This window comes from Pseudorasbora parva, chromosome 5, assembly GCF_024679245.1.
Source record: "Pseudorasbora parva isolate DD20220531a chromosome 5, ASM2467924v1, whole genome shotgun sequence".
NCBI lineage: Eukaryota > Metazoa > Chordata > Actinopteri > Cypriniformes > Gobionidae > Pseudorasbora > Pseudorasbora parva.
The window spans coordinates 43832429-43933446 of NC_090176.1; the positions used below are offsets into that span (position 1 = coordinate 43832429).

At 37.7% G+C, this 101018-nt stretch overlaps 2 protein-coding genes across 4 annotated transcripts; one reads left to right on the forward strand and one right to left on the reverse strand.

Moving 5' to 3' along the window:
• Positions 1–329: 329 nt before the first annotated feature.
• ppp1r1c (protein phosphatase 1, regulatory (inhibitor) subunit 1C) lies at positions 330–44749 on the forward strand. Of its 2 annotated transcripts, XM_067444446.1 has the most exons (9): positions 330–482; positions 632–808; positions 3957–4017; positions 28766–28800; positions 29138–29204; positions 37707–37910; positions 38642–38665; positions 40176–40331; positions 42931–44749. In XM_067444446.1, exons 2-9 carry the CDS (start codon positions 728–730, stop codon positions 43029–43031), a joined length of 729 nt encoding a protein of 242 aa, XP_067300547.1. In that variant the 5' UTR covers positions 330–482; positions 632–727; the 3' UTR covers positions 43032–44749. The 2 variants fall into 2 exon arrangements, with proteins under 2 accessions (XP_067300547.1, XP_067300548.1); XM_067444447.1 differs by lacking the exon at positions 330–482 and having other exon boundaries at positions 627–808.
• Positions 44750–45448: 699 nt separating this feature from the next.
• Positions 45449–94084, reverse strand: pde1a (phosphodiesterase 1A, calmodulin-dependent). 2 transcript variants are annotated; one of them, XM_067444444.1, is made up of 14 exons: positions 93777–94084; positions 74993–75106; positions 70326–70508; positions 64425–64491; positions 64209–64325; positions 59623–59763; positions 59326–59426; positions 53533–53658; positions 53316–53417; positions 52290–52434; positions 50119–50200; positions 49132–49246; positions 48859–49046; positions 45449–46988 (listed from the first exon to the last, which is right to left on the reverse strand). In XM_067444444.1, the coding sequence occupies exons 1-14, from the start codon at positions 93827–93829 to the stop codon at positions 46720–46722; spliced, it is 1803 nt and encodes a 600-aa protein (XP_067300545.1). In that variant the 5' UTR covers positions 93830–94084; the 3' UTR covers positions 45449–46719. The 2 variants fall into 2 exon arrangements, with proteins under 2 accessions (XP_067300545.1, XP_067300546.1); XM_067444445.1 differs by having other exon boundaries at positions 52290–52410; positions 93777–94083.
• Between the last annotated feature and the right edge of the window lie 6934 nt (positions 94085–101018).

A 101018-nucleotide genomic window follows, 5' to 3' on the forward strand; every position in this document is an offset into this window, starting at 1 on the left:
CAAAAAAGCATCCTTCACTTTTGTCTTAAACCCTTGATTCATCCTACATCCACTCTGCCTAAAAATAAAACGGCTGGTTTAGCAGGGCAGTGATTCATTCCCACCTCCCAAGATTCCCTGAATAATTAAAAATCCATAAATGAAGTGCCAGTGTGATCGAGCATGTTATACATTATAAAGAACATTCTCTTGTCTCACAGTTTACCCGTGTCCGCGAAGAGAAATCCGGCCATGTGATGCGAAAACTGCCGACAGCATCCTGAATCAGGATCATAAATAATGTAGGAGCATCAGCAGGTCCCGGTGGGAGCTTATATTGCATTGCTCTGAGTCTGGCTAATGATAGTGAGAGAGAGTGAGCGAGAAAGCAAAGCAGAGAGAGATCTGATTGTGTCCCGGAGCAGTCGGAAAACTCACACTGAGAAAGACCTGCAGCCAATCCTTGCATCTGTGAGGTTTATGGGACACGGGACCACAGCGAAGTGAGTGGGACAACACGAATGTGGGAAAGACAGACTGACTGTTTGTTCTGCTGTTTGTCTCTGTGGCTGATTCTCTCTCTCTCTCTCTCTCTCTCTCTCTCTCTCTCTCTCTCTCTCTCTCTCTCTCTCTCTCTCTCCGTGGAGTAAAGGAAGGCGGGCCATACAGGAGAGGGAGAAAACACAGGGGCTGATAAGTAGGGTCCAGTTTGTCTCCATCTCTCTTTCGGTCAGCTCTCTCTTTCAGCATGGAGCCCAACAGCCCCAAGAAAATTCAGTTTGCCGTTCCACTCTTCCAGAGCCAGTTGGATCCCCAGGCGGCTGAGCACGTAAGTAGAGAGAGGCTCTTTTATTGCATTGTGCTTAATGGAGACTGGCCTGCATTGCTCTTCGGTTCCCTTGAGACTGTTTTGAAGCATCAGATCTGTGCAGATTGCTGCCAAAATCAGTTTTATGATATGATGTCATGCGTAGTGGGATTGTAATGCTTGGTAAATATATAATTTTTTAATGCACAGCACAGTAATGGGTCCAACAAATATGCTTTGCCTGCACTTTAGTGTGAGGAAGAAATTCAACATTTACATTGAAAGCAAAACTCAACGTTTGCTTTCAAATTTCAATGCCAAAATAGTTTCTCATCAAAATGATGACAACGGTAATGAATTTTGTGGTAATGGCAACCGTGCATTATAAAAAATTTGATTGAGGTTGCCTGCAGCGGATCAGATTCTTGTTGTGTTCCAGCTATAGTAGAGCTGTTCATTGATGGATCCGGATCCGGATCCAGCTGTGAGGCTGCATGCCTGGCAGTATAAGTGTTTGATGTTGGTGCTGCTGCTGACAATGTCATAACAGTAAAGTGCTGGGCTGATTTTATGATGATGTCGGTATGTCCAATCAGTGGCACTCTCTCTTGTGCTGAGTAAGTTCTCCATTAGGAGAGGTGGCAAATGCGCTCTTGCCTCTTGGAGACTTTTTTTCAGTTAAAATAAACCTGCACCAATGCAGATTCAAGGCTCAGTGATGTTATTTACTTGCGCATTCCGGCTAGTAGTAGCTCAGACTTTTACTGACCCTGCAGTCAACATTGTTTTGACTCAATATTTGATATAAGCCCTTTAACTACTGGCCTTGGTATCCCTGCCTATATTATAATTTGCAATAATAACAAATAATAAAAGCTGATAGCGAATCAGTTTTTTTCTCAGGAACTAACAAACCGAAAATCAACACATGCTGGGTAAACGTTTGGCCAGCTTATTAGTTTTTGCTGGAAACTGACCTCATATGACCACAAATCGTGATTTGCTTTCTATCTATCCAAACTGATGCATCCAAGACACTTGGAATTGTCATTTTTAAGCTATTTACCGGTCTAAAAAAAGGATTATCTTGGTGACACCACCGGCATTTGCAACATCCAGTAAGGTCATGAGAAACCTGTGGTCATGAAAGCGTTGAACTGGCTGGGGCTTGATCACAGATGTACACGGTAAGAAACTCACTGTGAAATGAAACAGTAATTAACTGGCAGCAAGTGACAAGTTACTTGCTGTAAATAACCATATTTGCTCTGTTTTCATTTACAGTAGCAACTATGTAACTGTAAAATAAAAGTAAAATGAATTTACTTTTAACTAATTTACTAATTCACATTAGCGTCATCTGTAAACACGGTCACCTCAACCCTAATCCCACTCAACCGCCCACACGAGAGCATTTTCTGGCACTGTAAATGTAGAAAAACGCACTAATTTGCATGTACTGCTTCTTCTTTTTTTACTGAGTCTTTTACTCATTAGACAGGACAATGTAGCGATTGACAGGGAAAAAAACGTGGTGTGAGAGAGGGGAATGGGCAGCAAAAGACCAGTTGCACTATATATCAGTGCTCTAACCACTAAGCTATCAGCACCGACTGGTTCTTTATGTTTAAAAAATTTAATTAAATACAATTTAGAAAATGTAATTGAATTATAGTGTGGTCAATTTATGAATAATAATTGGCTGGCAGTGTACTGTGTTTGCTTTCTATACATAATAGGTTACATTGTTGGTTACTGTGATTTTCTACAGTACACTGGAAGTTATTGTGAAGTTACTGTTACTTCTACAGGAAATTGCTTGTTACAGTGACTCTCACAGTACTTTTGTCATGAATGCAACTTTTGACTGAATCTACAGTATTCTACTTTAAACTTGAACTTCTAGTACTGCACAAACACAGTTTTTTTTACAGTGTACATGATGAACAAACGTTGATGTCGAGAGAATGTAGTACTGGCCCGATAGGTCAAGTGACGGCTCCTGAATCTCTCTCACACTCTGGGCCATTCTTATAGGTTATCTCTTATTTCTTTATCGAACTGACTCTGATTGATGTTTAGGTATATTTTAAAACGCATGGATGGAAAACGACATTGTTGAGTGTGATCTCATGCTGTTTCACATGTGTTGAGACAGCATGTTGTGAGGCTAAAAGTGATCTAAACCCAGCAGCCTTCTTCAGGGAATTGATTATATTGACCCCAGTGAATCACCCAACAAATGCTGGTGTCCGGACACACGGAGTAAATCAGTCAGCATGAAATGTTATGCCCATGTTCCATCTGTTATTGTCAGCTAATGGTTACAAAAATACTAAAAAGTATCATGGTAATACTACTACAACTATAGTAGCTAGAGATTACTCTAAATCCTATTTGGATGAGCCATGTACAAAGTTGTCTTATAACCTTGATCACAGACAAGCCCCCTATCTCTGAAAGAGAAATTATTCGGTTTCACAGACAATGCTTAGCCTAGTCCCAGACTAAAATGCATGTAGAGCTGTTTAAACTGAAAGCAACTTGCACTGACATATCTTAAAATCAGATGTCAATGTCAGTGTCATTGTTTCGTCTCTAGATACACACCAGAATTTTTTTTTTTCCTGATGCATGCTTATAAAAGCTACTTAAATGCCCCAATTGAACTATGGCCTAATCCTGGCCTTATCTAAACCCTGTCTGTGAAAACGGGCCTAGAATTTCTAATGTGTTATTAATTTTAAAGCCATCAATTGTTAAAACTTTTCACCATGTCTGAACTCCATATCTTAATCTGATACTTCTTTAAGTAACATTTTGAGGTAGCCTAGCCTACAGGTGAAATGAACTATATAAAGCGGAGGAATTGCTCTTTATGTACTTAATAAACAAAGTAAATGTGATTTGGTAAACATTTAAGCCTAAGCTTTCAGATGGATTGCTGGTCTTCTAGGCTAGTTTATTAACTGGTTTAAGAGGAGTTTTGAGCAAACCAGTTTAGGCTTAGGGTTTTTTTCCCAGCAGGACGGTGCATAATATTAAACTAGAAAAAGCCATTCAAGGCTGTGTATCGCAGTGATTTTACCATAGTTAAAGGGGGTAAAATGGTACCTCCCCTTTTATGAATTGCAATATTATTATAGAATTTCTTTCTTTCTCTTTTCAGATTCGCAAGCGCAGACCAACTCCAGCCACATTGGTCATCTACAATGAGCCCAGTGCATCAGGTAAGAGCCTTAAACCACTAAACACGTTGAAAGCTTGTTTCTATTCACTGAAAGAGCTGGTTCAACCTATATGGACTGTTGGGTTGTAGCAAACAAATCCCTATTGAACTACAGCCCTCGTGCGACCAAAGTGCATCTATATTAAGACAAGGATCTACAGTCAACGGTCTGTCTCTCATTAAGCAGAACCTTTAGGGTCAAGTTCTCAGTGTTCAGTCATTGTATAGATCTCAAACTCTATACGTTTGCTTTGGTTAACTGGCATCAGAATCCCTAATGCATTAGGACTAGAACTCATGACTGCTCTTTTCAAAAACAAACAAGTGTTGGTCTATTTGAGCATCATTTGGTGGTGTTTTTCACGGTTTGGTTGCTGTAAGGGTTCAGCGGTGGAGTGTTCCTTTTGAATTTCTGCTTTTGTTTACATAAAGCCGTGGGTTTTTGTATTGTTATGAAAATAGGCCCTCTCCAATTCTCATGTACAATCATTATATGATATTGCGGGAGGAAATGTGCTCTTTTGTTTTAAAGGACAACATGATAGGTCTACCGAGGTCATTTCATGTCTGTAATCTAGCCTTGGGTCGGAACAGGACAACACGCTGAGAATGTGGCAATGGTCAACAGGCTGCTATCAGCACAAACAACCCACCAATGGCGTCAGCATATGCGAGCGGCCAGTCTGTGTAGACCGTTGCATCATAGCTCAATCTTTTTCAGGCGTTGTCTCTTCTGGGTGAACTTTCAGTTTAACCTCAATGTAGAACGATAGGGCTTATCTTTGAGTGGAATTCAGGGTTGTTTGGGAAATGGATGAGACGTATTGTGCCGAGGATCAATTATACTTGGTATGTGCCGGTTCTCAAGTGAATAAAAAGTGAATTGTGATTGTTTATCCCACATTGTAACTTTACATCTCACAATGTGACTTAATATCTTAAACGTATATATTTTTCAATATGATAATCTCTCTCTCTCTCTCTCTCTCTCTCTCTCTCTCTCTCTCTCTCTCTCTCTCTCTCTATATATATATATATATATATATACACATATATATATATACACATATATATATATATATATATACACATATATATATATATATATATATATATATATATATATCCCACAATGTGACACGATATGGCTTTAAATCTCACAGTATAACCGTAAATCTCAAATGTCTCATAATGTAACCTTAAATCTCACAATATCACTTTATATCTCGCAATAGTGACTTTGTATCTCGCAATATGGCTTCTTATCTTCAAATGTGATTTTAAATCTCAAAATGTGACTTTATATCGCACAATATGGCTTAAAATCTCACAATATGACTTTATATCACAATGAGAATCAATATCTACCAACTGTGAGTTTTTTTATATCTCAATTTTTAACTTTTTATTCCACGACACAACTTTTTTTTAAATCATAATTGTGACTTTATATCACAAACACAATCATTTCCACTCATAGAATTGGGAAAACCACAATTGCGACTTCATTTCTCATGATTGCAACTTTTAAATCACATGTGCATTATCTCACTTCATTTCTTAGTTTGAACTCACAATTACTTTCGAAATGTTTACTTTGAGTCAGAAACTGACTTTAATAGGTAACATACTGTAGTTGTTCCTCAAGACTTGCATGAAACATTTATGTAGTCTTTAGCTGAGGACTTTTGCTATTAAACTTACATTGTGCTGACGAAGTTTATATGTTTTCCACATGCAAGCAAAATCAATAAAGTTTTCCACTTGAGGGGAATACCAACACATTAGCGTCATCTGTAAACACGGTAACCTCGACCCTAATCCCACTCAACAGCCCACACGAGAAAGCATTTTATTGGCACTGTAAATGTAGAAAAATCATTCTAGAGTCCAAACAAATGTTGCCTTCGAGTCATTTCAGAATGATCATGTTCACGATTTAAGCGCCACCACAAGTATTACTCATAATTAAGTTTTAATTGTAAGACTTTATCATTTACTTTGTTTACATTTTGATAAACAGTAATAAAGCTTGACAGAAAGGACATTCAGCCACATTTGTGAGGCGCCAGTCTTGTGGTACAAAACTTCCTATTCTCTGTGGTTGCATGAAAATGATCAAACACACAGATAAATCATAATTTCTACACCTAATGCACATCGTTTGATCTTCAGTGTTGCATTAGCGCTAAAAAAGCTTCCTGTTTTTGCCAAGTGAAAAGAGAGAAAGAAATTTGAAATTGCTCAATGCCTCTAATTTATTCAGACCGAAAATCTATAATACATCACATAGTAAATATGAGTTCCAAGCTTGCAAGTTGGAGCTTCCCAGAAGCACTTGAAGCAGGGATGGAAATTAACTTTTTTGTCCACCGGCCACTGTGGCTGGTGGATTTCAAAATCTACCAGCCACTCAATGTTTTTACCAGCCACTTTCTTGTTTTTAACCGACAATGTGTAACTGTACGTGAAAATTAATACTACAAGCTCTACAATACTTAAGCTGTTTATTTAATCTCAAATCTCAATGAAATACTGACATTTTTTCACTCTTATACACACACAAACCATGAACTGATATACATTTCATTAAATGAGTAGGGCTCTGTGTTCTCTCTTTTTTTTTTTTTTTTTACCTGGATGTGGCATTTGGATGATTCTTTTATGGCTTCCAGTTTTAGGTTTTTAGTACCAACAATGAAACTACTAGTTTTGGCATCTTCTGAAGCGTGTTGACGACATACCGAGCAGAACATTGTCAGTAGGGATGGACCGAAATAAAAATTATTGGCTGAAACCGAAGCACTAAAAGAAATTATGCCAATTATCCATTGCATTTATGACTAATGCTATGACTGAGTAACTTTACTAAAAATCAAGGCATTGCAATTGCATTAATTAATATTAAAGTTTCAAATAATAAATCAATTACAAATTATGCAAATATTTATTTAGCACATTGCAACATCAAACAGTATAAAATAAAATTCAAAGTAAAATGTTTAACTTGATCTCACTCATGTGTACATTAAATAATAATGTACAGGTCTACTAGCCTACAGAAATGTAATAAAGTAATCAAATGTAAAATAACTGCATATTTAACTGTTTAAATGAAAGATTAATCCTTATTAAACTTACAAAAGCTATTCAATCAAGAGCAGTGAGTGATGTCCTTATCGTTTGTTTGACATTAAACAGACAGCAGTAAAGGCTACTGCCCCTTTAAGACCTAATAGAGGGATATGCGTCATCTTTCACGACTGTATAAAGTTCACTTAAGGCATATTCAGACTATGTCTGCTAGAATTCTCATCAAGATGAACATGTTGGCATACTTTTTGTGTGAGTTTGTCCGTTTAAGCACAAGACTTGAAAGAGAACTCAATATTTGCGCGCTGTGAGACAGGTGCGCGCTTCCGGATGACAGTGACGGATCTTCTCTCAGCGCGCGAGTTATTCGCGTCTTCTGGCACTACATCCGGGTAATGACGGCGAAAACGACCGGTCATATTCGGACATACATAATGCGGCCGCACTCGCATTCACTGAACACAGTTTATAAAGAGGGGAAACAGTATCCTATTTTTATTTACCCGCCACGGTGGCCGGTAGGTGAAGCGAGTTTACCCGCCACAACGCAAAATCACCCGCATTTGGCTGGTGGCGGGTGCTAATTTCCATCCCTGACTTGAAGGCAGGAAAACTTTGCAGAAGCATATAATGTCATATTTTCGTGTTGAGACAGTGAATATTTTGAATGTGTTGGGTATACTTTGAGATCAGACATGAGTGATTGTTGAGAACTGCAAAACAGAGAGAGTCTACAGAGACAGTCCTGGTGAGATCCGGAGTGATTGACATCCTACTTTAATTTGAAATCAAATGATGTTTTTTTCATCACAACAGAGATTACTGGATTGATTCAAATAGATTTTCAGCTCTATTTATTAAATTGTCACCTCAGTCAGAGAGAAAATCATAGTCAGGATATTTTTGCATCTATTCTGCATATCACTAATGTATTAAATCCTGCTGCCAATAGGTCCTGAGATCTGAAAATCTGAAAAAAAAATTCTGTTACAATATTAGTTGATATGTTAATTAATAGTTGATAGAGTATGTTAATATAATACAGACTTTTATATAATATATATATATATATATATATATAAGCACACTTACTGAATATGAAATATATAACTCACCATAGAGTATCATAGCCAGACACCAGTAAAATATGGAAAGATGACCTTTAATGTTGCCTGATTTAATTCAATAAATATCTGTCATTGTTTGTATAAGGTAGAGATAAAGCTATGAACAATTTTAAATCTATTTTATTCATATATATATATATATATATATATATATATATATATATATATATATATATATATATATATATATATATATATATATATATATATATAAACCTGAAATTTTTTCATATTACTATTATTATTATATTATGTATAAAGTATAGGTCTGAGGTTATTTTAGGGGTGGTGAGTAATAATTTAATGTAATAATTTTGATCAACCAGATCTTATGGCAGTCTGTACATATTTTATGAAGGGGCTAATTTAAACAGTGAATCAAAAGTCTGTGTGTTCATGTTTTCTATCCCAGTGGGGACCAGAATGCACTGACTCATGGGGACTCGTGGGGACCTACATGTACAAGCTTATAAATCATACAGAATGTGTTTTTTTTTTTTTTTTTAAATGTAAAATGCAAAAATGTATTTTGGGGTAGAGTTAGTGTAAGGGGATACAATATAAATTTTGTACATAAAAAAATATTTCATCTATGGGGAGTTCCCACAAAGATAAGAAATCAGATGTGTGTGTGTGTGTGCATATTGGTTTGACCTACATTATGATGAAGCAAAGTCCTTATATTGTTTTGTATATTCAGGTTTCCGGCCACGCTCCCTACATTATGAGGACATGCTGATTCAAAACGCAATATAAACATACTAAACATGAAAAATTGGTTTGTGTGATGGGTAGGTTTAGAGTAGGGTTAGTGGAGAGGGTTGTTGAATATCAGGGAATAAACATAGCAATGATCCACCTCATCCGAGTGCTGTGGACTCTTGGCTAGAAACTCACAGAGATCATATGTGCCCATACTCTTCTGTTTGACTTGGCAGAGTTGACTGGTTTTCATGATAAAACTTAACCAAGCCTTCCTGCCAGAGCCAGCATTGCCATCTGCCAGTTCTGCTTGAGAAGAGGGCCTTGTTATGAGCTCACGAGCTTCCTTTGACTAAGGCCGTTTATTCTCTCCTGTCGCTCGCCAGGTCTTACTCAACAGAGATGACATGCTCTCCAGCAAAGCCATTCAAACCTGACAAATGACTGGGAAATGCTGTTAATTTAAGAGCTGTTTGTTTTCCCTGATTGATGTAGACCGATCACTGGGTGGTTGTTGTAGAGTTGCGGTTGAGTGCGGAGAACGGCTGCTTATTTTCCCCTGCTGATTTTGGATGTAGATAGCAGGGGCGTGTTGAGGAGGTGGGATGCACAGAGCTGCATTCACAAAACAAGCACCTCTTTGTTTGGCTGGCATTTCTTCCTCTGATCCAAAACACTTGGAATCGGTCCCTAATAAAGAAAGTTTTTGAAGCTTTAAGAACTTGCGTCACAGGAGCGCCGCTTGTCATAAACTGGGCAACGCGTAACTGTGAGCAGAAGATGAAGCTGAAGAGCAGCTTGACTTGTTATTGCGGTTAGAGTGGTAATTTGGTGCAGCATTCGTCGAGCAGAACCTGTGCTTTTGGCAGGAACGTTTTGTACGATGCATTTTGTAATGAGGTCCTCATGTGTGGAGCCAGTGAGCCCATAAAAGAAGAAAGCTCTTCTGACTACTGTGGTTCACTGTGTGCCTCTGGTTCTACTTAACATTAGATCTGAAGTCATAATCCAGCATTTGCTCAGACTTCATTTAAGGGCTTATGTGGCTATTAGGTCAGGGAATAAAGATCCTCAGTGGCTTTAAGAGAAATCCGGGGCTTTTAAAGTCTTCTTTCCCCCTTAAACAAGTGTAACGTCTAGTTATTTTGTGCATACGCTCCTCACAGTACATAATAGCTTTCATTGTACGAATGTACAATACAAAACACAGACTACATTCACAACAAAAAAGTATGTTAAATACAAACCCGATTTCAAAAAAGTTGGGACACTGTACAAACTGTGAATAAAAAAGGAATGCAATAATTTACAAATCTCATAAACTTATATTTTATTCACAATAGAATATAGATAACATATCAAATGTTGAAAGTAAGACTTGAAGCTGCAGCAATAGCCTTCCAATGAATATCAAATTGTGAATGTTTTATTTCCTCACTGCATAAAATCTGCCATTTAATAAAGGTTGATTCCAGTATTTTATAAAAATCATTTGGATCCCACAGACAACTAAAAACTTCACAAAGGGAATACAGAGTCATTGATTTGAGAGCATGCATGAAACTGTAAGTTGACCTGAAAGAATATGATTACCAGAAGTTTAAATTGGTCTTTCAAGCCCTGAAATGACCAAATATCCATCCCCACATTTCACAACATCTGAAATAATGTATAAGCCCCACTTAGTGCAGTCGGGAAAAGAAATGGGTCGTCCTCCTAAAAGCAGTTTGCATTATGAAAAAGAAACTTGGGAGTGGAATCTAATTTTGTTAGCCACCTAACACATTCCATTCTCGGATCAAATAAGACATAATTGGTCTAAATTTGGCTTTGCCCCCAGTGTCCTTTAACAGAATTTGTGGATATATAAATTTAGAATAAATGAAACATTTTTCCATCATTAAGCCCAATCTAAAGTATTATGTAAAAGTGACTCTTCACATTTTAAAGGGATAATTCACCCAAAAATGAAAATTCTGTCATTAATTATTCACCCTCATGTCGATCCAAAATCATAAGACTTTGGCTCATCTTTGGAACACAAATGAAGATCTTTTTGATGAAATCTGAGAGCTTTTTGTCCCTCCATTACCACTTTCATGCAAAGGTAAAGACTTCATTAAAGTAATCCATGTGGTTTAACCTCAATTTTATGAAGCAACATAATTGCTTTGTTCAATAAAACATAATTTACTACTTTATTTGCAAAATATACTCTCCAACAAGCATTCACACAATAACTTCTGCTCTCACATCAACACAACATGCATGCGTTGTGCTGCTCTGGTGAACACGTTGGAGATTAATATGTTGACAAATAAAGTGGTAAAAGATTTTTATTTTTTTTGTACTTTCGTCACTTCATAAAATTCCGGTTAAACCACTTGACTCACATTAATTACTTTTATGATTTTTTACTACCTTTCTGGGGCTTGAAAGTGGTAGTTGCGTAGATGTCAGTGGAGAGACACAAATCGAGATGAACAAAGGTCTTATGGGTTTAAATCGACAGGAGGGTGAGTAATTTGAGTAATTAATGACCATTTTCATTTTTGGGTGACACCCTTTTAAAAATGTGTTGCGCTCCCAGGACTGAAACAACAGATTAATAAAAAATGCATTGTGTACTTTTGTCGTTCTAAAACATTATAAATGTATTTGTTGTCACTTTCGATCATTACTGCATACTTGCTAAATAAAAGTATTCAAAAACATTATTCACAAGTATTCAAACTTTGACATTAATAATGCTCATTAATTTGCTACTTCATGCTATCTAACTCTCCTTAGAGTATTAGTAGACTGTTTAAGGAGTACTTCAGCGCTGGGAAGATGAATCTGTATTTAAACTGGGTCATTAATGTAGTAGAAATGTGAAATTATTTTTAATTTGGTGCTTTCTAGACTGAGAAAAGGCAGAAAATGTATTTTTGTCTCATGGGGATGAAAGACAACAATTCCCAGAATGCTTCGCTGCCCTACGAGGCCACACCCAAAGCCACCGCTACTGGATTACTGAATCACTGATTACTTTCCCAACGCGACCGCGATCATCTTCATAAAATCAGTTCAGTTAGAGAACAGACACTACAATTAAAAACTGAACGTGTCTGTTCAATATGTGATTTAGCTGCTGAGGGAGTCTCAGTCACAGCCCAAAACCCTGCTGGAGTCACATTGACAGTCATGAGCTCTTGATGAGAGCTGAGGTAAACGCGACGGCACTCGCGGCATAGGCGCCGATACTGTGGGTGCTCCGGGGCTCGAGCACCCACGGAAAATATCGAGCACCCACGTGTGCCAGACTGCCAGTCAGGGACGGATTGGCAATCTGTGCGTTCTGGAAAAGTCCAGAACGGCCGTCCAAACGAGGGCCATCGGCCAAAAAAACCCCAAAAAGTATAATAACTGTCGCGATACTCAATGATAATAAAATAATGAGCTCGATCATTTTTCCGGCCGCGATAATTTCCATTTGCATGCTTGTTTGTTTTCGATGTTTCTCTCGCTGACGGAGCGCGCGCCTCGTCCGTTTGGGGAGATGTTTAAACTCGACGCGCCGTGATGAGACGTCAGGCTCGGCCAGATTCGTCTGGATCTCGTGCTTCTTCGGTTGCGGAGCCGCAGGCAAAGTTAAAAGATTTGACGGGCACACCGCCAAGCGAAACGGGGTCTCGCGCACTCCAGGTTTTTGCAGCGCGCACCCTCGCGCTCGTGCGGACGCGTATAACAGGACGCGAGTATAACAGGACGCGAGTATAACAAGGCTGTGCCGAAGGGCTATGTAAATATGTTAGGGCTAGTTTAGATCGCAGTGAACCAGGTGTGTCGGTCAGAACACCACAGAGTGAAGGGTCAGTTTAACTGCTTTATTCTCAATGGTATGCAGAACAACATCAGGGGTGGAGTCAGCCTTTACATAAACATTAACACGTGGCGTGAAATACCAGGACTGTGGAGGGCTTTGCCATTGGAAACGCTGAGGATTAATTTAGCTGAGAAACCTGAGGTACATTTAGCGAGTCCTGTCCTGTCCCAATCAGAATGGGTTTGGTTTGGTTTGGTTTGTGGAGCCCTATCCGCTTGCACACTGGGCTGGTATGGTTGCGGTTATGGATGTAAGGGGATGCGTGTGTTTGTGTGGTTTCTCTGCAACACACAAATAGCAGTATTCAAATAACAGCAAAATCATTCCAAATTATTACCCTTCACATGTAACTATAGGCTGCTCCCCTCATACAATAACAATGATGTATAACACCTGAATTTAACATCCATCACATTTACTATCATTATTTATCTGTATGACTTACTATGATATAATACACATTATAACTCCGAACATTCTAGATCGACAGTTCAGCTATTAGAACGAGCACAGATTAATATATATTGTCACGTAACATTCACAACTGATAACTGCGTCATAACAGCAAACGAGCAGAAATCAGTGAACACAAAAGATTAACAGTACTCACTCCTATAGGACGCACACGAACACAAGCTGCACCAAAACTGAGGCTGACAATAACTTAAATGAATGTCTTCAGCGCTTATGCATGCCATAAACTTGATCCTGCAGCAGCTGATGCAATCTGCCGTCCGCGCCGTGCTGAATGAACAGTGCCTCTCTTCCAGTCAGGTGCGCACTGCGCACCTTCATAATAAGAGTCCCCGTTTGGACAGCGCAATATTACTCTGACACCCTCCCCCACAAGAGGCCTTTTGCACAGCCGCCCCCAAATTGCGCGCAATTTGCTCATGTAAAAGGCTCACTTCTCAGTCTGTAGACACCGCAGGTTCTTCCTCATCCTCACCATCTGTGATGACCGGAAGCGTAATAAGCCGGGCAACTGGCCGGGTGTAGACCCTGTCCTTGACCTGGATGTCCGCAGATCGCACATGCCCATCGGCACTCGGATGCACTTTAACTACTCTGCCAACTGGCCAGAGCGCCCTGGGAAACTGGGGCTCCATCAGCAGGACTACAGATCCTACTGTCAGATCGCCGGGGGCACCATGCCACTTCCGTCTGCATTGAAGGGTTGGCAGGTAACATCTGATGAATCTTGCCCAGAAGTGATCTGCTATGACTTGACAGTGTCGCCATCTCCGTCGACTTAGTCCTTCACTCTTAGGGTAGACAACCGAAGGTAGTGCTCCATCCAGCCGCCCCATTAAGAGAACATTCGGGGTCACCGCGTCCACATCAGCAACACTGGATGAGGTATAGCCCAGAGGTTTGGTATTCAGTATAGCCTCAACCTCCAGCAGTGTAGTTTGTAACACCTCCTCTGAAATGGGTTGGACTCCTATGACAGTATACAGCGCAGTCTTGACAGACCTGATCTCCCTCTCCCATGTTCCCCCAAAGTGAGGAGCTGCCGGGGGATTGAAGCGGAAAGCAATCTTCTGCTTGGCTAGGAGTCGTTGGAGGTCGGAAGACATGCTCTTAAAAGACTCACGAAGTTCCTTCTCTCCTGCCTTAAAGTTCGTACCCTGGTCGGAATAGAGCTCAGCTGGAGTACCTCTGCGAGCAATGAAACGCCTGAGGCTCATCAGGAAAGAGTCTGCATCTATTCTGTGCAGGAGGTCTAGATGCACTGCTCTGGTGGTAAGGCATTTATAGATGATGCCCCATCTTTTCTCTGAGCGTCGTCCTATCTTGACTAGAAAGGGCCCAAAGCAGTCGATGCCTGTAGAGTAGAACGGTGGCTTGCCTAAGCGTAGACGGGCCACAGGTAGATCCGCCATCTTTGGGACCACAGGCTTAGATTTCCATCTTCGGCACTCCTCGCACTGGTGCTGCACCCTTCGAACTGCCTCCCTGCCACGGAGAATCCAGAAAACCCGGCGTATCTCTGCGAATACTCGTTCAGGGCCCGGATGGCAGAGGCGAGCATCGTAGTCCTGGATAAGGAGTGTCGTCGCAGGATGCAAGGAGTCCAGGACAATAGGATGTGTGAATGCAGGGTCTAAGCAGTCGGCACGTCTGAGTCTCCCTCCTACTCGTATGATTCCCTCGTCGGGGTCCAGCTCCGGGGACAGGGTAAGGAGACGACTGCTTCGGAGCACTGCTTTCCCTGACTTGAGATGACGTAACTCCTCTGGGAAGCACTCAGCCTGAACTCTCCGGAAGATAGTCATCTCTGCCTGCCGATAGTCCTCTGCTGTCAAGGGCTCATCCCGGTCTGCCGCCCCATGTACCTCCTGTGCTACAGCCTCGACCATATCCTTCCAGGACAGATGTGACTGACCTAGATGTGTCCCCTGTCTGTCCGCTCTGGATATGACTCCACATGAAGCAGACTTCTTGCACTCCGTAACATCCTGTTCTGTTACCTCTCCAGGTGAAGATGGCCATTCAGCTGGTCCCTTGAGGAGGAAAGAGGGCCCTTGGCTCCAGCGGTTAGGTGCGGCCAATTCTGCCAAGGTCTTCCCCCGGGTCACATCATCTGCCGGGTTCTGCGCGGAGTCTACATAGCGCCAGGTACTCTTCCCTGTAAGCTCCTGGATCTCGGCCACACGAGTACCCACGAAAACCTTGAAGCGACATGACTCTGACTGCAGCCATGTTAAAACTGTTGTCGAGTCGCTCCAAAGGATTGTCTGGTCCGTCTTCAACGTCAGTTCCCTCTCTAATGTCTTTGCCAATTGGGCAGCCGTCAGGGCACCGCAGAGCTCGAGGCGGGGAATGGAATGCTGTCGCCGGGGCGCTACCCTGGACCTAGCTGCCAGGAATGCCAGGTAGACCTGTCCCTGGGTATCTTCTGTCCTCAGGTAAGAGACTGATCCGTAGGCCCTTTCGGAGGCGTCACTAAACACATGTATCTGTCGGGAAGCAACCATTTGATCGCTTTGGACCGGAGCATAGGGTCTGGTTAAGGAGATACAGGACAGTAAGTGTAACTCTGATTCCCACTCCTTCCAGACCTTAAGCAAATCTTGAGGGATAAGTGGGTCATCCCAGTCACGTGGCTTGTCCCACATGCTCTGGACAATCAACTTGGCACGAGTCGTGTAAGGTGCGATGAAGCCCAGGGGGTCGTATTGTCGGGCCAGCACCTTGTAGACATTCCTCATTGTGAGAGCTCCATACTCCAGAGGTCGGTTCTTGTAGCCTAAGATATCTGTCCCCCAATGCCAGCTGAGTCCGAGCGCTGGTTCTGCCAGGCCAGGTTCATCATGCGAAAGCCATCGCTCCATGCTGTCAGACCTTGCCTCTGCAGGTAGGTGTCTGAGGACATCAGGTATGTTGCAGGCCCTCTGCCGGATCTCAAACCCTCCAGACCCGAGCACTTCCCTGAGCTGGTCCACCAGCTCCTTGGCTTCCTCTGCGGTGCGCACACTCTGGAGGCAGTTATCCACATAGAAGCAGCGCTCCACCGAATGCCTGACTCCTTCTCCTGGCCCGCCATGGTCTCTCGCATGCTTTTGGAGAGCGAAGGTGGCACAACACGGTGAGCACGTAGTGCCAAATGGTAGGACCTGCCACTCAAAAACATTAGGGGGGTTATCACGCTCCATGTCCCTCCAGATAAACCTGAGGAGCGGCCGATCTTCTGGTAAGAGCTGAGCCTGGTGGAACATGCTTCTGATGTCTCCACTGACTGCTACTCCATGTTCCCTAAAACGCAGTAGAACTCCCAGAAGAGGGGCTCCCAATGTTGGTCCAGGAAGGAGGGTGTCATTGAGGCTTCGACCTTGAAATGGGAAAGAGCAATTGAAGACTAAACGACTCTTCCCGTTATGCCTTACTACATGGTGGGGTATGTACCACGACTCATCTGTGGTTGAGGCTCCACTTAGGTCAACCTTCTTGACCGCTCCAGTCTCCACCAACTTGCGAATCGCTGCGCAGTACTCGTCGGCTTGTAGGGGGTCCCGGGCCCAACGTCTCTCCAGACTTCTAAGGCTGGGTAGGACCGCTTCTTTGGAAGCTTGAAGCGGGGGAATGTCTCGCTTCCGTAGCAAGGGTGTGGCATATCTGAGGACACCTGCTACCTTTACTCGTCTCGTCTTGGTCTCTAGGAGTTCCAACGCTTCTTTATCCTGCTTTGACCTCATTGCCAGTTTGCTGCTCTGGTATGGCAGCATTTCCATCTTCCAAAGCTTCTCCACATTCTGCATCAGCTCAGCGGTCTGGGAAGAGATACTAGTGAAGAGACACTGCTGGGTGTTCGGTGCCCACTGGGTAAGGTGGGCAGGTCCTTGAAGCGTCCATCCTAGTCTTGTTCGAATGGCAGCCGGACCTCCAGGAGGGCCCATTCTCACCGGCTCGATAGGGGTAAGTAGGTGGGGGTAGTCAGCACCAATCAGCACAAGTGGCTTACAATGATCGAATGGCTCAAGGGGGAGATCTGCCAGGTGCTTGTACTTCCTCTTCAAGCTGGCAATTGGGTAGGAGTGGTCTGCTAGATCCAAGCGCTGAGAGGTGAAAGCCCCTTCTATCCGGAATTTTCTCTTGGGATTGCTAGGGGATGAAATGCTGAAGGAGACGGCAGATCCCTTCAGGGTCTGGACTTCCTGTCGAATTGTGCGGAGCGCAAGGTCTTCAGGCCTTTTGTGCAGGCCCAGTTTGTCAACCGCCTCAGAGAGGAGCATCGTACGCTCAGATCCATCATCCAGAACTGCGTAAGTATCTAGTGTCCTGTCTCTGTTGCGCAGAAGAACTCTGACAACTTTCAGCATAACACGAGAGTGGGCCGATGGTCTGTCTAGGTAGAGAACTTCCGTTCTGGTGCTCACCAAACAACTCTCAGCCTTTGGCTGCTCAGCCTGGGGACGTGCATTAGCATCATGGAGGACTCTCAGATGTTTCCCTTGACACACATCGCAGGGCTTCTTGAGGTCACATTGGGCCGCTTGATGTGCTCTCCCGCATCTCCAGCAACGCCTTTTATCTCTGATCCATTCTATGACCTGCTCTCTGGTGAGTTTCTGAATCGCAGAACACCTATTTAGGAAGTGCTCTGTACACTCGCAGTATGGGCAGTATGGTTTGGATTTGCCCTTCCATCTCCCCGCAGACGTGCTCTGACCCTCTCGTGTGGTTGCTTGGTTCGGTGTATAGCTCTCTGCTCCGTGTAGTACCATAGCTGCTGGCTTGTTGCGTCGCTTCTCGACCCGGTAGCCTGACAGCCCTTGGGTGCGGAGGTCTGAAGAGGTGTCGTAGCCTTGGCACCAAGACTCGTATCGAAGCCATTCTGCCAGGTCGAGCAGCGTATGAGTGTGCCCGGGACGATGGAACATTTGACGCCGAAAGTTTGCTCTCATATCTACTGGAAGTTTGGTAAGTAGTCGTGCCACATGTGAGCCACATCTCAGCTCCACTTCTCCATCTGGGCCCAGTGTCTGTAGCATGCCAACAAGGGACTGCACATGCAAGGAGAACCTCTCAAAAGCTGTTACATCTCCTCTCCTCACCTCAGGCGAATCCATAACTGCAGCGATCCTCTGCAAGGCTATATGGTGTGGCTGTCCAAACTTCTCGGTCAAGGCTGCCATGGTGTCTGTGTATGGCCTGGGTGAGTTGATAAAGGAGTCAGCAATAAGGCAAGCCTCTTCAAGCTTTACATGATCAAGGAGTATCTGATACTTAAAAAGCTCCGTCGCGTCCCCAGGTAGAAGGTTTGCTAGGGCTAATTTCAACCGCGAGAACTCCATTGGATCTTTATGAATAAAGCAAGGAATTTTTGGCGATGGGCCCCTATACTCTCCTCCTCCCAGAGTTGCCGATGCTGACGAAAACTGTCTGCCTTGAGCAGGGGGTAGCTGGCTTGTATCAGGTCTGCTTTGATACTGAGCGGAGGATCCGGCATCCGTGTGATACTTACTGAGCTGCGGACGTGAGACGGGTGAGTAGAATTCTGGCCTTGGGGTGTGGGACCGTACATACTGTTCCGGACCTTGTCTAGGTTGAGGAGTATTCAGGCTACGAGGAGTAGAATATGGACGAGTGTGCGGTGTGAGGCTGGACATTACACTGTCCCTCATGAGCTGTAGCTCGCTCATCATTCTGTCTAGGACGATGACAACTCGTTGCTCCTCAGCAACTGCAGATATTGGAGGGTAGTCAGACGAAGGCCAAGGTGGAGGGGGCAGTCCCTCATCATACTCCTCTTCCTCTGTTACTAACGAGTCCTCTGGAACTGGAAGGGGTGGCATTGGCCATCGTTCCGCGGACTGATCCTGCTTCACTGTATCTGAGGCCATTAACTCACAGGATTCTCCTCTAGGGTCACGAGATGAGGCGAAGCTGTATTGCATGCGTTCGCTGTGCATCACATTTGGCTCTGCTCCCTCCTCCGTGTGGGGCATAGAGGTATGTGGCCATACTAGGCCTGTGTTGCGAAAGCTCTCCTCAGGGCTTGGGGAATAATCATCATGCGCTTGATAAGACCTTCTCCATTTCACATGAGGCTGTGAGCTCCATTCTTCCCCTCTAGGCGTGTGTGGTGCCGGGCTGGCCCGTGACTGGCCACGTATCTTCGGTCGTACTGCACTGACCTCATAATCCTTCAAATAGGACGGCTGTCTTATCTGTCGTTTTGGCCGAGTGGGTGGGGCCCACGATGCCTCATCACTCTGTTGCATGCTCCCAGCACAGCTGCGATCCGGCTCGAAGGACCACAAAATGTGCCGAAGGGCTATGTAAATATGTTAGGGCTAGTTTAGATCGCAGTGAACCAGGTGTGTCGGTCAGAACACCACAGAGTGAAGGGTCAGTTTAACTGCTTTATTCTCAATGGTATGCAGAACAACATCAGGGGTGGAGTCAGCCTTTACATAAACATTAACACGTGGCGTGAAATACCAGGACTGTGGAGGGCTTTGCCATTGGAAACGCTGAGGATTAATTTAGCTGAGAAACCTGAGGTACATTTAGCGAGTCCTGTCCTGTCCCAATCAGAATGGGTTTGGTTTGGTTTGGTTTGTGGAGCCCTATCCGCTTGCACACTGGGCTGGTATGGTTGCGGTTATGGATGTAAGGGGATGCGTGTGTTTGTGTGGTTTCTCTGCAACACACAAATAGCAGTATTCAAATAACAGCAAAATCATTCCAAATTATTACCATTCACATGTAACTATAGGCTGCTCCCCTCATACAATAACAATGATGTATAACACCTGAATTTAACATCCATCACATTTACTATCATTATTTATCTGTATGACTTACTATAATACACATTATAACTCCGAACATTCTAGATCGACAGTTCAGCTATTAGAACGAGCACAGATTAATATATATTGTCACGTAACATTCACAACTGATAACTGCGTCATAACAGCAAACGAGCAGAAATCAGTGAACACAAAAGATTAACAGTACTCACTCCTATAGGACGCACACGAACACAAGCTGCACCAAAACTGAGGCTGACAATAACTTAAATGAATGTCTTCAGCGCTTATGCATGCCATAAACTTGATCCTGCAGCAGCTGATGCAATCTGCCGTCCGCGCCGTGCTGAATGAACAGTGCCTCTCTTCCAGTCAGGTGCGCACTGCGCACCTTCATAATAAGAGTCCCCGTTTGGACAGCGCAATATTACTCTGACACCCTCCCCCACAAGAGGCCTTTTGCACAAAGGCAAACCTACACTGATGTTGGCAGTTTGATAAATGCAAGTTAATTCTTCAGTTCAATGTTTGTGTGCTAAAAAGGGCAATAAGTTCCTGTAGAGATACATATTCTCTTTTTTTGACAAATAAAGGCATGTAATCAATGTCTTCTCTCTAGCTGTATCAAAATCTCACCTAGCTTTCTTCAGAGATGGTCAAGTTTTGTGCATGATTACATGATATATTTGTCTGTATTTGTGAGAATTGGCGCTGTCCTGATTTGAAAGAGATGCTACTTTACGGCTTTATTGTCAATTAAATAGGTGTGTGTGTTCGTGTCGGCAGCTGTCCATTTCCTAAGGTTCTGAAATGACCAATTTTTTTAGGTCTTTCTTTAAAGGCCGTGCGCCAATGAGCACCCACGGAGGAAAACATAAATCGGCGCCTATGACTCGCGGCATAGATTAACAGCGCATGTTCAGTCTGCTGCGTTTTCAGTTCATGCCTTTCAAAGCTTAACTTTCATAGGAATTAGTTTGAGAAGTTGAAAGACTTACTTTGCTCTGCTGGCCACACCGTTTAAACATGAATGCCTGAGGCTGCAGCTGCCAGCTGAGTGCTGTGTGATCTCCCATTCCCATGCGCGAGTTAAAAAATGGCTCCCTCTGCTGGCTGTAGTCTTTAGCCTCTGGCCAACAATTGCTCCGATGGCGTAAATTGACGATATTTGCGTCATGGGAGGAATTTTTCCAGAAATAAAATGCATAAAGGTGTGTTCGACATCGTCTGCGGCTGGATGCATGCGATCGGCGAGAGTAGCCGAGTGCAGGCGGGGAAGAGCTGCAAACTGAGACCTGAAGTCGGACACTTTCTGCTTCCAGTGGTGACGCTTGCACTGTGTTTGCAAACTTTATCACAGCTGAAGTTAAATAAATGCAATATTTCTCAAATATACAGATGTTTCAAATGACATTTTCATTCAACACTTTATGTACTGCTTAATAAAGCGTCTATTTGCACAAGATTAAAGTTCAATATATAAACATACACTATCAATGAAGTGTTGTCAACAGTTTTTATCAGTTTTAGTTTGATAAACATGAGAATATAACATTGCGGCTACATGAAAAGAGGTTTTACTATTATAAATAAATTATTTGTGAGCCATAGCGTAATGTAAGGTTTTAGAATAAACACGAAACGCACGTGTTCGCTGTCATGCGGTGAATCGGCCAATCGTGGATCAGCTGTGTCATCATCAGAACTTGTGCAGCCTCCTGCAGTCCCCCTTGAGAATCTGCAGCGGCTGCATCAGCCGGCTGATCTCGAATCGCTCTCGCGGTGCTTTGTTGACATATGTCACAGTCACGTGCCGTCGGTGCTGTCTCAAGTCGGACAACATTTCTAACCGGCATGCAGTGCTTCAAGTCAGCCGCCGATCGGTCTGCGCATCGCTAGGTGAAGTCGAACAAGCCTTAAATCTCTCGTCTCAGGGGGATATAAGGGGGATGGGGAGCACAATCATTTGAATATAGTCCAGGGTTTCTACTGATATAAAGCCATATGCTAATCGCTGAGGTAACCCTTTAAGTGTTAGGGTTCTGGTTAGTAGAATTGTCTTTTTGAATGTGTTTTGGGGGAGCAACAAAATAAAGTGTTGGCAGATTTTCACAACACATATCCGGCCCTATTTTAATGATTTGAGCTATGATCTGAAGTGCAAGGTGCACTTTGGGCATGTCTCTCAATGAGTCATGGGTGTGTTTTCAGCATAACGTGCAATAAACCAATCAGAGTCTTATATCCCATTCCCTTTAAAAGCCAGTTGCGCTTTCTGTTTGCACCATCGTGAATTCCTTATTTACATGGCGGATTTTGCGAGTGGAAAGACTAAATGCTTCTCTAGAGAGGAATCCTTTTATTTGTAATATTTAAAAATGTGCATCCCTGTATGTGTAATAAGCAGACTGCATGCGCGTTGTGTAATAACGCCCCTCAAAGAAAATACAGCAAAACACTGCAAAAAAACTGCGCTATTGACTTTAGACCAGGTTTTTGTTGGTCAATGGCGCAGTCATTTTCAGTTGCCTCAAAATAGCAACGTGCCAACAATGTGCCTGATCACACCTTGTTTTCAGACCAGACCACCCATGGGCAAACAATTTGAAAAAAAAATGCATTTGCTATTTAAACAGCGTGGTGCTGGACGTGAAAATTATAACTGCGGCCCATTGTTTCAAAAAAGCTTTAGAGACAATGCATGTGCCTACATTAAAATTTAGAGTGATCTGTTATCAGAGGTGACTGTGTCCAAGTTACGTAGGGAAGTTATTTCAGAAATGTACATATAAAAAATCAAACAGTTAACTTACAATGTATTAATTTAAACAATGCTTTCATTTAAGGTACACTCTCAGAAAAAAAGGTACAGTTCTGTCACTGGGGCGGTACCCTTAGGTACAAAAGTGAAAAGGTACATCTTTGTGGTACTTTGAACCCCTAAATGGTACATATTAATAGCTTAAAAGGTACATATCAGTACTTTAAGTGTGCATATAAGTACCTTAAAGGAACATAGTAGTACTTTAAAGGTACATATTAGTACCTTTTTGGTTTTGTCCCTTAGGGTACCACCCCTGTGAGAGCAATGTATACCTTTTTTCTGACAGTGTAGAAACAATGAGCTCATTGAAGTAACAAAATGATGTGTGAACTTGGACCACAAAACCAGGTATATGTATACCGGGTATATTTGTGGCAATGGCCAACAATAAATTTTATGGGTCAAAATGATCAATTCTTCTTTTATGCCAAAAATCATTAGAATATTATGTAAAGATTAAGTTCCATGAAGATATTTTATAAATTTTCTAAAGTAAATAAATATGTATAAAAAATAAAATAAAAAGTTTAGTTGTAAAAAGCATTGCTAAGGATTTCATTTGGACAGTTTTAAAGGTGATTTTCTCAAATGTTTCGATTTTTTTGCTCCCTCAGATTCCAGATTTTCAAGTAGTTGTATCTCTGCCAAATATTGTCCTATCCTCACAAACCATACATCAATGGAAACCTTATTTATTCAGTGTTCAGATGATGATGATAAAAATTGACCTATGACATGGTTTTGTGTTCCAGGGTCACATTTGGACATATAGAGAGCACTGGTGCATGTTGATTCAGGGCTTTGCTTCATCTGAAGTCCCGCAGGAGTTGGGCTCATAAGAGGTCTCATAACTAAACTAGAGCTGACGGACTCGCTAGTAACCTCATGGGCATCTCGAGATAAAACAGAAAAGCAAATGCAAAATAATTAGCGTAGCTGCTGTTCATAACATTAAACAAAGATAATCATGTGCATTTGATCTGATATAACTGGAGTACAAGGATATGAGATGCATTATGTGAACAATTAGCTAAAGTTATTGCTACCACAAATATTATCAGGAAGCCTATTCCAGAGTTTAAGAGCCAAATACAAAAAACAAGTTGACTTAGATATCCTACCAGAAGCCCAGAGGTTGGTGACCTTAAATAGCATAATGGATTGTGGAGGAATAGAAGATTGGTTAAATACACATGAGCTAAACCGTTTAGGGCCTTATAGGTCAGTAGCAATACTTTGTAATTGATTTCACTGTAAAAAAAAAATATTTAGAAAAAAAGTTACCTGGTTGCCTTCAAATTTTGAGTTCATTGAAATTAAAATTGAGTTATTTGATATTTTGAGTTTCTATTTATTAAACAAAATTCCTTCATTGTATGGAAAAACCAAACCAATAATATTTTTTACAGCGTTGGAACACTGTAAACTATTTTTGTTGGTTTAACTTAAAATTTTGAGTTTATTGAAATTAAAAATTTGAGTTGATACAATGAAGGCAATTTGTTTAATAAATAGAAACTCAAAATATTATTGTATCTGAACCACATAAACATTTTTATAAATCTTGAAAATAGCACAATTTGGCATGTGTCACTGCGTCATCAGAAATAAAACACACAATTACCCAATATGCTTACAAAATCTTTTAATAATATTTTAATAAAGGTTGCCGAATCTCAAAAATGTTCATTGTATTAACTCAAAATTTTAATTTCAATTAACTCAAAATTTTAAGACAACCAGGTAACTTTTTTTCTAAATAATTTTTTACAGTGTAATAGCTAACCAGTGTAGAGATGATAAAATTGGTATTACGTGATCATGTTTTTTTTTACCTCATAAGAACTCTAGTAGCTGCATTTTAGACTAATTGTAGTGGCAACACTTTAGAATAATGGTCCATCATCGAAACGAGCTTGGAATAAGCAGGATAAGGCAGAGAGGCATGAGAATGAGCCAAGGTCCGATAGTTCTTGAAGAGTAATTAGTGATGCATTTTATGACCACGTTGAGATAACAGAGAATTTATAACAGCTAAGGGGCGTTGTTAGGCACGAGGCAGATCAGACTGCCTAAAACCTGTTATAAATTCATTGTAAACCTCAGCTTCACAGGGCTTATTGCTTTTATAAATCAGTTAACATTACCACATACTCAATACAAATGTTAAAGCCAAAGGGAAAAAAAATGGGGAAAAAAGCCTTCCTTCTGCAAAAAAGTCCCTGATCATGAACAGCAACTGAAGTCCGATATTATGCCATTTAATCTCTTACACTCAGGGCCATTTTTTGGGATTTCTGCCTGGATTTGTCCTACCCAAATAGAAAAGCTTCTCACACATACAGTGGTCTAGGTTCAAAACGTTGGTGTCATTTTACAGGAAACCCTTTAAAGTTACATAAAACACTGCTAAAAGTGATAAACATGTAAGTATATGTTGTGTAAGCTGTAATAACCCCCCCAAAAAAGTCTGCGCTTTTTTCTTTTTTTTCTTCATAAATTCATTTTTGAAAGTGTGTAACTCAGGCCCTGTGTGCTCTAGGAACCTGCAGACAGTTTGGGCTGTTTCCACTAAATTACAGAAAATAGTGGAAAAAAGAAGTTTGTCTGTGTCATTTTGTATGCCAGATTTACTCAAATGGGTCTGCCCCTCCCCCGCCCCTGCTACCCCATTCCACCACCCCCTCCCACCACCATATACAGTGATATAAATGCAATATTCCAGTGTCATTAAATTAATTATACATGCTGGAAGCAGCCCAAAGTGTTTGCAGGATCCTAGAGCATACAGGGCCTGAGTTACACACTTTTCAAAAAAATCTAAAAGCGCCTAATTTTTTTTTTTTTTTTTTGGGGGGGGGGGGGTTATAACAGCTTAGACAACATATACTTAAATGTTTATCACTTTTAGCAGTGTTTTATGAAACTTTAAAGGGTTTCCTGTAAAATGACACCAACATTTTGAACCTAGACCACTGTATGTGTGTATGGGAAGCTTTTCAATTTGGGTAGGCCAAATCCAGGTGGAAATGACACCAGAGTAATTTAGTGTAAATACATTACTTTGTCTAAAACAAATGCCAAAGTGATGCATATCTCCAGAAAGAAGAGACTCTAAGCTTTGGTACTACATATGACATCATAGCTCCTCCACAGACATTTAAAATGGAAAGTATATACATGACGATGTCATTCCCAACCCTGTACAGTGTCCTCGGAGTTTAATGGCGGTACACTCAGTAGTGAAGACTTTTATATTAAAAGGACTATGATCACGGGAACAAGACACAACTGACCAGTGCTTTGATTAGCGCTGTCAGCAGTTAGAACTCAACCCCTTAAAGGTTACTTCAGTGATTTAGCACATGGTTTTGTATCAGTAGAAACCCGGGAGCAGTGTTGCCAAGTCCGTGGTTTTCCCGGAAATGTTAATTTTTGTAGGAGACCCTGGCAAAAAAAACATATACACAGCAAAAACTCCAGTGTTAAATGAACTCTCCTCAGAGTTTATTTGGCTCCACACTCAAGAGTGTTAAAAGTAACTCTGAAGAAGTGTTAAAGGTAATGAGATAATTAAGAAATTATTTGATTGATGATTGACCATTAGTGATGACACCTGATGATAACAAGCAGAATCACTGAAGGAAAGAGTCACCATTTTTAAGTCACCATTATGGAGACCAGTGTTTGCTTTAGTTGGGCTCTTGACCCTTGGCTTTTTAGCATTAGTTATTTTTTCCGGCTGCTTTAACTTTGTGTTTGGAACACACATTTTGGCAAAGAAAGCACAGAGAAAATCTGTTCAGGAGTTAGTGATGTTTTGATTAACATAATCATCATTTAGTGACTGGATCAACTAATATCATACTGACAAAAATTTCTAGCTAAATGGGGCATGTATTGATTTTACGTTATTAATTACAACAGCTCTGTGAAATTAATAAGGTGAGATTCTGCACAAAAAAAAATATTTCAAACTACTTCGTTGCGTTAGACACTCACAGACATCAAGAATCAGTGTATGAATCTCAACAATGGTGACAAACAGCATATCATATACACAGATCAACTCTGAACATCACAAAACAAGCTACTAAAAAGTCACATAAAACAGCAAAAAGAAAATGGTGAGAATAGAAAGAAACCAATAAATCAGTTCATCTTATAATTTCAGCATGCTGCAATGCATGCTGGGAGCCATGGGTGAGTTTTGATTGGTGCACCCAGAATGCACTGCAAAAGCTTTTTTTGGCCACCATTGTTGAGATTCATATGCTGATTATAGATGTCTCTGTGTGGCTAAATGACAAGAGATTCTAACCTTTTTTTTTTTTAGAACAATAATTTTTAATTCCTCTGATTTGATTGTAAACACCAGATCTTATGCTGTAGAATCACAGAGCTCCTATAATAAATAAAGTAAACCTAACTCAAAGATTAGGCTCTAAATTACATCAGTGATTCAGCTCATGATGATTATGTCAAAACATAACCATCAACACTTGGTCACATTTTCTCTGGACTTGTATGAATGCTTTAAAGCAGCCAGACAAAGACTAATGTTATAAAGTCAAGAGCCCAACTAAAGCAAACACTGGTCTCTATAATGGTGACTTAAAAATGGTGACTCTTTCCTTCAGTGATTCTGCTTGTTATCATCAGGTGTTCATCACTAATAGTCAATCATCACTTAATTAATCTCTTAATTATCTCATTATCTTTAACACTTCTTCAGAGTTACTTTTAACACTCTTGAGTGTGGAGCCAAATAAACTCTGAGGACAGTTAATTTAACACTGGAGTTTTTGCTGTGTATTTCACCCCCCGGAATGCACCCCCTGTCCCAAAATGATCGTGCTCTCTCCACTCTATAAATGTAATCTGCCTCCTGCTGTGTTTGAGCTGTGACTCTCGTTCGGCTCACTCACTTGTTATTGAACAGACACGTTCAGTTTTTATTTGTAGTGTCTGTTCTCTAACTGATCTGATTTTATGAAAATGAACACGGTGGGAAAGTGATCCAGTAATCCAGTAGCGGTGACTTTAGGAGTGGCCTTGTAGGTCAGTGAAGCAAGTGCATTCTGGGAGTTGTTGTCTTTCAATCCCAGTATGACAAATATACCTTTTCTGTCTTTTCTCAGTCTAGAAGACACCAAATTCGAAAATAATTTCACATTTCTACTATATTAATGACCCAGTTTAAATACAAAGCTTAATGCTAAATCACTGAAGTAACCGTTTAACTGTTAAAAAAAACAAGATATCGCAGTGGACATTCTGGGGGATTAAAAATTTCACATTTAAAGAAATGTAGTATTTGACCATGTCTTACATGTATTCAAATGTTAAACCTACAAACAAGTAAGCAGTATTGCATTGGAATTCTTGAACCTTTATTACTACACTAATTGTAATATAAATAATATAAATATTAGAAGAAAAATATGTTAAGTATTACTTAATGGACCATTAGTGTGTGTGTTTGCATGTGTGCGTGCATGCATGTGTGCGAGTGAGTGAGTGAGTGAGTGAGTGAGTGAGTGAGTGAGTGAGTGAGATAGAGAGAGTGAGATAGAGAGAGTGAATCTGACGTCATCGGAGAAGGAATGCTGCTTTCAGACCAGAAATTACTTTTCAGATTTTTTACTGCAACAAATAATTTTTCCACTATAAAGAACCTTTAGATAAATGGAAAGGTTCCATTTTAGTTAGGTTCTGCATGGAACCAATAGAAAACTATTTGTGATGATGTAATATCTTTTTTTCTTTTCTTTTTGGAGTGCTTTGTTACTTTGTAGCTACAGTTTCTGCATTTATAAACAATGAAGAAATGGGCATTAACAGTAAGTCCCTCTGTTCGTTTCCCCCTTCAGGAGATGACAAGCAGACTACAGGAAATCAAACAGAGGTGAGTACTCTAAACCAATAAGAGAGACAAGAGATTAACCCCAGCACTTAACATGAGCATTAGATTTGATCTTCCTCACTCCTGTCTCCATCATCACCGTATCAGACATCACTCAGTATTCTTTTTCAGCTGTCTTAGTGGACGTGGTGGTATGTAAGCTAAGCCTCCGGCTGCTTCTCTGCAGAGCTCTCCATGCTAAGATGCTCAGCCTTCCTGCTAGATGGATGGAGCTCTGATGCAGTTGTCATTGATTACCTGCTGGAGCAAAGCTCCTGAAATAGTCTGCGTGAAATCAGATCCCCTCTCTCACGCTGTGCTTTTCCACTGTCCACGGCAGGCCCAGAGTGCCCAGCTGTCTCCAGCCCAGAGGAAACAGAGTGTCTATACGCCACCGACCATGAGAGGTACCATATACACCATCTGCATATTGTGACGTTTCAGGCTCTTACGTAACCATACACCATCTGAGTCATTCCTGTTATGCAGTACCTTTTGAGCTCTAAAAAAAATTCCATGTGCTTGTGTCGTGATTTACGGTAGTATATCTATAAAAGGATACTCCAGACTTTAAGATCAAAAGGCCTTGACCAAACTCAAACTTTTTAATTATAGTTTGATTAGCATTGAGAGCTCTGCAGAGAAGCAGCTGGAGGCTTACTTTAAAAAAAAAGAAGAAAAAAAAAGATTATATTTATACAATAGAATCAAAATTAATATGATGAACAAAGTGATGATTAAAAGTTAGCATACATTTCATGTTTTTCTACACCATTAGTAATATTGATATTTTCATGCTCAAACCAATTAATATTTATAATAAATATAATATGAATATAATGTTTCTACAAATAAGCCGTTTTTTTATATTTAATAAAATGGTTATAGTAATTAATTGTATTTCAGCTAATTGCCAAGGGAACATCTCTTTTTTTTATTAGTTTAACTACAAAAACTCAATCTGAAAAAAGTAACATTTTTAAACACAACAAAATTATTAAAACTAAAACTAACACAAGAAAACTAATTAACTGAATACAATTAAATAAAAAAGGAAAATCTAATTTTTTTATTAATTCTAATTATTAAAAAAAACTATTAAAATAACACTGTAATATTCAGAAATATACATAAACCTTTTTCTTACTCCATACATGTATACTCCATGTGTGAGTCCAAATTCCATGTGTGTTTGTGTGCAGACTTGAATAAACCTCATCTCAATTTAATAGCTCAGAACATAACAGAATTATTCAAATAAATTGTTAATACTTAATAACTAATAATGTTTTAGCAAAATTATGTCACTTCCTGGAGGATTATGTAATTAATGGAACCTTTTTTATAAGGATTTTAAAAAAGATTGGTGAAGAATGAATATGACACAGAAAAAAAATATATAAACTAATTACAATTATAAATCTCCATGTTAGAAGTTAGTGATTTCATGTTAGAGGTTAGTCCATCATCTACACCAATAATAACATCAGCTCAAAACTTCTAGAGAAAATTGTGGGAAATTAACTTATTTATTAAGCCATTTCAATCTTTAAAAAAAGAGACGGTATTAATGCAATAAATGTAGTGCATAGTAGGAATGATCTGTATTTGCCATCTGTGTGTTTGATCCACAGTACACTTACTTACTCAGCCATGCCATCTTCTCCATTAACATTCACACTACACATATTTCACTGATGGAGGTGGGGATTTGCATCCAATGACCCACACATGCAGCCCACTCAACAGACTACTCACACTGCTCGTGCTTATGGATCAGTCGCTAATATTAACACAGATCCTCCGCTCGAAACCACGCACACTTTCAGAGGTCCAAAGTCTGACAGCACTAGTGAATATGTGTCTGTTTTGCCGTTTTTTCCAGCATGAGTTACGAATGATTGAAAGAGCGTGTTGAGCTTCATTGGAAGCAATAACGTGAGAGTCACAATGTCATAAATGTACTTTTTTGATTAGTGGCCTATGCATTTAAAACATGTCTTATTCAGAACATTTCCTTAATATTGTGTTTATTTCCAGGTTTAAATTAGATTTTAAATCCCAGATTTTCAATGCGGTCTCAGACCTTTTTAACCATGTATAGAAAGATATATAAGACAATAAACTACTGCACTTGACCATCCATAGTCCTTAATTAAAAAGCATTTTCATTAGAAAATCTTTTATTAGCAGTTTCTTAATTCAAAGTAAAGACTTTAGACTTTTACACATATCAGTACTAATAAAAAGCTTTTCAGATTTTATTTAATTCAAATGTTTGATTGTTTAGGTTTTTCTTTTTTTAATCAAATAGCTAGAGATCATTTTTTGTTCACTCCTTCCTGATTTTCAGCTGCACTGATTTTATGGTGACACTTTACAATTAGGTCTCATTTTTTAACATTACTTAATGTATTACTAGCTAACTATAAATAGTGTTTTTACAGCATTTTTTTGTTTTGTTTTTTTGAGAATGAATAAAAAAATACTCTTGGTCATTGTTAGCTCATGTTAAAGTGCTATTTTAAATGCTGCTAATTCTATTTTGGAGGTCTCCTCGAACCTCTCCAAGATCACCTTTTCTTGGATTGGCCCAGTCTGTTGTGATTGGTCTAAATACAGCGCATACCAGAAATGAATCGTCCATTACCATATCTGAATTTCAGCTCTGGATCTTCCTCAGCACTTGATACATGGTGATGTGAGCAGTAACGCTGGCATTGGTCTTAACGTCAATTCGAGATTGAGTCCTCATCATTTGCAAGTGCATGCAAAGTGGATTTGCTTTCGCAGTGCAGAAAACTGTTTTCTGTTATCATGACAGCAGCCATATCACCCTGCAGCCCAAGACTGGTTTCCCACTGAAGCTAAGCAGGGCTGAGCGTGGTCAGTACCTGGATGGGAGACCAACTGGGAAAACTAGGTTGCTGCTGGTAGAGGTGTTAGTGAGGCCAGCAGGGGGGGCTCACCCTGTGGTCTGTGTGGGTCCTTACACCCCACTATAGTGATGGGGACACTGTAATATAAACAGCACGATTCTTCAGGTGAGGCGTTAAACCGAGGTCTCTCTGTGGTCATTAAAAATCCCAGGATGTCCTTCGATAAAGAGTAGGGGTGTAACCCTGGCATCCTGGCCAAATTTGCCCATTGGCCTCTGTCCATCATGGACCCTCCTAATAATCCCCATAAACAGACTGGCTTCATCACTCTTTCTCCTCTCCACCAATCAGCTGGTGTGTGGTGGAGGTTCTGCGCAACATGGCTGCCTTCGTATCATCCTGGTGGATTCTGCACATTAGTGGTGATTGAGGAGATTCCTCCCTTCTAGTTGTAAAGCATTTTGAGTACCCAGAAAAGCGCTATATAAATGTAACAAATTATAATAATTATTATTAATTATAACATGTCAACAACATGACCAAATATCTCCAGGCCTCGGCTACAACTGCAGTGCTTCAGGGTTTAAAGTAGACATTGTTCACAGGCTGCCAGTGAAGACCATAGGCAGGCATTATGCACATCATTACGCATTTGTCTCAAACCAGCAAGTAAGACTGGAATTATTGAAATTGGTTCTTTCTTTTGAGAGAAGTGAATTGAAGATTGTGAAATTTCTGGATAATGTGGTTATCAGTCCTTAAACTTTGCAGTGTGTATGCAACCACTGTTTCTCTTATCTTGAGGGATGTCCGCTCCAGTGAAATGTGAAAATCTTTATTTGTCTCTTGTTATCAGTGTTAGGGGTGGAATATTTACACTGTGCTCAAATTATTAAGCAAGTGAGCTATCAGTAGGATTTTAGTACAATTGAGATTCAGATTTTAGTTCTTCAAAGAAAGTGTTTGTTTGTTTTTCCTCCAAAACCTTTTAGATAACTTCATCAATCTTTACGTTTGTTACATTTACATTTACGCATTTGGCAGACGCTTTTATCCAAAGCGACTTACATTGCATTTTAAGGTGCACATTGTACATTGTTAAATGCAATATGCGGAGGAAGAAAGATCTTTCTGAAGATAAAAAGTATGGAATGCTGCAATGTTATGCAAAAGGCATGAAAACAATTAATATTGTGTGAAAATTTGGAGATTATCAAACTATCATGTGCGAGTCATTTACAGCACAAGAGAACTCGGTCAGATAAAGCCTTATTAAAGAAAAAAATCAGTCAAAAAATTATTTTATTGGAAGGACAGCTATAAAAAAGCCACTGTTGAGCAGCAAACAGGTAATTGAAGCTGCTGGTGTCTCTGGAATCAATTTAACTTAAATAAACCTAGCAAACTATTGAACAAACCTGTCTGAGATTGATACCTAAAATTATATGACAAAAACAAATGATTTCTTTGAAAAACTAAAAGCTGAATGTTTATTGTACTGAAATCCTACTATATGTCACTTGCATAACAATTTGGAACACGGTGTCATTGTTTTAATGTTTTCATTTTGCCCAATTAATGGGGCAGTAAAGAGCAGAAAATGACCCAAGCAGGATTCAAACTCACGTTGTCTTCACATAAGTGCCACTGTGCAACATGCTGAAGCAGGTGCACTGCCCACCAGGCCACGTTTGTGACAAAGTAGAGGTTTTAAGACAATGAGATGGAGGAGGGAGAGTGGTAAAGTCCGCCTCGCTGACTCATGGACAAGGCCATTTCCTGGCATGGACGTGCTAAATTCACATTAGCTTGAGCTATTGATTGAAGTGGGGGGAGGAGAGAGAGATACATCATTCTAGAGAGATGGCCTCAAATGGACAGCCTGGCAGAGCAGTTTTCAATGAACACTCAGCATCCTTTTGGTCGGTATAGGGCAGAAACGCTAAAGCAATCTGATTTGCGGAGAGGCCAAGCTTGCATGCTGTGCTGGTGTGGGCTAATCGTGGTTCAGTGGTGTCAAAACCTCATTTGTGTAAGTAGAAATCTTCTGTCTGTCCCTTAGCCAGGGATTCTGAAAAGTTTTGAGAAGATTGATTTAAATTGCAGCAAACTCCATTTAAGTGGTGAGCTGAACTCTTTCCAGGATAAAACTAATGAGTGTATGTAGCGCAGACTTTTTATTGGACTTAATAGCATATATATATATATATATATATATATATATATATATATATATATATATATATATATATATATATATATATATATATATATATATATATATATATATATATATGGGTACGGAAGACCCCCTTAATTGTTTCAATCTTTGTTATATTGCAGCCATTTTCTAAAATAATATAATTTCATTTGTTTCTCATTAATGTACACACAGCACACCCTATATTGACAGAAAAACACAGAATTGTTGACAATTTTGCAGATTTAATAAAAAAGAAAAACTGAAATATCACAACGTCCTAAGTATTCAGACCCTTTGCTGTGACACTCATATATTTAACTCAGATGCTGTCCATTTCTTCTGATCATCTTTGAGATGGTTGTACACCTTCATTTGAGTCCAGCTGTGTTTGATTGTACTGATTGGACTTGATTAGGAAAGCCACACTCCAGTCCTGGAAATGCCTGGAGAGCTCAGAGACAGAATTATGGCAAGGCACAGATCTGGCCAAGGTTACAAAAAAATCCTGCTGCACTTAAGGTTCCTAAGAGCACAGTGGCCTCCATAATCCTTAAATGGAAGACGTTTGGGACAACCAGAACCCCTCTTCGAGCTGGCCGTCCAGGCAAACAGAGCTATCGGAGGAGAAGAGCCTTGGTGAGAGAGGTAAAGAAGAACCCAAAGATCACTGTGAATGAGCTCCAGAAATGCAATCAGGAGATTGGAGAAAGTTGTAGAAAGTCAACCATCACTGCAGCCCTCCACCGGTCTGGACTTTATGGCAGAGTGGCCTAACGGAAGCCTTTCCTCAGTGCAAGACACATGAAAGTTTGCTAAAAAAACACTATAAGGACTCCAAGATGGTGAGAAATAAGATTCTCTGGTCTGATGAGACCAAGATTAAACTTTGTGGCATTAATTCTAAGCGGTATATGTGGAGAAAAATATCACCTGTCCAATACACTCCCAACAGTGAAGCATGGTGGTGGCAGCATCATGCTGTGGGGGTGTTTAAGCTGCAGAGACAGGATGACTGGTTGCAATCGAGGGAAAGATGAATGCAACCAAGTACAGTGGTATCCTGGAAGAAAACCTTCTCCAAAGTGCTCAAGACCACAGACTGGGCCGAAGGTTCACCCTTCAACGAGACAATGACCCTATAAGCACACAGCTAAAATAAAGAAGGAGTGACTTCACAACAACTCTGTGACTGTTCTTGAATGGCCCAGTCAGAGCCCTGGCTTAAACCCAATTGAGCATCTCTGGAGAGACCTGAAAATGGCTGTCCACCAACGTTTACATCCAACCTGACAGAACTGGAGAGGATCTGCAGGAGGAATGGCAGAGGATCCCCAAATCCAGGTGTGAAAAACGTGTTGCATCTTTCCCAAAAAGACTCATGGCTGTATTAGATCAAAAGTGTGCTTCTACTAAATACTGAGCAAAGGATCTGAATACTTAGGACCATGTGATATTTCAGTTTTTATTTTTTAATAAATCTGCAAAAATGTCAACAATTCTGTTTTTCTGTCAATATGGGGTTTAATATGGAGTTGGACCACCCTTTGCCACAATAACAGCTTCAGCTTTTTAAAACTTTTTAATAATTTTTGACCATTCTTCTAGAAGCGCATTTGTGAGGTCAGGCACTGATGTTGGATGAGAAGGCCTGGCTCTAAGTCTCCGCTCTAATTCATCCCAAAGGTGTTCTATCGGGTTGAGGTCAGGACTCTGTGCAGGTCAGTCAAGTTCCTCCACACCAAACTCGCTCCCCCATGTCTTTATGGACCTTGCTTTGTGCAATGGAGCGCAGTCATGTTGGAACAGGAAGGGGCCATCCCTAAACTGTTCCTACAAAGTTGGGAGGATTAAATTGTCCAACATGTCTAGGTATGCTACAGCATTAAGAGTTCCTTTCACTGGAACTAAGGGGCCAAGTCCAACCCCTGAAAAACAACCCCACACCATAATCCCCCCTTCACCAGACTTTAGACTTGCCATAATGCAGTCAAGCAAGTACTGTTCTCCTGGCAACCGCCAAACCCAGACTCGTCCATCTTTACACCACTGCATCCAACGCTTTGCATTGCACTTGGTGGTGTAGGGCTTGGATGCCGCTGCTCAGCCATGGAAACCCATTTCATTAAACTCTCTATGCGCTGTTCTTGAGCTGATCTAAAGACCACACAAAGTTTGGAGGCCTATAGCTCTTGACTCTGCAGAAAGTTGGTGACTTCTGTGCACTGTGCAACTTCACAGCATGCACTGACCCCACTCTGTGATTTTATGTGGCCTACCATTTTTTTTAAAAAAATGCAGTTGAAATCACATTGTTTTCTGGCTTCTGTGGAATCTTATTTATATTTAATTTGCTTAAATTAGTTACATTTAATTAACTTCAAAGCTACTGGTAGACCTTTGTCAAAATAAATGGGATTTTTGCTTCTGTAACTCGACTGTTGTGCTCTATCTCCATGTAGATCATAGTGTTTCTATTTTGTTAGCAATTAGTTTATTAATTTTGAATTCCTGATATAGTTATTTCTCGTTTTGTAGCTTGATTTGATTTTTGTTTAGTTTTCAAGTTTTTTAATTATGGTAGATTCTGTCTTAAACAAGGGAATGTTGTTAAACCCTTTTTAACACTTTGGTAAATGATGTCATTGTCTTTCTAGATGAGTATGTTGTGTAAATGAGTAGTGTAAGCATTAGGCATCATCATAAGGTTTGCAGATGAAACCTTCTGAAAGCTCTTAAGATGCTTTCAGACCTGCTTCATGAGAGAGCTATCAGCTTACAGTGCATTAGCTCGCTATTCTGATCCGTCACCAAAAAAAAAACGTGCTGTTGATGAAAACTAGGGCTGGGCGATATATTGAGTATTTATATGATCTTATTTTGCATATTTGCATAGATTTTACTGATGATATAAAATGAAGCAGCATTGTGAATATGATGATCATTTTAATGAGATTACCTGAAGGCATGTCCTGATTTTGCTGAGTTAGAAACGTTCCTCTTATTTTGTTCATCCTGAAACAAAACTCTTGTCTGAAAATTTTATCTGAACCATATCCATATCCATATCCCTACCCCTAAACCGAACCCTACCCATAAATTATTCCTAAAATCAGAGGGAAATTATAGGTGAATAACACTGATGTAGTAGCATCCCTGTTTGTAAGCCTAAACTTGATATAAACTGTAAACCTGTCTCTCAAATCTGATTGGTTGATTGGAATGTTGTTCCAGGGTCAGCAAAGATGTTGATATGTTGACCTTAGTGAAATCAAGTGAGCTGTGGACGGCAAGCTACTTGAAGAGCTTGTCATTAGACTCATTTTACAAACTTTTATTGTCTTGTGGCTCACTAATGTGCACAAAACTACATTAAAAATTGGAGAGTTTAAGATTAAGAGTTTAATTTTAATGAACCGATACAAAACAATTCAACTATTCACTTTTCATTACTCAGAAATTTTGATGGGGAAAAATATTCTCAATAAAATAGCAAAATTATCTGTAAAGTGTTTTTTTTTTTTTTTTGCTATATTTCCCAGCCCTACACCCAACTGATGAAACAAGCATATTTTAAAAAAAGTTTATATAAACACTTTTAATAAAACACTCTCCTTTTAGTTAAAACTACTTTTTGGTTTGAGGTATACATAGCATGCATACATCTCGTATTCATTTTCCATTTCATAGCCGACCGTTGAGTGTACTTTGGTTCATGTCTTACATTTGGATGGGGTTCAGAAGTCTCACTGTTGCGCACATCGCACGCCTGTGCTGATAGCCTGTGTCCACTGTGTGGCGCTGTGCTGTGTGTCCTGTGTTGAGTGCAGAGCTGCAGCTGGTGGTGGAGCAGCACTTTCAGAGGCAGGAGCAGCAGGAGGCGGGGCTCTCTGACAGCCCAGACACGCCCAGTCCAATCACAGCACAGCATTTTGCCAACGAAGCTCAGTGGGCCAATCACAACAGCTCAGAGCCCAATGGCAATGAGCCTTATGTCAGTACTGAGGGGCAGCCAGGCAGCAGTGGGGCCGGGGGTAAGTCCAGAGATAAAAATCTGGGAAGGGACGAGGTTAAATCTCTGGGGAAAATAAATCAATAATTATGGAGGACTGAAGTACTCTAAATTAAACAATGATACCAATTAACAATTAAATAAAATAATAGTTTAATGGTATTATTCATAAAGATGTTAACTACTTTTTCCGAAAACTATACTGAATGTAATTAATAATTAGGAAAAATATTTTATTAATATGACCGAAAGTATGTGATTCATCCATTAGGAAATTAGCCTCTTATTAGCCTTTCAATTATTTAAATGCAGTAGTTTTGTGTAAGTGGATAAACATTGTTTATAACAAAACACATTTTTAGTTGTGTTATGAAATATTACTAAATAAATCTAAATTTAGATATTTAATTGTCAATATTCTTTTAATGTATCATGGCAAAATAAATGGGTACCTTTATTTTTTTTATTGTGTTCATTAATACAAAATAAATTGATACATTAATTGTTATTTATTTAATAATTGATTGATTGTATTACTTAATTTTGAGTGCTTTTACCCTCCATGAACAGTCTCTTGGTGCACAAGCATGTAGTAGAAAAGCTGATTGATTGGACGGAAGATCTGCTGGACTTTACTGACAAGACTTTTTTTTGTCTCTGTCTCTCCTCCACTTTCATTTAAAATTCTCATTCTTTTTTCTATTATTATTTTCAATATTATTATTATCCATTGTTTTGTATATTCATATGCAGGAGACACAGCAGACACCTCAGGAAGTGAGCAGAAAAACTTGAGCAGTCCTTCATCTGTCTCTCGATAGCCGTAATAATGTACCTGGCGCACCGTAGACCCGTCCCAAACATTTACTGTCCCCTCCACTCTTTGGAATAAGAAGACGTGCTTTCTCTAAATACATGCACTGTACTTTCTCAGCTCTTTCTAAGTTCACTTCCAGTCATGACGTCCTTTAGTTTTATTTGTGTGAAATGTAATGCTTGTTCTTCACTTTGAAATCTGTACTGAAATGATCTGACCTGTTTGTTTTTCTATTTGATAAAATGGCGTTTGAAATATTTCCAATATGTATATCTGTGGCATCAGAAATGCGGGCCGCATATTTTGGCACTTTCAGATAAGTTGTAACATTTTCTTTATGGGTATTGGTTCACTTGTAGAAACAATGAAATAAAACATTTTTTGGAGCTTGAAATAAAAAAAGAAAAACAAAGAATGATGTAAATGATTTTGAGTAAGCTCTCTTTATCTAATGTTACTGTTATTTTGATCCTTCAACTCCACCTCCAGACTGTCTCATTCTCAGATGAATAAATGAAGGCTGTACTACAAAACATGTCACGAGGCTTAAGGGTGAAGTATGTCATTTCTGTGCAAACTGATAGCAGATAGTGTAGAAAGAGAAGAAAAATAACTGGGGGAAAATCACATCAAGCAAATCCTGCATTTCAGTTTACCTTTTTGATTAAGGTGTCACCTGTTTTTTTGTTAGTTTTTTTTAGAATAGGGCTATAGTGCGTAATTTTATTTTTATTTTATTTTTTATAAATGTTTAACGTTTGTGGTGAAAAACAACATTACCCATAATGCTTTACAAAAAAAAATCCACCAATTAGTCAAATTAAGTAAAACGCACCTTAAGAGATCTTTAGCAAATAATGTAACTGAGATTTCTCTCTCAAAATACATATATGTATATTTTGCAATAAATGTAAAATATATTGTTTTTATATACAGTATAATTATTTTGTTAAATGAGTAGTTTTCTATTTCTCTGTCATTTAATCATTCGTGTTATTGTAGTTCTTTCCCTCACAAATGCCATTAGGTATACTGTCTGGTTTTCAAATACATTTTTGCTTCAAATAAAAGCTTGTAATGTTATGATTCACCGTTGGCCTGGTTATAACAATTTAACAAATACTTTTTTTTAAATCCCTATGGAGAAATTAATGGACAAAATACTTCCGGAACCTTTTGATAGTGATAGGGATTTGATTGCTGAAACAATCTTGAGCAACTGGAAATGTTGGTCTTTTCCCAGTGAAATAGATAGGCTTATTACAATATTTCTGCTGTTCTGTTTGCTCAAAAATGACACGCATCACCCTTAAGAAAGGCACTTTTTGTAACCCCCTAATTCTATTGCATCGAGATGATCGCTATCAAACTTTGAACTACTTTAGTCTTTAGTCAACGGGACCTAAAGAGGTAAGTCAGGACACACTGAGGCTGCTGCATGCGGGGACTTATGCTGTGTTCGTCCTGCAGGTAGAGAGCACAGTGATAACCAGCAAGAGGAAAGGGAGAGTCATCATCCTCCGAGGCTCTCTCAAAAACACCTGGACACACTGTCAGAGGAACCCGGAGATCTGTCACCACGACGCAAAGACACGCCGTACCAGCCCCAGCCCCCATTCGTCCCTGGTAGGACCAGATCATAAGCACATCATTCTGCCATGGGGAAATGTGACATATAGGAGAAGATTTCACTGCGATTTGCAGATTATGTTGATTTGTTGTTCCTGGAATTACCAGATCAGAAATCAGATTTCAGGGTTATGTTTTGGGTTAAGGTCTGTTTACATAATATTTTTTATTCCATTACTTCCATCCATATGCATATGAACTTTAGCCTGAGAATTCAGAAAATAGCTTGACCAAAACAAATTCAATGCCACATATACAAAGCAGACAAAACGATCATCACTTCTCATGAGTATTTGTGTGTATTTTTTACATAAAGTGTGGTTTCATATACACGGAAACATACATATTGACAGCACTAAAGCATATTTGATTTATGTATTGACAGCACTGTATTTGATAGCACAGTGTAAGCGCAATAAGATGTGAAAGAGAACTTAGTCTAATACTCACATGACGCGCAGCTTTCTGTGCGCGTGCTTCAGGTGTGTGCGCTCAGAAAACCATATATCAGAAGTTTAGACTGAAACGTCTTTAAAACGCATAAACTTTAATGATGTCACATGAGTGTGTCCATGATATAGATGACAATCTAAACAGATGTTTTGATCGTTTTTGGCCGAGTATCTGAGGCATGAGCTGTACAGACTCCGCCCTCTTCTGGAAAGCGGGGTGGAGAGCTGCAGCTCATTTGCATTTAAAGTTCCATGCATGAAAACAGCGTGTTGTCCTTACACATTTAAAAATGTGCATTTATAACGTTCTGGTATAATAAATGTTCTGTGGGGTATTTTAAACTGAAACTTGAGACACCTAAGACTTGTATTACATCTTGTAAAAAGGCATAATAGGTCCCCTTTAAAGTGAATAGTCAGCCTATGGTGTGAGAACAAAGGGGATTGACATCGGTTTGTTCAGACAGTAGATCTACGATTCGAATACTGTACAGTATGTAACCTGTTTTGTGATGGTTAAGAGTAGGGTGGAGTACCGAAACCCAGTGCTAAAATAGCACCGTTACCTAAATAACCGGTATCGGACCGAATCAGAACGCAGATTTCAGTTCCTCATTTCGGTGCCGCCCACTTAAGTTCAAACGTGCTTTTTAGTAGTGCGAAATTCGGATCATTTTACTGACTCGGATCTTTGAGTCTCGTTCAGCAAAATGAACGCATCTTTTTTCGAGTCATTTCGAGTCATTTCGTTCATTTCACCAAAATGACATGTTAAATAGCCCAACACATCTAGTACTTATGAAAATGTTGATTACATTTTAAAACTACATAAAAATAAACTATAGGGTACTGCAACCAAAGCCAAATTATAAAACACTGAAATGTTTAATTAATTGATTAGTTGTTGGGTCCGGCTATTGCAGTCTAACTCTGTAATTTATCACATATTTATCACGTTTGTTCTCCGCCTCTCGTTTTCGAACTCCTCGAGAGGTTAGCTGTCGACTCGTCTGTGTCTGACTCTGATCAGATCTGGGGGCTGGGCCGCCCGGACCGTGCGTGACACAGGTCCAGAAACAAAAATGATTAGTTCTTACGAGTCTTTTGGGTTTGAGTCTTTCGTTCTTCCTGTTAGTCCCATAGAGTCTATGCTGTCAATAACGGAAACAGAAAAGATTAGATCTTTTGAGTCTCATGGTTTGAGTCGTTCGTTCTTTTGTCACATGACTTGTCACCGTATTGTACATTAGTTCACAACCTTTTTAGTAACTAGCACTTTTTAAATAATTCTCAGTTAATATCAGACATATACAAATATGGGAAATATATTGACTATTCAACAAATTCAATTAGACTAATTTTGAATCAACTGTGTTTATATATATATATATATATATATATATACAGTATATATATATACACACACACACACACACACACACACACACACACACACACACATACACACACACACACACACACACACACACACACACACACAGCATGGGACTGACAGGAAGAACGAAAGACTCAAACCCGAGACTCAAAAGAACTAATCTTTTCTGTTTCCGTAACTCTATGGGACTAACAGGAAGAACGAAAGACTCAAACTTGAAAGACTCGTAAGAACTAATCATTCGGAGATTTAGAGCTGATTCAGAGCCCATATGTTGCGTAATGTGCATGCGCGGTCAACACAAAATGAATGAATCACTCTCTGAGACAACTCGGTAGTCCCGAGTCATATTAAAGATTCGTTCAACATGAACGAATCGTTCATGAACGACACATCACTAGCGCTTTGGCTGGCGCTGAGCCAAAGACAGATCCGCTCAGTGCTCGTCAAATATCTTAACTATTCAGTGTTTTAAACTACATGTTTATTTTAGGTTTCAGACATTTAAATGCACTATTTAAATGTATATATTTAAGTATACTTTAAAGGTGTAATAAATTCTTCAATTAAAAGAATTAAAAAATGTATCATTTTGATGTCATCCACTGTTTTTTTGTGGCTCTTTTTTTTAAAGTACCGGTTTGGCACCGACCGTATCGTAAAAAACCCAAACGATACCCAACCCTATTTAAGAGTCACATCTCTTATGGAAAGGTTAATGCTGACGCTTGCTTAAATCTTTTCACAGGGGTAAAGGTGCTGAAAAAACAAACAGACCCGTCTTCACTTTTCCAGGAGGAAGAGGAGAACAGCGGAGAACGGAAAGAAAGTCAGACAAAGTCAAACTGACTGAATGATACGGGGAAGTGACATCATTTATTATATCCTTTGGAGCCGTTGTTTTAACTTTGTTTTTATGTAACTTTGTTTTCCCGATGATTAAAATAGTTTGAAAGTAAATTTCACCTTGCAGATGTTGACAGTGAATAGGCCTATAGTCATGCAATGTCACTCCAAAATGTAATTTCAGTTAATTTTTAGTAGTTTACTTTTTATTATTGTGTTGTATTTCATAATGAATTGTAAGAAAACTGATGCTCTGACGATGATGATTTAGCAATACATGGGGAGGAATGTGAAACCAATCACATCCTGCCACGTTATTTTTGATCACCTCATGTGGAAGAGCTTGAGGCATTGATGAATCTTTCTCTGACAGAAGCAATATTTTTGTATGGCTGTTTTGTATGCAGACGTGACTCTGAAGTCCCACGCGGCTGTTGTACAGCCTTCCGACTCTCTGACATGGGTCTGAAATGCGGGCATCATACATGGAGTTAAAGCTTGATCCATACTAACCATGGTTTGAAATTAACACCAGTGAAAATCCACTGTGGCGGGTAACCCATATCAACACACTGGCCAATTTGGGGGTGTGATTCATAAATTATGTTCTATCACTTTGCATGCTATCGCTATCAGGAGCCTTAAATGTTGCATAACAACGCGTTGTGGGTCACACACTGACACCAAAATTGAAATGTCCAGAGAAATACAAAATTAGAACACATTGTTTCTTATGACCGTACGCACGTCGACTGCACCCATCCACAGCGTCACTCACTCCACATAGTTTTCAAGTGAAATACAGCGATTTAGGACAAATATGTGTACGTACTGACTTCAGATTGCTCATTTTTCAGTTACAGGTTTGTTTTCGTGGCTTTAATAAATATACTTCATATCCTAGAGAAATAATATAGATTGCGCATTCTCTTTCCGTTTTTTTCTCAAGTACCTTAATTCAAACTCATCGACATGTTGTGATTATTAACAGTTTTGGGCTGCCGTCCTAAACGTGAGAACGCATGAACAGAATGACGCAAATGGTGTGAGATAAGCCTGGCTTGACTCTCTGCCAAAGCCATAGTATACAATTAAGAGGGCACTTTTATCAACCTGTTCTCATGAATGCCACATTTCCAGGACCTTAGGACAAAAAGTGCCCTAGAGTCTTTATTGATATGTGCACTTGTGCAGGTAAACTCATGGAAATTTTAAGAGAAGAGAATTTAGTTTGTTTCCATTTTATTTAATGGAATGGTATCCGCAAACAGAGTGATTGATTGAAAGCGATACAATGATTCAGAATCAGGTTTAATAATACATGACTTTGATAATATGGTTTATTTCTGATGTATTTGTTTTGGCTAGTAAAAGTTCTGAATGGCTGGTAATTTAAAAAATGTAGTAGCCAAATTGGTCTGTGAGTTAAAAAGTTAATTTCAAACCCTGATGCTAACATGGCTACTAGATTATTTTAGATCTTTTGCAACACACACAATTAGTTTTTTCTTTCCAGGAAATAATCAGCCTTCATCAGTCACAATGTCAGAAGACGTTTCTATACTATAACATGGCATATTTGTTTGTGTGTAAATGCATTTGATCAGATGAGAGCTTGTTAACAGCACCCTATTCATATTTTTAACATTAAATCTTTAGTACATTTGTTGAACAAGTATTTCCAACAAATGTACTCATGAATTACAAAAATGTAAAACATCTCAGTCTCTCATGTGTGACTTCAGTAGCACATTTATGAAGTTTATAAAGCCTTAACAATTAATGGTTAAGCTCACAAAACTAAGACACGTCTAGGTACATTTCCTCCACAAAAAAAAAATACAAAGAAACCTTTTTTTTAAATAAATTGTTGCATAAAAATTTTTTTTGGTGTGATGACATTTTCATGACAATTAAAATCCCCCTCCACAATTCTCATGAATGCAAAACATTGATATATTAAACTTAAAATTATACGTTACAATTGTATTGTACTGTATATGTATTGTACAGTTTCTATAGTGGTATTTGTTGTACTGAATTTATGATGGTTTTAGAAAGCAGAATGTATAGCCTATATATCATGTGGATGCAACTTTTCTTTTGCATTGTAATAACAATATTTCGGGGACAAATGTTCTTAATTGTAATGAAAACAATGGCAATACAATACATGTAAAAGCTTCACCCTTAAAAAAAATCACTTTTAAGTTAAAATTTCAACAGATATTCTACAGGTGTTTCTGTCATTCTGACTGATAAGTGAGACGCAGTCTTCTTTTTTTGATGCGTTTCTGTTTAATAAACGTACTTTTTACAATCGAACTGACCCTGAGCTCAAATGTGCTTTTAACCTCTGTGTGTGAAGGTGATGACAGACATAACCTCAACCCTGAAATAAGATACAGATGACAAAAATCTTGTTTTCTGCCATTTATGTCATATATAATGCAAAAAATGTATCAGTATTTTCACATAAACATTATAAAACATGATACAGTGATTTGGTAGCATATGTTGTTCAGCATGTTCTGAGATTCTGAGGAACAGTGTAATGCACAATGGCTGTGTTCAGAAAAGCATACTACTCTTACAGTGTCTGTGGTATCTAGACAGTATGTATAAAGGGCACAGTATGCATGAACTCCCGACTGATCTTCTACATCTGCCAAATGTGCAGTATACACTGAATAATGTATCCCATAATGCAATGTGCTTAATTTGATCCCTTCATTTCCAGTGTCATGAAAGGGGTGCGATATTAGCCACCGAATGTCAATGCAATGTTTTGAATGCTAAACAGAGCATATTATAACATGTTTTTTGTTACAAAATGCATTCTGTTTCACTATTTTAAACAGTATCCAGTGAGTAGTAAGTTAGTATTCCATTCCGAACACACCCAAATGTATGCAACATTTATTTAGACACTGCCATGTACTGTACTAAAATACTGTATGGATTTAAAGGGACACAGTTCTGTTCATTGAAAGGACATCATGTTGTTTGTTAAAATGAAATATCGCCCCCTTGAGGACATGTACCTCTACTGTTAGGTAAAAATTGGCTCATGATTTCATAGGTGGTATGTTCTACTAAAATTTTACAGCTGCACATACTAAACGTGTCATGCTACAATAATAATCATTTTAAATTAAATAAAAAAAGCTCTTAATGGATTGTTCTGGAAATTGGAGGGAATAACATTCATAAGTCTTCAGAGACACATCATGCCAGAATGAAGTCAAATATTCCATTTCTGACCTAACGTGTCGCAAAGAGCTGGTAAGCATGACCGCATCGAGAATAAAATATGGAAACTAATTGTGGTGCAACGTGTAGCTGCGTATTCTTTAATAAATAACGACACAGTCTACAAACAAAGAAAAAAAAAACCCTAACGGAACCAACAGGAAAAAGCCCAGGAAGCAAATAGGTTGCATTTCAGGGACTCGCTAAATCCTCCTCAAGGGATGATAGAGGTCTGTCTCCAGCAATAACACAGTTGCCATGACAACATCGCACACTACCATCTCTAGGAGTCGCTCCGTGGACATTCCGTGCGTCCGTCTGCACAATTGACCCTCTGAGCCCGAGAGTATAATAGCATTACAATACAATGAGGACAATGCTATGTACATCATCCTGTTTCTGATTAAAACCATTCAGGCTCCGTACCGTTCGGGTGACGTCAGGCGCTTTTACCGTTCCAAGGCAGAGTTTCTGAACTGTGTTCCTCTGATGAACCGTCACCCGGTCCCTCCAAAGGGGACTGAAAACTCTGGTCCAGAGAGTCCTGGGATGAGTGAGTCGAGTCCGTGTTGTTAATTTCGTTCAGGGACTTGGACTCTGAGTCGAGGCTCCCTCTGGCTGGACTGCTGCGGGACAGCATGACTTGTGTGTTCCTCATGGACTCCTCTTCAAGGTCTGACATTCTCTCGTGTTGCTTATTGGCCAGCTCTGGGGAAAGACAGGAAGTGAGATCAGATTTGGGATACTTTATTATCCCCAGGCGCTGCGAAGAAGAGCTGTGTTATCAATAGAGGTTAATAACCTAAAAAAGGATATATTGATTCTTTTTGGCATAGATAATGGAAGGAAAGGCATACAGGATTCTTACTTTTTTTCTTTTTAAAAATTATTTATACATTCTTAAATAGTTTTAGGTTAGTTAAAAAACTTTTTCCAACTTTGGTCACAGCATAACTCCCATTCTTCCATTTGTGTCTTTCCCCACAATTTTAATAACTTTACTATTATTCTAAAACAACAGTAATAAATATATCTGCAAGCAGCATTTGGGGCCAAGCACAACAGAAGCAAACAAATAAGCTAGCAGCAGAAAAAAATTATTAAGGACATTTGGACAATTTTTAATAAAAAGGTTGAAAACCCACATAAATACATTGAGTTGTATAGAGCCAAGCCGAGTTTCGTAACAATACCCTATTGCGCTCATGAAATACAGCATTTTACTACACAATTAAAAATGGTCCATATGGAAAAATTGTTTATCTTTTGACTCAGCATGCCGCCACTTTTATGATTTTTGGGCAAACCATTCAAAAGTTATAAGCAAAAATAGCCATTTTTCATTTTTTTAATCTCCGAACCATTTGGTGGCGTTGAAGCAAAATGCAGCATGTAGCCTCAGGTCATCTTGTGATGATCTGTACCAAGTTTAGTCGGAATACGACAGTGTTGCGGAGATACAGCTTTAAAGGGCAAGTTCAACCAAAAATTTATATTTGATTGGACCCCATTGACATGCATTCTACAAACAACGGTTGGAGTTAAAAATCTTCATTTGTGTTCTACTGAAGAAACCAACACACCTACATTTTGGATGCCCTGGGGGTAAGCAGATAAACATCACATTTTCATTTTTGTGTGCACTATCCCTTTAAGTCTATTTTCGCTAGAGCTATACGTAAAATGAGTTTGTGTGTTATTAAAAAAACAAATGACGTTGTAGGGTTCAATCGAATCACCACGAGCCACGGAATCAGAGGGAAAAAAAGATTTTTGTTTCTAAAGTTATTAGCACAAACATTAAGTTTTGGACAGTTGGTGGCGCTAGAGGGATTGAGTTAGAGACTTCAAATTTGCTATGGTGACATTTCAGACTGCCCTCTATCTGTGCCAAATTTCCAAATTTCAGAACTTTCCTTCACCTTTTAGCGGTTCACATCATTTTATTGATTGGTTTTAAGTCATTTTGTTTTAATTCATCCTTAAAGGAAGTGTGTGTAAGATTGTGGCCAAAACTGGTACTGCAATCACTATCCCCTCTCTCCTCTCCCCCTGACTCGAGGTTGCCAGATCGGCTGCAGGACTAGCAGGAACGTTTGTATCTGCAGCTGTGGAAACTAGAGCAGATCTGGCAACCCGGATGCAGAAACACTACTGACTTCATGATTGGTCGATAGGTGGAGGGCGGAGCTTCAGGCCAAAACACAACATGTCAACATCAACATCAGTTGAGGACTGCATCAACAACTTTTAAATGACAATATCCTGACCGGACTACTGTCATCAGTGACAAGTATTTGAAATGAACATGATTTCTTAATGTCTAGTGACATATCAGGGCCATTTTATGATTCATTGAAATACATTTCTTACATACAGTTCCTTTAATTTTAATTACATTTTATAAACTAAGCAGGTGAAAAACAGACTTTATCACTAGAACACTGTGAAATAGCATTATATAGAACATTTTTGACATAAAAATCAAGAAGCATAGAATTCTATATAGAACCCCATTGAACCTTTTTTCTAAGCGTGCATGTTGACTGTATAGAAACACAAACAGATGCGTGCACACCTTGAACAGACAGCTCTTTCCAGCGCTCCTTGTTGTTCTGGATGATCTCGGAGAGCAGGTTTCGGACATGTTTCAGGTCGATGCCGCCCAGAGAGTAGTCTGTAGCGCCTCCTTGCTCGTCATTCGAACCCCGACCGCTGTGTCTCTGCACCGACTCCACCACCGTAGCCGAGGCCCGAACCGTCAAACTGCACCACACGAGCAGATTACAGACGGATTATCATCCCTGAATCAAACACCTTTATCATGATGAACACGTGACCATCTCCTCACCTTGACCTGCGGACACCCCCAGATTTTACAGCTTCCTCTATGAGAGGACTAATAATCTTCTCTGTGGTGTCGACCAGAACAGAGAACGTTGGTTCGACGATAAAATCGATGAACCCTTTGAGGGAAAAACAATGTTGTTTGTTTAGAAAGCTCTTTAACCAGCTAGAAACTCATTAGCAATAATGGCTTTTGATTCAATCAAGGCGTCTGTAGTTATTGTGTCATTAAATCAAACCACATTTATTTTATGAGCTACATTAAACATTAAGCATGTTATTGTTTCAGCGGCCTCTTGATGGCAGTAAAGAGCTGAGCATGACTGTATGGATGTGTTCATAACAGCATAGTAACATTATTCTATGATACTATTCGCTTATACTATAATATTTCTACAATATTATACAATGTATACTTGGCACAGTTATGCACAGTTTGCATAGATTACATGGATGTTCATGAGCGGCATCCAGTTGTCATCTTGGAAGAAAATAAATAATTACTTGCCATTTATTCATTTATTGTTAGTTATCCTGAAAATTATAAATGAAATATAATTCAACTAAAAAAACAAATCTAAACAAAATTATAAAAATGATACACAACAGGATAACATTTTATGTAAAACCATCTTGACTATTAACTGTTCGAAATGTATATTGTTGTGGATTTAAAGGTTAAAAGCTCAGAAAAAGTAGCACTCTGGAAGAAAAAAAATGAAGATGCAAAAAAATTCTGATATTGCTTCTACCATCAACCTTAAAAATAGAAGGTCAAGTTGAGCACATTGCATTGTGGGACAGTATTCCATGCAGTCTGTTTCTTTAGGCAAATGTAGCCGTTTGTGTGTTCTATACATACAGTTTGCCATGTAAGCAATCATACATCCTACAGTGTATCTTACAGAGATAATAGAAGTAGTATGTGAGTGCTGTTCCAAACATGGCCTGGGCTATCAGATAAAGGTGTGTGTAAGTGTGTTAGTTTTACCTATCTGAGACTGGGCAATCATGGTGGCTTTCCGATCACATAGCGGAGAGAACGGCAGCCCTAGTTCTGCCTCCTTGTCACCCTGCAGAGACGATAAAAGAATTACTCACATGGCTCAGAGCCTTGTGAATAGTCTAATAAAACTTTCCTCTTCCCTATTTGTTCTTGAGAAGCCAAGCAGACAGAGACATCGTGTACCCGTGATTTCTGAGCCAACATGATTTTGAGTGCAACTTCCAAAGCAAACTCACAATACAAACAGATCCTGCTTGTTAAGTTAAGCTGCAACTTTGCTTGGTTATTAAAAAGGCAGCGGCTATTTGCATTCTATTTACTTTACACTAAGTGTTAATAGCAACTAGATTATATTTACACTCAGTGAAAATAACATATTTTCTTAGCGATAGATTATATATACACTACGTGCAAATAACTGTAGATTTTTCTTAGCGATAGATGATATATATACTAAGTGCAAATAACTGTAGATTCAAGTGAAAATAGTGATATATTCTATTTACACCATATAAAAGTAGCAGTTCTCTGCCATATAAATAGTAATTACATGTCATTTATCATTATTTTGACAGGTACATACTATTTGCACCTCAGTACATTAACAGGATGCAATAATAACAGTGTAAATTATTATTTTTATTTAAATTATTAAATGTAATTCCGCCTTATAAAGGGACAATAAAATCCCTTTCTTACACCTATCCCTAACCATACCCAATAAATGCTTTGTATTATTATTAAACATTTTGTTTGGCATTTTATTTCCACATTTAGAAACTTTTCTTTTTTTCTTAATAAATGTCTTTCCGATGTGTGATGAGAGAAGAGCAAGCTCTACAAAAGGTGCATTCGAAGCCATGATCGCGACAAAACAGTGATCTATTAGCCATGCATGCGCTTTACTGATTGCGCCACTGAGGATGTTGAATTATGGGCGGGTTTTTTTCAATCTTGTTTGGCACAGCCAGGCATTGTTAGGCAGAGCTAGTGCGGATAGCACTTGCCAACGAGGCACGCTATTTGCATTTAGTGCGAATAGACATTCTGAACTAAAAAAATTATATATTTTCTTTGCTTATCTGATTAGAATTTCCAAGTTCCCTCACTCTCTCTTTCTATAAAATGGTGTAGTATTTACTTTGAAACAATTTTCACTCAGAAATTGCAAGTACATTTCCCAAATAATTAAAAAGAAACAGAAACATATTGAATTAAACATGCAGTTATGAAGCAGAAAGACTGAACATATTTCTACTTGTCTATAACTTTAAAAAAATATTTTTTTGTATACACTGCCCGGCCAAACGAAAGAAAGAAAGAAAGAAAGAAAGAAAGAAAGAAAGAAAGAAAGAAAGAAAGAAAGAAAGAAAGAAAGAAAGAAAGAAAGAAAGAAAGAAAGAAAGAAAGAAAGAAAGAAAGAAAGAAAGAAAGAAAGAAAGATCAACATTACACACCAGCCAATCAGTGATTAAGCCAATCAGGACAGGGGGACGATTAGGAGGCCATGATGGACAGAGGCCAATGGGAAAATTTGGCCAGGATGCCGGGGTTACTTTTTTTATTCTGAAGGATTTTTAATAACCACAGAGAGTCAGGACCTTGGTTTAAAGTCTCACGTCTCATGTTCAGGCGCATTGTTGGTGCGTTGCTATTTTGAGGCAACTGAAAACTAAAGGTATGTTTGACTGGCGCCCTTTACTGTACATGCGTGAACTTGCATTTTTACCTTGAGGCTTATTATTTTAATTTTGGTGCGAAAGGATCTTTACATTTACAGAACTTTTTTGTTATAAAAAAAAAACTGAAAAAACAAACAAGCCAGGTGAGAAAAAGTAACGCAAAAGTAATGTAACACATTGCGTTTCTTAAAAGTAACGCAATTAGTTACGTTTTAAGGGAGTAACGTCATATTGCAATGCATTACTTTTTCAAAGTAACTTTCCCCAACACTTCTGGTGTATGTCTAATTCAAAAATATAATTTTACCTACTATACATTGCATGTTTTTTTTATTTGGTCATCATGTGCATAAGCTCTTTGATGGAGTCCATCTTTCTCTTGCAATTTACCCAGATAATGTTTGTGTCTGTAGTACGTGTGTGTACTGGGAGTTCTGCTAGTGTTATTGTAGACAAATATTGAGATGTGTGTACCTGTCTGAAGAACTCCTCCATAAGGGCTTGAGTCCAGCGGTAGTGCAGCTTCCAGCCCTTAGCGGGGTGGCTGATATCAGCCGCGTGCAGCATCAGCGACAGCACTTTAGCCTTGTCTATTCTGATAGACACACATTCATCACAGCTTCATCAGTCAGATACAAAGATAGAAAGTCTGTTAACAAATAATGAATCCAGAAATTACACAATCACACTTACACACATAAGTCGAAAAAATACTAACAACAAATGTATTTCATAACAAATACAATCTATATGTATTATGATATGGCCAAACACATGTGACACTGAAGACTGGAATAACTTACATTTAAAAAAAAAAAAAAAATTCAAATAGAAAACAATATTATTTCACAATATTACAGTATTTTTACTGTATTGTATCATATAAATGAAATACCTTTTTGAACTGTACTTTTACTTTACGCCCTATTTGCTGTATTATATAAATCTGCCTTTGGCTCTGACAAAAAAAGTAAACAATTAAAAGAAAACAGAAATAGACTGTCGGCAGACATAAAGTGAATTTTAAAATAAACTTTAAATAGGAAACTTAAGACGTCAAGAGTCTTAAAATAACTCTAGTTGAAGTCCGGATAAAATCATTTCTGACGACAAAACAAAGGATTTCTTGCATCAGAAGCACGCATTTGAAATGCCTCATAGATCTGAAATGCTTTTTGTCCTATGAATTGGGAAAATAGATCCTGGAGTTCTAGTTGTTTTTTTTCCAATATTTTTATGAGCCTGTTTAATGATCTGTTTGGAGCTTGATAGACGCAGGAACAAAAAAATATAATTTATAACAAAAGAATGAATAAGCTATAGAAAAGTCAGTTGACGCATTTATTTCATCACACGGTACATGCGTCATACCACCCAGCTCTAATGAGTTCTACGCAAGAAGAATGACACATTCTCATAAGGAAGACACACCTTCACACTCATTCACTGACACCCTCATGATCTCAAACGCTGAGAGAGAACAGCAGGAGTGTCACTCACCCCTCCGGCTGCTGCAGCGTGTTCCTCATCGTCTTGATCTGCTGGAAATGGCAGGACATATCTGTGCTCATGACCATCTCGATCACCAGCGTACGCAGCTCCCTGTGGACACAGCACAACATCAGAACTCCCAGAACAGATCCTCCATCCCCAAAACGAACTGTCTGAGGACATAATGTCAGTGTTTCCCAGAACTGAGTGACAAACCCTAGTGTACCTCCAGTCATCTTTTGAGAGATTGACCAGGATGTTCATCTCATCCTCTTGCATGAGTCTGTAGGCTGCGCTCACGTGATGGTTTTCCAGAACCGAACGATCGTTGTACAGGATGGCCACTTCTGATCTGTGCAGAAGCAAAGGAAGAAGAGTCAAAAAATACCCCGTGTTCCAATTTTTGACACCTTTATGCCATTGTAGTCCTTTTTAAAAGGTTAGTACACAAAAAATTTAATTCCTTCATTACTCCATTTATTCACCTTCATGTCATTCCAAGTCTGAACGACTTACTTTCTTTCTTTTGTGGAACACAAAAGACTTTCTACACTACAGTATTTGTGAAAGCTTATTGTCACCAGGGGCTGTCAAGCTTCAAAAGACAAAAAAAAAAAAAAACACACACACCATAAAAATAGCCTGAAAGTAGATATGACTCATGTAGTACCTTTGAAGTCTTTTGAAGTTTCGTGTGGTGAAAAGAATGACATTTAAAAGTTATTTTTCACTGTTGCAATTGGCATTTGGCATCATTGATGTCAAACTTGGCATCCCAGATCTAAATGGGCGTTTAAATTTAACACAAGATCCTAGTTGCACTTGGATATATTCTTTTTTTTTCATATTCATAACGTTGGTAGAGGGACTAATGGTGCTTGGTTCCAAATAATGCCACATTTTGCACATTTCTCACCATACACTTGCAGTTGTTCTCACTCTGAAACCCTGGCCACTATATGCTTTCCTTGTTTGCAGAATAGCAGCTTGGACATTCTTCAGATTTCCTCCTTTTGTGTCCCATGCAAGAGGAGTCTCAAACCTTTTCCACCGCAGGAACTTTCTCCAGGAACTAGGGACTTTTGGTGGTACGCTGTATGTTTTGACCGCAGGGACCAGGGTCTAAATGAAGTCCTGGGTAAAACAAAAATTCCCCTCAGAAAGTCCCTGCTCATGAGGTAGTACTTTTTCAAAGTTCAGGAACTTTCAGGGGTGGGACTTGGGCACTGAATACGCTGATTGGTTGAATTCATGCAGCATTTTGATTGGTTGACGCAGCATTTTATTTTAACCACCATTTTTAAAAGTTTGTTGCGGTGCGTGCAGTAAGAGTTTTTTGCTATTTGAATCAGCAATGGAGTTTAAAAAATACGGCCGATGGACCGACGACGAGGTTTATTAAGCTTATATGCGGAGGACGAAATCCAGCAGGAACGGGAAAATCACGTGCAGTCACCAGACTAATTTGTTCCTGGGAAAAAAAATTCTAGGTAATTTAATTGGAAATTAAGCTTAAATGGATTTATGAAGATTAACAAATAACCTTTTTATTAACAATTTTTATTTTAGAAAACCATAAGTGTTGTGTTTTTTTTTAAATGATCATGTCACATTATGATACTGCAGAAGTCATTCCATTGCGTTCTTTTGTGTTTTTTTTTAAATGATCATGTCACATTATGATACTGCAGAAGTCATTCCATTGCGTTCTTTTGTGTTTTTTTTTTTTTTTTTTTATGGCCCATAGAATATTTTGTTGTATCAATATCTGAGCATGCAGTATATCAAAAGAAAGCATACCCTCTGCTTTTCAACAAACAAACAAAAATGTTTTACTCTTGCTTCATGGCCTTGAAGTTTCATTAAAAAACGCAACATTTTGAAGAAAAATCATGTTTTTGTGAAAGACTGCATCCAGATCAGATTCAGAGCGATGATCAAACACAGATAGAGTAGATCGAGTCCATCAACACCCCTAATGATGCAGCCTGGTCTCATCGTTAATACGTAGGTATTAATACGTTACTTTCAAAGAGACTAAACGTACGTCTTAGTACGTTTGGAGAAGTGCTAAAATGTAAAATATAGACGTATTTCCAACATTTAAACGTAGTATTATTACATTTTTACAGCTAAAAAAAGTAAAATATTTACGAATCCATCATGAAATCTTTTTTGTTAAGAATACAAAACTTTATACTGGTAAAAACATTGTTTTTTTTTTGTTATATCATAAAGATATCTATATAATTTCCCTTTGACCATTTTATTGATTAATGTACGATCCCTTAACACTACCCCAAACCTAAACCTACCAATTTAATACAGAATATAAAGAAAATAAAAGGTAAAACGTTGGAAAATGACGATTTTGATAACAATATAGCATTAAAAAAAATATTTTGAACAGCTAATCCTACACTTACCCCTAAACCTACCCATTAGCATTTATTAAAACAACGTACTGTTATAAATCAAAGCATAACAGACAGACCAGTGTACTCACAATAATTTATTTATTGCAAAAATGTCAAAAGCGGTACCAAAAGTAGTTCAAATGAAGATGTGTTGCAGTCGCAGTCCTCTCTGGTGGTATATAACGCTAATAGTTTTGTATGAGGTACAGAGCAGAATGTTAGCTATTAATCAATGAAAATATTAATACGGCTTCTCTCCGTGAAGTTGAGCGTTTCCCATTTCAAATACAAATCGACTGAAACATGGCATGTCAAAAATCTGTGACGAAGCAGGCGAGAGCCAATGAGCGTTCGATGCCACTGCCGTAAATCATGTCGTAACGCTTCATGAGGGCGCGTTTTTTAAATTTGAATTCATATTCATAACGAGTGCGAGATTTGATGTTTACCGTCGCGCTACTGAGAGGAGATGAAGATCACCGGGCTCAATTTTAGATTTGTTTCTCGCAAACATATGGATTCTAACGATTTGGATTACAGCAAACGAATAAAGTGTTGCGTTTTGTGAATTGATGTTGTGTTTTGGTGTATATTGTGATCGCCAGTTGCTGAATAGGAGAAAATGCCTTTTTATGTCTCACAGCAAACAACAAGCTAAATACTACAAAATGGTTGGCAAGAATGTTATTCATCTGACGGTTTTAAAATTCAGTCTTCTTTTAACATTATCTAGTCATCCGAAATGAGTTTGTAGCAGAAGTCACGAGAGCAAAATGTTATTTTATATTTCTGTTATTTTATATTAGGTTGATTAACTTAGTAAAATGCATTTAATAAATGTGACTGAAAACATGTATTGATGTGACTATTGGATATAAAATAAACAATATTAATACCACAATTTATGGGAGCCTGGTAACTTACACGTACACACTTGGATACGTAGATAATTTACATTTTAGTGCTGTCAATACGTCAATATTGTACATTTTAGTGCTGTTAATAAGTCAGTATTGTACGTTTTATTGTGTGTGAAAACGTTAGTAAATGTACGTGTAGTAGAATCACACTTTACGTAAAAATACTCACGTATTTTCATGAGATCACGTTGAATGATGTCACAGTCCTGTAGCTGTCCTGGGTCCACATCTCATTCACTAACATTAGATCGTTTTGATTTATACGCTGTTTAATGTTGATGATCACGTTATTTTACATGCATCTGCTTTCATACGCGTTGTTATTCTTTACTCATTCAGAAGATGCCTAATAGTGCCCCCTACAGTATAACAGTGAAAACAAAGAAACCCAGAGAATTCTGTGTTTGGCAGGGATGCGTTCTCACAAATAACAGAAAATTAGGTGTTTAGCAGGGAAACAGTTAAAGATAATGGGAGATGAGACTCAAGATTTATTGCACGTTTTGCCCAAAACATATTAAGAGACTAGGTACAATCCTTTTAGACCATGCACCTGGCACACAGTCCATTTTTCCCGTTGTTATACTAGCAGAAGTGGATTTGGACACACCCTAAGTGCACGTGAGTGAACGCAAAGTACTCGGGGGAACGCAAAACACAAAAGGGCCCCACTTTATATTAGGTGGTATTAAGTACTATGTACTTACATCAAAAAATAAGTACAAAGAATCGAATTGTATTGCAAAGCACTTTTTCTGATATTGAGGTGGGATACGGGTAGAGTTAGGCACAGGTGTGATGATATGGGTAAGTTTAAGGGTAGGGTTTTGGGTAAGGGAAGTGCCAATTGTGTATTTACAAATGTAATTACAGAAATTAGTTACAGATGTAATTACATGCAGGTATTTTTTAAAATGTAAGTACAATGTAAAAACATGTATGTACACAATAAGTGCATTGTATCAAATGATTAATTAAAATGTTAGTACATAGTAGTTAAGGCCACCTAATATAAATTGGGTCCCACAAAAGCATTGACTTCCCATCTCATTTTTTCCACCAGCATAGGGCTCCCCACAGGGCTCCGTACCTCAAGAACATTATATAGCCAAAAAAAAAAAGTTTCTTAGTAAGAACAGGGGTTCTTTTTCTGAACCAAAAGTCCTGAAGAACTCTATTATATCTTACTGCAAGTTTCTGTCAGTATCCACCTTTTCACCTTTCTTTCCACACAAATACATTTGCAAGAAAATCCCTATCCTCCAGCGAGCTAGACAGACATTACAGAAGAGATTTACTTTTCATTCTCGTGAGGAGAAAATCTGAGGTGAGCTACAAAACGAGGTGGAACATGAGCTGTAATCAGAGACATTAAGAGTAATAGCTCCATTTTTCCCATTACACAAGCCTTGTCTCCCAAAAGTCCCTGATGATGGAATGCTCCTTCAAAATCACTAGTACACTGCAGCACCGTCCATGCCATCAGGTTTTGTCTGCTGCAAAAGCTAGTGCTGTGATGTACTTCTTCGAGGAAGGATGTATGCGATGGTCTGTCATGCAAAATGAGGCCTGCTTCAAAAAGATCTCAAGGATCCTTTGGCATGTAATAATAATGTGAATAAGATGTCCGGCCTGACGTGAACCAAGACAGAGCAACAACATGAATGGAAATTCTGACGTAGATTCTGCCATTGAAGATTAATTGAAAACATGATAAATATCTCTCTCAGCCCGCGATAGCCCGCAAGGAAGATAAACTGTGTTAGAAACATAACCATTGGATTCTCTCTCTATTACAAATGCACACACACACACACTCTCACACACACCTACGCAGGCAGCATTTTAATGCATCACAGATGCATTACATTTGTTCCAGATGGTAGGTAGCATCCTTATGTTTCTGAGACAGTATTACATGCATCCTTTGCAGAGAAGATTTCATAATGTATTGTGACAAGCTTGCTTTAGTACAAATATCTGTTTAAGATGGTGGCAAAAGCAAAAGCAATGCTTTAAATATTTTAAAAAATACGAATAAATGTCACATGGCTGTATTTTATAGGGAAAAAAAATAAATCATATTAAATTATATTAATATTGATTAATAACGAAAACATGTTTAAATAGTAAATAATAAATATATAAAAATACTAAATAAATATCTTGATTATGTCTACATTTTAATAAAATCTGCTCTCGATCAGGGTTATTTTTGGAAACTAAAACTATTAAAAACGTTTCGGTTAATTTAAATGAAGTTTAAATAAAATATAATATAAAACGTATTATTTTCTTTTTTTTAAAGTTTAAGTTGAAGCACTACAATTATTAACTGGAAATAAATAAAAATGTAATAAAAATTAAACTAAAACTGAAATAAAGAAATTAAATATAAAAATATAAAAACAAATAATATGACAAAATCGCATAATGCAATTACTGAAAATAAAAATAAAATGAACATGATCTGATTGAAAATATTAATAAAACTATAATAAATCAAAAACTAAAATAGCACTGCTCTAGACCATCAGGCTGGATGTGACGGTGTCTTTGGAAGCTAGTTTTCATAACGATTACCTTCATACAAAGATTCAGCACATCATTACAGCAGCTCATTTTAATTTTGGACAGTCAATTGAGATTATTGGCTGCTCTTTTTAGGAGGTCATCACACACCTGGTCTGGATGTGGAAGTTATTGGTCGTTCCAGTGTGTTCAAAGTCGTGGATAGCAGCAGCAAACACCATGGCCAATATTTCCAGTTCAGTGAGCCAATGCTGTGAGAGAGCAGACCAGTGAGCCATTACCCAAATAATCATCATTACCATCATTCAACATCATTAAAACGCATTTCAACAGCTGCGCACGTTAACCTGCAAGTTAAGACCTCAAGCGTATTGACTACAAACAGATGTCATATTTTTTTTTGTCAGAGCGAGACATGCATGCACAATTCACTGAGCACTCGCTCACCATAATGCCAGTGTGGAGCATCAGATAGTGTGCCGTCTGCGTGACATCCGCAGCGTGGATCAGATTGTGGTACGGGTTTCTGTGCTTGCTGTAGCCCATTTCCAGAGCTTCCACAAATGACACCAAGGAGGACACTGGAATCTACAGAGAAGAACAGTCCCATCACATTGTGAATGTGTTTGAAAGAAATGAAAGGTTGCACTTTATTTTACAGTACGTGCACTTTCAATGGCCTTACAGTGTACTTAACACCGACACTGAGTAATGTAAGGTAACTACATGGGTTAAAGGGTTAGTCCACCCAAAAATGAAATTGATGTCATTAATGACTCACCCTAATGTCGTTCCTCACCCGTAAGACCTCCGTTCATCTTCAGACACAGTTTAAGATATTTTATATTTAGTCCGAGAGCATATGCAAGTATATACACACTATACTGTCCATGTCCAGAAAGGGAATAAAAACATCATCAAAGTAGTCCATATGTGACATCAGTTAGTTAGTTAGAATCTCTTGAAGCATCGAAAATACAATTTGGTCCAAAAATAACAAAAACTACGACTTTATTCAGCATTGTCTTCTCTTTCGGGATTGTTTTCAATCCAATAAAGATTCAAACGGTTATGAATCAGCGTGTTGATTCATGATTCGGATCGAGTGTCAAACTGCTGAAATCATGTGACATTGGCGATCCGAATTATGAATCAACACGCTGATCAATAACCGTTCAAATATTTTTTTAATGATTGAAAACAAGCCCGGAATATAGTGTGCATACACTTGCATACACTCTCGGACTAAATATAAAATATTTTAAACTGTGTTCCGATGATGAACGGAGGTCTTACGGGTGTGGAACAACATTAGGGTAAGTCATTAATGACATCAATTTTATTTTTGGGTGGACTAACCCTTTAAGTTTAGGTTGGGGTAGGTTCAGGTTTATTAATTATTACCCAGTTAGAGTCATTAATAAAATACACTGTAAAATAAAGTGCTACTGAAATCACTATTATTTAGTGAGAACGTATTAAATTGATCACATGTGACAGTAAAGACATTTATAAAATTAAAAAAGAAAACTACTGTAAGCACTATACTAAAACTAAAACAGAAATAAATTAAAATAAAGATAAATATTTAATATTTAACTTATAAAAAGGACAAAAGCATATGACTAATTATACTAAAATTCAAACTGAAAATTGAAACATCGACTTCAATATATTAAAGAATACTCCTACTATAAAAGTTTGGAATGATTAAGATTTTTTTAGGTTTTGGAAAATTATTTAATGCACACCAAGACTGCATATATTTGATAAAAAAATACAGTAAAAAAAAAATTACAATATTTTTTATATATATATTGTAAAATTTAATTTACTCCTGTGATGTAAGCTGATTTTTTTGTGATACATTTAAACGTTTGACTGAGTATAAGATTTTATTAAAAAAAAAAAAAATTTATTCAACAAGGGGGCATTAAATTGATTCGATTGACATTAAAGTCATTAATAATATTACAAAAGATTTTTTCAAAAATATTACAAAAAAAATGTTTTCAACATTGATATAAAATTATAATTATAGCATTCTATAATTATTATTAATAATGGAGCGCTAAATCATCATATTAAAATGATTTCGGATCACGCGACACTAAAGACTGGAGTAATGATGCTGAACATTCAGCTTTGCATCACAGGAATAAATTACATTTTAAAATGCATTCAAATAAAAAATTAATAATTAGATCAAATAAATTCAGCCTTGGTGAGCAGAAAATACTTCTTTCAAAACCATAAAAACCCATTGTGTTAAAGATTGAGTTATGGATTCCCAGCCCAACTAGAGACACAAAGGGCCTTCGAGCTGCAGTCTGAGGCCTTCAATGGAGTATGTTACAGGCAAAGGGAACAGTTTGCATCAGCGTAATATCCAAGTGTAATCATGTGGAGAGCAGGGACTCCATATTGAACCAACTAAACCCAAACACAAGCAACAAGTGTCTGGTGCATTTAAATTGTAATCATGGGGCTCTGTGTGTGAGTTCAGAGTCTGTCATCGCCGCACTTGTGAAAAGGGTAAGAAGTGATGAGAGCTGACACAATGGTGAAAAACAAAGAAAGAGAGCAGATGGAAAATGTCAGACTTCTCATATCAGTTATATATCACATATAAATCTCCTGTTACTGGGTAAAACATGTATGCTTTGGAGACAAGACCAACTTTAGTTCAGAAGTTCACACAGTTCACACAACTCGCATGTATGTTGTCTTAAAGCTGTGTGACTTTCTTCAGTTGAACACAAAGAGAACATGATGTGCTTGTAACGTTTGTTTCTATGCAATTACAAAAAGCTTCATTAAAAATGAAGCAAAAGCACCATAGAAAAGTATTGATCCTATACAGCTTTGTGCCATGAATGATTGGTGAACAAATCATTATTGGGTTGGATTTTTATAGAAATAGAAGCAGTTCATAAATAGATTCAGTTCACACAGCGGAACTCTTTGTATTGTCTGCATGATGGTAACAGCTGACAGCTATTTGGATAACTTGAAAAGTTTCTAACAAATATATAGAAACGACTAGAATATCAACTGATGTCCTTGTCTCTTATCCCATCTTGAAGTGCGACCAAGTGTCTATTAGTGCTTCACATTATACATTGTTTCCAAGCAGTTTTACATAAAGTCATAATTTTTATATGCCTTGGTGCTTTAACATGTTTTAAGGCTGGCTGACAAAATAATAATGATCATCCGGATTTGGATCTACCGATATCATATGTACAGTGTTGTCTAACTTAAAGTGTTCACAGACTTTGGTTTATGTATTTCCCCGGCATCTAAATTGGATAGGCTACAACGGGGATACAGGTGCAGCAACGCAAAGATGATTCTGCGCTAATTTCATCTAATATTTAATGTTTTTTAAAATGCTGTAGATTTTTGTAGCAAATGAGAAGCAACAAAATGTTTGACTATATTTGGAGATAAAGGTCTTGTTACTGATTTTAAGTTTTGTTTAGGTAATTAAAGCAACTTTTATTTCAATGACAGCAGAATATGTAAAAGCATGGGGTAAAAGGTGCTTCTGTTGTGGCAAAAGGCACAAAAATTAAAGGAAGTGTGTGTAAGATTGTGGCCAAAACTGGTACTGCAATCACTATCCCCTCTCTCCTCTCCCCCTGACTCAAGGTTTACGTTTTTAGGACAGAGGAAACAGCGCTGTAAAGATAAGTAAATTGTGTGGAAAATACTGTGTTTTTTTACACGCGAAACATGAACTCATGTTATATTGCACACTGTAAACATAATCAAAGCTTCGAAAACATGCAAAGAACGGGACCTTTAATGTCTAGTGACATATCAGGGTCATTTTATGATTAATTGAAATACATTTCTTACATACAGTTCATTTAACATGATAATAAACATCTGGCTGAATTTTCCATATGTTGACATGACATGGTTAGAGATAGAGATAATAAATATCATATAATCAAGTTAGTTGTCCACCTTAGAGATCATTATATTTATGATAATCATATTTAATATAATTTTTTTAAAATATAATTTATCATATTATATAATAAAATATAATTTATTAGTTACTGTAAAGCTATATTAATTAACATGGGATCTCATTTGATGCTTTCAGAATATATATCTTTTTTATAAATACTTTTGATTCTGTATTTATAAAATGAACATACTTTAAGAACAGTATATTTATTGAAATAATATTTTTTTCAGAATATCAGAATAAACTGAAAATAGTACAAATTTAAGCTTAAGTCATTCTTGTTTTGAACAGGTATTACCTTAGACCTTATTAAAAACATATTATTTAAGCTTAAATATTTGTATCAATACTTTGTGACTTTTGCCTCGTGTGTGTGGGGTAAAAGGGCCAAGATTTTTAAACAAACAAACCACTTTTATGATTTATTTTCATATAAAATCTGTTGCTACATCAATGTTTAATAAAATATATATTTTTTGCAATCATACACTATGGGAGGACTGAAATGCAAATGTTTCTTAAGGTGTGCCTTTAGCCCCGTTGTACCCTTTATATAAATGTCAGGAAACCCAATTCCTGGCCACATCTCAATGTCCATGGACCGCTGGTTCTTTGGTAAGTTGCAAGGAACACAGTTGAGTCCAACTGCCTTAAATTAAAGAGGATAACCATTTGTTTTTGATCTTGTTTTCACAGTTTCCCCTATTAAATCCAGTCATGCTGCAAGATGTTTTGGCACTCAAGAGGGGGCCTTGAGGGGGGATGTCCCGCCGGGAAAGTGACGTCAATGCATACCTTCTATAGTATGACTTCAGAAGTCTTTGAATAATATTTTATATGGTTCTTTTGCATTATTTTTGCATTTATTTATTGCATTACGTTTAAGGGGACAAGATCAAGTGTATGGGTTGACATTAAATCAATAAATGACAGGTTCAACTTTATTCAGTGGCAACACGAGAGATTCCCTATGGGTGTATGAGTCAGAATCCAAAGTGAGCAGTGTGTATAATATCACAGTTTGGTGTCTGGTTTTGGCAGTCTCTCTTACCCTGAAGCGGCTGATCAGGTCATATCTGGTGAGCAGTTCATACACCAGGAACTTCAGAGCGTGTTCGCTACTGGCCTCTTGGAGCGTGAAGACGTCAAACGACCATTTATCAACATCCTGAAAAAAAGGAAGACTCCTATGAATTGGTGGAAGATATGAAACTTTAAGGAAATAAACTCAATCCATGTTATAATTAACTGTAAAGATAATATGTACCTTTAGAACTGCAATTACAGATGGCGGATAGGTCAACCCTGCCATGTTGGATGTTCTTCTGTACATTCTGCAAACATGCACACACAAACTCTTTTTTTACTATTACCAGATGAAGTTTATTTTTAACAAGGTACTTTTCAGTAAACAAAAATTAACACGTATATTAATTCATGTAAAAACAGATTTTGGGTAGCTAACGTTGAATACTTTTGAGAAGTTGATGTTCTGCAGTTCTACTGTATACTCCAAATGTACAAAATATATTTTTTAAAACATTTTGCTTATTCTTTATGCATGCAAATTATTTGTCACACCATGTAAAATAAACGAGACAAAGGGTGATTTAAATGATAAGAAACCTCTAAAATGACATTTCACAGCACCTGAAATATACACTTTCCCTTTTACATTCATATAAATATTAACTTAAATCTTGATGTTGATTAAAAAACATTCATGAATGCATAAACTACTTATTTACATCAAAGTCATACAGGAAAAATAGCCAAGATTAAATTTAAAGGTTGAAAAGGCGTAACATATTGTCATTAATAAATAAATAATTTTTAAGCAACGAACTTGACAGTTGACTGGACCCCTTTAAAATTACACTATAAAAATATAAAATCATTAAGTTGTTCCTCCACAAATAGAATGGTTTTACTAAGGTCTGAAGTAAAAAGGGGGCTTTACAGAAGTGTTTAAGAGATGAGAAGTACATTCAAGTGGGAATATTATATAATCAGAAAAAAAGAAAAGACAAGCAGAGCACTAACACTAAAACTTTCCTTTTTAAATGAGGGTGGAAAAGTACTTCATAATGAAAATGTCATGTTACTCAACACAGTCCAGATACCAATATAATAGTACATAATGATCACATTCAATTTCAGTGTTCTTATTAACTTGGCTCTCGATAAATTAATCCCATTACTGGAAAATTACCAGGTTCATTTATGCAGAACATTTTTATATCTCTGTCCAATGTCTTAATTTTTGGGACAAAATAATAACTCACAAATGTTAAAGACTGAAATCATATTAATTAGTTTTATTCCATTACAATATCACAATTAATTATACATAGACCCTAAACAGGTGGGGAAAAAATGAGATGGGAGAAAAAAATATATTTAAAAACGTTTGCATTCGCTCACAAAACTTTTGCATTCCCCCGAGAAATTTGAAGTTCACTCGCAAAGTCAAAAGTTCTCTAAGCAAACGCACTCTCAGTGGAACGCAAAACATTGGCAAAAGAACGCAAAAGTGATGACAAATCTTTTTTTCCATCACCATGTCCCTTTAGACGCTCCATACGATTAAATGAACATTGGATTAATTTTTAATAATTTCCCAAATTTGGTGCTTTTATACCAATATCTAGCACGGATCAACATATATCATCAACACCTGTCTTTTTTTATATATATTTTTATAAACAAATGGATAAATAAACAAAAATTCATCCATTAATGATGAATATTTTTAATGACATCATCAGAAAATAAATCATTCCATCTTGTTTAATAAAATATATATACACACCAATCAGGCATAACATTATGAGATGAAGTGAATGATCTCTTCATCACGGCACCTGTTAGTGGGTGGGAGATATTAGTCAGCAAGTGAACATGTTGTCCTCAAAGTTGATGTGTTAGAAGCAGGAAAAAAGGGCAAGCATAAGGATTTGAGCGAGTTTGACAAGGGCCAAACTGTGATGCTAGATGACTGGGTCAGAGCATCTCCAAAACTGCAGCTCTTGTGGGGTGTTCCCAGTCTGCAGTATCTATCAAAAGTGGCCCACGGAAGGAACAGTGGTGAACCGGCGGCAGGGTCATGGGTGCACGTGGGGAGTGAAGGCCTGATCTGATGAATCATGTTTTCTTTTACATCACGTGGATGGCCAGGTGTGTGTGCGCCGCTTACCTGGGGAACACATGGCACCAGGATGCACTATGGGAAGAAGGCAAGCTGGCAGAGGCAGTTTGATGCTTTGAGCAATGTTCTGCTGGGAAACCTTGGGTCCTGCCATCCATGTGGAACTTACTTTGACAAGTACCACCTACCAAAGCATTGTTGCAGACCATGTACACCCTTTCATGGAAACGGTATTCCCTGGTGGCTGTGGCCTCTTTCAGCAGGATAATGCATCCTGCTACAAAGCAAAAAAATGGTTCAGGAATGGTTTAAGGAGCACAAAAATGGGTTTGAGGTGTTGACTTGGCCTCCAAATCCCTCAGATCTCAATCCAATAGAGCATCTGTGGGATGTGATGAACAAACCAGTTGAATCCTGGAGCCAGATACCACAGCAGACCTTCAGGGGTCTAGTGCAGGGGTTTTCAAACTGGGGTCCGGGGACCCCCAGGGGTCCTCCAGAAGGTTCTAAGGGGTCCCCAGAAAATTTCAGAGAATTAAAAGACAAAGCAAAAATGGAGTCTATCAAACAATCTAATGGTTTCATTTCTAATTGTTTCTCCTTGTTTGCCATATATATATTTCAAGATTTGTATATGTTTTTTTTTTTTATCTTTCTAGTGAATTTTTCTCACTATAGTCCCTTTATCTTGCTCACTGGGGTTCTTAACATGGTATGCAAGCTGCTTACAAAGAACTACATTATGAAAGTTGCTTAAACAAGTACATTTTCATTGAAAATGTTTTTCTTCAGGTTAATACATACAATAAGTATAACCAATTTAAGTTTGGAAACAATATGTTGTATTTATAATGTCACACTATTTATCTAACTGTTTAAAAGTTTTTTTTTGTTATAAATATATAGACGTATTTTAGGAAGGGGGTCCCCCATAAAGGTTTTTCATATTTGGGGGTCCTTGGCATCGTGAAGTTTGAAAACCCCTGGTCTAGTGGACTCCATGCCACAACAGGTCAGGCCGGTTTTGGCAGCAAAAGGGGAACCAACACAATATTAGATCATAATGTTATGCCTGATCGGTGTACACAGGTCCTTCTCAAAAAATTTGCATATTGTGATAAAGTTCATTATTTTCCATAATGTAATGATATAAATTTAACTTTCATATATTTTAGATTCATTGCACACCAACTGAAATATTTCAGGTCTTTTATTGTTTTAATACTGATGATTTTGGCATACAGCTCATGAAAACCAAAAATCTCAAAAAATGAGCATATCATTAAAAGGTTCTCTAAACGAGCTATTAACCAAATCATCTGAATCAACTAATTAACTCTAAACACCTGCAAAAGATTCCTGAGGCTTTTAAAAACTCCCAGCCTGGTTCATTACTCAAAACCGCAATCATGGGTAAGACTGCCGACCCGACCCTGTCCAGAAGGCCATCATTGACACCCTCAAGCGAGAGGGTAAGACACAGAAAGAAATTTCTGAACGAATAGGCTGTTCCCAGAGTGCTGTATCAAGGCACCTCAGTGGGAAGTATGTGGGAAGGAAAAAGTCTGGCAAAAAACGCTGCACAACGAGAAGAGGTGACCGGACCCTGAGGAAGATTGTGGTGAAGGACCGATTCCAGACCTTGGGGGACCTGCGGAAGCAGTGGACTGAGTCTGGAGTAGAAACATCCAGAGCCACCGTGTGCAGGAAATGGGCTACAGGTGCCGCATTCCCCAGGTAAAGACACTTTTGGGCTACAGAGAAGCAGCACTGGACTGTTGCTCAGCAGTCCAAAGTACTTTTTTCGTATGAAAGCAAATTTTGCATGTCATTTGGAAATCAAGGTGCCAGAGTATGGAGGAAGACTGGGGAGAAGGAAATGCCAAAATGCCTGAAGTCCAGTGTCAAGTACCCACAGTCAGTGATGGTCTGGGGTGTCATGTCAGCTGCTGGTGTTGGTATTACTGTGCTCAATTGGCCTGCCAACTCTCCTGACCTGAACCCCATAGAGAATCTGTGGGATATTGTGAAGAGAAAGTTGAGAGACGCAAGACCCAACACTCTGGATGAGCTTAAGGCCGCTATCGAAGCATCCTGGGCCTCCATAACACCTCAGCAGTGCCACAGGCTGATCGCCTCCATGCCACGCCGCATTGAAGCAGTCATTTCTGCAAAAGGATTCCCGACCAAGTATTGAGTGCATAACTGAACATAATTATTTGAAGGTTGACTATTTTTGTATTAAAAACACTTTTCTTTTATTGGTCGGATGAAATATGCTAATTGTTATCATTTTTTTGAGCATTTTGGGTTTTCATGAGCTGTATGCCAAAAATCATCAGTATTAAAACAATAAAAGACCTGAAATATTTCAGTTGGTGTGCAATGAATCTAAAATATATGAAAGTTTAATTTTTATCATTACAATGAACTTGATCACAATATGCTAATTTTTTGAGAAGGACCTGTATTGTACATATTCATAGTTTTATCAAACAAGATGCTATATACTATTATTATTATTATTATTATTATTATTATTATTATTATTTTTATTATGTAATATACTATACCACCCTGATGTATTCTTCATTTAGCTCTTTGTTGGAATATTATATTAAGTTTCATATAAATTAAAAGGCCACTGTGTACAAAATCAAATTATAATTAATAAAGTTTAAGCTTCTGAGTCTGTCCTCAAATATTTTTGAAAATCTGGCTTACCTTTTTTTTTAAACCACAAAATAACAGATACTTTTTAATCTGAATGTCTTTTATCATTACGAGAGCCCCTAATATCCGTTCGATATCACACACCACCCGGAGATCAGTGCTTCAAGCTCAACAGGTGTCTATGACATTCTGAATGAGTATCCATGGAAATGAGGAGCTCTGCCCATGTAAGAGGGAGGCAGCTCACACACAGAACTCAGGCATGAGGGTACATGCCACAGAAAAGAGGACTGCGATGTAAATGGAATGGATCGAGATGTTCATTTTCAGCTACTGGAAAAGATTATGCAGAACAAGCCCTTAAGTGTGTGTCTTATGTGTCTGTAATCTTGGTAGACATTTTCCTGTTAGCAGGGGAAAAATGGGAAGGTCTGTGAAATTAGCCTGTCTGCATGATTTAAACTCACTTAAAGGCTGTACCTAAAATGGTAAAATAAAGGCTGTGTCCCAAAACCTAGTGTGCTGCGTTTTTGTGTGATTTTAACAGTTGTGTGTGTTGAACAATACATGCAAAGATGGCTTCTAATTTTGTCAAATCTTAAGAGGCAGTGTAATTATGTTGCCCACATTGGCAGATCCCAATTCTGTCATCATTTACTCACCATTTAATCAGTTTCAAACCTGTATGCTATTTGTTTGTTGAACAGAAAACATATTTTGAAAAAACGGTGGTAACCAAACAGCTTTGGTCCCCTTTGACTTTAACTGTATTTTTTGTCCATTCAACGGAAGTCATTTAGACTGGGTAAACCCAGCCTTATCTGCCGGCAATTTGATTTCGACCTGCAACTCAGAAACCTGTACATTAATTTCTACTGCTTCTGTATCACTTTTGCCGGAACTAATCTCAGGCTGGCTTATCCACCTGGCGAGCTATTGGCAGGTTTAACACAATGACAGATAAAGAAGCGATGGGTCGCTGCCCATTGATCACGCCTCTTGTTGTCTGATTGGTTGAAGGACTATCCAATTGCACACAGGGTCATTCAAATTATGCTCGTTTATCATGCCTCTTGTGCAGCAGAAAATACAGAGCAAACTTGGTCTTCTCTTCTCTATCACTTGGTCTTTTGATAGCCAGAAAAGAAGTCAATAAGAACCGAAAGTGTTTGGTTTTACATTTGAATGACATTAGGGTGAGTAAACAATGTCAGAATTTTCATTTTTGCGTGACCACTTTAATCAACATCATGAGATTTTGAGCAAAATGTTATTGGCAATCACAATAAATGTATTATTAAATGAATAATAAAAAGCAAGTATTTCATTATCAAAATCAATAGATACCGTTCAACAAAGATCCCAGCCTGAACGGCGTGAACGATGCTGCGGAACCGGGGCTTCTCCTCGGGCCGTCTGCGCACCACTCCCATCTTCCTGGTGAAGGTGGAGGCCAGCCAATCTCGCACCTCCATGGGCACAGAGTCTGCTTGGATATCACTGAGCTCATCCTCCGTGTCCAGAAGCCGCCTAGAGAAGAGCAAACATTTTCAGAGAGGATATTACTCCAAAGAGCCTACAGCAGCTGCTCTGAAGAGCCGACAGCATGTGACCTTTTTCAAGATAAATATTGTAGGTTAGTATTTGCAGTAGAAGAGTTTGCCTTTAAGTTATTTGGTTGCAGTGTTTTGTTTTGTATTTTATTTTATGGAACTGATTAAAAATATTTCTTGATTCCTAACTCCATGAAATAGATCATTTTCTGTTTGCAAAATAATTTCCTTATTACTGAATAAATATATAAAAGTAAAAAAAATCTGCATCGGCCACTGACAAACCTATAGCCTGGTCGACCTATATCTGCATGTGTTCGCCCTTTACCGACCTACAGGGAATCAAGCATCAGAGAACATCAGTGGAAGTCAGAACTACTGAGCAGGAAAACCCATAGGAGGCCGCAGCCTACATTCAAATATGCGTCGGTGGGTGTTACAATCATTGTAATGTGCAATAACTGATGTGTAAAAGATTAAAAAACTATATTTAGGGGTTATATTTTTGGCTCCATCCGTGGGTTGTAATAGATCAAGATTTACAAAACCTGTCAAGAATATGTCCCAGTCATATTTCACACCCCAAAAAATGTATTTTATTTGCCTATATAAAATAAAACCCCTTTTTAGTACCATTAAGAGTCTTTGCATCGCGACACTATTTACATGTGTGATCTTACTGAGTATAATTAGAATAGATTCAACCTGTTTTTTGTTTTGATTTTTTATGTGTGTGTGCGGGGTTTTTTTTGTACTGGCAGCTTTTTACTTCTGGCATCAGAACTGTCTATCGTCGTAGATTGTATTTACATTTTTAATAATGATACAACAGACATATAAGATCATCCTAAATAAGGTAGAATCGACATGTTAAATCCAAATAGGATGCATTTTGTCCCATATTTTAGCATTTTACTCTCAAACAACTGAATGCATGAGTATGAATTGCATTTGAATAAAATTAAAGATTTAAATGTAAAATAAAATAAATGTTGGGGTATCTTTCAGTAAAATCAGTAATGTTGTGATATGTTATTACAATTTAAAATATTCATATATTTGAATATATTTTAAGATGTGATTTATTCCTGTGGTGCAAAGCAGATTTTTTAGCATCACTGTTTTTATACATTGATTTTTCATCAGCAATATTATTATCAATGTTAAAAAGAGTTGTGCTACTTATTCTTGTTATTATTTCTATTTTCATTACTTTGGAATATATGTACAATTAATATGTGTGTGTATATATATATATATATATATATATATATATATATATATATATATATATATATATATATATATTAGGGCTGGGCAAGTTAACGCGTTATTATCACGTTAACGCATTTATTAATTAACGCCGACAATTATTTTATCGCGCATTAATTAGTCATTAGTTATTTATTATTATATTGAAAGGCCGTTGCTCCTTGTTTAATGAGCACCAATAGTATCTAAATGTGTCCATTTAGATACTATTATAACTGAATTTATTAATCAAATGTAAGAATTTAACATGAAAGATGATGCATACATTTAGATACAAGATTTTTAAAAATGGCCTTTATAAAATTAAATAACGCCCTGGGGTGAATTTCACAAATATGCAGATTTAAGTCGGCTTATGTTAAAGCTGACAGAACACTGATGAGAATATTACTACAGAATCAATATATGTATACCACCAATTTAATTTAATTTGATTAAATTAATGTTTGCGTTGATATTTACAAGAAATATTGTAACTGTTACTAACTTTTAACTGCTGTAAAAAGCACCTTATTTGTTTAAAGTGTTTGCAAACCATATGTTATTGCACTTTTGTTCATTTAGCAGCACTTTCGTATTCATTATTGAATTTTGCGCATACTGCGATTAATCACGCAATTCATGATTCAGAAAATCATGCGATTAATTGCGATTAAATTAAATATATATATACACACACTCTATATACTGTGATCTTGCAGGTTTTCGTGACATTCACTCTATCTTAAATGGAGCTCTACAACTGTGTGATGTTCTGAACTGAAGATGTTATTTATGTGCAGACCGAAAGCAAGAAAACATCTCCACAGCCACTTGCTCATTTTCTCATAGTGCCATGACTGATCCTGCCCTTGCTCTATTAGAGAAAAAGACAGCATTCAACGCTGAAGTACCATAAGCAACTAGCATAAGATTAAATAAATAAGCTTTTGCTGAGAAATGAATGCGGCAGAAAGAATAGCGACTGTTATTATTGCTCAGTCTTACGCAGACAGCCCAACCGGCACAGGAAATGCGACATGTTATCATAACAAATATTCTCCGACTTCCAGTAACAAGCTAAAATTGCTCAAAGCTGCTACCATGGCAATACATCCTGTGCCTGTCATTAGGAAAACGTAATTAGCCATAGCCGAGTCTGTCTAAACACAAGTCCATCAAACGAGAGGCTGGCAGGGCTCTAGTGGGACAACACTATAACGCTCTGTACACGTCAGTCTGAAGCACAACAGAGCGACAGAGCTCTAGGTCTCGGTTAATTAGGATCAAGGGCCCATGGGACGCACAGCTCCACTGACTAACTGTGCGGCTGGCTTCCGCGGGGAGCAAGAACACTCTTAGCACTTCTCTCTTCAGACGAATGTGAAACACCTCCTGCTAACTGCTGGAGATAGAGATGAGAATACTTGAACAACAAAAGGGTGGACTAGATGAATAATCCTTCAGAGGGGAAGATAGTGCCATTTATACATGTTGCCTTTTCCCATGGCACCATGAAAGTAAAACACTGAGACTGGGAAATAACCTAGCAGCCCTTATCATCTAAACGAAATCTAGCTGCATCCTTAAATGTGCAGAAATAAATGTTATAATAATGTAAATGCAGAGAATTCAATCATGATATAATATAAACCAGATATGATATAAACAAGAATATAGCACTGATCATCCAGCATAAATTAGAATTGAACCATTAAATCCATATAGGATTTTGTTTGTCCCATGTTTTAGTATTTTACTTTTAATCAAATAAAAATATATTAAAAGGAGATTCCATGTCGGTCAAATGATTAGGGTGGAGAAGAGGTTTTTAAAATAAGTATTTTATGCACACCAAGGCTGCATTTATTTATCAAATACAGTAAAAACTGTAATATTATGAAATATGATTACAATTTAAAATGTTTCCTATTGTATTACATATACTAAAATTTTAGCATCATTACTTCAGTCTTCAGATCTGATCCTTCAGAAATCATTTTAAATACTCACAAAAAAAAAACTTATTGTAGGAAGCAGTGTCAATTGGGTTCCACACAACTGTATTGACAAATTTGTACAAATACCAATTTAGTTTTACGAACAAAATAAATTTAAGCAAAGCTGACAAAATTCATTTTTTTAGTATATTAAAATGAGTACTGTCAGCTTTGCTTTATTTTGTTTATACAGCTAAATGTTTATTTGTATAAATTACTTAATAGAGTTGTGTGGAACCCAAGTAATTCCTGCAATATGTTTTTGTGTAGAAACAACTCATGTTTCAACTCAAGTTCATGTTACATGAGTTTTTGAGTAATGTGAACAGGTATGGTTTGAGTGAAGCTAACAAACTAACAACAGTGAAAGTTTTTTGTGTGTGTGTTTGTGCTGAATACAGCATTCATTTCTTTTAAAGATCATATTGACCCAAACAATTTTTACAGTATTTCACCTTTTTTTAGACATTTAATATTGGATGTCTTTAACTGTTTGGCTTTTTTTGTCAAATATCATAGCTATCAAAATCCAGTGTTCTGTATTTTCCGTACGTGAGTATTTGTTGTAGCTGGCTATATAAAAAAAAAAAAAAAAAAAAAAAAGTTGTGTACTGTGCTAATTAATTGAGATTTCTTACAGCTCTTACAGGTTTTTGGCCTTGTTTGTTTCGTTGCTTCTATTGCTCTACCCTTTTTTGTAAGTCGCTTTGGATAAAAGCGTCTGCTAAATGATTAAATGTAAATGTAAATGTAAATTCACATTTAATCAGATATCTTTTATTCTAATGTGTTTCATTGGTTCACAATTGCATATTATTGTATGCTATGTTCAGAAAAATATCTAAAAACACGAAACCTTTAAAAGCTGAAGTGTAAAATTTAAACTCACAAATCTCTAGTGTTATAATGTGTGTAATGGTAGAAACCCTTTACGATAACATTCATAAGATTTAATAAGCTCATATGCCAAAAATAAAGTGACTGCAGAAACTTCATCAAGCAGTGATTATCTTAATTATAACTTGCACATGCATATAGCTACAGGCAATACTGTACTGCGTCTGTGGGGCATTTCAATTTTATTTACGACGTGGCCCACTGTCACATGCCACCAGTGGTTCAAACGAATCTCAAATGGCACATGAGAGCGTCACTTATTCCCCTCCGCTGAAGTTATACATGAGACTGTGAAAGGCAAATGTTCACTTACCTAGTTTCATCGATGTACACGGCCTCTAGAACCGATGCGGCATATTCAATGTTTTTCCTCAGATCTACGACATTCACCTCCCCCTTATCCAGCTGCTTCACCAGACATCTCAATCTGCAGGAAAACAACAACAGAACTTCAATTCAGGAAAATTCTACATCTGATCTGAAAGCACTGATGTTATTCATTGACAGTACATTATAGTTTACAGGGATAGTCCACATTTTTACAACATTCAATCAACCTCATCTGTCTAAACTTGTATTACTTTCTTCTGAGTTTGGCTCCAAACTCCACATCATTGTCTATTTTCAAAGTAAAAAAGTCAGCTCTGACAGAAGTTCATACGAGTTTGGAACGACATGAGGGGATGCAAATGATGATTCAAATGTTCTTTGTTTTGCGAATTATTCCTTGAAAGCCTACAATAAACACATACACATACAAAGTGAATTAAAACCTATCCATGACAGAGGAAAACACAATCTGTTTTGTGAAAGAAACAAAATGGATAAATGAGACAGACACTGCCAATTCCACACCCACAGGAAAACAAAGAGTATCAAACATATAAAATAAAAGGATTACAGTTCATCAGCATCTTAATCATCAAATCTCATGTGCCAAAGCACTACGCTCGGTTAATCTCTCATGGCTCTCACAATAAGACTTTTTGTTTTTTGAATAAGCAAAGCAAATATCTTGGCACAGCTAATGCGAGGTAACCCTGTAAATATGTAGGGGAAAAAACAAAAACAAAGTTAACATTAGATAGTAATGAATTCCATGTAATCCAATCAAACACTGCCTCCCATTCCTTGTTTTCAGAACAAAAAAATGATTTGCACACTGCAACAAGATGAAAGCACAAAAAATACATAAATATAAATTAAACCATAAATAAAATAAATAACCCACTGAATATTTTAATGAAATGAAATATTTATACAATAAAATCATACAGGCTTGCAAAGAAAGGATGGTATGTAAAGAACTGTAGTAATTGTGAGTAAAGACAATATTAAAAAAAAATGTAAAAAAAAAAATGATTGATTTCATTTGCTACTTCTTAATTTTTAAGTTTTATTTATTTTTATTTTATTTTATTTATTTTGTTGTTGCTGTTGATTGTTTTAAATCTGTAGAACTTTGAGATTTTGTTTACTATTAAGTGCGTTACAAATAAAATGTATCATTTTTGTTTTCATGTTTTTTGGGGACACTTAATAGACATAATGATTTTTATACTGTACAAACTAGATATTCATCACTGACCCCTTAACCTTCCATCAAAGAGAACTTTCTAATATATATATATATATATATATATATATATATATATATATATATATATATATATATATATATATATATATATATATATATATTTTAAAAACATAATAATTCTCATGGGGATCAAAACAGGATTTCGGATATTGCAAACTTTTTTGGGGACATTTTGTCCCTCTAACATAGGGTTTACCACACATTATCAAATATTATCACCGGTTTCACAGAAACACACTGGAATACAATGAAATGGGACAACACTGAATACGGGTGCTCGAGATCCGAAACACCTCAAGATTCCATTTCAACCACATTTGAAGGTTTTTTGAAAGCATGTGCAATGTGCGTTTCATTGGTAAAATAGACGCTAATCCGTTCTTATAAGTCCCAGACAACATTGAAGTACCGCCCACTCGCCTGTCAATCACTCACTGCACCAAAACAAGGGGTTATGCTTTGCCAGTCATCTGTGGCTTTAAAATGAAATAACTGTCTGATTGAAAAATCTGCACAAGTACACATGCACAAGACTTCTCTGGTGTATGACTGATATTCAGTGACACATATTATGTAAATCACATCTGTCACTGAGTTATGGGTATCTCACTAAAAGCATAAGTAACACTTCTGTTAATCTGGACCGTTATGGGCCAATAAATCTCAAAATGGTCAAATGTCTTCTGATTAATGTCTGCTTTCAATCCCCCACACCAATTTTTATGTTCATAAAAGTGGTCTGTAATGTAGCAACCTGAATAAACACCTCTTCCTTAGCGGCTATTGACAGATAACACGTACGCCTAAACTCAAACTGTTAACACGTATGCCTAAACTTCAACTTGCTTCAGAAATGCCATGACAGGATGAAAGACAAACAGCAGCAGGAACACAAACTGCAATTACAGATGAAACTACCGGTTAAGTGAAAACCAGAGAAGCGGCACTGAATAAAGAGCATGTTGTTTGTGTCGGTTTTGAGGGGTATTCTCTTGAAGTCTGGCCTGACATCATCTTCTAGCTATTTCCATTTCCTGCCACGATGTGATCTGGAATGATGTCTGACTCTGATTGTAGTCTGAGGTGAATCAGAATAACATCTGATGTGAAAATGAGGCAAATGTTCACAGTGAACCGCTCTCAATGCCAAGCTAGTCACTTTTGCATTCATTGCAATTTGTCTGTCAAGTATGTGACTGGAAAGAATGAATTACCTTTGGAAGATTCTCTGTCGTTCCTGTGAAAATGTGGGTTTGATATTCTTAGTGCAGCTTTTGTCATATTACTTGACTTCATCACTACAAACCGAGAGCCAAGGAAAGAAACGAACCAAGATATAATGACAGAAACTTACCACCTGCATTTCAAGGAGATAAATGTATTTTTCTGCCCAGATATGTTAAATGTTATTGTTCAGAGGTGTTTCTTCTTTACTTGGGAGACAAAATTAAGTTCCTCTTTAGCTTCATATGTTTCTCCTAAAAGTCCTCAAGGAAAACAGACACAAATGAGACCATTGTTGGCATAAGGATAATTAATGTGGGCAGTATAACTCAGCTAATTAGCTTTGAATTGACAGTGATTAAATATTTGACATCCCTGAATTTGGATTACAGGCGTTGTCTTTGTAAAGATGCCACTGTTGAGCCTTTTTGAACATTTTAGATTACTGTGATCTTTTCCTTAGGATATAAATCTTCATTTCAACTTAAATTGAAATCGAAAATGCAAAATAAATGACTAAGGTTTTCTGGCCACTTCCCCAGTTTGCCATTGGTTGGCCAAAAAGCAAAACAATGTCATTGGTTGAGTACCTTAAACAATCAGAGCAATGTTTTGATAGCATCACAACTAAAAAGCTTACATTTTCCTAGTAAATGGACCGTCATATGGATATATAGGGATGCAGGGATGACATATTTCTCTAGGCCAACCTGGAAGTTAGCATCACCCTGGTTTCTACTGATATTTCCATTGACATTTGGATTACTGCAGAAAAAAGCATGGTGACTAACAAAAGCTTATTATTCTTCCAAGTTTTGTTCATCGTGATAATCACAAACACAACTTTATGAATACAATCTTCAAAAGTTAAATGTAGACTATAAACAAACTACACTGTAAAAAAAAAATGGTTGTTTTTTGTTGGTTTAACTTAAAAAAGTAAGTAACCTGGTTGCCTTAAAATTTTGAGTTTATTGAAATTAAAAATGTGAGTTGATACAATGAAGGAAATTTGTTTAATAAATAGAAACTCAAAATATTTTTGTATCATAACCACATAAAAAATGTGATAAATCATGAAAATAGCACTATTTGAAATGTTTCACTGCGTCATCATCAGAAATAAAACACAAACAATTACCCAATATGCTTACAAAATCTTTTAATAATATTTTAATAAAGGTTGTCGAATCTCAAAAAATGTTCATTGTATTAACTCAAAATTTCAATTTCAATGAACTCAAAATTTTAAGGCAACCAGTTAACTTTTTCCCTAAATAATTTTTTTACAGTGTACACAACGGAGAACGTGTAGTACCATTAGACACTCGTTAGCTTTTACAAGACAAGTAAAAGCTTTTTTTTTAAATCACAAGGGTATTACTAATGTATGTAGAATAAAACATTAAAATATCTTGAGATTGTGTTCATCACAGATCTTCTTTAAATCATTTAACCAAAAAACCCATTCAAGAAACCTTTTGACTTCAGTACAATACAACCGGAAGCACTAAAATCTAACTTGTTTCCAAGGTTTGGCCAACAAAATATGTCATCCCTGCACCACTCTATTATGCTGGGATAGGAGAAATTATTATGGACTGCATTTTATGGACTGCATTTATTAGTGTTTAAAGCTTAAATCTACATTAACAAACACATTTAAAAAATTGTGTGAATAAAGATTTTAGTTTCTAGCAGGTTTATGGAGTCTAAGTGAAGACTGAAGAATCTGGTTCTGGTTAAGTAGCTGGGGGCGAACAGCTCTAGAGTGACATGTCAACCTATCAGGGCCTATTTTTACCTGGAGTGCATGAAAGCGTGTGAGTGAGATGGACTCCATCTGACTTATGGAGTGTGGCAGAGGAAAAGGGCGGGAGAATGATAAGGACTTTGGAAACACTGAGGATGATACTCACTCCTTCCCTCCCTGATTGTAATTTACAACATTTGCAAATGCCCAGCAGTGACCCCCAACTTTAAGCACCTGGGTAATGAAGTATGATGGAGAGGAGAAGGGTGTGTAACTGTGCATCACTCACAATCACACCCACCCACCCAAAATGTCAGAGCGTGTATAATTATAACACAAGCTCTGCAGGCTACAGAGGGGAGAACTTTCCAAACCATGATACCCACACAGAAATGCAGCAGGAGGGGATCTACAGTTTATCGCAATATAGCTCTATAGTTTCCAGGTTTAAAGAGTCATAAAACCCAAAAACAGATACTGTATGTACAGGCTGCACATCACTGAAAACACTAAAAGCACATTTTTCAGAGCAATTTCATTCTTCCGGGTTGAAATGCAACGTAACAAAGTCTGAGGTAGCAGCGTTTACCCTCAGTGTGTGATTAGCTGCCGGGGCTGGAGAAAAACGATTCTATGTCATCCTTCTGAGCTCCTGAGCGTTTCTCCGCATTACCCCTGAGAAATAACTATTTTAACCCCCAATCACTGCTCTGTATTATGCATGAGATTACAGTGGAAAATTCTAACGTCACAAAAGGCCATTTCGCCGCTGTTCCTTCACCTCTGCCTGTTCAGCATTGCATTTGGTCACAAGTGTGGTAAGTGTGTTTCCTCAGCACAGTATCACAAAAGCGTTATTTCATTTTCCCAACGATGCTGTCAGAGCTGGAGTTTGACTGCCAGCACATGAAAAATATGATCTTACTTGTGCTAACTGACACATCCGAAGTGTTCACACAAAGACGCCTTAGACATTGTGCGATCCCGATATGCACAGAATTACAGTATTTCAAAATATCCGTCTTGGCAAGTATTCACAAAACATTTATCTGTTATGTCATAAGTGAACGTTTGGTTATCTTTTGGGGAACATATCTGATGTGTAACATTATATTAGATCCATACAGTACAGTAGGACTTAAGGCAGACTGTCTTTTTATTCTTGTTAATCAAATGATTGTGGTATCATTGGGGGGGGAAGTTGCATATATATTTTCCTGTAGATATTTGATTTTGACTAGGTGTGTGTTGTTACCAGGGACTTTAAAGTTTGGGTGATAGGTAATTTTGTAGTCAAACCTTAAGACATTTTTTCCCTCAAAACTGACTTTGCTGAGTCTAATCGACAGGTGTAGATCAGTAATTTTTTGTCCGATTTTTGATAATTTGCACAAATGTTTGAACACACTGCAATGAAATGTCTCTTATGATTTTAAAGACATTTTGATTTGATGGATGGATGGATGGATGGATGGATGGATGCATGGATGGATGGATGGATGGATGGACGGATGGATGGATGGATGGATGGGTGGATGGATGGATGGATGGATGGGTGGGTGGGTGGGTGGATGTATGGATGGATTTATGGATGTATGGATGGATGGATGGATGGATGGATGGATGGATGGATGGATGGATGGATGGATGGATGGATGGAATGATACATATATCAGTAAATTGACAAGTGCAAAACTTAGTAAATCATCTTCCATGATTCATTTAAATACTCTACTCCCATATATTTTGCATCCGAAAGGGAAACTTCAACAAATGCATTTGCAATAACGGCAGACTCAAAAATAACCGTCGTTACTATAATTTTTAACGCCAAAAGAGGGTTTGTGCTGGAGCAAGCTGTTAGTGAATCTGTCCCTAAGTATTCAGACAGTTTTAATGACAGCAGCAATGATGCTGACATGAACAAAGCATGATGATCATGTGATGCAGCATTATTTGAGTTCTAAAAAAACATATTGCACTTCAATGGAAGAAAGGAACAACAACAAAAAACCTGTGGTGTCAAACTTTTGAACCCTTCTGTATATGACATATAATATGTCAAAAATGTAAAGGGATGCAAAGCCTTGAGTGCATCACCCCCCTGTGGTCCCCCCACAACAGCTGTTATGCTTATCAGCATTCACATGAAGCCTGTAAGAGTGTGTTTAACATCGAGGACAGCAAGAGTGCCGAATCTCCAACATGCGCTGCTCGCTTAGATGACACGACCTGTGCCAGTGTACTCTAATTTCTCCTCTGAATTTTGCACACATTATATTTGCCAGCCCTTTGTATCCAAAGTAATGTGCAGTGCTTTCAAAGTATACATTTTAGAAAGCTAGTGCACTACTTACTGAATTCAATGCAAACTATATTTATATTGTCTATTTTAAGTATGTTAAAAACTTGTCCAGAGCCAAAAAGTTAATCATCCATCTAACTTCTAATCATCCATAACACTGGAAAATCAAATTAAGTGCATTGAATTATGGGAACTTTGTTACATATTGCCAATTTTTTATCAAATGTAGTAGGATATTGGGGCATTGATATTTAGCATATTTTGCACAAAATACATTCTATATACTAAAGAAATAATGAAAAAAAGTATACTAGGGCACAATGCACAGTGTGTAAAACCCCTTTAAACAGGATACATACAGCCATCTGGTCATTATCAGAAAATAAACACTGACAGGGTGATCAGGACACAAAGCAGAGGGGTCTTGCATCACTCTGAAGGTGTTTATTTTGCAAAAATCACTGCATGTCTGCTCATTTTCAACATGTTTTTACACAATGTAGTAGCTGATAAATTAACTTTTGGTATTTAAAAAAAGATTTAAAAAGATATTAACGTAAGTATGTGTTTTTATAAATAGACTTTCTAGGGAGCAAATTAGCTTGTGCTACAATCCATGCAAAAATATACATAAAGACATTTTACAAGACATTTATTATAGAGAGTGCTATATAAAGAAGTGTTGTTTTTGCTAACTATTTAAAATTTGGATTCAAATCAAGCTGAAATAAAATAATATATGCCAGATAAAAAAAAAACAATAATAAAATGATCATTAGTAATGTTAAACTAACATAAAGCTAAAACAATAAAAATGAAAGCAAAACATAAAGATTAACAAATACTATAATAGTAAGTAATACTAAAATAACACAGATAAATAGCTGTTCTATTAAGAAGTTGCTTACAATTTAGTGACAGACCATAAAACATTTATATGGTAAACAGATACTGAATTATAATATCTGAAACTTATTCAATGGTGCCATTATACATTATGAATGGCTTATGCTCAATGGTGCATGTGCCATCTTGTCTGGTTTAGCGATAAATAAACACAAATTTGACAGAACAAATCAATCAGCCAATTAGAAACAAGCATTCCAAAAAGCTGTGTGAATATGACTGTAAACGTAGCTGAAAAACACAAGAGATGAAGTATGACGGGTTGACAGAAACCACGCTGTCAAGTGGTTTCAGAGCGCAGGCACTTAGACTGACTGTATTTTTGGAGACTATGCCATAGCCCCTGACACTGTGTATCGGGGAGGGTCTTCAGACCACTGCGAGTGTATGGAAATGAAAACAAGCATCTAAAAGTAGCCTGTCTCGAAATGGATGAAATAAACCTGCATCGATTTACCTCTATAACTGGCCTCCCAGAAGCAAAAACATGCTAAAGCAAGCTGAGTCTTCTGCATCTGGCTTCCCTTTGAGTAACATGTTGCTCCGTCAACACAATCCAAAAGTTCCTCAGGGACCTAGTTGAATCTATCTCCACGCCTTTTCCGAGTCCCTGTCTTCCAAATCTAGAACCACCCAGGTTTTTCATAGCTCGCAGGGTCAGATTAGAAATTGCAAAACAAAACAAACCCTGGAAGTTTGCTATGAGTTTTAATAAGAAGTGTTCCTGAAAGGGACTGCAAGGCCAGCTTGTTCTCCGAGGGTGCATGAGAACCCTGGGGAAGGAGAGAGGGGGATGTTTGTCATCGTCACTACCAGCGGCCCAGTAAGACGCTGGCACTGGCAGCCGGCAGGCCATCGTGCCCCAGTCACACAAACACAGAGGAAGGTCAACCTCAAACATTTTCCCATGAGCTTGCTGTGCCATTATACACGCAAACGTCCAAAACTCAGGAGGCAATGCCGTCACTGACGGCCCCTCGAGGGACCAGGCGAGGGCTCGTGATGGAAAGAAAGAAAGGACGTGCTGCCAACCTCTCAGACAGCTCTACATTCCTCACCCCAACAAGATGGCCCCCATAGGACCGCTCACTGACCTGAGAATAATTCGAGAGTTATGGGGAAGAGCATTTGATGAGTCCAGAGACGCAAATCAGCTCAGACACCAGCAGTTTCCCGCCCCATTTGATCTGACAAATAAATGGACGTGTTCTCTGATTTCACAGATATCCCACCATTAACTTTTTGGTTCCAAATAAGTCCCTAGGCAACAGTGAAAATATTGTCACAAATTGTCCTCCCCTGACACTAACTCTGCTTTTTAAAGCTATTTATAGAAAGATTAGACAGGCCAAGACTTGGAGAAAGGTGAAGTGTCATCATGCGTCTGTCCATTTTTTTTAAATTAACCTATAGATACTGGTAAACTAAATACTGAACAAGTGAGGCAATTGATTGATGGCTCAATAATAGCATATCAATAAAAGGTTTCTGAGTGAATGAAAAGAACATAAATCAACCAGCAGACAGCGTCACAAGCTGATTGTGAATGCACCGCTTAAGAGACGTAGCCTATAGGCTAACGTTACGAAAAAGCTAGGCGCTGTTGAAGGAGCTTAATCCAGCCACTGATTATGTGTATAATGTGGGCTCGACATTAACGCTTTTCCGCTTGTCCGGGACAAGTGAATTTTTGAAGGGACAAGTGAAAGAGAATTTTACTTGCCCGACAGACAAGAGCCTGGTTAAAACGCCAATAACAAAAAATAACTAGCGAATCACCAAGATGCAAGAATGATTGTGCATTAATGTAGTGTAAGTGGCGATCGATTGGTGGATAATAATATGTAATGAACTGAAGATAGGTTGCGCTGTTGCCACTCGTGCAGCCTCTCGAGGAGAAATTAAAACACTTGTGCGTTTAAGCTGTTTTCCTGAATACAATCACGACTGAAAATGACACTGCATTTATATGGCAGTTCAATTAATTTACATTCACTTACATTAACATTCACTTGAAGTCTCTTACATTTTAGATGCAATATTGAGTGTTTTTGTTCTATTTCAGCTGCGAAAATTGTGAAATTATGTTACTGAACGACATAATGTTACTGAACGATTCAGCGTTTGAATGAATCGTTTGAATGAACAACTCAATGACTCACTCATTAAGATGGACACCTGCTGCCACCTACTGGAGGTTTATTTTCATGTTTAAACCATGACTAATTTGTCTATTCAAAGCTACAAATCTCAAAACATTATTTAATATAGTGGTAATTTGACAGTGTAAATTATTTAATTTGATTGGTAACAGCCCTTATAGTGTCTTATTTTAATGTGATGTATTGATCAAAATTAACAATAAAATGAAACCTAAAGCAGAGACTATATTTAATAAGATTAGGGGGAAATGCCCTTTATAAAAGGTGAAAGTATCTAAAATTTCAAATTAAATAAAAATAAAAATCACAAATATGCAGATTTAAACATGTCAAAGCTGACAACACACACACACACACACACACACACACACACACACACACACACACACACACACACACACACACACACACACACACAAATATTAAACTTTTTTCCGGACAAGCAAATTTTTTACTTGGACAAGTGAATGAACGATTTAATGTCTCAATGCATTTCATATATATACATTTTTAATTTTTAAAAAACAAAACAAATTTTTTGTGCAATTACTTGGTAGTCAGGTAGTGGTGGGGGAGAGGGGCGTGGCCAAAAAAGTTTGAGAACCACATACATCTTGCAATTGATACAAGAAGGGGTCTGCGAAGAGACTGATACACATCGGCCTCGCATCCCTGTGAGATTTTGCGTACATGGATTTGACTAGAGCCCCTCTGGTGACGTGCTAAACTCAGGTTGACACAAGCAGTCAGCGATCTGTGGTGCCAGAGAACAATTCTTAGAGCCAAACGGAGCTCTGATTAAACAAACATCCCATTCTTCACAAGCCTCAGTTTCTCCAGTCCTCCAAGTACTGAAGCCACATCTTAATGCCCGCAGGACAGGTTGGTTTACACTGGGTTGTAAACTAACCTCTTGGGTTCCCATTTGAAGGAGTTAAGCTGAAGCTCTAAATGCTAGTAACGTCAGTCTAGTTGTGTTTTGGCAGCACGAAGGGCACTGATTTATTGGCTAAGACTCTATCTCTGTTAAACATCTCCCTATGCTTATCCTCCACAAGCTAAATAAATCCCACCCCTTAGAGGATGTGGATGACCTTACCTGATGTTCAAGAATTTGGACTTAAAAAGCAAGGCTCTAAGTTAAAGATGTCAACGTACCATTAAAGAGGTTACCTGACAGGAAGTTACCTGACAAATATTTTAAGAAGTAGTGAAATCGTGAACCTGACCTGACCATTTTCTTCCATTCCAGATAATGATTCAGGTTATATTTTTATTTCTTATGAATATTTTAATTCCTTTTCTGTGTAAAGCACTTTGAATTACTACAGTTCTATAGAAACAAACGTGCCTTGAATGCCAGTAGGCGGGGCCTATGGTGCGATGATGTATAACTATTCGTTGATGTCTTGCTCTGGAGGCAGGCATATGCAAATGTGCTTGAGCTATCTTCCTTCTCAGCAAACACTGATATATGTGATTATTTGCAATTAATCTGACTTAAATAAAGAGCCCTACTGAAAAATGAATTCATAAAAGAGACCAAAGTCTTTCATGGCTCAGTCTCTTCTGAATAAATTATAATCACTTACAGCAAAACTTATTTCCTCAAAAGGGTATTTAAAGAGAGAACTCACACGATAATCAGGCAGAGAATCACACTAGAGTCCTTGACTTCCCTATTAGGACTTTGACAATTACATTCATTTTGTCATTATCAGTCAAGATCAGTCTGCTCTTCTATCGAATGCTGGAGCCATTAGCAACAAAGACTCTTCGCCAAATAAAGCAACAGTCACAAAATGTTTTGGATATTCATTATTCAATAAATGTTATCAATTGAGGTGCGATTAATCTGTCAAACCTCAATAAATTGAATGCGCTTGAATGCTTTTAAAAGTTATTTGACTCATAAATAAGAGTAGTGAGCTATAAAACGTGTATTAAACGCAGAATTAGCAAGAGATGGGCATTAAGACGTGATTTTCAATTTCTAACAATGATGCTAATATCTAGAAAAAAACAATATAACATATATAACAAATAGTTGTACCAGATAGTATTTGGACATTTATGTTAGAGATAAAATGTATGCCAAAAAAATTATAACTCATCACTTTTAGTGGATTCAAAATAAATGGTCAAAAGTCACAAAAATAGCTGCCAATTAGATTTATGTTTATTATTTAATGAAATAACAGTTTTGTCTGAATACTTAATGCACAATTCATTTTACAAAATAAACTTTCTTCTGTGTTACAGTGTTCAGTGAATTGAATTCAACTTAGGGGACAAGTCCAAGGTCATGGAGGCAGACACCCCTTCAGTCGTCTGAACAATAACAACACTGCAGACATTCCCCTGTCTTGTTTCATTTTCACTGCGTAAACAAACCCCCATTACATCTGACACCAGCCCTCTTCTGACCGGCTTCCAAAGGCACCAGAACATCAAGTCAAATGATCCAGAGCAAATGCAAGTGAGCTTTAGAGATAATCGAGCAAATATATATTTGCTCCTTTTTAACAGCTCCTTATTTTTTCAGCCAACCACTAAAGCACACATAAAGAATTGTGAGATATCATGAACAGTGAAATACACATCTATTGCAGTCAAAAACCAACCAGATGAAGGCATCTTAATAGAAAGATGTGTGTATCTCTTTTAAAGACTTCTGCATATGGTAATGCAAATCCTACTGATGAAAGATAAATTACTGTTAAGCCGAGTCCCTTCACTCGACAGCCATCTTGCCCTGATATAACAAAAATATGTTCCAAAAACTTTTGGTTAATGTACCCATTAATTTATGAAAACATTATTTCTGATTGTTCACTGAATGTTCAAACATCCATTTTGTCCTAATGTTTTAAAACATTCTTTCTTGGTTACACTGTTAAAAAAAATTCAGGTCTCCAATTAAAAATGTTCTAGTGACTGATCACATCTAAATTTTTCAGTTGGCCGAATTGAATTTCTGTGAATTAAAAATGCATTAATTCACAGAATTTTAATTTGGCCAACTGAAAAATTTAGATGTGATCAGTCACTAGAACATTTTTAATTGGAGACAATTTGGAGTTCAATTTTTTTTTTACAGTGTATAAACATTAAGGGGACATTATTATTATCATTATTATTTTGCAAACATTATGCACTGTAAAAATATGATCAATAAGTTAGACAACATATGCTTTTACATTGCTTTAACTCAAGTTAAACTGAATTTATACAAGATTCCAATTTTTTTTTATGTCAGTTTAATGTAGTATATGTTGAAATGACTTAAACATCCAAGCTGATTGAACTTAAACTTGAACTTTGTTCTGGCCTACTGCATGCACTTAGGGTGTCGGGTTAGAATTATGGTTAAAGTAATTACGCTACATGCAACATGTGTAACACTGTAAAATAAAGTTACCAAAACGTCCCATGAATGTGTAAATAATGTTTTGAAAACATAATTAATTAAAGACCATATAACTTTGAACAAACGTTCTAATCATTTATTGGAATAATGTTTATTTAAAACTTTGAGAGAACTATGCCAGAACGTTAGCCAAAGTTCTGAGAATGTTTCCTGTCAGCTTGGTGGACAAATTATTGGAAGTTATTTTTCAGTAATGCTAGTACACAACTCTGGTCTACTTTAATAAAGACAAAACAAAAATCTCAAAACAGATGTTTCAATAACGTACTTCAAATCAGCAATAAAATCTCACAACAGTGTCCAAATTTGCAAATGTATTTCTCTATTGGCTCTAATTGTCACACGTCTTTCTGGTTGTTTGGCATTTCTGTTGTGTTTTGATTTGTCACAGTTTCCCACCACTTGTCTGTTTCCATAGTTACCCTCATTCATTTAATTGTCCCAGCTGTGTCTAGTCAATCATCTCGTTTCTGTTCTCTACTTAAGTTGCACCCTCACCTTCAGTCTTTGTCTAGTCACTGTTATGTTAGAGTGTGTTTCAGTCTGGCTGTTCCTGAGTAACATTATTAAAGTTTCAGTTTGGATTTTGATCTTCAGTTTGTTCCTGGTTCCTGCTAACGGTACACTAATAGGCTATTAGCTCTTACTGACAGACGAGTGTTGAATTTTCTTTAATTGATTACTCAACAAGTGTCCATCTCATTCTACTTTTAATGTCCCTGAAAATACACACTGCAAACAACCTTTCAGCATAAGACTATAAAACTTACATAAAGCTTATTGTTTTTTTCTTATGAAAATATCATGTCGTCAAATGATAAACTGAAGGATTAATCTACTTGATGAATGAGACAGTCACTGTGCCTTTGATTTATTAGACCAATTAATACACAAACTCCTGATTATTTACACACGAAAGGAAAACTAATTAGACAGCGTATTAATATGATAAGGAGGGTGAAATAGCTGTAACACAATAATTGTCTTTGTGTAAAACACTGCCTAATTTTCTTTTAGAAACAGGCCAGAGATGTAATTTTCATTAACTTCCTCAATGTTGCTGGCTTTGATGAGGAACTATATGGGCCAAAGTTTCCCCCTGAAATCTGTGCTGACAGACACAAGATACCGTACTGTATGTTCTCAAAACACAGATTATAGACTGATTCTGGTATGCGAACCTCATCAGTGACGACTCATGTGACACAAATTGCATCTAAATCTCATAGGACAAATTAGCGCAATCTAGATTCTCATGCATATAAAAAGCTCAAAGTTATCTCAACATATATAACCACCCCTGGCAAAGACGCTGTTGATTTAAAACGCAAAAGCTACAGAGACCTATTAGATTGATTTGCAGTGGTTTCAGGCCGCAAGCGTGCATCATTTATTAGAGTAAAAATCTACTCTTCAGCTCATACATTCTGCACGGGTTGGCTTCAAGGTAAACTGGATGTTTGTATTCATCAAAAGCATTCCACAGTTGCTATTTTACATTTTTATATTAATATAATACAGTTAAAAGTTTGGGGTCTGTAAGTTTTTTTATGCTTTTGAAAGGCTGCATTTATTTGATTAAAAACACAGTAATATTGTGAAATATTAAAAATAAATAACTTTTTATTTTATAAGTAAAATAATATAATATAGAATTTTAAAATGGGACAGCATCATTCCTCCAGCCTTTAGAGTTTCACACAATTCTTGAGAAATTATTCTAACATGCTAATTTGCCCAAACATTTCTGATTATTATCAATAATAACCAAGAAACATTTTTTCAGGATTCTTTGATAAAGAAAAAGTTCAAAAGAACATAATTTATTTGAAACAGAATATTTTTGTACATTATAAATGTCTTTACTGTCATTTTTGACTATAGTTTAATGCATCCTCTTCGAATAAAAGCATTCATTTATTTATAAAAACAAAACTAAATCTTACTGATTCCAAACTTTTGACCCCAAAGTGTTTTTTTGAATACAAGTTATGCTTTACCTGTAATACATTTCATAAAATATTGCTCTGCATATTTTTATACTAAGGTTATATAACACGTGTGCCCCTCTGAAGCAGACGGACAGCTGTTTTGTGTTGCAAACAAATGTAATGCAGGTTTCATAATCAAAATCCCTCATGATATTCTGTATTTAAAGCCATACCATGCCGTTTACACGCTACAGAGCACAATATTTGCTCTTTTAGGTGAACTGAGGCTACTAATCTCAAAATTGAGGAGTTAATTCAATTGACATCCTCTGCGTTGTTATGAATTTATCATAGCTTGCGAGAGTCAGATGTCAGCTCTGAAAAATGTGCAGACTCCGTTTTTCCCCCTAGACATTATGATAGTATCTGCAAAAATGCAATCGGATTCTGTTTTGTACTTTACTAATTTAGTCTTCAGTCTCTAAGACAGCTCCCTTCCCTCTTCCCAAAACACTCTTCTTGCACATTCACAAAGATGAGATTGAAAAAGTGTGCCATAAAAGGAGTTACAACAATTGATTGCCTATTACAATATATAAACTATTGGTAAAACACTTTATTTTAAGGTTCTGTTATTAAGTATTAACTAGTTGCTTATTAGCAGGCATATTACTTGGATATTGGCTGTTTATTAATACGTATAAAGCACATATTAATGCCTTATTCTGCATGACCTTATTCTACATCTCTTAATCCAACCCAATACCTAAACTTAAATGCTACAAAAACTACCTTACTATTAATAAACAGTAAATTAGGAGTTTATTGAGGCAAAAGTCGTAGTTAATAGTAAATATGTGTTACCCATACCAAAGTGTTAACAAACTATTTTATGATAATTTAATGGTAATTATGCATCCTTTTAAAAGCATGAATTCTCCAATCCCAATTTATTGCAACGGCTTGGAAAAAGCAACATATTTTTCTCAGAAGAATGAAAGTCATAGAACAACACAAAGGCGACATTTGGTGCACAAGACTTTTAACTAGCATAAGATTTCCTTGGTAGCCAAATGTAGCAAGTAAGCCAAAAAGCTTCACTATAGCTAAGTTTCCAGCACTAAATAAGCAAAACCCATGTCTGGACCAATAAGGAAATTCAGCAGAGAAAGGAAACAAAAGAGATGAAGGTTGGTTGAATCATGCTGATTCATTTTGTCAGTTTGGTCATCATAGTAAATGTTAGTTCATCAAAGTGGGTTCATGTGATGGACTGCAGATGTCATGTAAAACTGCACAATGGGATGTTACTCATTGCAAACAAATGGCAGGGAAAGGCTCATTTAGAGGCATGCCTGCAAATTTTCGAAAATCTCCAATTCCCATGCAGGCCTCCCAGCAGGCTGTTATTGTAGTAAGCAAGGAGAGGAACCTCAAGGGGAACATCAGAGGTACAAAACATACCATGAAACCCTCAAGAGATAACAAGAGTCACACACAAAATATATCTCAGGCTATTTGAAAGGCCAAGAACTCAGAAAGTCCCGCTTACAGCGTTGTAAACTCTGTTCCAAAACATATTGAGCTGATGTAGTAGCATACAAAAACTATTAAAGATCATTTTCTGTAGTTGAAAAAGTTTAAATACAATTGTAAGTTATTAAGAAAAAGTTTAAATACTGCTAAAACTAAAATTAAAACAAATTAAAGCTAAATATAATAAAACTCCTAAAATGACAAAAGCACATAAAATAAAAAAATTCAAAATTACAACTTCAAAAGCTAATTCAAAATATTAATAAATACTATAGGCATCATAAGGCACACTTCTGACAAAGTTTTAAGGCAACTTTTGGCCAAATTTTAAAGGCAAATGTAGAAGGCAGTCCATAATGCACTGCACAAAGCTCAGTAAAACATTCTCTTCAAGATGGTGGACAAAGTGGGATTTTTATTAAAATATAAATCCAATAACAAAAAATTATCTATACATAAAATTTCCAAGTAATGCACAAATACTATATATTTGTTATGCCTATTAGAGTACCAAATCAGAATTTTAGCACCAGACTGATCACACAAATCGAAGTAAAGTAAAAGTACACATATCCCAATATATTACTCTAATAAAAGTTAAGTACTCTTGAACATTTTATAATTTTGCATTACAAAAATATGTAATGCACTTAAAAGTACTGATTGATGAATGTTGGGGGGGGATGTTGTATCATTATGAATGCTTATGAATTGTCAAGCAGTCAGCACTAGTACACAAAAAAATGCACAATTTTGGCTTTTTTTTTTTTTTTTTTTTTGATTTACAATAAAACCAGAAATTCTGCATTAGTAACGTACTTTTCATTCCATCAGTCGCGCACACACTTAAGCTCAGAGGATCTCCCTGTTACACTTTATTTAACAGTGTAATTATACATTTAAGTACTGAGTAAAATAAATGATCTACATGTATTATAGGGTTAGGTTAGGATTAGTGTTTGATTGAGGTTTAGTTGCATGTAATTATGCATAATTTACTGTTACTATGTAACATGTAAAATATGTAACAACTTACAAGGACACTGTAAAATAAAGTGTTACTGATCTCCCGTTCTTGGCTCATTTGGAGCCTCGCTCTGACTAGATGATTTGAATCAGTGCGTTGACTTAAAAACAGATGCAATCCAAATCACAAATAAACAGAGCAATTTCAATAGGGTCCTCACACCATCGGTGCTCAGGCCCAAATGAATCCTCCCGTGTGTGACACTGCTATCACGTCTCTGAGAGGGTGATTTCTTCATTTCGTAATATCGATATGTTAACGACATAACGAAATAACAACATGTTTTAATGAAATGTAGTGGAGTAAAATGTACAATATTATGCTTTGGAATGTAAAATAAAAAAACTTGCGTGCAGTTGCTGTCTGTGTGGAGTGCTCCAAATCAGTCACTTATGAGGTCCCATATCGGTACACTGAGTACTATGTACAAAGGTAGCTTGCTAGGATCTCCTAATCCTCAAGAACGCAAAAAATTAAACCCGCTTTGAGACCGCTGAACTGATGTGCCTGACAAAAGCACGCAAAAGAACCTGTTGCACATCTGCTTCCATTTTACATGCAAAAAAGCGATTAGCAACCTGCTTGAAATAACGGAGCGAAGCAATGAACCGCAGCTTAATGTTCTGCCTCTAATGACTGGGTAACCACATTAGACGGCGGTATTTAGCGAAGGGTATTTTGCTCCCATTCCTTTGAAACGCTCTGTGGCTGATAACAGAGCAAAAGCAGATAAGGCTGAAAGTGCCCCTGAGAATCAAAGTCACACTTTAGATGCACTCACAGGTTTGATCAAAAGAACTAGTTCTGTTTATGTTTCTCCCGTGTTTAAGAGAAATAAAGCTAAATGGGACAATTGTTGTTGTACAGCAAGCGTATAATGCTATAAAAATTCGAATAAATTAGACTTGGATGAAATTCGATGAGAAATATTTTCGAGTCCATGCTGAGATATTAGATTTTTGATTGAATCTTAACACATTGCTGACACTGAACCCTTTCAAAACTCAAGAAGAAGTGCACATTTCTCAGGAGCAACGTCTAAAAATTCGGACTTTTCTCAAACTGCTAGAAATGCTAAAGAACCACAGATGCCAATTTTCTTACAAGTACGCAACACAAACTTTGCAACTTCAAGAGTTTCCTGACTAACTCGATCACAAAAGATGACAATTAAACTGGAGGGACCGGGAAGCCACAGCTGAATCTCTCACACAGTGTCTTACCTGAAGATGGGTCCATGGAGAAGCTTTCTTTTGATGGTCACATACTCATCCATTTAAGAGCACGAGTCCAGGGAGTGTGTGAGCAGAGGCTTCAGTCAGACTGTCCCCAGCTGCTCCTTACATTGCTGTGTGCACTCTGCCCGATCCAGCCTCCCTCTCTTCTTTCTTTCTCACTGACGGCCCAGTGCAAGAGGCCATGGAGGCCACATCACAGAAAATGCTCAGGCAAACACCAAACGTTAAACTTGGAGAGAGCCAGATGCACTGCACCAGAGTTGAACTCTTCACGGTGGCTTTTATCTCTCTGTCCCTCATGCAAAAACGCCTGCCTCCTCTCCCTTACAGCCACTCTTCCCTTCCAGAAAAGCTGTTGAGCACGCAAATTAACATTGGCGGACAGGGTCTGGTCAAAAAAAGGGGCTGGACCCATGTCAGGAAACAGTAATTATATCACAATCTGGCTTGTGTTTAGTGTGATGTGTGGACAAAGTTATGCGATGCAGAGTGAGGTGTGCGTTTTAAAACGGCCGTGTCATGTGGAATATGATTTTCCTTCTTTTGCAAACTTTTAAACTCAAAACAACTTCTTAAGATGAGAAAACGGCTTATTCTGAGCTTCTACAACTTTCTTATAACTTTCTGTTGACACTCAACAGCGGTAATTTGTATTGAGAAATGTTATCTCCATGTGGAAAAAACTGATTTGAAGTCTGTTGCATTAGGGACTGCTTAGGACGCAGTCAGGGTCAGGGAGAGAGTGGAAAATTTTCATGGAAAACTAAATACTGACTTTTTTTTGGCACTGCCAAAACTTTGCTAACTTTATAAGTGGACCTGAGGGAGAACATAAAATGATAAGAAGAGAAGAAAGATACAAGCTCTTCAGGGGAGGCTCTCGTACTTTAATCAAAAGGAACTTGGCTCTTTATAGCTGGAGCGGGGCAGAGAAACGCCCAGTGATGACTCAGGAATGGTTACAAACAATAATATGATATTTAAGAAAGAGGACGTCAGTCTCAGAGACGGAATGGACACAGATGGAGACGCATCAAAAAGAGAAAAAAAGAAACATCAGGAAACTAAAGTGCATTTCTTTGGATCATTAAAACCATTTTAAAAAGAACACGTACATTTCACGACCTGTCAACTGTTCAAAATATATAGGTTACATGTAAATGCAATTTATGGCACAACTTTATAAAATATATATTTTATTGTAAGATTGACTAGCTAAAGAAATGCTTCACTATGTAACTTTTCAGTCCGCTAGAGGGCGCCTATTCAAAACAAAGCCGTAATTTGATGACGCCAGGTTTGAGCTCGGAATCTTGGGACATGTGGTCTTCACCTCACAGGAAAAGAATCGGGATAGGACTCGGGCAGAAATCATGTTCATGGATAAAGTTATTTAACATTACTGTAGTATGAAGCAGAGCAGGGCCGAGTGTGTTTAAAATGATGTTATGACATTACTCTGTGTGTTCATTCAGCGGCTGCTGTGACATTTCATGCACACTACTAAGAGTAAAATGTTTCAGCCAAATAAAAACGGAAACTAAGGTTAACGCCGATATGTCGCAATTGAAAGGCGACAGACTCCCTCAGGCTCCATGGTTAAAATAGCATTTTCTCACAATTTACAAAATAGTTTGGAATATTGAATGAACTCAACTGAACAAAATATATAACACTGGCCTGGTGTTTTTTGGATATTTTACTGCAAAAATACTACATAGTGCACCTTTAAAATAAAGGTCATTTACTGGCATTGATGATTCCATGAAGAACCTTCCACAGTCACAGAATCTTGGTTCTTTATGTCATTGCAGCAAAGAAACCTCCTTTTGGAACCTTTATTTTTAGCTCCAGAGACTAAAAAAATAAACCTGTTGTAAGACCCCATGAAATTAAGTTTTATGATCTTCCTACTGACACAGGAAATACGGGATAGGACATTTGGAAGGGCTTGTGTCTCTTTTAAACAGCCAAAAGGCTTTAGTTTCATCATGTTACGTCTAAAAAATTATTCCCAAAGTGAAAACACATGGACTAAAAGCCACAAAACTCAAGTTTCGATCTTGTAGGGTTTTGGAAAGGTTTGGGTAAAACAGCCTATTTCCTCTTTTGGTCAGAAAGGTAGACCCCATGTGCAGTTCTGAGAAAAAAAGAAAAGTTTACGACATAAACCAAAATCCCCATGGAAAGAAAGTACAACACTGCAAACCCAGAGTGCATCAGGGTTCACTGCAGACTTTTAATTTTGGAAAACTGATCATTAAGATAATAAATATTCAGACATAAGCATTGGTAATACATGGCAAAGTCACTGACAAACTCAGTCAACCAAAAACGGCCTATAAACTCCAGACATGTCAAATAAATGGTGCAGTAGAGAGACAGACAGAAGTGTCCTAATAAGGAAGTGGACACAATGAAGGCAAAAATATATAGACTAGGACAAGGAGAAATACTAATCCATATAACTATATCCTGTCAAATTATTATAATTAAAACTTAAAAAAAATAAAAAATATGTAGTGTTGAGCTTAAAGTGGTATAGATTAATGTAATGTGCACTCAAATGTAGGAAATTCCACATAAAGTCAGCATTACTCACACGTAAACAGATCCCAGTTCTTTCAGGTAATCCAAAAATGATGCAGGCTCTTTGATCGGATACAGATTGAGCGTATACTGTATGTAAAATTTTCAAAGAAACACTAATATGGGAATAAATCTGACATCAGAGCCTGAGTAATGCTTGAGTTTCTCTTAACTAGCACATCAAATAAAATACAAACAATCCAAACTGTTTACTCATCATGAGGCTCAGAAAGACAGAACGGCTTAGACAGTCATCTCGGGAATATCTGATGTCATTTAAATAGAAACTGCATAAGGCTCAATGATAAATTGAAAAAGACCTGAAAATTAAAAAGAAAACAGCATTTTTCTTCTTCCAAATGTATGCGCCAAGTTTTTAGAAATGCACTTTTTGTATTTGTGTTGGCTTCACACACTTTTGAAAATAATGTTTCCTACAAAATGTTTTTTTTTTTTTTGTGGGGGGGGGGGGGGGGGGTTGGGGGTACAAAACACCGGTCACCAATTAGAAGTCTAAAATGAGAATTTTATCTTTTAAATATAATTACATAAATCTAAAAAATATATATTTTTTGAACTTTTAATGAATGTTTTAGGATGGACATTACCATATTGTTGATTTTTTTTTTTTTTTTATCAGTATTAGTCAATATTGTATTTATATTGGCCAATGTTATATTTAATTATGCATGCTCATTTACATAATGTTTACATTTATATTACATTTGCCATCATCTAATGCTTATTTAAAGATTAATCTTTAAAAAAAAACTAATTCAATAACACTATTAAATGTATACTCATGTATAAATGTATATTCAGCATACCTCAAAATAAATATCCATTTTCATACTGCATGTTGCGAAGCCTCGATTCATTAATTGAAAAATGATTCAATAAAATGATTTAGACAAAACAGTGTTAGATTATAACATCAGCCATTTATTGAGTAAAGGCAATAACATTTAAATACGTATTAACTTTTCTGTATCTGCCAGCACTATCATATCTCAACATGTTCATAGAAGAAATGTATTCAAATAAAGTCTATATCATTTTAACATCTTTAAGTTACATCTGCTGTAGTTTATAGTTTATTTGCAAATAGCATACGAAAACACTGCTTCCTTCTTCCTTCAACTAAGTCTTATATACTTACTGGCATTCTAGTTTTTGAAACAGTAACAAGTTACCATATGCAGCCCAAAACATTTGAGATTGCACTATAGAAGCCTTATCCTACCACAATCATTGATGTGGTTTTTTTAAGCTTATGGAAACGTGGAGATAGACTCACCACAACGTGGAAAATACTACCTCAGCCAAATATAAAATGTCATACAGACATGACTGAACATATCCATATGGTATAATACAGCATAATTAGCCCAATAGAGGGATCAAAGATGGAGGGTAAGTCTCCAGCCACAGTATCTATAGCAACAGACTTCACAAACCAGGACAAAGCATATATTCAAAAGGACAATGCAGACTTAAAGGGGTGATCAATTGAGAAATCAACTTTCCCTTGAGCTTTGGATGTATAAAAGGTCATGCTAATATAAGAAAATCCTCTAAGTTTCAGAGCTGAAAACTTCCTTGTTAGTCAAAGAAAAGCTTTTAAAGACACCAGGCTCAGCAAACGTCCTGTGCTTCACTACGTCATAGCGCTACAAAACACCGTCTCTACAGAATCTACAGCGCGTCTAATCCAGTAGCCCTGCCCACCGACTCATGGAGGTGATCGGCTCGTGCTAGCTGGTAAACAACAATAAAACATGCAGAGGAAGATTAAGATATTGCACTATTCCTGGTTGTGGAAGAACACAGTCGCTGCATAAGCTTCCTTCGGATCCTAATATTAGGAATGAGTGGATGAACTTTATATTTAATGAAGTTCCAGCTCACATGGGGAAGACATGTTCACTTCAGTTCACTGAGGAATCGTTTGTAAACAAATCTCCGGTCGATGCTGGATTTGGATCCGACAGGAATGGTGCAACATGTGAGTAAAACGTGTTTTTATATGTAATAGTACTGCATTGTTATAGATCGTTTTGCTTATGTGTACGTGCCTAAGTGAGAACCTTGAGTACGCTGGACTCGCATGGGCAAGGGCTCGCAAAGCCTGGCAGGCGGTTCACGCATCGTCCGAGCTTGCGGGCTATGTGTAATATAAAAATAATAGTCCAATCAATCGTGGGTGGATGAAAAATAAATAAATCATTGTGTTTGTTTGATAAAAATGTTTATGAGCCCTGTGATCAAGAAAATCATTCCAGTTGCCCGTTCTCCCTCACTCTCTCCTCTCTCATGTGAACTGACAGGAGCTTAAGCTCATTATATATGCAAATCTTATCCAATCCTAGCTGTGGGCGTTTACTTCCAAGTCTCCAGTGCGGCATGGCCATCAAAACCCAGCGTTTTGGAGAGAGCCTCAAAACCAACGTAGAAAATAGCCTATTACTTATTAGTTATGATGTTTTTTGGATGTAAAAAAACACACAAACATCATTAGTTGACCTCAGACAACAGAATAAAAAAATAAAAAAGCCACTTCATGACACCTTTAAAGCATTATCACTGGACTTTTTTGTAGTGGACAGATTGCCGTGTCTGTTCTCCTTGTGTGCCACACCAAAAAAGGCACATGGCCTTAATATTAAGTTGAAAGGGTTAGTTCAGATCAGTCATTAATGACTCACCCTAAGTCGTTCCACACCCGTAAGACCTCCGTTCATCTTCGGAACACAGTTTAAGATATTTTATATTTAGTCAGAGAGCTTTCTGTCTCTCCATTGAAAGCGTATGCACAGTGTACTGTTCCTTTCCAGAAGGACCAGTAAGGAAATAAAAACATCATCAAAGTAGTCCAAATGTTACATCTGGAGGTTAGTTAGAATCTCTTAAAGCATCGAAAATACATTTTGGTCCCAAAAAAACAAAAACTTACGACTTTATTCAGCATTGTCTTCCCTTCCCGGGTTTGTTTTCAATCCTCAAATAAAGATTCGAACGGTTATGAATCAGTGTATAGTCCTAAATCGATACGCTGATTCACATATGGACTACTTTGATGATGTTTTAATTACCTTTCTGGTCCTTCTGGAAAGGGACAGTGTACTGTGGCATACGTTTTCAATGGAGAGACAGAATCTCTCCGACTAAATATAAATATCTTAAACGAAGATGAACGGAGGTCTTACGGGTGTGAAAACAACCTTCGTGGCCTCCTTCCTCCAATGGTCTCCTCATGACACAAAGGTCAAAAGTCACACCATCCTGCATCAAAAACTTGAGTGTCATGATAAAACTAGTGCCATTTCACACATATTACAGAATATCCACAGAAATGTTAGTAGGATCTGATTTCACAAATAGTTTGTTTCTGAATATAAAAATGTTTACACAATGTAACGTACTTGCTCTGGCACTAGTTTTGGATGAAGGCATTCTCTTCTTGTTGTCAGTTTGCTATCGTTGTACAAGTAGAATGTGGCGATTGGTCGTGTGGTATTTGTCCCACCCCTTCTCCACTATGATTGGATGGCTGGGTAAAGAGTGACAGAGATGAGTGCTTTCGTTTTACTCAAAGTTTGAACATTTTTCAGGGCCATTCACACAAAATGTGTCTTTTCTGTGCGTTCTTTTCATTTCTGTGTTTTATGTTTACTATCCACCAGAACTCAATGTCATAGAAGTAAACCTACATTCCTTTAAGTCTTCAAATGTATATTTCTGTCTTGTAAGCTGTTTATGTCTTGTAAGTCTTGTGGAATGCTTTCAACCTTTTGTATCTAGATTAACTCCAGGTAGAAGGCTGAACAAATGCACTGCACCACAAGTTGCGCTTTGGTCTCTATGGCAACAAACTGCTGCTGCTTTCTCCACATTCCAGTCCTGAAGAGCCTCCATCACCTCATGATTAACAACATTTGTTCCACAAAACAAATGCATCCTTTATTGAATAATATTTTGCCGCTGCATCTTAAAACGGCTTAAATAGGTGTCAATCTTCAAAAAATCCAACATCATCCCTGTCCCTAAGAACAGTAAACCCTCTTGCCTAAATGACTATCGCCCAGTGGCTCTCACGTCTTTAGTCATGAAGGTCTTTGAGAGACTCATCAAAAACAACATTTGCTCCTCCATCCCTGACACCTTGGACCCTTTTCAGTTCGCCTATCGTCCCAATAGATCGACTGAAGATGCCATCTCTCACGTCCTCCACTCCTCCCTCACACACATCGACAGCAAGAATGGGAACTATGTAAGACTGCTATTTATTGACTATAGTTCAGCCTTTAACACCATAGTTCCCATTAAGCTAACTAACAAACTCCTGGATCTCGGACTGAACTCTTCTCTCTGTCACTGGATTGAAGATTTCCTCACTGGCAGACCTCAAGTGGTGAGAGTAGGACAGTTCACCTCCACCTCCATCACCGTGAGTGTGGGAGCTCCACAGGGCTGTGTCCTCAGTCCCCTGCTCTACTCTCTCTACACGCATGACTGTTTGTCCACACACAGCTCCACCTCTGTCATCAAGTTTGCGGATGATACTGTTGTCCTAGGCCTCATTTCCAACAACAATGAGACCGCATACTTGGACGAGGTGGAGCAACTGACATCATGGTG

Coding starts and splice junctions, on each gene's coding strand:
- ppp1r1c (XM_067444446.1), top strand. CDS start 728: ATGGAGCCCAACAGCCCCAAGAAAATTCAGTTTGCCGTTCCACTCTTC. Junction 4,018..28,765: donor CAATGAGCCCAGTGCATCAG/GTAAGAGCCTTA, acceptor TTCCCCCTTCAG/GAGATGACAAGCAGACTACA. Junction 29,205..37,706: donor TACGCCACCGACCATGAGAG/GTACCATATACA, acceptor TGTTGAGTGCAG/AGCTGCAGCTGGTGGTGGAG.
- pde1a (XM_067444444.1), bottom strand. CDS start 93,829: ATGGATGAGTATGTGACCATCAAAAGAAAGCTTCTCCATGGACCCATC. Junction 59,764..64,208: donor ACCTGATCAGCCGCTTCAGG/GTAAGAGAGACT, acceptor TCTTCTCTGTAG/ATTCCAGTGTCCTCCTTGGT. Junction 59,427..59,622: donor TGCTCCACACTGGCATTATG/GTGAGCGAGTGC, acceptor GCTCTCTCACAG/CATTGGCTCACTGAACTGGA.